Source organism: Microtus oregoni, unplaced genomic scaffold (assembly GCF_018167655.1).
Source record: "Microtus oregoni isolate MIOR12 unplaced genomic scaffold, Mior012 000000F_ref0000247, whole genome shotgun sequence".
NCBI classification, from domain to species: domain Eukaryota; kingdom Metazoa; phylum Chordata; class Mammalia; order Rodentia; family Cricetidae; genus Microtus; species Microtus oregoni.
Window position 1 is genome coordinate 92,491,991 of NW_024543059.1, and position 107,248 is coordinate 92,599,238.

At 46.9% G+C, this 107,248-nt stretch overlaps 2 protein-coding genes across 6 annotated transcripts; both read right to left on the minus strand.

Annotated features, from left to right (window-relative positions):
- Positions 1-3,798: 3,798 nt before the first annotated feature.
- On the minus strand, positions 3,799-18,242 carry Mybphl (myosin binding protein H like). Of its 2 annotated transcripts, XM_041656890.1 has the most exons (9): positions 17,737-18,242; positions 10,181-10,269; positions 9,475-9,670; positions 9,147-9,286; positions 8,854-9,013; positions 8,613-8,749; positions 6,807-6,993; positions 5,072-5,115; positions 3,799-3,872 (listed from the first exon to the last, which is right to left on the minus strand). In XM_041656890.1, the coding sequence occupies exons 1-8, from the start codon at positions 17,879-17,881 to the stop codon at positions 5,105-5,107; spliced, it is 1,065 nt and encodes a 354-aa protein (XP_041512824.1). In that variant the 5' UTR covers positions 17,882-18,242; the 3' UTR covers positions 3,799-3,872; positions 5,072-5,104. The 2 variants fall into 2 exon arrangements, with proteins under 2 accessions (XP_041512824.1, XP_041512833.1); XM_041656899.1 differs by lacking the exon at positions 6,807-6,993 and having other exon boundaries at positions 3,813-3,872.
- Positions 18,243-20,846: 2,604 nt separating this feature from the next.
- Positions 20,847-103,901, minus strand: Sort1 (sortilin 1). 4 transcript variants are annotated; one of them, XM_041675582.1, is made up of 21 exons: positions 103,395-103,901; positions 76,005-76,064; positions 73,059-73,132; positions 58,578-58,680; positions 57,212-57,376; positions 55,493-55,566; positions 52,078-52,127; positions 49,566-49,693; positions 46,580-46,724; positions 45,548-45,703; positions 44,208-44,314; positions 37,047-37,149; positions 35,956-36,124; positions 34,988-35,178; positions 32,738-32,927; positions 30,468-30,584; positions 27,923-28,031; positions 26,609-26,707; positions 25,799-25,905; positions 25,441-25,552; positions 20,847-24,833 (listed from the first exon to the last, which is right to left on the minus strand). In XM_041675582.1, exons 1-21 carry the CDS (start codon positions 103,863-103,865, stop codon positions 24,819-24,821), a joined length of 2,745 nt encoding a protein of 914 aa, XP_041531516.1. In that variant the 5' UTR covers positions 103,866-103,901; the 3' UTR covers positions 20,847-24,818. The 4 variants fall into 4 exon arrangements, with proteins under 4 accessions (XP_041531516.1, XP_041530789.1, XP_041533128.1 ...); XM_041674855.1 differs by having other exon boundaries at positions 49,566-49,696; positions 103,395-103,900; XM_041677194.1 differs by lacking the exon at positions 26,609-26,707 and having other exon boundaries at positions 103,395-103,892.
- Positions 103,902-107,248: the final 3,347 nt, after the last annotated feature.

Consider the following 107,248-nt stretch of genomic DNA (forward strand, 5'->3'; position numbering starts at 1 on the left):
ACAAGAATTCTTCACTTAGCATAAGACATTTCTCTGAGATAGCTGCTATTTCTCCTCCCTGTTTCAACCCCAAAACGACGTGTATGGACAGCTATTTAAGAGTTTAAATAAGGGCTGGAGAGATGGCTCAGAGGTTAAGAGCATTGCCTGCTCTTCCAGAGGTCCTGAGTTCAATTCCCAGCAACCACATGGTGGCTCACAACCATCTGTACTGAGATCTGGCGCCCTCCTCTGGCGTGCGGGCAGAATGTTGTATACATAATAAATCTTTAAAAAAAAGAGTTTAAATAAATAATTAAGGAAAAAGAATTATACTTCCAGGGACACAGTAAGTCTTTGCTAAGAAGGTATTCCATAAGTGTCGAATTCATAAATAGTAATAGTAAAAAATAAATAAAAGGATTTCAGGGTAGTGCTCCTTAAACACAGAAGGCTTACATATGGCTAGAGAGTTAAAGATCTTGCTCGTGTGAAGATTTTATTCCTTTGCCAGGACGCTGGAGGTGAGGTGTGTGAACTTTAGTGATGGGTCTGTAAATACTTTAACAAACAGCAGAGGCCAAGGTCTGACTGATCCTTAGGGCACAGCCCCTGTGGATATCCCACACCTTCGGTCCTAGGCCTGCTTCAGATGGAAGGAGGCCTCGGCTGTTGTGTCCGCTGTTGCCTGGCTATGGTCTGACCTCTCTTCTCCATTCAGACACACACACACACACACACACACACACACACACACCTTCTCTGTCTCTTTCCCTTCTGTATTTTGTTGGTTGTTTTCTGGGACAGGGTCTCATGCTGACCTTAAATTCACCAGTAATTTTTTTTTAATTTTTTATTTATTTGTTTTTTATTTTATTTTATTTTTTGAGACAGCGTTTAGCTGTAGTTTTAGAGCCTGTCCTGGAACTAGCTCTTGTAGACCAGCCTGGCCTCAAACTCACAGAGATCCGCCTGCCTCTGCCTCCTGAGTGCTGGGATTAAAGGCTTTGCCAAGGATAATCTTGAAGTCCTGATCCTCCTGCCTCTGCCTCCGGAGTGCTGGGATTAAAGCCCCGTGTCACACTCTGCTGTATATAGGACTATCCTCTAAGCCAGCTGCCACCATCTCCTGGAGTTCCATCGTGCCTGCTCGGGAAAGATCAGCACAGCTGGGCCTGTGGCCTGTTTACTTTCCCTCATAGAAGGAAGAGGTGGAAACATAAAGGTATGGGACCCTGAGTGCGCAGCTGTCCCTCTCAACCACGTGTATGCCATTCTGTCCTGACTGCACGTGGTTGGGGGGAAGGGCTACGGGATATAAGTAGGGAGAGGGGCGGGAAGAATGTTTCTTCTGGCGGCCGTGGAGAAGCGGTCATCTCTGTTGGACTCAGACCTCAGCTTTAAAGTCACGGGAGCTCCTGTCTGGAACCTTCAGCCACTGCTCTGTAGGTAAGCCTATTAAGTTCCTTGTGGCCTCTGGGTAAGCTTTGGTGGACTCCTAGTGTTGGTTGTCATTGGGACCTTAGGAAAAGGGTAGACGTTGTTTTATGTCTCCCCCAGGAAAGAACTTTCAGCAACAGCCACCATTCCTGGCTCTTGCCTACAATCTCAAACAGGTGAAGCATGAGGACATTAGATGCTCATTGTTTTCTGAATTTCTCCAAGGCTGACAGGAAGTGGTAACTTTTTAGTTGGGTAAAAAGCTGATTTATGATCTCAGTTAAGTATTGTCACTTGGAAGCTTAATTCTCACAAAACTCCTGAGAAGGACTGGAGTAGACTCAGCCTCCAGTGAAAGTAGATCCTCATTTGTTTGGAAAAAAGCCTTTTGGATTCATCTCAGCCCATGTTTCCAACCCAGACTCTCTGAGCGAAAGAGTTGAGAGAAAATGGAGAAGGCCGGCAGTCAGTCCCCAGCTCGGCCGCTTACCAGACTTGGGACTTAACCTTTCTCATTTATAACACGAAGAGTAAAAGAGAGGCATCACTTCGTTCAGTTCCTGATGTATAAAAGGCTATTTCTGCAGAGGTTCTCTCTCTCACACACTCTCTCCCCAGCTCCCTTCCTGTTCCTGCTTTCTCTTGCTCCCTCTAGCTATTCACTAAGGTTCTTGGGAACCCAGGGCACCAGAGTGACAGGAGGCAGCTTCAGGAAGCAGTAGGGTTGGTCCCATGAGCTGATGAGAACCCTGTCCTTCTGCTGATACTCGCCGGGGCTGACTCTCACGGTCACCCATCCGCCGTGCACTCTTAGATAGACAGGACAGGACAGACTTCTCTGGGGCCTCTCAGGAAGATGCTCACTAGAGCAGGGCCTTGATGCTGAAGGGAACCAGCTGCTGAAGTTCCATGCTCTCCCACCGAGCTACACCTGTGTGATACAGCTGTCTCAGTTATCTAGCAGTGGCTTAGGAGCTGGGCCTGGTGGGGCGGCATGCCTGCCATCCCAGCACTTGAGAGGTCAAGGCAGAAGAGTCTCGAATTGAGGATCTTTTTTTTTTTTTTTTGGTTTTTCGAGACAGGGTTTCTCTGTGGCTTTGAAGCCTGTCCTGGAACTAGCTCTGTAGACCTGGCTGGTCTCGAACTCACAGAGATCTGCCTGCCTCTGCCTCCCGAGTGCTGGGATTAAAGGTGTGCGCCACCATCGCCCGGCTTTCGAATTGAGGATCTTAAAAAAAGATTTTATTTGTCTTTATTTTATGTGTATGCGTAACATGTGTGTGCCTATTCCTGCAGAGGCCAGAAGAGGGCATTTGACCTCCTGGAACTGAAGTTACAGATGGTTGTGAGCCATCATGTGGGTGCTGGCAACTGAACCCAGGCCCCCTGCAAGAGCAGCCAGTGCTCTTAGCCACTGAGCTGTCTCTCCAGTCCTGCGTTTGTGGCTGTTGATGATATGAATAAAAGGGCATACAGGAATGGAAGGGGCTGTGGTCATCTTTTATGGATTCCTTTGCAGAATATCTTCAATATATGACTTGTTATAAGTATTTAGAAAAAAATAGAAGCAAGAGAGACAGCATCCCAGGGCTCGGGTCCATGGCTCTGTCTTTGGTTAGTTATGTGGGATCGTGTTGGGCTGCTTGCTGGTGTGTAATGGTTATGTAGTTATACCAGTTTACAGTCGAAAGCTGGGGGGAGATCACAAATCTTTTTCCAGTGCCTCATGCTGTGTAGAAGTGAATTTGGTTCTGTGATAAGCCATCTGGGGTAAACGATAAAGTCAGAGACCTCAGCGGACAGGCTGGGGATGTGACCCATTCTGTAGAGAGCCTGCCTCGTTTGCATGGAGTCCTGAATTCAGTCCCTAAAATCCTGTAGAGTTTGTAATCCCAGCATGCAGGAAGTGGGGGCAGAAGCACCAGAAGTTCAAGGACATTGTTGGCTTATGTGTAGAGTTCAAAGCCAGGCTGGGATATATAAAACTCCATCTCAAAAAGGAGGGGGCGGGGCTGGAGAGATGGCTCAGAGGTTAAGAGCACTGGCTGCTCTTCCAGAGGTTCGGAGTTCAATTCCCAGCAACCACATGGTGGCTCACAACCATCTGTACTGAGATCTGGCGCCCTTCTCTGGTACATGGGCATACATGGAGGCAGAATGTTGAATACATAATAAATAAATCTTAAAAAAAAAAAAAAGTTGGGCGGGGGAGAGGGACCACTTCTGTAAGAGAGACTATGTGGATATGAAGGAACAGAAGAAAAAGAGGAATCTTAGGGTTTTGGGATCATCCTGTCTGGTTGAAAGACTGCAACCTTCATGAGTTTTCCCTATGTAGAAAGGCTCAGAAAGGACATTTTGAGAATTGAGGATCTATATATTTATTTAGCTTAGGCCAAGCCAGCTAAGGCTCCTTAAGAATACAGTCTTGTCAGTCTTGCTTCCCGGAGGCCCTGCAAGGAGAGGCTATGTTAGTAACACCATACCAGACAAACAGAGCACATTCAGGATGCTCTGAGACCATCTCTCTTCATGGTCCCTGGGTCCAGTGCTATAAATTCATTGCCCACCATGCTTTGCTCCTGAGCACCAGCTGGGAGCCAGAAGGGAACCAAGGATTGTAAGATCAACACTGACACAACGCGGTATCGACAGAGAGGGCGGGGAGGGAGAGAAACGTCTATAAGCCAGCTGGCAGAGAAGGCTCTCCTGAGGAGAGTTTGCGCATTTAATGCAGCCCATAGGGTTTTCATTTGCTCCGTATCGTTGATGGGCTTAAATAAATGGCTTGGAGGATCGAATTCGTGCTCAGTTTTCTTCAGCCAGGAGCTGAAAGTCAAGAGGAAATGTGGGGAGCTAGGTCTCTGTTGTTCTGCCATGGGCCTTTCTTTCACCTCAGCCATAAGTTTATACACAGCATTTTCCCTGTGAATGATGGGGAATTCGAAACAGCTACCGCATTCTAGATAATGATCCAAGCAGCCCTTTGCCAGTGATGAGCGGCTTGGAAACCACGTACCCAAATGTTAAGTTATTGTTGACATTTAACAAAAATGATTTTCTTCTGCTGAACAGGGAGAAACGCATAAAATTTAAAAGAATGAGGACAAGCCACTTTGTTTCTTACCCACTTATGATAGTGAGGTAGGAACACTGAGCAGAACTGTCCCCTACCTACAGTGCAGGTCTGCCAGTGGGGACTCTGGTCTCTTCCTCTTAGGGTCCCCACCCAGCTCTTCCCACAGAGCACCATGATCAGGTAGAAGCTCACATTCTCCAAAGATGATTAGGTTTCATCCCTATCATTGACCTAAGTAGAGATGCACAGGCTATGACAAAAGTCGACTTTCTCTATTCTAGGTCCCTCCAAAGAGCTGACAGTGTTAGGACCTAAGGGGGGAGAAGAAGGCGGGCAGTGGTGGCGTACGTCTTTAATCCCAGCACAAAGGCAGGTGGACCTCTGTGAGTTCGAGGCCAGCCTGGTCTATAAGAGCTAGTTCCAGGACAGGCTCCAAAGCTACAGAGAAACCCTGTCTTGGAAAAAAAAATCACCATGGACACATGGTTGAGAGGCTCACATTCATCCCAAACTCAACAGCATTTGCCCGAGCATGAACTAATCCATCTAGACACCATTTCCCTCCTTCCTTACCTTCCTCGAATTTCCCGTCTTCCTAGGACAGCCTTAATGAGGAGCTGCAAAAACACAGACATTTCTCAGTGTTAACATTGCAGACATCTCTGGAAAACCTCCTCCCAGAGCACTGGGAATGGATGTCCTGCTTAACTTCGGGGGTGTCCATGAGACTAGCTGGGGAGTCTATACGTAGAGAACAGGATATATAAAGGCCACCTCACTCATGATTCATGCAGCAAATATTTAGCTACAACCTTCTGTCTGACAGCAACTAGGCTGACCCTGGGAACAAAGCTCGATGTCATCGAGCTTATGGTTTAGCTGGAAGACAAATCTATAAATAGCCAAGTACAAAATAATGTGCTAGGGTGATATGATCATATTTACTGTATATAGGAATATAGGTATAAAATGACCCCCCCAACCCAATAATATGCTAGTTCCGTGATGGGGATTCTGACAAAGTAGCAGGAAAGGATATAAATGAACGGATCTCCTAGAAAGGGCGGACAGTGCAGTGCTACCTAAGCAAGCCAAGGGGAAAGCAAAATAAAACCAGTAAACTTGTGCAGCATTCCTGGACTGGGACAGAAGATCACAGGGCTAGCCGGGTGATGGTGGCGCACGCCTTTAATCCCAGCACTCGGGAGGCAGAGGCAGGCGGATCTCTGCGAGTTCGAGACCAGCCTGGTCTACAGAGCTAGTTCCAGGACAGGCTCCAAAGCCACAGAGAAACCCTGTCTCGAAAAAAAAAAAAAAAGATCACAGGGCTTAAAGGAAAGGGATCTGAGCAAGGGGCCTTGGCCTTTGGTGATGGCATTCTAGAGAACCATCTCCCCAGCTAACTATCACTGGTGAACAGTTATCTCCGCCACCTCCAGCTAACCGTCACTGTAAACAGTTATCTCCGCCATCTCCAGCTAACCATCACTGTACACAGTTATCTCTGTTGTCTCCCAGCTAACCATCACTGTAAACAGTTATCTCTGCCATCTCCAGCTAACCATCACTGTAAACAGTTATCTCTGTTGTCTCCCAGCTAACCGTCACTGTAAACAGTTATCTCTGTTGTCTCCCAGCTAACCATCACTGTAAACAGTTATCTCTGCCACCTCCAGCTAACCATCACTGTAAACAGTTATCTCTGCCACCTCCAGCTAACCATCACTGTAAACAGTTTTCCTCTTATATTTCACACTGGTACTTTTTTTAAAAAAAAACAAACAAACTGAAAATAGTGATTCTTCCTACACTGTTGAATTGTGATAGATAGAAATGGGTGGTAAATGAGCTCCTAGTGTATCTTCATGGTGACAGCGACACGAGGGCCTCAGTCAGTGGTGATGATGTTCTCTTGACTGGATCTAGTGACTGAGGTGATCACCTCTAGGCACCTCTGTGAAGGTTTTAATGGAGGAGGGAAGACCCACCCTGGTCATGAGTAACATTATCCCATAGGTTGGGAGCCTAAATAAAAAGACAAAAGGAAAACACGTGAGGAGCATCAGTGTTCATCTCTCTCTGCCTCCTGTTGTGTCCAGACATGAGGGAGCAGCCTCATGTTCTTCCTGCTACCAGGATACACCCCTGCCCTATTGTGGTCTTCCCTGCCTTGACAGACTGTGCTCTCGAGCCATGAACCAAACAGTCCTTCATCGAAGGGAGGGCCTTTTCTATCTCAGCTTGAGTTTCTCTTGGAGGGTGGAAGAAGGAGACACTGGCATCCTAGGCACTGCTTCTCCATCTTTACCTTTAACATCTACCCGACAGTCCACGGACGCCTCCCCCAGGGCGTTGATGGCCTTGCAAGTGTAGATGCCTCCATCAAAGGGACTAGGCTTGCGGATCTCCAGGGAGCAGATCCCCAGCTGACTGAGGGCTCTGTACTTGGGGTTGCCTTGGAGATCCATCTTGTTCTTTAGCCAGATGATCTTGGGCTGGAAGATGAAGATGAGAGGCAGTCCTTCCTGTGCTCCATGTCTAGGACTCTGCCTGCAAGGCTTATGGATGATGGCTTCCTGCAAGGGTCCCTGCCCCCATGTTGTGGGATTGGATTCCCCTTTCAGTGCCTTCAGCAATGGCTGGAGCTCCTTCTTAGGTTTGTGTAGAGTGTGACTGAACCCTAGTCCACTCCAACAGATGTCCCTGACTTGGAAGAAACTGCTCAAGGAGCCATTGTGTGTTATGACTGGACATCAAGGTCTACTTTTTTTAAATTAAAAAAAGTTTTAAAATAGGGTCTCCCTAGATAGATCAGGCTAGGCAGGCTGGTCTCCCTATGTAGCTTTAACTATTCTCCCTATGTAGACCAGGCTGGGCACACTGGTCTCAGACTCACGGAGATCCCTCTATCTCTGCCTCTAGAGTCTTGGGACTAAAGGTATGCATTACCACACCTAGCTATGAGCTCCACTTAAAAGTGCATGTATAAGGGGGGCTGGAGAGATGGCTCAGTGGTTAAGAGCATTGCCTGCTCTTCCAAAGGTCATGAGTTCAATTCCCAGCAACCACATGGTGGCTCACAACCATCTGTAATGAGATTTAGTGCCCTCTTCTGGCCTGCGGACACACACACACAGAATATTGTATATATAATAAATAAATAAATATTAAAAAAAAAGTGCATGTATAAAATACATGTATAAAACATATGTATTAAAGCCACCCTAGTGGCACATGCCTTTAAGCCCAGCACCTGGGAGGCAGAGACAGATGGATCTCTCAGAGTTTCAGGCCAGCCTGGTCTACAGAGCAAGTTCCAGGACAGCCAAGACTACACAGAGAATTCCTATCTCAAAACAAATTTTTAAATAACAATTATGTGTATGTGGAGAGGCAGAAGGGTGCACTGGAGCCATAAGGCATGTGTGGAGGTCACTTGTTCTGTCCACCATGTGGGTCCCAGAGACTGAACTCGGGTTGTCGGGCTTGGGAGCAAGCACTGTTACCCACTGATCCATCTTGCCAGCCCAGGGTCTCCATTTTTCATGTACATATTGTGATCCATTCATATCCTACCTATCCCACTGCTTGTGAGTGGTTTCTGTCGTTGTCCGTCTACCCCCCCCCCCCCCCCCCCCCAGTTTCGGAAGTAGTTTTTCTAGAGTGGTTTTTATCATAATTCCCCTTCCAAGATGTTATCTCCACTCAGTCTGACCTGCACTTGTAACCTGAGTTACTTGGTAACGACTGCTATGGGTGTGGAGTACAAAGAACAGATTGCATGCAGAGCGAGTGGCGTGCATGTGTGTAATCCTGCAGACAAGGCATGAGGAGTGACTAAAGGGAAGCCAGTGGGAATCGGACACTTCTGCCAGATAACTAGCTGGAAGCGATGTCTTTGTACGTGAGGACCTCAGTCTCAAAGGGAACATCGTTTGCATCCATCTATCTTGAATTACAGACGCCCTGACAGTTCCTAAGTAACCTGCTGTCCCGGAGGCAGATGGGGGCACTGAGAGCAGATGTTCAATTAGAATGCCCTGTGACATAGCTCAGGATGGGACAGTAGCAGGAAGCGGCTCAGGACACCCTGTTCCCCCAGCTCCCCACTCACCTTGGGAGAGGCGCGCACAGAGCAGAAGAGTTGGGTGTCGTAGCCAGTGATGGTGGTGCAGTCTGCCAGAGGCTGGGTGAACGTGGGGGCTTCTGAGAGGTCCCTCTGGGCAAACCCTTTGGTCTTGTAAACAGGAGCTGTGGATACCAAGAGGAACCACGATGTGGCATCTGAGAACCTTGCCCCACTTCAGGTCCTGTTCTTTCTCAGTCTTGGCAGCCCACAGTCTCAGCTTCCTTACCTGCTTTCTGGATGTGGGCAAGGTCAGCTGTAACAGGAGCCGTTTCACTGAGCCCGCACTGGTTCTCCGCAAAGACGCGAAAGGCGTAGGAGTTGCCAACGATGAGGTCGGAGATTACGCAGCTGGTGCGGTGGTAACGCTCCAGGACCGTGAACCACAGCTGTGGGTCCCCGGGAGACGTCGTGTGAGACACCACAGCTTTGGGCTTTTCTTTCTTTTTGTTTTGCCTCACCCCACGTGGAGCTTCTGGAAGCTCAGAATGCCTCCCTCCCTCCGTCCCAGACTGGCCTCACCCCAGACTTCTTGTCAGCCTTCTGCACCGTGTATCCCAGGAGTGCTGTATTGCCCGTATCTTGTGGAGGTGTCCATTCCAGAGTAGCATTGGAGCCCCAAACATCCACCAACTTAATACTCTGAGGAGGTCCTGGCTTCTCTGGAAGGGCAAAGCCATGGCAGTGGGCACCATGCAAACCGCATGTGTTGTCTCACTTAGAAACACCCCTGTCTCCTTTCTCTGTTCAGAGGCCTCCCATCGCCTGCCAGCATCTCAGCGACTCCCTGCGCTGGCTCCTGTTCATCCTGGAGAGCCTAGAGACCATCTCTCCCATCACCCAAACTTACCGATCACCAGGATATTGATGGTAGCAGTAGCCTGCAGCCCACCAAGCTGCACACAGAGTTGGTAGCATCCTGAATCATCACGCTGGGCTTCTCTGATGAAAAGAATGGAGTCCTGCTCCCCGCTCCGTACACTCACACGACTGTTGTCCAGGGCAGAGCCATTGTGAGTCCAGGTGGTTTGAGGCTTGGGTTTGCCCTGAGCAGTGGGATAAGGCTGGAGCATTCCCAAGAGGCTCTTATATACACACTCTCCTCCTGTTGCTGCAGGGAGTCTACCCCAGGCCCACAGGTATCTTGACATGGAGCTGCATTCCTTAAGCTAGAGGGTGCGTGCATGGGTGCATGTGTGTTTGATAGACTCCTCCAGGAAAATCCCTCCTTTCGGTGTTGTCTCCAGACATAGAACTGGCTTTGAGTCTTTTAGGGTACTCAAAATAGCTAGTTAGCTGAGTGGCTGACCCCAAACCTCTAAGAACCCTCTAAAACTGAGGGCCTGGCTGCAGGGCTTGGCTTAGCTTTGCCTCCTCTCATGGGGCATATCTGTCTGGTCAAACCCAACCTTGGGAGCGTGGGATGGTGGTGATCTGGCCTCAGACTTCTGGTACTATGGGTCTTCTCATCCAAGGCCAGAAAGACGGCCACGGCCCTAGTTCTGTCTCCAAGTCAAAGCCCTGACCTGGTCCCAACATGGGGTTGGTGTGATCACCTGGAATGGGATTAGTAGATTCACTGTGTCCCCAACCTTCCGGATGTAAGTCTGTCTCAGGACCCGAGGTAGCCAGATCTTGGGGTACTCTGAGTGATAGAGAGAACAGGGAACAAATACTTAGAGGAAGTGGGTGCTGTTCAAAGATTAAGCCCTTATCATAGGGGATGTTCCTAGACCCTTCTGTTGTGCCGGGGATCAAATCCAGCAATCTCAGTCACTCTGGGGCTAGATCATTAGACCATACACCCACACCTGTTCCATTGCTGGGACGTAGGGGGCAGATGGCTGGAGCAACCCCAGGAAAGGCTGAGGTCTCTGGGAGGAACATGGGAGCTGGATGTGGTAATGCCCACTTGTAACCTTAGCCCGTAGGAAGTGAGCCGGATGGACTGCACAGTGAGAACCTGGACCTTGAACCTGGTGCTGGCTTTGGTTTGTAACTCTCAGCCACCAGCTTTCCACCTGTTTATTTTCTTCCCTTCCACGTGCCAGACCCTTCCGTCTTCACAGCTGGTCTTCCCAGTGATGTTTTGCTTGGTCCTTAATAACATTGCTGCCCAAGTGAATCCTCTCCCAGGCGGCCTTGAGAGACGGCTTTCTGCTCTGCAGAGGAGCCAACACCCTGTCCTCCAATGGAGACAGCGCTGAAGACATCCCAGAGGGAGCCAGTGCCTGGGTCCCTTCTCTTCATTTCCACCCTGCTCCCTCCACAAGGGTAGTAGATCACTTCATACAAACAAACCCTGGGGAGGATTGGGTCCCTTCCTTGCCTTTGCTCTCCAGGCATGCAGCAGGAAGCGTTGGGAGATTACATGCCTTTTGCTATCAATGCAGGCGAGAGGTGCTCAGGGGGTTGTAGGGTGTGTTCTTGGGAGGATGCTGAGGGCTGTAGAAGTGCAGACATCCCACCTGGCTCACTTGAGGACCATTTTTTCCTCCTACCTTTCCAGAGTGGCCGTTTCCTCTTTTCCCCTGCTGCTTTTGTTTTAAGTTAGACTGTGGCAGCGCCTCAGTTACCACGACAACCCAAGACTTCCTGCCAAAACTGCTTCCTAGTAGTTGAAGAAATTTCACCCTGGTACATTCCTGCGGCCAGAGTGCTTGACAGGGCATTCCAAGTTTGCTGATAGCACACATTTCCCTGAGAGTATTGGGCCCAACATGAGCATGTTTGCTTATAGACTGAACAGCTTGAATGCACACATTGTATAAAGCAACCCTTTAAATGAAGCGAGTTAAAAGAAAATAATAGACAGAGGTCCCGCTGTGCTCTTCATACGCCTCATGTTATTATAGCCAACCTCCCATCATGATCTCCAACCACTTGTCTTCAGAAGTCAATAGAAACACGAACGCTTGCTGACCATCACGTTGATCTAGCTTCCTTGTTTTGCTGTTCTCACTTGGGATGGACCTGATTTGGTCTGTGCCTTTGGAAGCTGTGTGCTAAGGGGACATGAGTGTTCTCAGTAGGAACAGGGCAGGCATGCTGCCCAGACTGCCCAGTGACCCTGCTCTGTCTGCTCTCTGCTGACTTTGGTGGCGGGGGTGGGGTGGGGTGGTGAGGTGGGAACAACAGAAGTGTTGTATGATGCGTCCCTTTTCTGTGGCCATCTTGGCAAGCAACCAAGGGGTTGAACAGAGGCGGATGTGAGTTTTTTCTTTTTTAAGGAGAGAAGTAATTGAAAAGGAAGATCAAAAAGCCTCATCTTGTTGGCTTCGGTTTTCCATTGTTGAGCAAGGAAATAAGCTTTCGCACGTGGCCGAGGGACGTGCTCCTCTGTCCCTGTGCTACCTACTAGGCCATGGGAGTTAAAAGGGCTCTCAGTGAGTACCCAGAAAAACAAGCCAACCAGAGAGGGCAAGGCTCAGATAGACACTGACTTGCTGAGCTCCAGGCTAGGTGTGGAGTTGGGCCTGGCGCCCAGGACTCCCGCCTCCCTAGCTGGAACCAGAAGTCTGAAGGACCCATTTTCCAAGCATGACTCACCCATCCAGTCTCCTGCCCTCATCAGTGTCTCCCTAGACCAAGGAGCCAGAGTCAGGGCCTGGTATGACCTCTAGCCACCCAGAGGATGCGGGAAAAGAAGGGAGACAGAAGGGTAGGCTCAGGGACCAAGCAGGCCTGAGCTGTGAGGATAGGAGCCACGTTTCCCACTGGGAGATACATAAACTGAGTCCTACCTTACTGAGGTTTCAGCTCAAGACCAGGTCTGGGCTTCTGCTGACTGACTGATGGGAGCTGATATCTGTTTCTACCTGGCATTTCTTATTTCTTACAAATTTTCTCAGAGAACGTTAGCATCCGTTCACCCACACTAGAGAGAAGAAGGAGCATCAGCTCCTGTGCAGAGCTGGGGGGGTGTGCAGAGCAGCCTTTGAAGTCTCAAGGGGAGCCCACCGTGGGATGCTGAGGTGGGGGAGAGTCTCCCCGAGGCTCTTTATTTATGAGTCTTTGACAAGATGATCCTATTGAAGTCACCAGGGTGTCCCTGACTCTCAGGGAAGAGCCACAGGTGGCCCTGAGGGTGACCACACGCTGGTTAGTGAGAGGGTCTGGCAGCTAGCGGTGCCTTGTCAGCATTGGGTTCTGTCACCTTCCAAATTCATCCTGGTCAGCAACCTGACCCTATGCTCAGAATGTTAACTGAGGGCTCCTTGGAGGCCTTTTTCTTCACGCCTCCGTGTAAATTGGACTGACCTTGGGGAGGTTTCCCCATCACACCCAAGGGCATTTCCTCCTCAGATGTCAGGAAGCTACAGGACTCAGAACCCAGAGCTCTAAGGAAGAGCCTCAGTGTTCTCAGGCCAAGACCGATGGCCACAGTTTGATTTTCTCCCCTTGTATTCCCGGGGGGAAAGGATTTTGAAATTTCCTTTGAGAAACATTGACCTCTGAGCTGGATTGTTCTCATTCTTTTCTCTCCAACAGAATATTGTCCGAGTCTCAAAAATGTAGCTTATTTCAAGTCCTGAGATCTTGGCTATCCTACTATCTACCCCAACTTTAATCTCCCGAAGCTCATGTTCCTTTTTTTCTATTCTCATAGGAAATAATTGGCCATATCCTCCCATAATTTTCTGTTACATGGCCAGAGACTTTCTCTCCTGAGATTGTATGGCTCATCACTACTATGGCCTGGGGAGAGAAGAAAAAGAGCACGTATATGGGAGAGTGGTGTGTGTGTGTGTGCACACACACACAAATAAATGCATGCATGCATACATAAACACATGCCTGTGGGAGTGAGTGGTTATCAAAGCAAGGACAAAAGGTTCAAAACCATCTATGGATTTGAAAGCAAATGTTTCTAGGGGAAGGAAGCAACAGACTTTTTCAGAGAAACATTTACACTTACACACTCTACATTGGTAGGGTATGGTTGGAAAAGAAAGAGAAAACCCTCCTTATAAAGGACAGCCTTATAAACCCTCCTTGAAGACTATGAAAGCAAGATTAGGAAAACCAAAAGGTCATAGAAGCAGAAATAACAGTTCTCTGTGATAAAGACTTATCATCCCTTTTCGGTCTTGCTCTCATGGTTGGGGGCTTTGGACCCTGCTCACTGCCTCTGTCATCAACATGGCTCCACACATAAGTCCTAGTCATCTCAATGTCCATCCTTTTAACCCCTGCAGGTCCTCTCACTCCCTGGTTTACTGTTTAAAGCGGGGGTTTCAGCACCAGATAGATGAAGTAAGGACGTGACTGCTCCAAAGTATGGTCAAAGGGAAGGTCTTTATTGTCGATATGAGGAAGAGGACAGCCAGAGGCATCCGGAAGAGTGAGGAGCAGGGAGAGAAAGTAGTGAACTAAACATGACCAATAGACTGAACCCAGTCATGTGAGGAGGAGCAGAGATGGGGGGGAACGCCAAGGGAGAGCCAAGGGAACCAAGAAAGAGTATGGCCAAATTGGCGGGGTCATATGGGAATGAGAAGGGAAGGGAGGAAGGGAAGCCCAGGAGCTGGAGAAGTTTGAGGGTAGGGGGTGGGGGCAGGGTGAGAAAAGCTGAGAGGAGCCATGGTACTGAGTGAGCCTGGAGGCCAGCAGGCATGGTATATCTGGCGCGGTACCTCCTAGGGATGCTGATAGGAACTGCAATTAGCCATTTGATCTGAGTTTCTTTTGGACCTGACACTCACCAGTTCAGTGCCTGCTTCAGTGTTGGATCTCGTGGTCATTCTCCCCACCCATAAACTACAACCTTCCTGTGATCCAGAGAGTGGTGTACTCCCTCCACACCTCTTGACCACCTTGACCACCAACTCTGATGTTACCTGACGTTCACAGTACATCTGAGCAGCAACTGCCCCACCAGGGACAGTTTCCCGTGACCGCTGCTGTAGGCTAGGTACTAATTCTCTCTGATGTAGTGTGAGTAGAGAGGATGGGGATTGTTTAAGTGCCAGGGCTTGTAAGAAATAACTTTTCCGTGTCCCCCAACTTCTGTCTGTAGGCAGATTACCATAGGACCCCTCAAGTGGCAAAACCCCTGTAGGAAAAATGCCAGTGTCCTTGAATTGCTTTGTGGAGAATGATCTCCCTAAGAGGGACACTTATTTTCAGTCCTATACTAGCAGTAAGAAGCTCACGCTGTTTCTGAGGTGTACTTATTTCATCAGCTAGCACCCCTAATGGATAGACTCTCCATTTGCCTCTCATCCCGAATGCTACAATATTGCAATTCTGTCGCTACAGAGGCATGCCCCCCCAGTCTCCCTAGCTCCCATCCGTGTTGCCTGTTCCTCTCTTCCCCATGAGCCCAGAGTTCACAGTCATGACACCCACTTTCTTGCATAATCACCCAGCTCCTTCTGTCCTCTTTTTCTTCATTACACCCTCTTGGCAGTTTCTGATCCTGGTTAAATAAACCTCCACCCACACAATGTCTGTGAATGCACAGACAAGCATGCAGGAGAAAACAAAACTTCTGCTGACTTGACATGGAAATACAATGTCTATGTATGTGAAATATTTGACAAATAACCATGTTGCCTGTATGAGGCATGACACCTTAGACAGGGTCGTCATAGTTCTCCCTTCCATGTATCCCCTCAGCCCCTGAAGATCCAAATCTGAAGTGTGAATAATAGTATGTAAGTGATCTATGAAAATGGAATTGATTATGTAAATGATTAAAATATATTCTGACTTGACTGTTAAGATGCTTTCAGACAGACTTTGATAAAAAAAATTTTTTTCTGAGATAGGCTCTCACTATGAAGATCAGGCTAGTTTTGAACTCACAGAGATTCACCTGCCTCTGCTTCCCAAGTGCTGATATTAAAGACTGTATCACTACTGCCCCTCCTCCCCACCCCTGCCCTGGCCGCCCCTCCTCACCCCTGCCCTGGCTGTCCATCATCCCAGAATCAGTTCATCCTTCATAGTGCTGTGTCTTGATGACTCTCTGCCCCTGGATCCTAGCATTGTCTCTCTCCCTGGCTGTGCCATCGCCTCAGTGACCCAACCCATTAAGTACATTACTGCCTCAGGACCTTTGCACTTGATCTACCTACCGAAAAAATAATCCACTTAAATATCTATTCTTCTGATGTTCAAATCATACCCTGTTCGTGAGGCCTTTGCTCATCGTCCTTTTTGGAACATGAAGTTTGCTTGCCTCTTCCCCCCAGCACTTGGACTCCTTTCCTGTGGTACTTTTGGCACCACACCATCTTCCACTTATCCGTCCCCTTCCTTCTTTAGAATATACCTTGAAGGCATTGTTTTAGTTAATTCTGCTTATTTTTCTACCTGGCTACTGCTAGGACACTGTCTAGCATATAGTAGGTGAGGAAGTCAGTATTTGTAGGGGAGGAAGGGAACCACAGAGGCAGGCTGACTCCTCTTCAGTGTGAGATCAGCTCCCAGGCCTGGAAGACACTCGGAGGAGGTTCAGCTGGGACACAGGTGCACAGCTGCTCAGAGCAATTCTGTTGAAATTAGTGGCTGACCATCTCTGTCTCAGGGCCCAGCTTCTCCAGCGCAGGGGTGTAGCTCTTCCCTAGCCTCTCCTTTCGATCCTTCAGGTTTTGACTCCTGGACACAGTACCTCGGTGGTGCGCTGAGGATAAATGGTGCCAATGCCAGCTGCGTCATCCTGCTGATTTGGCCGTGTAGTCGTCCTGAACGTCTATTATTGGTCATTTGCAGCCTGTTCTGATCATGCCAGTGAATTTCCGCCCACTTGGCCGTCCCCGCTGTCACACACACTCTCTGCAGCACCCCTCAGATTCTGTGCCCTCTCTGAGGAACAGGCAGTGTTAGGAGGCAGTCAGTCTTCGGAACTCTGAGAACTTAGGAGTCATAGGTCCCCTGCCAGGCGTCCTTCAAGATTGCTAGGTGGGTTTCAGAAGCCCTGTGAACTTCAGCAACGCTTTTGGTTTATCTTTCCCAGGGTTAAGAGTCCAAAAGTGAGTAGCTGTGGACAGAACATGGTTGTCATCTCCTTCTTGGAAATGTTCCCATGTTGGTTTAGCCTCTTCCAATGCAAATCAGATCGCTTCGGCAACCCTTCTAACTACCCTGCTTGGGAGATCTTTAAAGTCCTTTTACAGAGAAGAAACTGAAACTGAGCGGTTGACTTGTCCAAGGTCACCGTGTAGCTTGAGGTCACCCTGGGAAAGGAGACGGAACTTCACCTGCAGAATGTCATTTTTTTTCTCCCACCTCTTCTCTTCCTGGAGTTCATAGGTTCCTTGTGTGTGGTCTTCAAATCTCCTGCAAATTTAACCGGGTGTACCACTGGGAGTCTGTTGGGCTAAATGTTTAGCACAGCCACAGGGTGGCTAAAGACCATCACAAAGAAGGGAGGAGCCTTTCTCAACGTCCTGGGTCTGCAGACCCAGGGGTAGTGGAGACACACAATTCATTTGGCTCCGGGCAGTTTTCCAGGTGAGCTGGGGGAAGGGGGCTCAGCCAGGACAGTTGGGGCTGGGGCAGTTAGCAGGGCGATGGGGCTGGAACAGGCACCAAGTAGAAAGTAGAAATGAAGTACTCCCTAAAAGGCTCTGCTTCACAGAGCTCTGACTTTTGAGAGGCCATGGCCAGGTGAGCTGGTGCAGGGCTTTTTAGGGTACTGTCCTGATGCTGTAGCATGGCCCAGGCGGAGGCCGCCTAAGATGCTCAACTTCCTCATATAGCCTTGGTTTGGGGATCATTCTTCCCCTAGAAATGTCTCCTACCTCACCCCCACCCGCCCACCCCGTTCCCTTCCCAGTTGGCTATGAGTCTCCTGGGTCCTCCTGGGACTTGTGACTATTCTTGATGGCAAAAATATAACAAATCATTGCTAGTCACTGTAAAGTGCCGCTTCACTGGCTGACTTTTCAGCTAAAGAGCAAACCACAGATATTTGAGTAGCAAGTCCCAATTTGAGAAGGAGTGTGAGGGCTCCCATGAATATTCCTACATTATCCTCAGTAGCAGTTCCCTAAAGATCTTAAAGCCCGCGCACAGGGGTGGGTGGACCCCTAAAGTGTATCCAAGACAGTGGGAAGGTCTCGCCTCCCTCCCCTCCCACGCTTCTCAGCATCCCCACCCTCACCTTCAATAGAGGGCAGGAGCTGCCGAGAGGACCTGGCTGCGTCCTGCAGATGTGAAACCTGTGTTCCTTCAGCATCCCCTGGGCCAGCAGCTGCTTCCACCTGCCGCTGGGAGCATGAGGCCTCCAGTGTGGTGGCTGTCTCCATGCTGGGCTCCTGCCGAAGATTTTCTCGGATGCTGCTGAGGGAGGGGCTAAGCACCTGCTGTCCAGGCTGATCTCCCTGGGGTCCGCAGCCAGCCTTGGGCTTATGTAAGTGGGCTGGCTTTTCCCCACCCACCTACTCCCACTGAGGGGTGAAGTAGGGGCCAGGGGAAGAGGAGGATCAGAGAGCAGCCCAGAATAGCTCCAGGAGGGGGGCTGAGGTGGCCCTGTTATCTTGGGCGTGAGATGACACCCCTACAGCATCAGGAGGGAGAGGGGAGCTGGAGCACAGGGTGCACAGCAGGGACTTCTTTGGTGAGAGACCTGCATGATAACTCCTGACCTCCAGCCCATCTGACAGGGCATAGTGTCCCAAGACCAGCGAACTCTCAGGTACAGCTTTAGCTGCCCCCACACTTACTGAACAGCAGGTCCACACCTTGGCCTTCATGGGTCCCTCCCTTTGCTGTCCCAGCCCCAAGGGCAGGGTAGGGCAAGGGTGAGGACAGTCAGTCCTCTGCAGCCAGACTACACTGGTCACACTTGAGCTCTGTCATCAGCTAGCTGTGTGACAGCCTGCCCCTGTGTATGTGTGTACCAGGGGTCGTCTCGCACCCTCCCTCGTGCATGCATGTGTGTGTGTGTGTGTGTATGTGTGTGTGTATGTACCGGGGGTCATCTCCCACCTTCCCTCGTGTGTGTGCGTGCATATGCGTGTGTACCGGGAGTCATCTCCCACCTTCCCTCGTGTGTGTGCGTGCATATGCGTGTGTACTGGGGGTCATTTCCCACCTTTCCTCATGTGTGTGTGCATGCACATGCGTGTGTACTGGGGGTTGTCTCGCACCTTCCCTTGTGTGTGTGTGTGTGCTGGGCTTGAACCCAGGGCCTTGTGCTTGCTGGACAAGGCCTCCCCCAGCTCCCCACCCCCAGCATCTCAGTTGGGTTTCATTTGTGAAGTAGAGATAATAATAACCATAGGGTTATGAGGATTAAACGAGGTAATCTCTCTAAAGTGCTTAGCAGAGTGTAGCTGACTAAGTGCTGGATAAATGGGAGCTATTTTTAGTCCAGACCGGCATTTTCCCCTTTGAAAGCTGTCAATGGCTTGCTTCCTGCGAGATAAAGCACAAATGAAGTGAGAGGCAACCTAGCACAGAGAGGAAAGCTCCCCAGGGACAGGGACGTGTGACATCTGGCTGCACCCTTCAGTCACCAGCTGATGCCTCTGAACCTCAGGTCTGTGTAACAAGGGGCAGTGGTGCCAGGATGATCCTGGGATGCAATAAAAAAGCTGGTTCATGGCCAGCCCACAGTCAGTGCCAGCTACACCCAAAAGTCTGATTTCCAGGCGTATCCAGCCATTCTGCTCCACGGTGTACCCTCCACCCAAATTATTAGGTTTCCTATTACATCCCCTTCTCTACTCAGGGACCTGCAATGCTGTATTTATTTTAAATTTTTCCCTTTATTTCTATGTGTAACAGCATGTTGCATGCATGTATGTCTTTGCATCATGTGTCTGCCTGCTGCCTCTGAAGGCCAGGAGAGGGTGTCAAAGCTTCTGGGACTAAGTGAGTTGCCATGTGGGTGCTTGGAAGCAGACCCAGGTCTTCGGAAAGAGTAGTCAATGATCTAACTGCTGAGCCATCTGAATGTCACATTCACACTTGAAGGTCAGAGAGCAACTTTCGGGAGTCAGTTCTCTCCTTCCATCTTTTGAGTCCCCAGGGTTAAACTCAGGATCGCCAGGATTGGTGGCAGACATCCTTACCCACTGAGCCATCTCATTGGTCCCATATTGTTTGAGAGAAGGCCTTCTACTGAGATCTGGGGCCCTTCGATTGGGCTGGGCTGGCCAGCCAGTGAGCGCCAGGAATCTTCTGTGCGTGGGATTGTTAAACGGGCTGGAGGCGTGAACTCAGGTCCTCTGTGGCCGCCACACTACTGACTGGTTTCTCCTATTTAGCGAGACCCCTTTTTTATTCCGTACTTAGTCATGTTTTTATGGAAAAAGCAATCAGTCTGTAGTGTTAGCCCCTTTTTGTCCCTCAGATGGAGAGAATGTATAAAGAATCAAATCTAAAAATAGAGACCCCTCAGGTCTGCCCCTTAGAAAATCCAATTCAGAGCTGGGCACAGAGTGGTTCTCATGTAACCCCAGCACTCTGGAGGTAGAGGTAGGAGGGGTACCGTCAACTTTAGGTTTGGGCTTTTTGGGGCAGAGTCTTAGAACATGCTAGAATCCCTTTAACCACTGATTTAATCCTGCTGAGGGGTGGCCCCTTCAAGAACAAGGCCTGTGCCCTGGCATCTCCAGACCTGGATGTGGGAACACCGAATAGAAATATTGGCTCAAAATGCTCCCCCACGGCAAGGTGGGGTGGCTAATGGCCGAAGGCAGGTGGGCAGGAAGCTCTTCCAGGCAACACTTGGAAATGAGGAGGCTGAGGCCCTAAAGGACTGTGAGAGGGGCATATTCGGGAAGCTGCCACAGCTGACTCTCTAGAGTTCACTTGACAAAGTGACCACAGGGAACACGCGGTTCAGGAGTGCAACCACACGCCGCTGTGTCCACAAGTGTAGAAAAAGACACTGGAGAAAGTGTGTGGTGGGCTGTTGGGCTTCCAGGAGGGGAGATGGCCCTACACAACCCCGTGGGAGGCACCTTGATGAGCATAAAGAAAATGAGAAGGACGAGAAAGTTAGGAAGCTTCTGGGCAAGCAGTCCGTTTGTTTGGGAGTTGTTCCTCAGAGTATCCGCCACCTTCCAAGCGAAGTGCAGTAACTAGCTTCAAACTAGAAGCATCTAACTGATGCTTCTCTGGTTGCCAGAGTTTTGATTTTTGAAGGCAGAGAGCTAGAACTCTAATAAACTGTAGCTTACTCATCTTAGTAGGTTAGGAACCAAAGTCCAGGCTGTTTTATTTCCAACCCAAATACCGCAAATATACAGAAAATTGCCAGTACAAAGTTAAACACATCCAGATTTATTTACACAATGCTAAAGAATTTTGCGTTTTATTTTCATTTTGTGGGATTTTGTTATGGGTCTGGCTTTGCTGCATAAGTGACAGGTCTTTGAAACTTGATAATCCCACCTCACATGCAATGTTCTGTCCCAGGTGGGCAGACATCTGGAGTTTTCAGTGTACATGCATTGGTGGTCACAATCCTGTTTAAACGCTGTCCCAGGAAGGCAGCTGCCCCTCACAGCCGGGGTGGGGCCGCATGCTCAGAAAGGGAACAATGGACAAGAGGGGAAGATGACAGGCACGTGGGGACCCTGAGCATTTCTGTGCATGAGGATAAAGAGAATGCAGCCCAAACCCTCCTCCCTGGAGCCTCAGAACACCAGGAAGTGGCAGAACCGCCGGGGGACAGGAAGTCACCAGACCACAGCTGAGGGCATGCGGAGGATGAGAACTGCACTAAAAATTCGGGCCGTACCGATAAATCATTAACATGTACACTATACAGTTTATACATGTATATATGTACACACACATATATATAAAGGTACAGATTAGCTTGTGTTATTCCACATAAACAGATACAGAAGAATGTACCGCTGTGAAAAAGTGCACGCAAGTCCTTGAAGACAATTTCAAGTTAGTGCTCCAATTCTTATGTTATAATGCATGGAACCAGGAAATCAAGCTGCACCGTGGTTTCAGCGACTCCACAGCAACCCATACCTGGCAAAGCACTGGCCAACAGGACACAAAGTCTGGTACCTGCTTGCCAACTCTGGGCTTCCCTGTCAGTACATCATATGGCAAATCTTAAACTTTGGTTTTGTTCCAAAAGACATTTAAGTTCACATTACTTTCCCTCTGGTGGGAAGGTGATAAAAAAAAATTCGAGAAGCTGCATCCCATCCTTTTTAGCAATCTTTGTGCGTCCCGACTGAGAGGGCTATGCCAACACATGGGATGAGCCCCTTGCCAGTGTGCAGAGGGATGGGTTCTTCAGAGCACTGGAGGAATGAAAGGCTCTACCCATATGGTTTACTTGCAGGGCAATAAAATGAGTGACGCCAAACCAGGCCTCTCATCATGGGGCTTGGTGGAAGGGTGCTGTGCCCCTCTCTGCATCCTAGCATCCTGATGAAGGGATGGTTTGGTACAGTGTGCCCAGCCATGGCTTCTAGGCCTGACCAGCAAAGGAGTTGAAGGTGGTCCACAATACTACACTGCCAGAGAGGAAAAGCTAGGAAGCCCAAGAGCATGGGTCTGCACACCAGAGTCAGTTAAGACTGACAAAGCTCCTGGGTCCCCTGTGGAGCTGCCAGCGCTCTCTGAAGGTCTCTGCTGCTGTGACCAGTGCCCCATTCAATTCACAGCCTTGTCACATCTAGCCCTGGCCTCAGGTCTCAAGCAGAAAAGCATGCTTTGGATTTAAAACTCAGGCTACTAGGGACTTTCTGATCTGTCTGAGCTATGTAACAGCACTAAATCCTATCGCTCAAGTCTCTAGACTCGATCCTCTGCCCCCACAGGGCTGAGAGGAGTGGGATGCCCACCAGTGACAGTGCCAAGGCGGAGCAGGACAAACCAAACTAGAAATCTTTTGTTTTAAGACATAAAGAGCTTAAAAATCTTAAATCTCTGGCTGGGGTTGCATATTTGTGAATGTGACTGATTCTGAGAGCTACTGTAGGGCAGTCCCCAAGCCCACAGAGCCAGCTAGCTAGGGGGAGACTCACTTCCTGTGCTCCCACCAAGGCAGAGGGGACACTCCGGATTGCCATAGCTTTTTATTTCAGTCATGAAACAGGGGAATAAAGTTTTGTTTTCTAAAGAGAAAACAATGCTCCAGAGAAACGCCACTGACCTGTCCTGGACCCCAGCAAGTCACACCGCTCGGAAGCTCCGCTCCAGATACTGAGCACTTTCCTGCAGAACCACGACTCAGAGTCTCAAGACCAGGGTGGCTGCTGAGCTCTACGGCAAGAACAGCGAGCAGCTTACGAGAGGATGTAAGCAAAGCAAGCAGAGCGCTGATGGGTTCTACAGAAACCTCTGAGGGTTAGAGACCAGTGGCAACTCCATCAGGAAGTGAGTGGCCACCGCCACACATTACCTTATCTACCCACATCAGCCCCAGGATGTGCTGGGCTGATAGCACGTGGTGGGAGAGAGCCTTTCCCCTTTGGCAGGAGGTGAGGAAGGACAGAAACTTTGATAAGATAAATTATGAGCTCGTATATCTTTGGAATTATTATAAACTTTAGAATCATACAAAAATCATACATTCCGGCTCTAACAAAGATGGATTCTCCTCACGGAAATGGCCCTAACTTCATTTTCTAGCAGAAGCTCCCCTGACTAGTTAGTGGCAACACGCAGCGTCTCCAGGACTCTCTGTCCACTTCCTCCCTCTCTCCTGCTGCTGCTCATTCTGGGGAGGAGTTAGCCATCTGCTCAGGCATTCTGACAAAAGTTTGGCACAGTTACTTTTTACTGACTTTCTAGCTACAAAGTGAAGTAGCAGCAAAATGGCATCTACTCAAAAGTGTCCCAGTTGTAACGACAGGGAGGAACTGCGATGAGTAAAGCAGGGATAAGGGACCAGAGCCCACCACACCGCTGCTCTGCGTGCCCAGTATTCAGGCCGTACTAAAAAGGAATCGTTACAGCTTTCCAATACCAGCTGGCCACCACAAATCCACCCATCATATTCTATAACTTATTTAATGTGGAAAAATATCAGATAGAAAACGTCCTTAAAACATGAAAGTGATGTACACACATGGCACCACCTAGAAGCACACCTTCAGTGGGGTCAGCCGAAAGATTCTGCCCAGAAATCATCAGTGGAAACATGGGAAGGCTGAGAAGGATGGTCTGCTCATAGAACTTTGATTTTTAAAATGTCCATCGATCTGGAAACATCCCTAGTCCTGGTTCTATGGACAGCAGCAACGGAGGAGGAAGAAATAAGCAGCCGTGGTTGTTCAACGCTGAGCCTCTGCCGTGGGCGCTAGGAAAATGGAAGGCTGTGACCGTCAGTCCTGGGGCTGCACTGTGCACTCAACAATGCGCTCTAGGAAAGGCATGGCGGAGCCTGGGCAGGCTTCCAGGCCAAGCCTGCATCCTGTCCTTGAGAGGCCCACTGGCCACACAAAGCACAGCTTCAAAGAGCTCAGAGCAGCCAGAATTTTGTCTTTAATAGGAGTTAGGCCTAGTCGACTCTCTGTTGCTCCCTCCTCCTTGCCGCAAGTTAAAAATATGGCCCTGTAAGTTTTCCTGATTTAATGTCTTGGAAGCACATGGTTAAGTTAGTTGCCAAAGGGCAATTAACAAGGGTATTGCCTAATTAAATGGGAACAGAAAAATCACCGTGGTCTATAGTCACGGTTGGGGGTGGGGTGAGGCCTGGAAGACGTAGCAGGGCTGGGGCTCAATGTTCTCTGAGCAGGGCTGTTTACAGATGGGGAAGAGCCGGCCAGCCAGTGCCAGTCACTGCACCATTTCCTTGTTTCCTTCTCTGAGGCTGCTTCCCATGGCCAGCAGAGCCCAGGGACAGCACCAGGTAAGATGTGAGAGCTGAGCTGACAGTGGAGTTGGCAGATGCCCGGAGGTAGGCACCACCCAGAACACACAAGATGGGGTCAGCGAAACAATCCCTTTGACTCCTATTTCATTTCCCTTGACACACAAACAAACCAACAGGAACCTAAAGCCCACACGTTTACAAAAGACAGAACTTGAAACAAAAAGTTAAAAGAATTTAAAATTTCCCCCCCTCTTCTCAGAGCCAACTGTGAGATCAGCCAGGGTTCCCCACCCCCACCCTGCGTTCTTTAGTGTAGGTCCTTTGGGCTTGGATGAAGCAGCAGAAAAGAGCTGGGTCCGATGCACTGGGAAATTTATTTCCCCAAGTCTGTAGGAGGTACTGGGGCTCCACTCACGCTCGGTCCCAGCTTCTCTCAAGAGCTATTCCAGGAGGTCCTGAAAAGAAAGACACGCGTCACTGACAAACGAAGAAAGCTATTTTGAAAGCAATCGCCTACTTTCTCGGCTGGTCAGATTTTGTAGCCGGTTAGCGCTGCTTCTAGCTTATGCACAACTTGGTCCCAACTGCATCTTTAAAAACTTAAAATAGATTTATTTATTTTCATCTTACATGTATGGGTGTCTTGCCTGAATGTATGTCTGTGTACCATGAGCACACCGGGCACCTTTGGCGGTCAGAAGAAGGCACTGAACCCCTGGGGTTGAGTTAGAGACGGCCGTGAGCCACCATCTGCAGAGAACGGAACCTGCGCTGTCTGCAGGAGTAGCCAGTGCTCTTAACCTCTGAGTCATCTTTCCAGAGATTGTCTTGATCACAAGTAGAAAAATAAATTTTTTGTTTTGTTTTTTGAGACAGGTTTCTCTGCGTAGTCCTGAATGTCCTGGAACTTGCTCTGTAGACCAGGCTGGTCTAAACTCAGAGATCCACCTGCCTCTGCCTCCTGAGAGCCTGGATTAAAGATGTGCACCACCATTGCCTGACTGAAAAATAATTTTTAAGACTGAAATTTTAGGCTAATTTCTCAAGAAGAAGGCATCTTACCTCATCTGAATCATCATGGTAACCGCTTTTAGCGTGGGAGGCTGTGTCCAAAGTGTCCACCCCGTCAGCCTCGGCATGCTGCTGCAGCACAGAGTACCGGTGGACCAGGAACCTGGGGAGGACACCACCGTTAGTTTCCCGAGCTGAGTAGGGAGCATTTCTTATAGCATGGGTTTTCCTCTGATTTCCACACTCATGGCCGTGCAGCGTGCAGATATAATAAGATACGAGACTTGGGCCTGAATCTTGAGGGCTATTACTCCACCTAGCTTTCAGTCAGGAGAAAGGGATCACGTGGGCCACAGTGGCGTTTTCTGGCTTGGATTCAGGACCTCTGATCCACTTCCCCGCTTCTTACCTTCCGCCGCAGACATATTTCTTCACAATGAGCACTCCTGCTACAACTGTGACCAGCATCAGTCCCACGATGGCCAGGATAATAGGAACAGAATTCGACTTGGAATTCTTGATAAATTAAAACACAAACAGGCGCAGTTAGCCACACATAGTCTAGGGCTTCCAAGAGGCTGCCTGTCGGTTTGAGTGACCTACAGTCCAAGGCACTGAGTTCGGGCACTTCTCCACCCCCAAGATGAACCGTCTTAGTGTGACCAGGAGGCTAGCACACCAGCACAGGGAATCTGAACTCCAAATGCCTAGACGCTGTAGGGCAGGGTCCTCAGTGTCAAAGTTACCGTGGAAGCCTTGGCAACTGCCTCAAATCAGGCATGTCTAACCTTCTGACATTGCAAGGCGATGCTGCCCTCTGTAAACGTCATGCTTGAGAATTGCTCAATTACATGCCCCACCCCCACTGCATAAAGAATTCACATTTTAAATAAGTGTACAATTTTGTGCTGGGTCACCTTCACAGCTATTCTTGGCCGCACATTGCCCTGGGGTCACTGGGTGGACACACCTAGAAGATCACTATGGTCAGGCTGACTATTCCTTGCCCCTTGTTTACAACTCCTGGAGCTTAAGGGTGGGAGCCGGAGTGAGACTGAGAAGAGAGGCTGAGTGAGTCTATAACGAAGCTAGCGTCTTCGAAGACGCGTGTCACTGCTCTTCCAGGAAGGCCACTATATGACATCAAGATTTCTGTTGTTACTTAACTTCTGGCATGTTTTTACAAATAAGCCTTATATCATTGTTTCGTGTAACCTACCTGCTTCTGGGTAGGAGATATGAAGTGTGTGTTTTCAGTGTATCCAAGAGGAGGCGGAGCTGGATTCTGGGACAAGCTGTGTCCCTGTGGGCGGGAGTCCTGTGCAATCACACACACAAACACTCTGAGGACAGCCACCAGCAGTCCAGGGCAGGGGTGCAGAGAAGGAGGAACTTGGCCCCCTTACAAATACACACACCCACACACTCTTCCCTCATTGCCTTTGGGTCCCACCCTTGTCAGGGTCTCATCCCTTAGAACAGCACGGAGGAGGGGGCTGCAGTTGTCAGGTCAGATTAGGGAGATGGGTCCTCAGCTCATCTCCATCACACTGTGACGCCTGCTTCACCAGGAGGCCCTCCCTAGTGACCTCATCTCCAGGGCTCCACTTGACCCAGCAGCACCACGCTTCCTAGGACCTGCTGTGAAGCGGCCCACACCTGACTGCTCTTCAGCTTCTCACTTGACACACATGCAGGGCTCAGCTCAACAACCCTCCCTCCTGTGCAGGGCTCTGTGTGCGCAAATCTCCAGTCCATATCCCTTCATGGTATTTTCTTTTATATTTTCCCCCAGAGGCTTGTTTTTAGTTTAGTTTTTTGTTTTTAAGACAGGGTTTCTCTGTGTAGTCCTAGCCTTTCTGAAACTCACTCTAGACCAGGTTGGCCTTGAACTCAGAGATACACCTGCCTCTGCCTCCCAAGTACTGGAATTAAAGGCCTCCCCACTGCCCAGCTTTGTTTATTTGTAAGGTGTAGGGGTGTGTGTGTGTGTGTGTGTGTATAGTCATGTGTGAGTACAGTACCTACAGGATCCCTTGGAGTTGCAGGCAGTTGTGAGCTGCCTGACAAGGGTGCTGGAGGACAATCCGGGGTCCTCTGCCAGAGTCGAGGTACTGCTGACTGCCAAGCCATCTCTAGCTCCATTTGTTTTGGAGAGAGTGTCTCATGCAGCCCAGGACGACCTCAGACGAGCTATGTGAGAGTTCTCTATGTGTACCCTCCACTCACTGAACACAACTTTTTAAATATTTTTTTCTGAAGAACTCTGGGCCTCAGAAACTCCACAACCCCATGCTTTGAGACCTTCCTAACTTTACACTATACCATTTCCCCCAAGCACACACACCAGCTCTTAGCGGGGTGACCTTGTCACTGGGGTACGTGATGGGTCCTTTGCCCTGACAGCTTCCTGTGAATAAGTTCTGCAGAAGCATTGTGGACAACTCCATACTGGTGCCAAAGTGTAACTGTTTTTTCCTGGCAGAATGTGAAATCCCAGCTGTACCCGGAACCTCGATCTGTTTTAACACACCTGCTTCTTGGGGTTCAAGAAATTGCTGGTGCATTTCTTCTTCAAGTCTTTTACTTCTCGGGCTGGACTCATCCCCCCTTGGCATCTGTCTCCTGGGATTTTCCGGTACCTGAAAGACAGGAGATTGTTCACCAGGGCTGGCAGGGGCTGTTGTTTTCTGGGAGAAGGCATAGAGTCAGCAGTCAGGGCCTCTGGCTGGGGTGCGCCTGACCATTGCTTTGCAGGAGCTGTGGCCATCTATCTAGTGGGCTGTGGGGTATATGGAGCCTTGAAGAAACAAGTTTGTGAAAGTCTCTCAAAATGTCGTCAGTGATGGCGACAGTGATCAAGGTGGGCACTGGGAAGCACAGTAATAACACAAGGGTCGGTCGGTGCCAACAGTGACGCCTGTCAGCAAACTGGGCTCCAAACTCACCTCAGCAAAGAGGGTCTCTACAGAGTAGCGGAGAAGCCAAATGGCTGCTCCAACACATGATGTTTGTATTAGATGATGTGCAAGAAGCATCGCATCACACAATAAACACCACACACATATCACACACACAGAACACAGCTACCCACAGACCACACACACATACACCATACTCAAGTCTCAGACAAAAAAAGGGAGGAAAGGAAGAGTTGTTTTTTTTTTTTTTTATAAGAACATAAGAATATATTCCTGGGTTCTTGCCTCTTTCCAGAAAACAAGATTTGAAAATGGCAGAAAATTCGCATCTCTGGGAAACAGAAAACCTTACAAACCCTCAAGCTTCACTTGCTTTTGAACTGACTTTAAAAAGCACCAGTGCTGGGCAGTGGTGGGGCACGCCTTTAATCCCAGCACTCGGGAGGCAGAGGCAGGCTGTCTCTATGAGTTCGAGGCCAGCTTGGTCTACAAGAGCTAGTTCCAGGACAGGCTCCAAAGCTACAGAGAAACCCTGTATCGAAAAACCAAAAAGAGCACCAGTCTCAGGGGCCAAATAGCTGTTCCTCAGTAGCTGAGTTGTAGTGTGGTTGTGACGATCATGGCTGCCTGTGTTCATTTTTAGGGCCTTTTGTCGTTTTGTTTTTTTAAAATATTTGTTTACTTATTATGTATACAATATTCTGTCTGCATGTATGCCTGCAGGCCAGAAGAAGGCACCAGACCTCATTCCAGATGGTTGTCAGCCACCATGTGGTTGCCGGGAATTGAAATCAGGACTTTTGGAAGAGCAGGCAATGCTCTTAACCACTGAGCCATCTCTCCAGCCCCGTTCTGTTTTGTTTTAAGGCGGGGTCTCACACTAGTAGCTCTGGCTGTCCCACAGGTAGACTAGCCTGGCTTTGAACCCACAGAGATTGGCCCGCCTCTGCTTCGCAAGTGCTGGAATTAAAGGTGTGCACAGTTTTCACGCCCAGCAATTTCTATGGACTTAAAAGGCCACTTTTGTTGAAAACACAACTCAAGTGACTTTCCAAGTGACCTTCTGAATGATCTACCACAATCTGATGGGTGACCTTTGGCATTAAAGGACCCCAAACCTGCAACTTCAGACTATGGGAGCACTGCTTCTGAGCATGTCCTGTTCTGAGAGGAGCTGTTCTGAGGGGAAGCCACGCGTGTGCAGGGCACCGACTGTCTCACCTCTCTTCTCGTTTATTCACTCCCTCTCTTCTCCAGACAGGGCTTACCTAAGCAGGGCTGGCTTAGGAGCTGTGTGATGCAGACTGGTGGTGAACTTAGGCCTGAGTGCTGGGGTTCCACACAAGCACTGCCCCGTCAACTTTCATCCTGTTCTTTATCCCACAAGTATCGCTGAACCCTATCCTTAGGACTGTGGACTTAAAACGTGTTCTCAGGCCGGGCGGTGGTGGCGCACGCCTTTAATCCCAGCACTCGGGAGGCAGAGGCAGGCGGATTTCTGTGAGTTCGAAGCCAGCCTGGTCTACAAGAGCTAGTTCCAGGACAGGAACCAAAAGCTACGGAGAAACCTTGTCTCGAAAAATCAAAAAAAAAAAAAAAAAAAAAAACGTGTTCTCAGGTTTCTATAAGCTTGGCTACCTCCTCAGGAAGTCCTGTTTGGCAAATGCATTGTTTTGTTTTGGCTGAAATTCTACGAGGCAGGCAGAACAGGCATGGGTCCAGGGCTGGGGGAGGGGAGGGGCACTGCCTATGGGGTATTTTGTGTCGTTTCATCAGCACTTCTGTGTCATGCTGGCCGGCGGCACATGTCTGTCCCTTTCCACTGCACCCAGAACCCAGATCCCGAGAGAGCTTATTAACAAGAAGCACAAGAATGGGAGAGGGGTGTCCATCAGCCGAGAGGACTTCTGGGCCCCCTTCGAGCTGCACCTTCTCCTGTGGGGGCCACTGGAATATTAATTAAAATGGAAAACGCAGTTCCTCGGCTGCGCTGGGGTCAAAAGCCCCAGGAGGCCGATGGCCGCCATTTGGACATGGCAGATGACACACTATTTTATCATCACAGTAGGTCTACTAGATGGTGCTTTCATGAATGTTCTGGAATACTGCTGCTCTGGCCAGAGCAATGAGGACCTTGCCAGGGAGGGGCCATCTTACCCATTTGTCGTCAGGTGCTCCTCTTTGCCATACAGACAGAATTCTAACTCGTGCCCCTTCAGTTCCGGTTGCTCAACACACTCTGAGGCATTTTCTGGACGGAAGTAGCCAAAGTCACTGCAAGAATCAACAAGGACGCTTTTGAGGTTGCCTGCAAGCCAGCACATTGCCACTAGTCAAGAGGGGGGTTGACATTCCTGTCAAGGACGCTCCAACTGAGGTGTGAACAGTTGCTAAGGTGGTGGTATCTTGGCAGGTATGCTCCTGAATGTGGATCTTCAGTACCTCCCCAGAGGACTGTGTGAAAGACTTGGTCCCCAGTGGGGTGCTACTGAGAGGTGGCAGAGTCTTTCTAGGGGCTTAGTGGAGAGGCTGCAGGCACCTGGGGCCCTTCCTCTTTGGTCACATTTTGGTCACAGGGACCAATCTGCTCTGCCTGAATGTTTCTATCCTGAAGCCACAGGCCCAGGACAGCGGAGCCTGATCAGGGCTTTCCTTGGAGACAGCTTTTTCCTTACCTTGGGCATTTACCAAAGTTACGGAAAGAAACCAGTCCCTTAGGAAAAGCCACAGAGAAGGCTTACTGATGAGGAAAGATGGACTAGGCCCCACAAACTTGCGAACAGACAAGATCTCCGGGGTAGGAGACCTACAACAGCCCAGGCTTGGGGAAGGGCCAGACTGCTGCTTACAGTAGGGCAGGGTCCCTAACAACAAAGGGGCCTCAGCGACATAAGCAACAGATCTAGATTCAGACAATTCTTGCCTTCACCTCCACATGTCACTCATTAATTGTTGCTCTTGGGAATACGTGTTCTTATATTTTCTCTCCTGTCCCTCTTAGCTTCTTAGATAGCCCTAGGCTCCAATATATATATATATATCTCCACACCCATGCATATGGGTATGGGGACCAGGTGTCCTCTATACTCTGCCCTCTTATTTTTGGAGTTAGGGTCTCTCACTGAACGTGGAGCTCACCAACTGACTGGGGAACTCCGGATTTGCCTGTCTCTCCCCCATGCCTACCACTGAGGTCACAGACCTTCCTGGATGCACAGAGGCAAATGATGGCACCTCCTCCGCAGGGCCTTCTGGGACTCTGCTCCTCTCTTCACCTACCAGCTACTGTGTGTGAGTCTGCGGGAGACGGGAGCTTCAAGGTGGTGCAGTCTGTCTCAGACAGTAAAGGCCAAGGGGATTCCCAGGCCAGATCCTCCCCACGACCAAGTGCGCTGCAGGATCACAGCACGTCAGCGGACAGTCAAGGGCAGGAAGCTCTGTGTAAGTCAGAGGTGAGCAGAGCAAAGAGTGCTTCCTGTGGGATGGAGACGGGAGGAGCAACACAGACAGACCTGCATCTCCTTCAGGGCTGCATTCTGCTGTCACTGTAGCCCATGGAACTATAAGGGAGGCAAGGCTACATCCTCTCTCTTTGTCCATGTGCTCTGGGACCCGCTTTTACTTCCCGTCAGCATCTGTCACAAGCAGTTCCTATTTGCCCCAACTCATTTGAGTGACACTGGCCTCTTTCACATCAACACCAGAGCAAGGAAGTACTCTTCATCCCTGGTGGTCCTGAACTCTAGGGAGTCCATCGTGGTGGCCTCTAAACCTCAGTGAGACCTAGGGACCATGAACAGATTGACGTCACCTCTAGTGTCAGGATCAGTCTTGCCAGTGATTCAGAACTTAACACCTTCCGGCAGGCTGTCTGCAAAGCCCAATCTCCTCCCTGTCCCAAACCACTTTTCCTGTTGTGTTTGGCTCATAATTCTATATACTGCACCCCACCCCCGTGCCCATATCCTTCTTCCTTTTTAAAACTTAATTTTTTTTGAGACAGGGTTCTCATATATCCCAGGTTATTATTGAACTCACTATGTAGCTGAGGGAGACCTTGAGCTTTTGATCCTCCTGCCTCTACCTCCTAGATGCTGGGATTATTAGCATGACTCAACACAATTTATTTGATGCTGGGAATTGAACTCAGGGTTTCATGCATGCAGGCAAACACTATGCCAACTGAGTTACCTGCCAAGACATTTTCCTTCTCATATAATTTCTGTCCTCCCCACTGTGTCCAGTGACTGACTAGCATAATAAAATAACCCGTCTAAATGTTAGCAATGTTCGGTTCCCTTTCTTAGTGCTTCCCTTTTGTGGACACCAGGCAGGAGGCATCCAGTCTGGGGGAAAGGAAAGTCAGTAGTGTTTCCACCTCCCCACACATGGGACAGGGGTGACAGGAATCTGGGGAGTGCTGTTACCAGAGGAAGTCTTCCAAGGAACAGGGACAGAAGGAGGGCTGCTTGGCCGCCACATAGTCTCGCCCATTCTGACAGACAGATGACTTTCGTAGCCGGAGGAACTGTTCTTTATAGCCCAAAATGCAGCCATCTTTGTAATCTCCAGGGTCTGTGGAATGTGCCAGCCATGTGGTATAGTCATCCTCTTCACCTAAAGGGCAGACAGAACGTTCAGGAAGTCAGCGCAACACACAGCCCACCTATAAAAGAGAGAGGCAGCTGCCAGGAAGGAGGTGGAGACAGGTGCGGATAGCTGATTAAAAGTGACTTTTGTCTAGAACCTCCTACAACTGCACTTCCTCGTGACAGAAGAAGACTAGAGAGAAGACTAGCAGATGGCGAACCATCTTGCCTTCTGCTGGGATTAGAGGCAACCTCTGTTTTAAAGTGAGGCTGTATAGGGAGCACTAGGGTCTCCCCAAACCAAGAGGTTGCTGTCTGCAGTGATGGCCTGGGCACTCCATCCCTGGAGTTGTAAGAGACAAGCAGTCATGTTTCTCATCCTGGGGCTCTTTGTTTAGTATAAGACACTAATGAGGCAAGAGCCTGGCCTGATGTGACCATACACAGTTGGTTTCAAGCAGAAGGGAAAACAGCCTCTGCCCAGCTTTTCTCTAGAGGTCACTGACTCTCTGACACCAGATGTTGACATCTGTTTCTGCTTTAGCATTCCACATCATCTACTCCTAGGAAAATTGATGTGGGATGGCCTTCTGTATATGTGTTGCTTTTATTGGTTAATGAATAAAGCCATTTTGGCCAATGGCTTAGCAGAATAAAGCTAGGCAGAAAATCTGAGCAGAGATGGAATAAGAGAGTAGGCGGAGTTGAGGGAGACACCATGCAGCCACCGAAGGAGAAAGATGCCAGAACATTACTGGAAGGCCACAGCCTTGTGGTGATACACAGATTAATAGAAATGGGTTAATTTAAGATGTAAGAGCTAACTAGAAATATACCTGAGCCATTGGCCAAACAGTGTTATAATTTGAAGTTTATAAATTATAATTTATAACAGTGTGATTATTTGGGTCTGGGTAGTTGGGAAACAAAAGTGTGGTCTCTGTTTACAGAAAATCGTCACAGTTTAGAACCTAAAGGGTGGTGCCTGGGTTTTACTTTCGGGGCTTGAAGCCAGCCTGCTAGGGAGCAGGTACCTAACAAATATCTCACTGATCTTAATCTTGAGAGCTCATAGAGAACTCCCTGCTGAGGGACAGACACGCAAGGCAGCTCCTTCCAGCCTTGAAGTCTGAAGACAAGGGCCTCAGATTTCAAACCACACTAAATGTCTTATAGAAGGGTGAGGCCAGGCTGACAGCCCTGTGTCACAGGAGCTGAAGGATTAACTGACCACTTGTCTCTAAAATGAGTCAGACTTTAAGCCCTTGATTATACAATGCCAACATGGAAACAGGGCTTTCCTTTAGCCTCCATTTTCTCACTGACACGATGAGCGGGTTTCCCTGTGACACTGTGGGGCACCATGCGCTGACACTTTCTTCTGACGCCCTTGGTACCTGCCCAGTGTTCACTCTAGAGCCTCAGCTAGGGCCCGCATTCAAACTAAACCCCCAGCGAGACTCCCTCCCTTCAGTGTTCTGAGTGGCAGGAACAAGGAGCGGTCCTCGCGAACACTTCCCTTCAAAGTTGGCTTTCCACAGTCCCACCGCACCTGCCTACAGAGGGGCGACTCCCTCCCCCCCATGTCACAAAATAATCTCCGACAAACGCATACAGGTATACTATTCTTACCAGCCAGAAGACTGGCTATTAAAGTACTAAAGATCCCTCCTGCAGTGCAAAGCTACACTGTCCTATACGGCAGCCCTCGCCCACGCGGCTGGGATGAACTGAGACTTGCTAGGGTTTGTTGACTTAAAAGGAAAGAAAGTAAATTATCCCAGCAATCTTTCACACCACTCACATGCTGAAATGATGTTCTGGACATTTATAGACAATTCTATCACCTTCTATTTTATAAGGCAGATGACAGAGTAACTTAAATTACACAGGCGCCCCTTGTATTCTTTGCACAGTGCTAGCCCCAGGACTCTCTGCTATTCCACTGCTGGACTGCCCACACAGAGCATCTCCCGTCGCCTTCCGTGTGCATTTGACTGTCCTGGTTGAAAGAGGTTCCTCTGAATGGGTTCTTTGGGAAAAGGAGTTTACAAATCGCGACTGGGAAACCCTGAAGGAGATACTCACAATTCCGCTCAAGGATGTCTTTGAAGTCGACCGTGTAGGAGACCCACTGGCGGGTGATGAAGGACTCTGTGAACCCCCAGATGCTGATGTTCATGGACCGGGCTCCAGGCTCCGAGGCCAGGCCAGTGAAGTAGATGGGCTCCTGTGTGAATGCGTAGCTCTGCCAGCACTGGCCCTCATCCGTGGAGAACCTGCAGCCGGAGGCAGAGAAGCATCATGACAGAGGACCAGCGTGGATTGGGAGGTCAGGGACGCATCTAGCTGTTGGCCCCCAGTCGGAGGAAACCCTTGTCTGACAATACCGCTAGCTGGCAGGGTCTGAGAAAGGATTCATTCATAGAACGCATGGGAGAAAATAGCTCTCTCCAAGGAAGAGAAAGGAGTAACCGAGGGAAGAACGAGTTTCTAAAGTAACAGATTCCAAATCAATGGGAATTTAGATAGACTTGAAATACCTCACATTTTTTGTATCACTTGTACTTAAGTCATTTCTAACTCAGAGTGCTTGGAAAATCTATATGGGGGGGGGGCAAAAGAAGATAGATTTTTGTCATTTAGTTGTGGTGTGTGAATGCCACAGAGCTTGGGTAAGAGGACCACTAGCCGGAATGTGTAGTGTGTGTGTAGTGTGTGTGTGTAGTATGTGTGTAGTATGTGTGTAGTGGTAGGGTCTGTTCTTTCCTTCCCCTATGTGGGGGTTTAGGTATTGAAAACTCTGATCATCAAACTTGGCAGCAAACACCATTACTTGATGACCCAAGGGGGGGAAATCATTTTCAGTGATAAAATACACAGCTAGGAGGAGGAAAACGCAGTGTCACCTGATCTGGGATGCTCTGAACATACCCCCCACCCCCCCAGAGCCTTCGCTATAGTTCTGCAGAGTCTACCAAGATAAATCAGGGCCCAGGAGCTGCCCCATCACTGCCCTCTACACAGACACGTGTGGGAGCCGAGAGCATGCATACTTAATCACATTGATAGGACGGTTGCTGTGCTCAATGGCCACGATGATGCCTCCAGAGTCCAGGATGGTGTAATAGTGGGGCCCTTCCAGCATCTTCGCCCAGGAGTAACCTCCATCATCTGAGATGTACACGTCTGGGACCATCACCGAGATGGCGTCCCCCACACTGCCTGCAGAGACAGTGACATTAGCAGACATTAAACACGAACCAAAGAGGACTTACTGATAAGAGAACACTTCCGAATGAATTTACTACTCTATTTTCACCAGATCTGTTATACTGGAAACAAGGCCATCACAACTTGGGTGTTGCTACTGCCAGTGAGAGTCTATTAGAAACCAAAGCATTGTTATAATGCGGGAAATTCCATCCAGTCATCATGTCCTCATTACCTGCAGCAGCTGTCCGTGTGATACAGCCTAGTGTTGTCTCACTAAATCTTTTTTTTTTTTTTTTTGATTTTCGAGACAGGGTTTCTCTGTGGTTTTGGAACCTGTCCTGGAACTAGCTCCTGTAGACCAGGCTGGTCTCGAACTCACAGAGATCCGCCTGCTTCTGCCTCCCAAGTGCTGGGATTAAAGGCGTGCGCCACCACCGCCCGGCCTGACTAAATCTTAAGTGGAGGGACTGTCCGGGTCAGACTGGCCCAGAACCACGTCTGTGATTGTCTTGACTAATGATTGACGTGGAAGGGCGCAGCCCACTGTGGGCAGCACCAGTCCTTTAACAGGTAGTTCTGGGTTGTATAAGAAAGTTGTATGAGGAAGCATAAGGAAGAAGGCTAAGCATGAGCCTGTGATTCGGAGCCCGGGAATAAGCCCAAAACAGGTTGCTCCATGGTCCCTGCCCTGACTTCCTTCAACAATGAACTATGACCTGGAAGTATAAGATGAAATAAATCCTTTCCTTCTCAAGTTGTATTTGACCAGGGTGGTTTATCAAAGCAACAGAAAGGAAACTGGAACAGAGAACAGAAGCCACTTGCAGTGACTGTTTTTGCAGTGTGGGGTGGGAGAGGTGTCTCAAAGGCGGTGCTGTCTCCCTGTGCTTGGCAGCTTCTATCCACAATGGCGCAAGGGAGGGCTCCTTACCATGAGCGATGACGATGCCCACAGCGTTGGGCTCCGAGAGCGGAGCCATCGGGACATTCAGCTTCTGGGAGATGCTGTAAGAAGCATGAATATGAAGGCTGCACTGTGGAAAGAAACCAAAGCGCAGATTAAAACCAAAGGCATAATGTCCTTACTCATTCCACAGAGACTCCCGGTAAGAGTGTGAGTGTAACTCAGACCTCAGTGTGATGATGTTTAAAACAAACACACACCTGTGGTGAAGCTCATTTCATAAACTGTGCTCTCTCATTTTAGAGTATATACGTAAGTGCATTCTCACTTAACCAGTCTCCAGAACCTTCTCATCTTGTAAAACTGAAACCATTACTTTAAAGCAACAAGTCTCCACTTCTGTCTCCCTGTAGCCTGAGAAACCACCATTCATTCTACTGTCTGCCTCTCTAGATCTGACTCCGCTAGGCTCCCGCATATAAATGACATCACACAGAGTTTGTCTTTCTGTAACGGGCTCATTTCACTCAGCACAGTGTCTTTGGGGTTGACCTCTATTACAGCATTTGTCAGAATTCCCTTCCTTCCTAGGCTGAATAATACTCCATTGTGTGTGAGTGGAGGTGGAGGAGTGTATACTATATTTTATTAACCCATTCTACTATTGATGGAGATATTTCCATTTCTTTGGCTGTTGCAAATAATGTTGTCATAAACACAGGCGGCAAGACTCTGCTCTCATTTTTTCCCAGCTGGGCACTGAATCAAAAGCTTTACACATATTATTAGGTAAGGGCTCTACAACTGAGATACATGCATAGTCCTTACTTTTAAATTTTTACTCTGATATTAGGTATACTAATTTGCCTGAGCTGGCTGGCAATTCTCCTGCCTCAACTCCCCTGGTGGCTGGGATGACATACATGTGAGACTATTCCTAAGCTTAGTTCTTTTTTTAAAATATGGATATAGAAGCATAACTGATATACAGGCTAATGTTTCACTGAGCACAGATACAAAAATCCTCAACAAATGCTAGCAACTAAATTCAAGAGCATTGTTGCCATTTGCCACGATCAAGTAGGAGTCATCTTTGGGATGGCAGGATGGCTCAGTGGTATGCAATTCCATTTATACAATATACCACATTAGCAGAATGAAGAACAAGAAAGAAATATGCAATCATCCTCATAGATGCAAAAAGTTTTGATAATTCAATGTTCTTTATGTATAAAAAATCTTTTTACTTATTTATTTATTATTATGTATACAACATTCTGCCTCCATGTATGCCTGCACGCCAGAGGAGGGCGCCAGATCTCATTACAGATGGTTGTCAGCCACCATGTGGTTGCTGGGAATCGAACTCAGGACCTCTGGAAGAGCAGCCAGTGCTCTTAACCATTGAGCCATCTCTCCAGCCCTGTATAAAAATTCTTAATAAATTAGGCTGAGATTATATCTCCAGATAATAAAGGTCACAGCAAACATTATATTCAAACATTAACAACTGAGTTCATTTCCCATATGATCAGAAACAAGACAAAGATGCCCTTGCTCTCCTTCTGTTTAGCACTGTGCTGGAACTTCTGGCCAGAATTTGATGACAATAATGTTTTTCCAAAACCTAGAAAAAAGGATTTGAAATGTTTGTCCCGTACAGAATGGATGATGTGTGAGTAGAGAGATGTTAACCTTGATTTGAAAATTATACAATGTTTATTCGTATTAAAATGCCACATGAGCCGGGCGGTGGTGGTGCACGCCTTTAATCCCAGCACTCGGGAGGCAGAGGCAGGCGGATCTCTGTGAGTTCGAGACCAGCCTGGTCTACAAGAGCTAGTTCCAGGACAGGCTCCAAAACCACAGAGAAACCCTGTCTCGAAAAACCAAAAAAAAAAAAAAAATAAAATGCCACATGGTTCCCATAAGTATGTAACTTTCTTATGTTTTATGTATCTGTGATAGTTTGAAAGAAAATGGGCCCCAAAGGGAGTGGCACTGTGGGGGCTTGGCCTTGCTGGAGGAAGTGTGTCATTGTAGGGGTGGGCTTTGAGGTCTCATGCATGCTCAAGCCACGCCCAGTTAGACAGACCAATTCCTGTTGCCAGTTAACTCAAGATAACACTTGAATACTTCTCCAGCACCACGTCTGCCTGCTAGCCATCCTGCCACCATGGTGATAATGGACTGAACCATCTCAATTACTTTTCCTTTATAAGCATTGCCATGGCCATGGTGCCTCTTCATCACAACAGAACCGTAACTAAGACATTATCCAAGAACTAATGATCTGAAACCTGTTATAGGAGACTGTTGGCCAACTTGTTGTAAGGAGGTCGCTTGTTTGTTCCCAGCTGCTCAGCCCGGAAATAATCACACCGAAACCTTATTATTTGCAATACTGCTTGGCCAATCACTATAGCATATTCCTAGCAAGCTCTTACATATTAAATTAACCCATTTATATCATTTTATATTTTACCACGAGGCTCGTGGACTACAGGCAAGGTCCCAGCTGGCAGCTTGTGTCTTTCTTCTCTGGCGGCTACATGGCATCTCCCTGACTCCACCTTCTTTCTCCCAGCATTCAGTTTAGTTTTCCAGGCCTAGCTCTATTCTGCTTCTTTATAACCAATAAAAACAATACCTATACAGAAGGGCTTCCTACACTAGAAAACAACTTTTTTTTTAATATTTATTTATTATGTATACAATATTCTGTCTGTGTCTATGCCTACAGGCCAGAAGAGGGCACCAGACCCCATTACAGGTGGTTGTGAGCCACCATGTGGTTGCTGGGAATTGAACTCAGGACCTTTGGTAGAGCAGGCAATGCTCTTAACCTCTGAGCCATCTCTCCAGCCCCTAGAAAACAACTTTTAAAAAGGAATTGTTTGCTGGGCGATGGTGGCACACGCCTTTAATCCCAGCACTCGGGAGGTAGAAGCAGGTGGATCTCTGAGTTCGAGACCAGCCTGGTCTACAGAGCTAGTTCCAGGACAGGCTCCAAAGCCACAGAGAAACCCTGTCTCGAAGAACCAAAAAAACAAACAAACAAAAAAAAAAGGAATTGTTTGGGGGTTGGAGAGATGGCTTAGTGGCTAAAAGAACTGAAGTTCTTCCAGATGACCCGGATTCAGTTCCAGCACCCACATGGCAGCTCACAGCTGTCTGTGACTCCAGTTCCAGGGGACGGAAACCCATAGCAAAATACTAATGCGCATAAAACAAAATTGAAAAAAAAGTACAAAAAAAGAGAATTGTTCAGCTAAGGATGAGTCCAGTCAAGGCAGTGAATGATCTGTGTGGAGAGAAATACAAAACAAAGAAGCTGTGAGAGACGCTGATGATGCAAACCCAGGCAAGGAGATCTGTGTGCACGGATTGGAGGGATCAATACCGTTGCAGTGTCTGTACTCCCCAAAGTGAGCTACAGACTTTACCTCTAAAATCCTGTTGGCATGGGTTGGGGGGCTGGCGCTGCAAAATTGGGAGTTTGAGTTTAGCCTGGGCTACAGAGCAAGACCCTGTCTCAAAAAACAAGCTGGACAGTGGTGTTGCATGCCTTTAACCCCAGCAAGTGGGAGGCAGAGGCAGGTAGATCTATGTGAGTTAGAGGCCAGCCTGGTCTACAGAGAGAGTTCCAGGACAGCCAGAACTCCACAGAGAAGCTCTGTCTTGAAAACAAAAACAAAACCCAAAAAACAAAACAAAATAAAAAACCCAACAACAGCAACCACCACAACAACCAAAACAGACAAAACCCCAAAACAAAACAAAACCAAAATGGGGGAGGAAGACAACAATTCTGGCATCATTTTTCCAGGAAACAGTGAGAAAATCCTAGAATTTATGTCTTTAAAGACTGTGAAACACCAAAGCAATCTTAAGATCAAAAAATAAAGGAAAAGAAGGCCACACTACCTGGCTTTACAGTCATCCAAACAGCATGATGCTGCCATAAACACTAACATACAGGCCATGGAACAGAACATCCTAGACATAAATCCATACATCTATAGTCAATGAATATTTGACAAAGGAATCAAGAACACTTGAGAAAAGGGCAACTTCAATAAATGTTGCTAGGGAAACCTTATATCCATGTGCAAAAAAAAAGGATGTGAATTCTGATTTCATACCTTCTACAAAAGTTCATGCCAAACCAGTGGTTCTCAACCTATGGGTCATTACCCCAATGGGTGTTGCATATCAGATATTTACAAATTATAGTTAGGAAGTACCAATGAGATAATTTTGAGGTTGGGGGTCACCATGACATGAACTGTATTAAAGGGCTGCAGCATTAGAAAGTTGTTCTACACAGACTTGAATGTAAGACTACAAATTAAAATACTAGCAGAAAACACAGGAAAAATCTTCGTGACACAGTCTAGGCAATAACTTTGGAAATGATCCTAAGGACACACACAACAAAAAGCAAAACTGTACAAACGGAATCACATTAAACTAAAGTGCTTCTGCAATGCCCAGGGAATGCCCAAAGAGTGAAATGACCACCTACAGAACAGACGGTATCTGCAAACTGCACACGGCACAAGGGGCTGGACAGCAAGAAACAAGTGTCTAACTTCAAAGGCAGTAAAGAGCCCAGGGTATTAGAAGGTTCAGCATTACTCACTACTGGGGAAATGCACACACAACCACAGGCATCATCACCTCCAACTCGTTAGAATGGTGACATCATTTGTATTAACAAAAAGGTAACAGTAACAAGTACTGGGTAAAGTCACGGGGCAAGGGGAGCCCTTGTACTCTGTTGGGGAAGCGAATTAAAGCCACCAACAACACACAACAGTATGGTGTTCCTCTCAAAATTTATACAACTGCCAGGAAGTCTACTTCTTAATATATCTACAGGCTACATCCACTGTGGCTCAACTCAAGAAAGAGAGCCAGCCCACGTATTTTTAACAACAGAAAGATTTACTTTATATGCTTTCCTTTGCCTATGTTTTGCCTGCATGTATGTGTGTGTGAGGGTATCGGATCCCCTGGAGCTGGAGTTACAGATGGTTGTGAACTGCTGTATGTGGGTGCTGGGAACTGGACCTGGGCCCTTTGGAAGAGCAGGCAGTGCCTTTAACCATCATCTGCTGAACCACCTCTAGCCCCCCCCTCCCCTCCCCCCGTCTAAACTGCTGAACCATTTCTCCAGGCCCCAGACTATTGAAAGGAAAAAGAAGATGTGGTCTATGCCCGATGGGATGTTAGTTCTTCTCAACAAAGGAGATCGGATGGAAGTCAGCAGAGCTGGACTCTGCTGGCTCCCGAAAGAACCTGCTGTTTGCCACCACATGGATGAACCGGGGAAACTGTATGCTAAATAAAATAAGCCAGGCACGAAAGACAAATAAATACCATTCAATGTTACTTAAATGTGGAATCTCATAAAACACTAAACTCATAAAAGCAGGGAGTAGAGAGGCGGCTGCAAGGGATCAGGTGCAAGGGGGAGGGGCAGTGTTGGCCAAAAGGTTCTGAGGTTTCAGTTACATTGGACAAGTAAGTTCTGGGGAGCTAGTGAGCATCATATAAACTGTGTAATCTGTTGAGACTAGATCTAAATGCCCTTATCTTACACAATAAAAAGATAACCAAGTTAATGAATGTGTGCACTAATTAGTTTGAGTGTGGTCATGTATACCACAATACAATGTATACACACAGCAAAATGTCATACTGTACCTTATAAATATGTGCCATTTTAATTTGTCAATTATAAGTCAGTAAAGCTGAGGGGAAGAGTAAATGTCAGCAAGTAGGGGAATGTGTGAAAGCAGTTTAACAGCTGGTGCCTTCCAAGAAGCTCCAGTGAGCCAGGTGTGATGACACCTGCTTGTAATGTCTGCACTCAGGAGGTAACCTCACAGACAAGATCAGCCTGGTCCACACAGGGCCAGCCAGAGCCACATGGGAAATCCTATTTAAAAAAAAAAACTTGCTGGGCAGTGGTGGTGCACGTCTTTAATCCCAGCAATCGGGGCAGAGGTAGGTGGATCTCTGTGAGTTCGAGGCTAGCCTGGTCTACAGAGCAAGTTCTGGGACAGGCTCCAAAACTACACAGAGAAACCCTGTCTTGAAAAACAAAAACAAAACAAAAAATTCAAAAACAAAAAAAAAAACCCCTCCAACGGTCCCAACAGTAAAGATGATCCTTCTGTAGTTGCTAAAAGGCTAAGCCAAGCACTAGTGGAAGGAAAAATGACGGTTGGTTCCACTGGATGGACACTAAGGAACGCTAGGATTTCCACAGACTGTAACTAATCAGGGTTTGGGGAGACAGACCTGACTCCTCCAAGGACATGGAGAGGCCGCAGAGGAGGAATAGCAGGGCTTGCAGGGGGAAGAGCAAGGGTGTGTGACCGCAAGGGTGTGTGACCTCAAGGGTGTGTCAGTAAGGAGAGGGTGGAGAGAGCCTGGTAGGACAGAGCCTTCATTCACCAGAGCTCGGACTTTACCCAGATAGCAAAGGGGAACCAAGAGAAGGTTGGGAAGGGAGAGGCGGAGGAAGGGAAAGCGTCGCGGTAAGCAGAGGCCACCACTTCTGCCTTGGGTGGTGGTGAGAGGAGCAGGGGCAGGGCAAGCCCAAGGCAGAGGGACAGGAAAGGGTGAAGAAGACTGAGGTAGACATGGTAAGTGTGGCTACAAAGGGAACTGTGAGGTGGGGATGGTGGAGGTGCCTTTTATCTCATGTCATGGGAGAGCACCACCAAAAACTCCAGGCTAGAGAAGCAGAGCGACCCTGTGTGGAGCAGGTCTGAAGGGAACACAGGAACAACCAGCTCTCCCAGGGGTACTGGCCCATGCCTGTACCATGTTATGAATGACTGTTCTTCTAAGGCCTCTTCACCACCACAGAGACCCCTGGCTAACAACCAGCACATCTGTCCATTCTGTCTTCACTCAGAAATTTAACAAAATATATAAATAGTTGGCACTCCATCTTTTTTTTTTTTTTTTAAGACAACTTGTAGTATCTTATCTTGGCCTCTCCATATCATTTCTACTTCACAGATTGTAAGTGAATTCATTGTTCTCGAGCCTTCCACCTGGGACCCTGACTGGGAATGAGATCTCATGATGTCAAAGCTTAGCACTGCTCAGAGCAGGGTGGACTGGCTGCTTGTGTGCACACACGGATGACGGCGGTTGCCAACAAACCTCATTCTTGTTCTTGGCGGTCGCGTCGCACTTGCTGTTCTCCGGCTTCCGCAGGTGCTCCCACTGTCCTCCCTGGTCAAAAGTGATCATGCTCTGAATAGAATTATCTGGACAGGGAGAGAGTGACGACGTAAGCCCGACACCCTGGAGGTCTCAGAGTCGGCCCACCATGCCAGTTACGCATCCTATGTGTTTCTCCTCACACCCTGCTCCCTTTCCTTCCCCCTTCCCACTCCGCTTTGACTCTGGAGTCTCCCGAGCTCTCAGCACCTTCCACAGGCTCAGCTCAGCCCTGGTGAACAGCAGGCCTGAGGAAGCTGTGCCACAGGTTAGCTGTGCCGCTAACTCCAGATACCATCCGGAGTGCACACTCCTGAGAAACCCAAAAGCATTCCTTTATGCCGTAGTTTGAACCTTAAATTCCTCCCTCTTCTCTACTGCCCAGGTTCTCAGAGCGTGGCTGCCAGAATGAGAGGAGGCCAATGAGAGGAAGTGAGGTCACTGGCTGTGTCCTCGCAGGGGCATCAGGATTTAGCCTCCTTCTCTTCCTGTGTCTGAGGTGACTACATAGAATGTGTACGTTAGAGACAGTGAACATGTGGACTACATAGAATGTGTACGTTAGAGACAGTGAACATGTGGACTACATAGAATGCGTACGTTAGAGATAGTGAACATGTGAACTACATAGAATGCGTACGTTAGAGATAGTGAACATGTGAACTACATGGAATGTGTATGTTAATCACATGGATTACGTGCTATGGAAATCTGGACATCTAAGGTAGATTGGAAATGTGTGTGAGGAAGGGAGAAGGTTTGAATTTAAAACGGGCTAATGCAGGCAATTTTCACTCAGAAAGTAACACAGGAGCCGACTTGAAGAAGCGCTCTACCTGGCAGACCTCTGAGGAAATGGAACTGCCAGGCAGATCTGTGATGAGTTAATGTGCGGCTGGCACATCTGAGGACTGACGGGGGGGGGGGGGGGGGGAGCTGAATGCCAGAGAGCAAATGAGAGAGAAAAGAGCTGGGTGTGCGGTGAGAACTTTGGCTGTCCTAGCACTATGCTCTCTACATGAAAAACAGATACAATGTTAGCTCAGGCTCATTCCTCTAGGCCTAACTCTCCAAATACAGAAGACCTGTAACGTACACTTCCCTCTGTGCACACCTCCTTCCCCCTTCTGCTGCTCTGTGATGCTCTACTTTCTCCACAACACACAAGGGCGGGCTTGTTGGCAGGACAAGCACATCACTGGGGAAGGACCAGCAGGCTCCCGAGGACCTCAAATCCTGACCCGTTCCACTGAAGGAGCCAGAACCAGGCCGAGCCTCACCTTCGGAGAGCATGCTCGTTATGTAGACTCCACGGAGGGAAGTCACGTTGGTGAAGTCAGTCTCTCCGCCTGTGGTGGTGTAGAGATGTCGGTCTAGAGACTTGGAGTAGACGATGCCGCGGTCATCAGAGGTAAAGATCGTGCCAAATCCGGTATCTGATGTGAGAAAGCAAACAAAACCACTGAGTCTTGAGAGGAACCAGAGAAACAAAACAATAATCTTGTCATGAATGCCTGGCCCAGCACATTTGTTGATCACAGCTTCACACGCAAAATCTTCACGTTTGTCTTTAACCCTGGCAGTCAGCTTAGATGCTGGAACCCAGGAGACGCCTTTGCTGTGTGACATAATCAGAAAAGCTCTTCCCAGGTATATTTTGCTGGCACATGCATTGTATTTAGGTTCATATTTCACACATTTCTAAATCTTTGTACTTTAGAATGCTTCTCAAACTCTTCTGTGAAGAATTTAAAAAATTCTAATATATCACAAACTGATAGTTTTATATAAAAAATTATCACTAGAAAAGTGAAATTGGACCGAGACAAAATGTCAGCCCTAACTTTCTATCATTATGTTCAAAAGACATAACGATGCTTTATCAAATGGCTGTGAGTTTCTAGGCTGGGCAAAGCGGCACATACTTGGAATCCCAGCCTCCCGAGTTAAGAGGAGGAGCATTGTGAGCTTGGAGTCACCTGGTCTACAGTGTAAGCCCCCCGTCTCAACACAACATCAAAAAACCAAAGCCGGTGTCTGACTCTTCCCTGTCCTCACCTGGCCCAGACTGCTTGCACTTCAGTTCCACTGAGCAGTCTGCTCCGGGGAGCTCCGCCTTAAGGCACAGCCTTAAGACCACCGGAGGCACCAGAACAAGCGCCTTTTAAAGAGGCAACACATCATCTCTGGGGTATTAATAAACCTCTTGGGGTAAGAAGAGAAGTTGACACGTACAAAAGAACGCTTCTCAGAGCAGAGTCCCAAGTTTACACCTCTGCGGATTCAAGGGTGGGCCACTAAACGGCTCTTACCTCCAGGTTCATCTACATGCATGAATACCATGTCGTCATTGGCTGCCAGAATGGAGTAGAACTGCTCCTGTCCCACGGAAGGAAGCTGCGCCATGCTCCACGTATCCCCTTGGTCTGTTGACACGTGGATCCTTCTCGTTGTATCCTAGAATAAATATACCAATAACTGTATTTTTAATTTTCCGTCAAGGTGTCATGTTAAGGACATGGAACATTTTTTAAATAGTTGTGTTAATCCTTTCCTCGGTGGGTACAATTGCAAGAAGTCCCATGGCAATACTCTAAGCTGTTCCCACTCATCTCCAGGCTATGAAGTGGTCCATTCTATCTTGGCTTTCTCTGGCTCCTCTTGTCCTATGGTCCTCCCAGTCGCTGGCACCCATCTCCTTCAGCAGAGCTAAGGGTGTGACTAGGTTGATAACATTTGCACATGCTTGCTTGAAATTCTCAAAATGATTGCCACTTGTGTGTCTGGTCTCTTTGAGATAAACCTGGCTTTAGAAAATTAATCCAAAGAAATAGATAATTGATGGCCTAGAAGATGAAGATGAAATCCATGTTGGGAGACCACAGGAGAATCAAGATGAGACAGACATGCCTCTAAGGAATTCTCTCCATAGCCATGAAGGGGACCCGTGCAGGTTAGGAGGAGGTCAAGAGTCCAGAACTCCTGGAAGGATACTGGTCAGTGAGAATTTGGATAGGGATCTGCTAAGAAGCAACTGCCCTGGTCTCTGCTCCGGGAGACCAGCAGGTGTGGTGCAGTGGTAGATGCTGTGTCTACTTCCCGTCCTGGATCCCTCTCTTAACCTCACGACTTCAAGGTCACCCACAATCCACTCTTCCAACCCAGTGGGTCATTCTCGGAGTTCACGCAACTCTACCACTCACTTGGGTTTGCCAAGCTGACAGCTGCTGCCTCTGCAAATGCTTTCGTAACAGCATAGTGTCCTGATTTCCCCGGCCTCAGCCCTCCCTCCCATCCAGGCTTCTTAGCTAGATTCCTCCTCTCTTGGCAGCCTTCAGTGGAGAGGTGCTTCAAGCCCTGCTCAATCCTCCCATCTTTTCTCTACCTGCCCACTCCTCAGAAGAAAGCATCCAGTCACACGGTTTTAAGTACCATGAAATTCTGGGAGATTAGTATACACAAATGCTGACTTGTCATTTCCTCTCAGATACATAATAGGCATTTCATATCCAACACTCTGAATTCTTGGGTTTTCTCCCACAAACCTACTCCTCCTATAGCCTTTGCTACTCTGGGAAATGGCACTGTCAAATATCCAGTTGCTCAGGCCAAAGACTCGGATGTTTCCTATGGCCTCACTTTTTTTCTCTCTGACAAGGAACATCTAAGGCACCGGCTCAACCAATTGGCAATACATTTAAATACACACATACAATCTCACCCCATCTCCCCTCACCCACTGTTAACAGTCTGCTTCCAGTTCCCTTGCCCCTCGAATACCTGACAGCCTCTCAGCTGCTTCTCTCGCTACCTCCACTCTTGCCTTCTCTCACGCACACCTATTCTGCTACAGTGGAAGCCAAATCATATTACAGTCCACCTAGAGAATAAAAGTCCTAGCCAGGCAGTGGTGGCACACGCCTTTAATTCTAGCACTCGGGAGGTAGAGGCAGGCGGATCTCTGTGAGTTCGAGGCCAGCCTGGTCTACAAGAGATAGTTCCAGGACAGGTTCCAAAGCTACAGAGAAACCCTGTCTCAGGGATGGGGGGGAATCCTGTGGGCTACAGCTTCCCACTCCACCCCCACCCCATTTCCCCAGTGCTCCAGCCACACCTCACACTCCTTGTCTTCTGGAGGTCTGAGGGGCTGTCTCTGTCCTTGCTGATTCTACCCCAGGCGTGCCCTCCTCAGGTCACATCACCTGGATCCCACCATGCACAGGGCCTGTAAACAGTGCTGCCAGTTCCTGCTGCTCCCCATGTCCCTGTTGTTTGGTTCTTCCCCTAGACAGACCTACTTGCTGTGGTGGTTTGAACAGGAATGCTTGGTCATAAGGGAACGGTGATACTTGACATGACTAGGAGGTGTGGCCTATTGGAGTGGGTGTGGTCTTAGTGGAGGAAGTACATCACTGGGATGGGCTTTGAGGTTTCACAAGTTCAAGCCAGGCCCACTGTCTCTCTCGCTGCCTGCCAATCTGGAAGCAGAACCCTCAGCCCCTCCAGCACCATGTCTGCCTGTGTGCCACCATGCTTCCCACCATGACAATAATAGACTAAACTTCTGAACTGTGATTCAGCCCCGATTAAATGCTTTCCATTTTAGAAGTTGCTGTGGTCATGGTGTCTCTTCACAGCAAGGGAACAGTGGTTGAGACACTTGCTTAGCATGGGCTTCCCCACTTGAATACAAGCTCAGAGAGCAGGAAATACATGTATGTATTCACTGCTATCTTATGAGATTTAGAGTAGCACCCAGTACGTAACAGACCCTCAACTAGCATTATATATTTTATTATGATTATAGAACAATGTACAAATGAATGACTTTCTTCCCCCTCCAGATAGTCATGTCTGAGTAAAGCCAAACACTGGGCCTACAAGTCCAAAACCAAGACTAGTTCCAGTGACAGGGTCAACGTCCACAGTATCCCCTGAGTTAGTCTCTGTCGACAGAATCTCTTCTGAAGCTTTTACTGAAATATTTAAAAATCACAGAGTTGGCAAGATGGCTCAGTAGGTGAAAGTATTTTTGTCACCAAACTTGATGACGCAGGCTTGATCCCTCGGGTCTACACGGTGTACAGAAAGAACGAACTAGTGCAAACCATCCTCTAAGCTCCATACATCCGCCACGGCATGTGTAGGGACACACATATCACCCACAGACAAAATAAATCAGTGTAAACATTTGTTTTTCAAATGCAAGAAGACAAGAAATGCTGTCAGGAGTGCACAGGAAAAGAGATCCACGTGTGTGTTAGCAGGGACATCAGACCCTGAGAGGAAAATACTCACCTTATCAGCCATCACAGAGGCAAAAAGGAAACGGCCCCCAAGACCAAACGAGTAGATTTTCACGCCAATGGTTTTGAAGGTTTTCCCCAAGTCAGACGTTCTCCATAATTCCAGCGCACCAAGGTCAGCTTCTTAAACAAGACAAAGTATCGATTAAAACTTCACTTACAGGTGCCTGCCATCCACAGGGCCGTTCTAGAGCCGCTCTTGTTTAATACAGAGAAGGCACTTCTGTATTAAGGCACATTCTGAGCAAATGACAGCCCATGCAACACGGCATCACACACAGCCTTACACTTGGGTTTGACTCAGGTGAGGTTTTCTAGTGCTCATGACTCACAGTGTTGTACAACAGCAGCAGTGATGATCTCTCTTCATGGCACTTTAAGATGATCTTATTCTGTTTTAAATGATCTTGCTTGAGACTTTCCTTTCTTGTTTATCGTCTAACACACTACACTACTGTTCCATGACAGTGGGCCCTGGGTGTTTTGTCTTCATTGCACTTGTGTGTAGCCTACAGCAAGTACTCAGGTATTTATTGCATGAAAAAAAAAAGATGTTTTCCTTCTGCTTGGATAGTGAGCATGGATTGGGAGGCCAATAGTTCAGCCGACATGAAAGCGATCCATCTTCTACGGGAACCACTAAGGCTGTGAGTCTCCTACTGTTCATGGCCTAGTGTTTGCTGTATCTACACTGCTATTATGGCTTGGATATGAAATGTCCCTCCCACACGGGCCCATGGGTTTAAATGCTTGGTACCGTTTGGGGAGTTGTGGGATCTTTGGGATTGCGGGTCACCGAGGGCAGGACCTGAAGCTGGCATTTACTCCTGATTCTGGTACGAGCTCTTTGCTCCCTGATTGGCTAAGATGAGAACAAGCAATGGCTGTGAGCTTTTACTCCCAAGCAGGGCTGCTCCAGCTGCCATGCTCTCCTTGGTCACTGTGGGCTGCACCCCCAGAAACTGCAAAGGAGAATAAGCCTCTTTTAACCAAGTCGTACTACATACTCCTACTGCCAGGGACAGAGCTGCTTCAGCCAGCATGCCTTCCATGCCATGGTGGACCAAACTCTTTGAAGGAAAGAGCCAAAGTAACCTCTCCTCCCTTTGGTTACTCCTGCTAGTGTTTTGTCAGTGATAGTTTGAGGAAGAATGGCCCCCGAGGCTCATATATTTGAATGCTTATAGTTCATCAGGGAGTGGCACTACTTGAGAAGGATTAGGAGGTGTGGCCTTGATGGAGGAAGTGTGTCACTTAGGGGTGGGCTTTGAGGTTTCAGAAGCCTAAGCCAGGCGCAGTGTCACTCTCTTCCTACTGCCTGTGGATCCAGATATAGAACTCTCAGCTCCTTTTCCAGCATAATGTCTGCCTGCACATCACCATGTTTTGTGCCATGATGATAATGGACTAAACCTCTGAAACTGTAAGCCGGCCCTAAATAAATGCTTTCTTTTATAAGAGCTGCTGGGGTCATGGTGTCTCTTCACAACAACAGGACACTGACTAAGCTAAGCAGTGATGAGAAAAGTAATTATTCCAGAGATTTGGTATCAAAGAGTGCACTCTAGTGACCGTCTGACTGTGTGGCTTTCAGTCTAGTTCTGTAATGAGTTCAGACTAGTTCAAGGAATGAGCAAGAGTCTGCAGCTATGGGACAGATGGGCACCAGAATGCTCTAAGTACGGCTCAGTGGGCCATTCTAGTGGGAGCTCGTGAGGGCCAGAATTCTGGGAGAAATGTAGATGTGAAGGCCAGACTTAAGAGCAGAACAAGATCTCTGTTGGGAACTGGGTTAGAGAACGTTTGTGTCACACTACGGTAAAGAATCTGGCTGTAGTCTGCCTGTGATTTGAAATGTTGAATGAGGTTCAACTGAAAACTAATGGATTAATTTACTTGGCAGAGATGTCAGGCAGTAACATTCAGATTCTGGTATGGTTACTGCTCCCTGGGTGTATAGTCAGGATTGTGGTGAGAATTCAGAGGGCAAGTCGAGAAGGATGCAAAGAATCCTTAGTTTGCCGAAGAGAGGAACGAGAGCAAGTTTCAAGTTGCAGGCAAGGCAGGTGAGACGAGTGGATGTGACAGTTAAAGAGACTAGCCGTGCCAATTACGGTGGCGCCAGACACTCGGCACCGGGGCAGCAGGAAAAGTGCCGTGAGGGCGAGAGCCCACCCGATTAAACCAGAGCCAACATAACCTTTCTCCCCTTAAGCCACGTTTATCAGGTATTTGGTTACAACAACAAGAAATGTAGCACATATGGCCGCTAAGATGAACTTTGTCATCTGCGTGTATGGTTACACTTTTATTGACCTGGGCACGATAAAGGAATTTAGTTGTATTTTCAAGATTTGGAAAGTCATTAACAGCTTTGAATTTTCTGTAGCTACTAAATTTGCAGGAGCATGGGAAAATCTTTTACTTCTAACCCACACAACCCAGAATATTCTACCAAGAATGGGCAGCCAGGACACTCTCTTCTGGGACTACAACATACTTACTGCAGGAGCCATTCACATAGGTGGTAAAGAAGATGATGTTGTCTGCTCCCCTACAAAGAGGCAAAGACAGGGATAAGAAATGGAGTAAGGCTGGTCGCAAAGGCCCTGGCAGCGTCTGGCATGCTGCTCACTGTGCTTGGTCCGGTTCACAGTCCTCAAGAGGAAAAGTGGGGAAGCCGCTCAGATGGTCCCCGGGTGGAGCTCCCCACAGCCTGCACCCCTTTGTCTCCTAGAGCCATCTACCTCACTGTGAGAACTCTGCGGTCACACTGACGGGCTTGCACTCCTACTCGGCCACTGGACGCACACCATTCCCCCGCAGCTTCATGCTTCTCTCGAGTCACTAAATCATAACCTCACAACTCCCAGCAACAAGCTTAAAAACTAGTCCTCCTGTGGGGCTCTCGTGGTCACTCTAACTGGAAGTCTTTCCTTTTCTGCTATAAAATTCTAGAGCAGTGGCTTCTCAAAAAGTTCTGCTTCGCTACGGACACTTGGAGTGTCTGATGACAGTTCTGGTTGCCACACCTGAGATGGGGCGAGGAGAAGGCAGAAGTTACTCCCGGCATCTAGTGGGTACAGATGGGAACCCTTCTGAACACCTCGAAGTGCACAGAACACTCCCTCAGGGATGACTCATCCCGCCCAATATGTCATTGGTAGTGAAGGCAAGAATCCCTGCTCAAACAGCCATGGAGCCGGCATGAGGGAAGCCCCATGCTAGAGCACTGTGCCCGACGACACGCTGTCTGCCATCTGCTGCTATCTGTCACCTGGCCAGTTGTTTTAATTGCGCGGTGTGTGTCTCATTGCCTCTGCCATAGTGATTGGCTTTTTCGGGTCAGTCGCTTTGTGGTTTCCCATCTGAATTTAGCCTGGTGCTTTTTTTGGGGGGGGGTCAGGCAGGGGTTTGAGACAGGGTTTCTCTGTAGCTTTGGTACCTGTCCTCGAACTCACAGAGATCTGCCTGCCACTGCCTACCAAGTGCTGGGATTAAAGGCGTGAACCACCACCACCCCAATTTAGTTAGCTTGGTGGTTTTCATGAGCTTAGTTGAATTTAGATGAATTTAGTTATTTCATCAAATAGACAACTAGGTCAGAAGTTGAATTATCTAAATGAAACTTGGAAAGGTGGTTTGCGGGGAAGGAGATCCTAAGAGCACTTATAGGTTACCATCAGCAGAAGGTCCCGGGTGTAAGCATGCTTTTTAGAACTTCAGGCTGGACATTCCTAGAGATCAAAGGTCTAAAGGTGAGTTACCAGCATCAGTAGCCTAGCTACCCTGAGTTTAGAGCTAAACAATTAAATATTGTACAAAAGTAAAATATCAGGGCTGGAGGGATGGTTCAGCAGTTAAGAGCATTTGTTGCTCTTGCAGAGGACCCGAGTTCGATTCCCAGCACCCACATGATGGTTCACAACTAACTGTAACTTCTGGACCAGAGGATCTGATGCCCATTCTGACTCCCATAGGTACCTCGAGCATGTGGTACACATATATACACATAGGTAAAACTCATTAGAAAAAAAAATTAGGGCTGGAGAGATGGCTCAGCGGTTAGGAGAGCTGACTGCTCTTCCAGAGGTCCTGAGTTCAATTCCCAGCAACCATGTGGTGGCTCATAACCACCTATAATGAGATCTGGTACCCTCGTCTGGCCTACAGACAGAATACTATATAAATAAATAAATAAATCTTTTTAAAAATTAAATGTAAAAAGCCTTGTGTAAAGCTGGGTGTAGTGGCACATACCTTTGATCCCAACACCCAGGAGGTAGAGGCAAGCAGATATCTGTGAGTTTGAGAGCAGCCTGGCTTCATAACATGTTTTAAAACAGCCAGGGCTACATAAAGAGACCCTGTCTCAAAGCAAAACATCACATATACATAATGAAGAAACCTTGCATAGGCAATAAAATATCATTCAAAAATAGCCTTTTATTATAAAGATGAATTTCAATGGCTAAGGTTACCACACCTTAAAATGATATGAGTATTTTAGTTCTGTTAGAAGTGACTTGTTAATGTACAAATGACTTTCTTGCTGTCAAAAAAGTCCGTGTTCAGAGTGGACCCAGTGGACCCAGTGCCAGCACCACTGATTAAAACATGAAATCAGGTGTGGCCTGGGCACAGAAGCACTCCAAAATCCTCCTTTAATGAACGCTTCTGGAAAAGGCCCACCTCATTTAAGTAGCATAGCTAGTATTTTAAGTGCTTTGGGTAGATATATTTCAAATATGTATGATTTATTTCTTCTGGTTCCCTAAGTAGAACACATAAAACCTTGGGATCTGGGGTCGTTGCCACGAACATTAATCATATCAAGCCATAATGCAGTGTTCTCCCAGAAGCTGCTGAAGTGAGTGTCCTTCCTTGATCCAGCACAGTTAATTGTATCCTGAATGCTGTCTGTTTTCTCACGGCTCTCCTGCCGGCCTCCAGCTTTCAGGTGTAATTCTAACATTGTAGGGTGTTTGCTGCTAGCGGCCCTGCAGCTCATCTCTGGCAGCAATCTGCTCTTAACTGGGGAACCAGATTTGTTGAAATGAGTCGGTGGAAAGGAAGAGACTCTGAACGCGGACCTGAGCTTGCAGAATGTGGGAGGTCTGAGGCTGCCGACTCAATGCTTGTTTCACCACCCTCCAGAGTCTGCAAAGAGGTCTCCTTTCGCCAAGGGGAACCTGACGCCCAGAGAGGGAAAAGCACTGACTAGAAACAGAGCTGGGCTGGGACAAAGCAACTTTGCTCCCAAGTTGGAGCTGCCTCTGGTACACGGCACATGGTCTTTGGGCAGGCACAGAGGGTAGGGCACACTGCCAACAGAAGAGAGTGTTTTCTTGCTGCAAATGGTGGCACTTGCGCAGTCTGGAAGCCCTTTTGGCTCTTCCTGCGTTCACACTGTTTTACGCAACTGAAATGGAGTGCTAGACGAGGAAGTGTAAGCCCGGCTATAGAGAAGTACCAAAGACCCCGCATTAAAGCCCCATTTTATGTCCCAATTGATGTTACCAGCTACGGAGAAAAACTCTTTGTAGGCAGCAGTCACATGACTTATAACAGTCATTGAGACAAAAATCCTCTGCCAACACAAATAGAAGCTCCTCCAGGGTCAGGTCTGCGTCCCGGCTCTCTTCCTATCCCCCATGGAGCTCCTCCAGGGTCAGGTCTGCGTCCCGGCCCTCTTCCTATCCCCTATGGAGCTCCTCCAGGGTCAGGTCTGCATCCCAGCCCTCTTCCTATCCCCCATGGAGTTCCTCCAGGGTCAGGTCTGTGTCCCAGCCCGCTTCCTATCCCCTATGGGACCCTGGAGAGCACTTGGCATAGAGCAAGTACTTGCTATTTATTCATGTGACTTCTGGCAGCACTAAGGTTTAGGGCTCTGCACAGATGGAGTCTTGTGTTACTCACCATTTGGCCAAACATACTGCTTTGTGGATTTCTTCCCATTTTTCCCCAAAATTCTTGGACACCCACAGGCCATTCTGAAAGATTATAAATGACTTATCAAAATTCCAGCTTTATTCTGTGCAGCTGTTTATATGACCTTTCGTGATTCACTTCCAACCAGTCAGTATCGTAGAAAGACATATTGGAGCTGTCTGAGCAAAACACTCACACACACACACATGCATGTGCACATATTACTTAGACTCGGAGTCTTGGAATTGAGAACAACAAATTCATCTAAAGCACCCTGCGTGCCAGGCCCCGTACCAGACACTGCATTCCTGCCTCTTGAGGAGCTCACAGTTTAACAAGAGACACAAGAGAGCTCACTACCATATAGAGTTATGGATGTGGTCCAGCGTAGAAGAGGGGAGTGGAGGCACAACGCACAGCGACAGCTGACTGAAACGATGGGCGGCACGATGAAAAGGATCAGGGGACGCTAGTGCAGAAAGACAAATGAAGACTAGCAAAGGCAGGAAGGGGACAAACATAGAGGAGCATGAAGGTCAAAGGACATCAGTGGTGCAAAACTCCAAGGTGAGAAGATGAGGAGAAGTGAGGTGCACTCAGGGGGGTGGGGCTGAGGAGCCTGGCTTTTATGGGAGCTCTCAGCAGGAAGGTCACTAAGAGGGAACAACAGCGTCACCTTTTAGGTCACAACCATAGAGGAGAATGGAGAAAATGGATTTCAGAGCATCCCAGCTAGAGGCAGGATATGAAAGCTAGAGGCCTTCAACCATGGCCTTGAGGAACGGGATCAGTCAGAAATGAAGCCAGAATAGAACTGACTTTTCCAATAGTTCAGTGTGTGTGTGTGTGTGTGTGTAAGTCAATAACGTCAGGTATGGGGGATGTGGGGTACATTGTATCGTTAACTACTATAAATATTGTAGGAACACGCCTGAGAGGGGAGCAGAGACGATCAGCTGGGACTGAGTTGGAGCTGCCTGTGGGACACATACCTGGAGAAACCTGGGGTCAGCAAGACAGGAACCTGCTGGCCTCTGGGAAAGCCAGAGCAGGAGGTAAGGATGTGAGAGTCTACATTCTAAGCAGAAAACAGCCGGGGGGTTGCTTAGTGCAAAATGAACAGAAGGCAGTGAAAGAGTTTAAGAAAGAGACCACCAAGAAAGTCCATCTAGAAAGGTAGGGCCAGAGAGTATGGGGTCATAGAGCCAAGGAAACGGAAGTCCCAGGATGCGTGATTGGCCGCTGCTTTGAAATGGAGCAGTTAAGTACAAGATGTCTGTCAGTGTCAGGAGCCCACTGAGGAGCCTCAGTGGGGGTTGGACAGAAATACCCTGACTCAGCAGAAGCGGACTGGGGCCCATCTGGGCGGAATCAGTCTTCAGTGTTATTCTCCCCAACTTCCTCTCCTCTGTGACAGTGACACTCTTAGGAGGGTGGCGAGTCACAGTGTCCTTTGCAGTTCAAGAATGGTGACTGCAAACGTTTCTCTCCTTCCCTATTCCAGCAGCAGCAGAATTCACTCATTAAAATAACATATACGGCAACTCTACATCACATGTACCTGGAACAGAGGGTCTGCAGAAGTCATTCCCAGACGGGAGGAGTGTAAAAACACATTTCATCATGAGGAGACTTAAGGAAAAAGTCCTTTAAAGCCGGGATATTCTGGTGCTGTAGACCAGGAAAGGCAAGCTCAGCTAGACTCACCTCAGTGCTGAGGGCGAGCAGGTAGTCAGAGTTCTGAGGGCTGTACATCATCTGAGTCAGAGGATGAAAGGGGAGGTCTGTCTGCACAAAGTTCTTGGCGAAGTCTGAGGACCTGAACACTCGGCCTCCTCGGCTTCCACCGGATACCTCTGCTGTTAATATCACCTGGCCCGAGAGAGGAGAGGTCAGGGTTAGGAGGAACATGGTGAGGGCAGAGGTGTGTATGTGTCTGTTTGTCTGTCTCCAAGTTCTAGTCTTAAAAGAAAGATACCCTGAATTGAGCGAATGTATACCTGTTTTTTTTTTTTTTTTTTTTTTTGACTCCAGTTAGTTTTAAGATGTAGTTTTCCCAAAGACTACAACGCTGTCAAAGGGAACAACTACCACATAAGTATGAAGGGTTTTGGTGCATTTTGGATGTGAATCAGGAAAAACAATCTGCACTAAACCCCACTGGTTTGTGATCAGTGTGGTAGTTTGAATGTAACTGGCCCCCATAAGCTCACAGGGAGTGGCATTATGAGGAGGTATGGTTTTGTTGGACTAGGTATGGCCTTGTATCACTTCAGGGGCAGACTTTGAGGTCTCCTTTGTTCAAGTTTTGCTCGGTGTGACACTCAGACCACTTTCTGCTGCCTGTGGGTCAAGACGTAGGATCCCCATCTTTTCCAGCACAATGCCTATCTGCACACCACCACGTCACACCGTGATGATGAGGGACTGAACCTCTGCAAATGGAAGCCACCCCAATTAAATGTTTATAAGAGTTGCCATGATCATGGCGTCTCTTCACAGCAACAGAAACCCTAAGACAATCAGCATCAAACTATGTTTAATATTAAAAAGCCGTAATACCAAACTAAAACGCTGTCCTAATTTCATTTATGCTGTTTGATAAAACACACTGAGAAGAAACACCTTACACCTTAGGGGAGGAAGGGTTTATTTGGCTCTCAATCCCAGGTTGCAGTCCATCATTGTGTGGAAGCCGAGACAAGGATCTGAAGCTGTTGGTTACATCCACAGTCAAGGGCAGAGTGTGAAAACGCGCATGCCTACTCTTGTCTGGTGTCCTTTCCGCACCTGCACTCCCTATGTTCCTCTCCCTAGGAACTGTGCTGCTCACACCGGGCTAGGTCCTCCCACATTGATTAATGCTATCAAGACACCCCCAGAGATATGCCCTTGGGCCAGTCTGATCTAGACAACTGTCTACTGAGGCACTTCCTGAGTGATTTTAGATTGTGTCATGTTGATAATTAAAACTAGCATCCCAATGCAATACTGTGAGACTGTAGGTCACTCCAACACTGACAGCTTCAGATGGCAAGCAGTACCCACTTCACATCACAGGAATGAGTCTTACCTTTCCGGAGTTCTCAGGACCAATCGCCATGCCAAATTCAGTCCGAATGAAGGTGTTATTGATGAGGTTTGTAATATCCTTAAAGTTCTTTCCATAATCCTCACTGAAAGGGAGGAGACAGGAAAAAGAAGGATGTTTAGAGTGTGGTGTGGCAAGCCTGCTAGACTTCTTGGCCTTTATTCCCCTTTCGTGACTTTCTCAGTCAGGGTGGAATTAGCCTGAAGAACACAATACTTTCCTTGCCAGTGACAGGTTCCAGAATGGGGGAGTGACCTAACGTAGAGCCAAAAAGAGAAAAAGGCCTTCCCAGGAGATTTTCTAGGAAGCACATTACAGATAAGATACTTGTTAAAACTGGTTGGCCTTCTTCCAGACCAGTGGTTCCCAAATGGGGTGGATTTGTTCTCCACTCTGAGGGATGTCTGAGGACAGCTTTGATTGTCTCAGTCCAGATACTCTTTATGCTGCTGAACATGCTGCAATGCATAGGGCAGCCCCACAGTAGGGTGTTATCTGGACCCAAGTGTTGAAGCATCATTGCTGAGAAACACCACAGTGTGGTATGTGAATGCAAAATTAATTAATTAATTAATAAAGATGTTTTTCACAATGAAAGGGCAACTGAGGTGACTCTAGAATCCCAGAAAAGCAGAGATACAACACAGGACGTTTCTCTGTATTTAGTTATGTGAATCAACAAGTTCCTTGTTAGTCAAGCTAGTTTGAATTGGGCCTCTGCTAAACTGCAGCCCAAGAGCTCCTAACTAACCTGTGAGTCCACGTTACCATGGTAAAGCCGGGGATTAAGTGCTCGTGGTTCTGATGTTTTCCTGTGAGAGGTTAGCATCTCTAGCTCAGGCATAAGCTACTAACTCAAGTAGCCTGAAAACTACAGTTAGAGAAAGCAAACAACCAACCCCCACTTTTGGTTTTGCAGTTTTCCCCAAAATTTCCTCCAATAAAGCTTCTGGGAAGCTGGAATCCATGTGTAGCCTTTTGAGAAGAGGATCAGTAGCTGTCTGATGATAGGCCTAGAAGAGGATCAGTAGCTGTCTGATGATAGGCCTAATACCATGGACAACTCCCTGAAAAGGACACGGAAAACTCAGACTTAATCTTGATGCAATTTACAGGAACTGGACTTGATGCGGGAGTTGGGCTTCCCACCTTTGTCGGAGAAGCTTGATCATAAAGTAAGCTGAGAAGAGACTGGATGCTCAGCCCTTACTGGGGCATCTTCATCAGCTCCCACCCTCTGCCAATGCTCGCTCGGGGAACATCACAAAAAATGCGGAAAGAAGGGAAAAGCTGGAAGATGGGGAGAGGACTGCTGGGAAATTCTGGCTGTGACACAGCAGTCACACTCATGAAGTCGCACCAACTGTGGCTACCAGCACAAGATCAAGCTGGCCGAAATTCCCATACAGATGGGGAGAGGACCTCCAGGCCCCACCCACCCTGCACTGAGGAGCTACAGGCAGATAGCTGACGGGGAAGGGAGAAGCATGTTTCTTTGTTGGTATGAAGAGTGGTAAATTTCTCAATATTCTGCTCAATGATTATCTATTAGTGAACACATTGCAAGACAGGTTCTCAGAACCAGAGGAAATCTGCGTAGTGTTTACATTTATTACTTAATAAGATACTATAACTCTTGGGAGAAACCTCAGTAAATAATCAAACTGAGGAATACGAGAGAGGCAAAGCGTTGAGGAGACCACTGTGTGACCCCTGTGTTTCACAGCAGCTGTGCAAGGGGAGGCAATTTATCAAAAGTCAACTAGCTACTTAAAGACTAACTTGAAACCACAGTCCAGTCCTCTAACTCTTAGCCCCAAACTAGAGACAACGTCTATTTGTGAGGAGTCTTTTCTGCTTACAACCAGGGAATCATTTCTCTGGTCAGTCTCTACTTGGCAGTAGAAGCCAGAGGCACAGGGACATGCCTATGCCTGCTTGAGCATTCTCCCATTCTCCGAGGATGATACAGCAAACCACATCTTGGAGTTACTAGGGTGACGCCTCTACATCCTACCCCTGACACACACACACATAAGACAGAGTGGATACTATCCAGCAGTTTCCTTTACTGCCCTGTCTCTGGCTTTGGAGTACAGGATCTTTCTTGTTTTCCAGGAAGCCAGCAGGGGACATGCATAGCAGTGCACAGCTCTGCAGGGTGCACACCACTAATAGCTCAGACAACTGTCCAAGGGGCTGTGGCAGGTTGATTATCCCTGGTTTACAAATCTTCCTTCATAGCATCCCCAGGGAACCTTCACAAACCTGTTGGCACAGCTGCTTGCTTTTTAAGAACTTGGTAACAATAAACACATCCCTGCCCTCCAGAAAAAGAAGGCCACATGGGTGAAACAAACAAACAAAAATCCCTGGCAACCCTCCACTACGATCAGCTGCTTAGCAAGTGGAGAGAACGGGTAGAGCTAACCACTGGGAGTTCAGTGGATTTCCCTTGATGTACTTTATGCTCTAGCATGAACTGGAAATCAATAAAACATCCTGAAAAAGAAACCTATTTCTCAAACTCCATATGACAATATAATTATAAACAGTAATCAAATGATTGCTAACCATGGAAACCCTGTAAAACCATCTGCTTTAGAAATAAGTCTTAATGACAATTCCAGTCACATCTTCTGGTTACCCAGAATAAGTAATCATGTTAGTCTATGTCTGTGGTGTGAACATGGGCGTGAACAGTTTCAGCTCAAGATGTCACCAAGCACAAATGTGTGTAGAACAGAACTTGTCTAAGTCACTTGGCTATGATAAAGGAATACCATATTCTGGAGGTCCAGAAGCCCAAGATCAGGGCACTGAGAGATTCCATGTTTGCTGAGGTCCAATTCCTACATCTTTTACTTATTTGCTTTTTAACTGGGGGCTTGCTATGCAGCCAGGTTTGAACTCACTGTGTAACATATCCTCCTGCCTCAGGCTACCAAGTACCTTATGTCAGGGATATGCCATCACACTTAGCTCTGCACCACTCTCCTGTCATCGTGACTGTGCGGGGCTGAAAGGTTAAGCAGATCTCTGAGGTTTCTTTTTTTTTCTTTTTTTTCTTTTTTGATTTTTCGAGACAGGGTTTCTCCGTAGCTTTTTGGTTCCTGTCCTGGAACTAGCTCTTGTAGACCAGGCTGGCCTCGAACTCACAGAGATCCGCCTGCCTCTGCCTCCTGAGTGCTGGGTTCTGAGGTTTCTTTTAAACGACACTAACACTATCAGTAAGGGCCTTGCTCTCATGTCCTAATCGAACCTACCTAAGGTCCCTCCTCATATAGTTCAGGAACTCTTGCTTAAGGAATGGGGCCACTCACAGTGGGTTGAATCTTCTCATATCAATTAACCATCAGAAATATCCGGCACAGGCATGCCAAGGGCGAACCTGCTCTAGACAACCGTGGGGAGAGGGGTTTTAAGATAGGGTTCTTGTCAGGAACTCGCTCTGTTGACCAGGCTAGCCTAGACCTGCCTTCACCAAGTGCTGCGATTAAAGGTGAGCATCACCATGCCAGGGATAGACAACTCCTTGAGACTTTCTTCTTGCTAGGTACGCCTTTATTCTAGCACTCAGAAGGCAGAGGCAGGCAAATTTCTGCCAGTTTGAGGCCAGCCTGCTCTACATAACAAGTTCTAGGCCAGCCAGAGCTACATAGTGAGACCCTCTCTCAAAATGAGTAAATAAATAGGTTTTATTCTCAAGTGATCCTATTATGCCAGGTTGACCATTTAAAATGACCACAAACATCTCAATCAGATATGGTAAGACACCAGGTACAGTGCATCCTGCAGCACACAAGAAGGGATAAGTCAAATAAAAACTACTACCACTAAAATATATAGGCTACCCAAAGTTACAGGCTCTTGCCATTTCTCTCGGTTACCCTCCAAAACTTTACAGTAAGATCCCACTGCTAAAGGCACCACATGCTTGAGTCACAAAGCACGGAGAAATACAGCCGGTCTTGACCGGGAAGCTTCACCTCTACAAGGCAGCTTTATTTTATTGAGCTGTACATTTTTTCTACTCCCTTCCCTTCCTCTCCCCTCCCCTACAACTCACTCTCATGGACCCCATGCTCCCAATTACTCAGAATATCTTGTCTTTTTCTACTTCCCATGTAGATTAGATCTATGCATGTCTCTCGTAGGGTCCTCATTGTTGTCTAGGGTCTCTGGGATTTGTAGGCTGGTTTTCTTTATGTTTAAAAACCACTTATGAATGAGTACATATGATAATTATTTTTCTGGGTCTGGGTTACCTCACTCAATATGATGTTTGCTAGCTCCATCCATTTGCCTGCAAACTTCAAGATGTCATTATTTTTTTCTGCTGTATAGCACTCAATTGTGTAAATGTACCACATTTTCCTTATCCATTCTTCAGGCAAGGGGCACTTAGGTTGTTTCCAGATTTTGACTATGACAAACAATGCTCCTGTGAACATAGCTGAGCACATGTCCTTGTGGTATGATTGAGCATCATTTGGATATATACCCAAAAGTGGTATTGCTGGGTCTTGAGGAAGGTTGTTTCCTAATTTTCTGAGAAATTGCCACACTGATATCCACAGGGGCTATACCAGTTTGTACTCCCACCAGCAATGCAGGAGTGTTCCCTTTACCCCACAACCTCTCCAGCATAAGTTGTCATCAGTGTTTTGATCTTGGCCATTTTTTACAGGTATAAGATGGAATCTCAGCGCTGTTTTGATTTGCATTTCTCTCATGACTAAGAATGTTGAGCATTTCCTTAAGTGTCTTTCTGACATTTTAAGATTTTAGATTCCTCTGTTGAGAATTCTCTGTTTAGTTCTGTACTCCATTTTTTAATTGGATTATTTGTTCTTTTGATGACCAACTTCTTGAGTTCTTTGTATATTTTGGAGATAAGACTCTGTCTGATGTGGGGTTGGTGAAGATCTTTTCCCATTCTGTAGGCTGTCATTTTGCCTTGTTGACCTGTCCTTTGCTTTACAGAAGCTTTTCAGTTTCAGGAGGTCCCATTTATTGTTTCTCTTAATGTCTATGCTACTGGGTTTATATTTAGTAAGTGTTCTCCTGTGCCAATGCGTTCAAGTGAACTTCCCACTTTCTCTTCTTTGAAGTTCAGTGTGGCTGGCTTTATGTTGAGGTCTTTGATCCATTTAGACTTGAGTTTTGTGCATGGTGATAAACATGGATTTGGTCTTGATTTAATTTTGGTAAGTGATATTTATCCAGAAAGTTGTTCATTTCCTTTAAGTTTTTCAATTTTGTGGAGTACAGGCTTTTGAAATATGACCTGATGATTCTCTGGATTTCCTCTGTGTCTGTTGTTTATGTCCCCCTTTTCTTTTTTGATTTTGTTAATTTGGATATTCTCTCTCTGCCTTTTGGTTAATTTGGATAAAGGTTTGTCTATTTTGTTGATTTTCTCAAAGAACCAACTCTTTGTCACACTGACTCTTTGTATTGTTTTGTTTCTATTTTGTTGAGTTCAGCTCTCAATTTGATTATTTCCTGCCCTCTAGTTCTCTTGGGTGAGTTTGCTTCTTTTTGTTCTAAAGTTTTCAAATGTTCTGTTAATTCACCAGTTTGGGATTTCCCAGCTTTTTTATGTAGGCATTTAGTGCCATGAACTTTCCTCTTAATATTGCTTTCATTGTGTCCCATAAATTTGGGTATGTTGTGTGGTCATTTTCATTGAATTTTGGGGAGTCTTTAATTTCTCCCTTTGTTTCTTCCTTGACCCATTGATGCTTCAGGTGAGCATTGTTTAATTTTCATCTGTTTGTGGGTTTTCTGGAATTAGTGTTGCTGTTGAATACTAATTTTAAGCCATGGTGATCTGATAAGGTACATTGGGTTATTCCAATTTTTTTGTATCTGTTGAGGTTTGTTTTGTTACCTAGTACATGGTCTTTTTGAGAAGGTACCATGATGTGCTGAGAAAAAGGTATATTCTTTTCTGTTTGGATAGAATATTCTATAGATGTCTGTTAAGTCCATTTGAGTCATAACATCTGTTAGTTCCCTTATTTCTCTGTTCATTTTTTGTCTGACTGGCCAGTCCAGTGCTGAGAGGGGAGTGTTGAAGTCTCCCACTATTAGTGTGTGGGGTTTAATGTATGATTTAAGCTTTAGAAGTGTTTCTTTTACATATGAGGGTGCCCTATATTCGGGGCATAGATGTTTAGTATTGAGATTTCCTCTTGATGATTTTTCCTGTGACTAATATGAAATGCCCTTCCTTGTCTCTTTTGATTGATTTTAGTTGAAGTCTATTTTGTTAGCAATTACGATAGCTACACCAGCTTGTTTCTTAGGTCCATTTGATTGAAAAATTTTTTTCCCAACCCTTTACTCTGAGGTAATGTCTGTCTTTGAAGTTGAGGTGTGGTTCTTGTATGCAGCAGAAGGATGGATTCTGTTTTCATATCTAATCTGTTAGCCTGTGTCTTTTTATAGGTAAGTTGAGTCCATTTATATTAAGAGATATTAATGACCAGTGATTGCTATCTCCTGTTAATTTATTTTTCATTGTTGGTGATGTTATTTTGTGTATTTTCCCTTCTTTGGGATTTGCTGCTGTGAGATCATCAATTGTCTGTGTTTTTGTTGATGTAGCCATCTTCCCTGGGTTGGAGATTTCCTTCTAGTACTTTGTGTAAGACTGAATTTGTGGCTAGGTTAAATCTTGTTTTGTCATGGAATATCTTGTTTTGTCCTTCTATGGTGATTGAAAGTTTTGCTGGGTATAGTAGTCTGTGCTGGCATCCGTGGCCTCTTAATGTCTGCATAACGCTTGACCAGGACTTTCTGGCCTTCACTGTCTCCATTGAGAAGTCAGGTGTAATTCTGATAGGTCTGCCTTTATATGTTACTTGGCCTTTTTCCTTTGCAGCTCTTAATATTCTTTCTTTATTCTGTATGTTTAGTGTTTTGATTATTATGTGGTGAGGGGACTTTTTTTTTGATCCAGTCTATTTGGTGTTCTGTAAGCTTCCTGTATCTTCATAGGCATATCTTTCTTTAGGTTGGGAAAGTTTTCTTCTATGATTTTGTTAAATATATTTTCTGTGCTTTTGAGAACTTCTCTTTTCTTCTATAACTATTATTCTTAGGTTTGGTCTTTTCACGGTGTCCCATATTTCCTGGATATTTTATGTTAAGCTTTTGTTAGATTTAATATTTTCTTTGAATGATGACTCAGTTTCCTCTATTGTATCTTCAGCGCTTGAGATTCTCTCTTCCATCTCTTGTATTCTGCTGTTTTCTCATGATTTCTGTTTCTATAATTCCCTCGACTTGTGTTTTCATTATTGTCTCTATTTCAGTTTTCAAGTCATGAATAGTTTCTTTCATATGTTTGATTGCTTTTTCTTGGTTTTCTTTAAGGGATTTGTTGATGTCTTCCAATTTTTTGTTTGTCTTTTCCTCCATTTCTTTGAGGGAATTTTTCATTTCCTCTTTAAGGACCTCAAACATTCTCCTAAAGTTATTTTTAGGATATTTTCTTCTGCTTCATCTATATTTGGTTGTTCAGGTCTTACTGTTGTAGGGTTACTAGTTTTTACTGGTGTCGTGTTGTTCTTTGTGGTGTTGCGTGTGCTCTTACCTTGTCTTCCCATCCTTTCCTCTAATTGGTGTGGTTGGGGCTGTCTGTGACTCTGGTGATCAGCCTTCCAGGTGCCAGTGGATCCAAGGCTCAGATGGTTGCTCCTCATGGTGCAGTCAGGCCCACGGTTCCAGTCGCTCCATTGGTCACTGTGTGTTCCTGAAGGTCGCTTGGCACTCCTGGGTTTTGGTCTGCTCCTGTGGATCTCACTGTCTCAGGCCTACTCCGGCCTAGGTTGGGTTGATGGCTCAGTCCTGTCTCTGTCCCTGGTCTGGATCCACTACTGCTGAGGTCCCTGGCTTGGGGTTGGTCCTGCAAAGACCTCTGGCTCTGATCTACTGCCTCAGAGTTCCCAGACTTGGGTATTCCCAGACCTGCAGAGGTCCTGGCTCAGGTCTATTCCCTCGGAGGTCCCAGTCTCACACCCGGACCCACAGAGGTCTCTGGACAAGGTAGCTTTTATAGTGCTGGAAAGTTCTATGCATCATCTTACTCAGTCGTGAACACTACATGCTACAGTAATGACCAGCCTTGTACGATATGGCCACTGGTGCGATGGTGGCAGTAACAACATAGGAGTAACCAACCAGTTTCTAACTGGATTTGAAGCCCACTCCTCAAGATGGAACCCACAGCACACCTGCACTGTTCCTGGGGCCATGAACTTGCGGCAAGACAGGCTGTAGGCCCTAGGGAAGAACCTGCCACTAGTACTCTGCTGAGTGGACACAGGTTAACCCAGTTCCTAATGATGTCCTACTAAACTCAAAGACTCATGCACCTTCCAGATGTAATTGGAGATGCTTCCTTTTTCAGCAGACGGCAATTAATACCGAGACCTACAACTGGCCAAAGCGGAATGAATAAGAGAGATTGTGGAGCTCTCGGCCCTAAATGGAACATCTGTGTCACACCCCCTCTTCCCACAGTACAGGAAGCATTGTGGAAGAGGGTGGAAAGACTGTCACAGCCAGAGGTGGGGGATGACAAGGAAAGTGTTTCCTGTGCCAGCCTTTAGATGTAGGCTCAGTGTCGTTTTCACCGCAGTAGATGGTAAAAGACAAAAGGACCATGTGTTCAGCGCCAACCTGGGCTACACAGTGGGATTCTGTCACAAGCAACAAACATGTATGTGTATATATGTACTCATATCAACACATATGTATGGAAAGTTTGTTAAAATATATAGTGGCATATTGCTTTTAACACAATTTCAATTCTATATTATCAAGAATTTTTAATCAAAGCAAAAGAAAGGTCCTAGACACTCAAATTCCTTTTATCTAACAGTTCTAAAGTTTCATTTTTTGCATCCATATTTTCATGATTTCCATAAAATATATTTTCTCAAGAATTATAAAACACAACAAAATATTAAAAATAAAAACATGAAGTAGCATCAGACAGTGGGAAAACAGATTAGAATAGTGAGAGTTAGGTTAATATGAATTCAAATTCTGCCATTTTCGCCTGGCTTCTGCTTTCGGTCCATGACCTTTGGCACATTTTAATAAGCTACATTCTCCTGACTAATAATTGAGACTTTTAACTGAATTATCAGATTAGTTGTGACGTTATACTTTGTGAAGCTGTCACAAATGCTGACTCCGCTGAGTATAGTAGCACAGGCCTTTGATGCCAGTTCTCAGGAGGCAGAGGCAGGCAGATCTCTATGGGTTTGAGACAACCTCGCCTGCAGAGCAAGGTTGAGGTCAGCCAGGGTTTCTGAGGAAAAAAAAAAAGGCAAAACCAAACAAAAACAAAAACTGACCCAGCAAATGCTGAGTCACTGCTCCTACAGGAAATACTGTGTGAGTTTTCTGTGAATATCTGGTCATAAATTCACCAACCGATCAGTATGTAACCTTGCTTCGCTGTGTTTCTGTTTAAAAATAGCTGATTTAAAATGTGTTGCTGCTTCGCCAATTTGAATTTAGGCCAACAACTCTTACTCAAGTCAAGTTTTACCTAACACGCACTAACAAGTGTCTGCTTGGGATGCCTCTAAGTTTCCTTCTGTTTAGGAACAACAGCGCATCAATAATATACACGGAGAGCAACAGCAAACTGCCAACAAAAAGCACAAGAACTAGCACCTTGACCCTGTGAAAGAATCCTTGTTTATAGTGTGAAAGCGGACACCAGGGCAGAGCTTTACTTGTAGGGGGTTTTGTGGTGGTGGTTGTTGTTTGGGGGGAGGAGCTTGCATATCTAGACAAGCACCCTACACTGAGCTCTAGTCTTCCTCCAACCACCATGCTGTTAACTTCAGCTGGAAACAAATGACCAGGGTGGGTTTTGTTTTGTTTTTTGCTTGTGTCTACAAACAGTCACAGACGCAGCCTGAGTACTGAATTTGGAATTACAAATCAATTTAAGTACATGGGCAGACTGCAAATAAAGAATGCATGAGAAATAAGCACCAACCATGAGCCACGTAAACACTTCCAATCCGGGGAGACAACAGAACTGGACTTAGTTTTTAGTTAGTCATCAGCCGTGCTGCTTTCATGTTAGGATCTGTTGTAGTGATTCAATCACAGGAAAATAAGTCAAAGAGATAGAGACTGGATAGCTTGAGGTGCATTCCGGGAAAACCTGGACTGCTGTGAGTATGATTCTCTGAGTGATTCTACTGAAGGTCCAGAAAGAAAATAGACTTAATGCTCTAGAATGCTCTATACTTGACAGAACGTAAACCACGGACCGAAAGCCACCAGGATCAGGTCCCAGAAACGAGGTGTGTGTTACTGGACGGTGGGAAAGGGAAGGCTGTCTTCTGCCGTGGCAAAGACTGGGCTGAGTTGTGTTCATGAAGAACTGTTGTACAAAAGGTAGCAGTTACTAGTGAGAACGGACTGGAAATACAGCCGAAGCTCGCTAAGCCTGGCTTCCTGACAGCTGATAGCAAGGTGCAAAGGGAGAGAGAGGAAATAACATAGAATCGTTAAGAAGGAAAGAAGCAGAATTTAAGGATTAAGAACTTGAGCAGAAAATCCGCAGTCCATTCATATGGTAGGGTTAAAGAGTGAGCCAAAGAAACACACCTTGGCCCAACATGCACAAGACCTGCGGTGGACACAGAGTGGAGTCGGTTAGGCAGCCCCGTCCCTAGCAGAGGGTGATGGTGGCCATGCAGCCCTAGCTGAGGGTGGTGATCATGAGGCCCTGTCCCTAGCATAGAGGGTGGTGGTGGCCATGCAGCCCCACCCCTAGCATAGAGGGTGGTGGCGGCCATGCAGCCCTAGCTGAGGGTGGTGGTGGTCATGCGCCCTGTCCCTAGCATGAGGGTGGAGTTGGTCATGCAGCCTAGCTGAGGGTGGAGTTGGTCATGTGGGCCCGTCCCTAATGTACAGGGTGTTGGTGGCCATGCAGCCCTAGCTGAGGGTGGTGGTCATGTGGCCCTGTCCCTAGCTAAGGAGCTATTGGTAACTGATAGCTGTTGGAAGAGAGGAAGCTAATTTTCTCTAAGAATAGGCCAAATATGCTCCAGGTGGACTAGATGGTCTTTTTTTTTAAATGAGAACACAAAGTTGGGTGGGTATGGAAGGCAGGGTGAGGGGGTGTGGGGGTGGGTATGGATCTGGAAGGAGGTGGGGGAGGGGAGTGAATACAATCAAAAGACAATGTATGTAATATATATGTGATAATATTAATATATATTATATATATAACATAATAATATTCGATGGGTCTGATGATTCGGTGCTCTTATAACTTATGATCTCCTATTCCTTCAAGAATTCCTCCTCAGGTATCCTTTCTCTAAGGCTATGGAGGCAGCAGAGACCACTTCCTGTGTTTCTGGTGAGCCTTCACGCCTAACTCTACCCGGCAGGAGGCACACATTTCCCTATCCCATGATTTGCATACCAAATGCTTTCCTGAACAAAGGCAAATCAATAAACTATAGTCATCAAAACTGTGGAAAACCGAGGCGTGGAGGAGTCGCTAGAGAGGATTCTGCCAGCTCTAGTCTTAGTTCTGATTGGGCAACGGAAACACATTCAGAATATCTTCTGAGCAGACAGTCCCTCCCTTTTCCATTCCTGAAGCAACAGGTGCCCTCTGGCTGCTCAACAAAAGTCATCTCAGGCCAGGCCAGCCCAGTGGGAAAGGCAGCAGGACATATTAACAGTTTCCTCCTAAACTCTGGGAGGGCGGACAGAATCTGATTTCACCTCACAGCGAGGAGAGAGAATGAATATTCAGAGTGACTGGCCAAGACTATGGCAGCAATATTGAAAAGAGCCTTGGTAACATGACACCATATCACAAACAAGCAGGGCTGCTCTCTGTTAGCAGAAGAGGGGCTTCCGCCAGGTGAAAGGCCTGAGTCAGCCTGCAGTGGCTGTGGCCCTGTGGCCGGGCAGCACATCACCCAGAAGGAAAGGACTGATTGGCTCTGCTGCTGGGACTCCGAGGTCCCACTCCAGCCACACGGTGCAAGAACAACGTGGTAAACAAAGCAAACACAAACAAAAAGAACTCGTAGGGCAGAAAAGAAAACTGACTAGAGCATTATGTATGGAAGATAACCTGACATAGAAAGGGAGGCATTCAATAAAAAAAGCCTTCAAAATATGAGGCCATCAGCAGTCAGAGAAAAGGTTTCTATGTGCTGCTACAGAAAGAACTGGGACCGCGCATCCCGTGACACAGATAGGGAGGTGCAGCATAGAAACCTTAGTCTCAGGGAGAGAATGGCTACATTCCAACTAACTGCCCAACAGTACTGACTAAGTAAACTAACAGTCCCACAAAAACCAGAGTGACCAGTATAGGAGACCCATGGGCAGTTCCTAACAGGAATGGGAAGAGCCTGTGAAGTCAAGACTTAGCAATGCTGGCCTGCAGACAGTGGCTTCTGCGCTAACAGAAGTAAGGGAGGAACCATTATGGGAGACTTTCCCTTTGACAACCAGTGCAGCCATGCCAGTGGCTGGCTACATGCCACCTGCGGTCACTAGCCCAAGCCCTCGCCCGCTCCATGCCAGGCATTAGAGAGTCCTCACAGTGACCCTGAGGTGAACACTGTCATTGTCCTCCTTTAATAGGTAACAGAAAGGGCTTAGGAGGCCATGTGACTTGTTCAAGTTTATTCTATTTGCAAATGACAGTGTGGAGATTCAACCTTCAGCCTGCTTGCCAACTCAAACTTGGCAGTCTTTTGCTTTTCTTTGTTGCTTCCCAAGACAATACAGTCGCATGATAGATATAGCCCTGAAGGGGAAAATCAAGATAATAGTCTGTAAATAAACTAAGATGGCACTTGGCTGTAGTGAGCTGCTCTTCTCTTTAGAATTTCCAAACGCTTTCTAATATGATGATATCACTTCTACAGAGAAAGATAAGCTGAGGCGGTAAACTGTACTGGGGGAGATTCCTTACAACGAGGATTCTTAAATCCTAGAAACAGCTACTAAAATCAATGTAGAGTTTTAAATATACCTTTTCCTCCCCAAATTGAAGACTTTTCATCTAGTTACAATTGTTATAGTGTGCTGTGGGCCCTTTTAACAGCCAGACTCTACAGTACACTACTAATCTATCAGAAACAAAGTTCTCAGTATAGAAACTTGACAGCAGTCAAGGCATTCATTCAGTCATTCATTCAGTCACTCACTCATCTAACTAACATTTATGCCTGCCAATTCCATGGACTAGAGAGTCCCCAGTGAATGCAGTGTCCAACCTTCATGGAGTTTCTGGCAATTCCAAGATGTGACTTCTTCCTGGCCTAAAGGAGTATTTGCTTATTTTACATTGCCATGCTGAATAGAAAACTCTGGCTCCAGGCCGCTGGGCAGAAGTCAAAGGTCACATCTTCTGGGAGAAGGAAGTTGGGCTGATGCATTGCAGAGCATCAACCTCAGTTCCCTGCACCTGGGTCACGACCAGCTGTGGAACAGTCAAGTGAAGAAAGCTTAGACCCTCGCAGGGCTCCCAGGGGCTTCTGGATCTTGTGGTATTTCTGCGAATAGCTGCTGGGACTTTGTGATTCATTTACGTTCCTTAGGAGGAGACGGGGTGACACACATGAAAAAGACGATAATCACTTATTTTGGAGTGTTAGCTGCTCTAGATCCTGCTGAGAAAGAGAGCCTACTATGTAAGCTGCAGAAGATGTGCGGATGTCACAGATAATGTTTTCATCCTCATCTAGTATGAACTACAGTAATGAGGTAAACTGAGGGATCACGATGTACGCAGTTTCTTCTTATGCAGAAATGATCTTTTTTAAAAAAATTTATTTACTATGTATACAATATTCTGTTTGTGTGTATGTCTGCAGGCCAGAAGAGGGCACCAGACCTCATCACAGATGGTTGTGAGCCACTATGTGGTTGCCGGGAATTTAACTTAGGACCTTTGGAAGAGCAGGCAATGCACTTAACCACTGAGCCATCTCTCCAGCCCCCAGAAATGAACATCTTATCTTATATAGAAACAACCTGTTTAGATGTCAAAATATTAGATAAAGACATGTATATAGATATATATCACATATATAATGTGATATATAGAGAGATATATCATATAGATGCAGAAAATCCACACTGCCTTGCTGCCAGTAAAAACCCATGGGATTAAGGTGGACATGCACACCTGTAGACTCTCCCTTCAACTTGCCTTATTCCACCCCTCTGGCAGGTCAACTCATTGCCTTCAAGTTAAATTTCTCCTCATTTTCTTTAGGTTGCTAAGTTGTCATCCAAAAGTAGTGGGCTAAGCATCCCAGTCTGCTGGAATTTTAGAAGCGAAGTTAACTGCTGAACTACTGTGACCATAAAAGGTGGAGCCTCCAACCCTAGCGCATTACTTGGTCAAATGTCCCTGGATGTTATCCATCTCACCTTCGATATAACTTGGACTGTCCAAAACTCACAATCACCAGTGGCACCTGGAAAGTAGTCAGGACGAGAATAACCTGGGGAGGAACAAAAGCACTCTGTCAGTAAGAAGTGAAAGACACGGCTACCACATGTTGATAGATGGCAATGCTAAACTGTACTTCAAAGACTGATGCCAGCCCTGCTTCCTAGGAACCTATAATGCAACATATCCGGAAACCAGAAAGGACCACAGGCCAGGGTTGTGAGGTGCCCGTCTTACTCTGTGCCCTACAGTTGAAGCTGTGAGTCAAGAATGCTCAAATACATATAATAAAGGAAGGATTTATCTAATTTGTATTTATATTACCGTAAAATACACTCTTTTTTCTGCCCTCAGAGGTCAGCACACTGTGGGTGGTCTCCCACGGGCCACCATATTATGTGATGTGGGAGTGTCATATATCAATCTGTTGATTTCATTGGTTAAGTAATAAACAAACTGCTTGGCTCATAGCTTAGAACATAGGTGGGTGGAGTAAACAGAACAGAATGCTGGGAGGAAGAGGAAGTGAGCTCAGAGACTCGACAGCTCTGCTCTCGACAGAGAGACGCCATGCCCCGCTCCCGGGCAGACGCACGCGATGAAGCTCCGACCCAGGATGGACGTAGGCTAGAATCTTCCCGTGTCCACAGATTATTAGAGATGGGTTGATCGGGATATCAGAATTAGCCAGTAAGGGCTAGAGCTAAAGGGCCAAGCAGTGTTTAAAAGAATACAGTTTCCGTGTAATTATTTCGGGTAAAGCTAGCTGTGGGGGCGGCCGGGTGCCGGGGGACGCAGCCCGGCCGCTCCTATTTCAACAATCATGTGTCTGTGTGTCTTTTGCTCCGAGTTGCTAGTTCTTCATGGAATTCATCTTGTATAAAATTATTTTTCTATGCAAAAATATGCATGAGAAAAAGGTTCTAGATAAATTAGTAAGGCACCTAGAAAGTATCAAGAGTCCACATAATAATAAGAAATCTTAGCTAGGCATGGTGTACACACACCTGTAATCTCAGCACGAGGGGGTGGAGGCATAGGATCAGGAGTTCAAGGACAACTTAAACCATGCTGTAATTTAAGGCTACTGGGGATACATGGGACTGTGCTTGAAAACAAAACAAAACACCTAGAGTTACCAACTTTCTCAGCTCAATGAATAAATCATAGAACTTAGGGCATAAGTCAAAATTGAGAAAAATCGAGCTACACTTAAGGACATTATACTGAAAGCTGAAACGGTAATTATAAAAAACAGCTTGCTTTGCTTATGTATATATAGGGTGTATGTGTCTGTCTATGTTCATGTATGTGTGCATATGTACGCGTGTGGAGGCCACAGGTCAACATGGGTATCCCTTTCTGTTACTCTCTGCATTATTTTGTGAAAACAGGTTTTCTCATTGAACCTGGCACACGACCTCGTCAGAGATTTCTGGGGGTCCTCCTGCCTTTGCCTCACTGGTAGTAGGATTATAAGCGTGTGTGACCACATCCAGCCATTTCTCTCCAATTTTCATTTTAAGTGCGTATGTGTGCCTATGTGGGGGTACAGGGGCACAGATGTCCTCAGAGGCCAGAGGCCTTGGACCTCCTGCAGCTGGAGGCCTAGGTGGTTGTGAACCCACTGACATGGCTGCTAGGGACAGGAAGCAGGTCCTCTGCGAGAGCCCTGTGTGCTCTTCACTGCTGAGCTATTTCTCCAACCCATGTGCAGCTTCTTCCGTGGGTGCTGGGGATCCAAACCCGGGTCCTCAGGCCGGCACAGCACACCCTTCACCCACTGAGCACCTCTTCAGCCATGACAAACTGCTCTCCAAAACCAGAGCTGTACTGGTACTGTTCCCGTGTACCTCACACTGATGTAGGCTTTGATATCGAACACCACCCCCAAGATAATGGAGCCAGTGATGCCAAGCCCTGACCAAAGACCCAAAGTCCCTGCATCTACATCTCCACATAGAGACCTGTGGTACACTTATTTCTTTTTTAAAAGATAGGGTCTCCGGATTGGAGAGATGGCTCAGTGGTTAAGAGCATTGCCTGCTCTTCTAAAGGTCCTGAGTTCAATTCCCAGCAACCACATGGTGGCTCACAACCATCTGGAATGAGGTCTGGTGCCCTCTTCTGGCCTTCAGGCATACACGCAGAAAGAATATTGTATACATAATAAGTAAATAAATATTAAAAAAGTATGAATTTAAAAAAAAAGATAGGGTCTCCTATGTAGCCCAGGCTAACCTTCAACTCCAGATCCTCCTGCCCCAGCCTCCCAAGTGCTGGGTTACAGGCATGTGCACCAACACTATACCTATTTGTTGTAAGGGCAGACAACACGTGGAGCTGGCATGGGCCCACAGATACCACAGTCCTTCAGTACACTATGGGAAAGGGCAGAGGAAAAGTACAGATGGGAGTGAAAATGCCAGGACGCACTGTGTTCCCTTTTCTGCTTCTACGTGGAGGTTCCTTGAAAGGTTCCCTTCTCAGGTAACAGCAACTCCCTGCTTCCTTTTCTCGCTCCTCTTGATGTTAAGGGGCCCAGGGACAAAAGGTGTCTTTTGCTGCTATGGACCATTGAGCATCTCTTTAGCCCTGATAACCTGTGTTCCAAAACCAAAGCCTGGGCTTCCACGGTTTTCTGGTTTGCTGTCATGTACCTTGCACTAATGTAGTCATTAATTAATCTGTTAATTAATACCCCCCACTGTACTTATCAAGCAGGGTAACAGTAGTCTTAAGACTGCTTTCAACTGGTTCCCAGTTCTACAGCAATGCCAAACCAACTACAATTTCCTGAAAGTCTGTCCTGAAAACACATTTTCTGTGACTAAGGCTGAAGAAACGTTTAGAAAATATTTAGTGTACACCTGCCCCAACCTACATTATCTGGGTCGACTGAAGGAGTTTAGAATATTACTTACCCCAGTGCTGTCTCCAACCCAGGACAAGGACACCGAGCCACTGAGGTCATCAAAGACATGCTATTAGGGAAAAGGAAACAAAATTTGTTTAGAAATGTCATCCTTCCCAGCAGTTCTTGCTTTCCTCAAATATCCAGACCTTTATTACCTTTTTACATTTGCTGTTTTGAGAATGCCATTCACAGGTGCTCTATTTACATAATTTCCATTTCAAACTCGTCCCTCTCCAACTCTGTTTCCCTTATTCTGCCTCCTGAATGCTGGGATTAAAGGCATGCACCACTACCGCCCGGCCCCTTAATCCCTCTCAACTTTGCAACCTCTTCTTTAAGTGTGTGTGTGTGTGTGTGTATCCTGCTGAATCCATTTAGTGTTGCTCAACAACTGATTGTGGGGTGCCCAACCCCAACTGATACATCTACAACACAACCCTCACCGCTACAGCTCAGGGTACATCACCCAAGAGGGAGCAGAAAGACTGAAAGCCAGAGGACCAGGATAGTTGCTCCGAGGTAGCATCTTCTATATATGACAAGGCGTTGCATCACAAAATCTTAACAATATGTCCACCTAAACGAGCCCTCCACAATGACAACACTGGCTGAAATCTCAGCATGGATGGCAGAAGTCTCATAAGGCCCTGTCCCTAGAGGAAGAGCTACAGGCAATTGGTGACTGTTAAAATAGGCGGAATCACTCTTCCCCAGAGATGAGCACTCTGATAGGCTATCCAATCCTTTATTACTCTTCTGCATAATTAAATTCATAATTAACAAGGGGACACAGATTCCCAGAATAAAATCTGGGAGAAATGGGATAGGATTTAGCTACTTCATCCAAATTGCAGATGCCTTAGAGACTTCAAGTCTCTCATACAAAGTAAGCCAAGCAGATGAGTTAGTCTTCACTGCACCAGATGGGGAGGTGGGGAAGTCTAATTGCTTCTCCAACAGAGCTAAATATAAAGACATAGCAAAGAATTCTTAGGGTGCTTAAAAACAAGCGCTCAGAACCCACACTGACAGACATAATTATAACCCAATAGGCATAACTGAGTTTGCTAAGCAGTCTTCACAGTGCAGCTGGACAGTTAGTGGTCAGATTCCTCTTGCTTCCAGGCTGAACTGCTAAAGTGAAGGGAGGCAGAAGCCAGGAGCAAGTGGCTTTGTTCTGTCTGTCCAGCCGACAACAGAGATTCATAACAAACCTTATGAGAGCTGTGCTGGGGACTGGAAGACAGAACAGGGAAAGATGGTGTACTACATCTAGACTACAGGAAATGTGCAAAAGGCAGCAACAGCCACCTCTGCGGGAAAAGTTTCACCCAAACACTTTCAGCTTCTATTTATAAAATCACATATAGACAGGTGATGGCGCACACCTTTAATCCCAGCACTCAGGAGGCAGAGACAGGTGGATCTCTGTGAGTTCGAGGCCAGCCTGGTCTACAGAGGGAGTTCCAGGACAGGCACCAAAGCTGCAGAGAAACTCTGTCTTTAAAAACCAAAATAAACAAATAAATAAACCAATAAAATAAAATATGTTTGTCACTGAAAATGTAAACAGTATGAGGAAGTACAATAAAGAATATGAAGTCATTCAGAATCCATCACACAGAGATATTCCAGGTTAATGTTTAATCTCCTAGTCTTTATCACTTATTAAGCTAATAAAATAATTCAAGAGGCACTGTAATCATTTGAAAAGACTTCTAGGCATACAGAAATCACGATATCTATATCTATATATATATAAAACAAAATGAAAATCAAGGTCCTTCCTTTTCCTGACATATGTCCCTGCCCGAAACCCCACTCTGTGGTAGCTCAGCACCTACTTCTGTAAAGGTTGACGACTGTGCCTTTTCCTTAGGAAGACATATCCAATTCCACCTATGCACCCTCAACGTGTCCAGTGTTCCCAGATGTGAGCCCAGTTTCCAGCAGAGGGGGACCTTTCTATTTCTTGGTGTTCTGTGTGCACACTCAATAAGCATTTGTTGAAAATGATTATAACATATCCGTCCCAAACCACAACCTCCATCTCAAAATAGAGCATGCCTATAAATGGTTTGATGTCAGCTCCTCGGTCATTCAAGCCTCCAGTCCCAACAGAGGAAGAGGGAGAGGAAGAACCCTGAACACAAACTGCTTCGCTTATCTCCTAATTTTCTCTGTGGGCCTGACTGGGCTCAAGTCCGTCTGTGCCATTTCCCCTCTGAAAGTAAAGTGCCTTTGAGGTCAAAAGACCCCGCTGAACACGCTCCATAAATAGTACTCGCGCTGTGCACAGGGCTCACTCAGTAAACGCTGGTTAACTCTCGGGTGCTCGGGCCTAGCTAGAAGCCACCAAGGGACAGAAGGGCTATTCATACACAACTCACTGAGCATCTGAGGGAAAGCCGGGCAGCTAGAGACTCTTGGAACAAGAACCTCACAGAACGACAGTGCGCCTTACATGTCTCACACAGAGCAAGACCACACGCTCTCTCGGGAGACAAGACAGTGTCTGACATTACGGCAACGAGTCCCTTGAAGAGGAGCAGGGCTAGCCAGGGTACCACCCGTACTGATCATCACCTAAACGTGAGTACCCACCCCCCCAAGGAAGGGTCTGGTGTAACAGCTGACAGAATAAATGGAGACTTTCATTAGCCACTGCACTGGGGCTCTTGGTTGTCTTCGTCAGACCATAGATTTGTTAGTTTGAGACAATAAGGGCCAGCGTTTGCCCTTTTTATACAGTATTCTGCACACAGACTCGGTGCGTGAACACACATTATCCACATCTTCTTACTGCTCAGTCTAGGAACAAGAGCGACTGGATGCCACTGGCAACCTCGCCCTCCTCTAAACAACTAAAATGGTAATTGACCTAGCTTATGTTGAAGCGCTCCCTTGAAAATACAGGGCAGACTTATTAATTGTAATTGTGGCTTTCTGTTACCCTTGACCTTCTGTCCCACCCCTTCCCATTAACCATTTAACATTTGCTTTTGAAAATGTACAAGCTCATCGAAACACTCATCTGCCTACATAAGATGTGACTCATCTGTTGTATTCCATGCTCTAACATACTCATTACATCCCGAAATTAAAAGAGAAAACGAAATCAGATCTGACAGCAGGGCCAGAGCTCAAGCAGGGGAAAAAAGTTCCCATGGAAAGAAGGCAGATCCGGTAGATTGTCCGGAAGATTGCAGGCTCTGGTGGTCAGTTTTTGTCAACTTAACACAAATTAGAAACCTCTGGGAAGAGGGGCCCTTATCTGAGGACTTGCTAGATCAGATTGGCCGGTGGGCAGGTCTGTGGGGGCATCTTCTTGATTGCTAATGGCTGGAGGAGGCCTAGCTCGCTGTGGTCAATGCTACCCCAGCAGGCATTCCCCAGGTTATTAGAAAGGTCTCTGAATGGGGTCTGTTTCAGTTCCTGCCTCGAGTTCCTGCATGATTCTCCCCACCATGGGCTGTTAAGCTGTAAGGTGAAATGAACTCTCTCCTGCCCATGTTGCTTCTTTTGACTGTGGTGTTTATCACAGCCACAGAAAGCAAAGGAGGACAGGTACCCAGAGTCCGGATTCAGTCCTGCTCGTTCACAGGGAAGAAACACAGTGTTAAGGAAAGGCTGGACAACCTGGCCCTGGTTAGAGACTAATTCCCCACTGTCCGCAAAAGGCCACAGATTCTAATCTAATCCTATCCTGTGGGTGAGCGTTACATGAGTGCCGTGTGTGCGCATGGATGGAGCTCAGGGGCTGGCATCAGGAGCTGTTCCAGTCACTTTCCACACTTTCCCTGTCATCTCTCCCTGGATCTGAAGCTCACCTGGTGCAGAGATGGAGCCTCCACGTTTTAACAGCTGACGCAGACAGCGGAGTGTGTGGGAAGTGCTCAATAAAGATGGACTCTAGTTTTCTTTTCTTTTTTGATTTTTCAAGATAGAGTTTCTCTGTGTAGCCCTTCCTGTCCTGGAACTCACTCTGTATACCTGGCTGACCTTGAACTCATAGAGATCTGCCTGCCTCTGCCTCCTGAGTACTGGGATTAAAGACTCACCATGCCTGGCTCTTCTTTTCTTTTTTTAAAGACAGGGTCTCACTGTGTAGCTCTGACTGATCTGAAACTCAATTTGGGAACCATGATTTTGAATTTATAGAGACCTGCCTGTCTCTGCCTTCCTTGTCCTGGGAGGCGTGTACCGCCATGCCAGGCCAATCTATTCTCTTTAACAGCCCTTGAGAAGCCCTAAAAGGGAGGAGGGAGTGAAAATTTCCCCCCAACAATCATGAAGATGGAGATCAGACTTCTGCTCCTAAAGGGGTTTTCTGCGGCTGGCCAAGAGGATGGCAGGTACGTTCACGCCCCGTCCCCTCGAAAACACAGAAGAACAGTCCATATGAAGCAGGTTTACTAGCTACCACACAGCGGGTGAAGGACAACGGTCCACAGAAGGAGATAAACAGAGGGTCCTATGAAGTCCATAGTTTATGCCCTGGGATTTCCAGGTGTTAGAAAGGGGACCTATGCTGAAGACACACTGCGGAAGTGAAACCCGTGGTGTGTGGAAACCAGAAACCATGTTAGCTGGGCAGTGGTGGCACACACCTTTAGTCCCAGCATTCGGGAGGCAGAGGCAGACAGACAGATTCGAGGCCAGCCTGGTTTTCAGAGCAAGTTCCAGGACAGCCAGGGTTACACAGAGAAACTCTGTCCCAAAAAACAAAACAAAAAAACAAAAACAAAATAAAAGCCATGTTATTGTGGGAAAACCAAAGGCCAGATTTCATAGGGTAGAAGACTAGAGAGGGGAGAGATGTAGAGAAAGAGAACTTGGGAGGGCTGTGGTGGTTTAACCACACCCACTGAGAGCTCTTCTAGGAGGTAATAAGAATTAGTAGAGTCCCTGTGGTGACATTAACAGCTCCCCAAGAATAGGACGAACTTGTAAGCCAGAGTATCTGCTTCATCATGAGATGAGGCCCTCTGCATGCTATGCTGCAGCAAGACGCAAACACCAGATGCCTTGATGGTTTCCAGCATCCGCAACTGTGTGCTGAATACGCATCTATTAAGAATATCCAGGCTGTGGCATTGAGTTATGGCAACAGAAAACTGACAGGGGCTAGCCAACCAGCCAAGTCTTTGAGGAAGACCAACCAGTGTACATCTATGTGAGGAAAATGCCCAAGAGCTGGGAGTCAACTATGGGGTCCAGAGAGGACAGTATCTGGACCCCACTCAGAACCAGAAACATGTCTTGTCCCCCAGACTCACAGAGAAAGACTTCACATGGCAAGAGGATGGAGCACTTAGAAAACTTTACTGTAGCATGTAAAAACGACTGTGTCCCAGAAAGCTACTGTGTTCAAGAACATTCACAGCACAGCAAGGTATCATCTCAGTAGGCACTGAGCACCAAGCGTGAGAACCTAAGTTCAGTCCCTGGGACCCACATGCTGGAAGGACAGATGGAATCCCACAAATTGTCCTCTGGTTTCCCCGCATACATGTGTTAAATATAACATTTTTAATTAAAAAGAATATAATACAAAAATGCCTAAGTCATTTATTATGATAAAATTAATAATATTTTGGGTTGGAGAAATGGTTCAGTGATTAAGAGCTCGTACTGTTCTTCGAGAGGAGCTGAGTTTGAATCCAAGCCCCAATATCAGATGGTCTGCAGCCACCAATGACTCCAACTTACAGGGAATTTGATGCCGCCGGCCTCTGTGGCCACCTACATGCATATACTCTCACACACACACACACACACACACACACACACACACACAGAGAGAGAGAGAGAGAGAGAGAGAGAGAGAGAGAGAGAGAGAGAATTTTACAAAAATAAATCTGAGGAAAGAATCACAATATCCAGTCAGACAGTGGTAGCACGCTCCTTTCATTCTAGCACTCGGAAGGCAAAGGGAGTGGATCTCTGTGAGTTCAAGGCCAGCCTGCTCTACAGAGTGAGTTCCAGGACAACCAGGATAGTTACACAGAGAAATCCTGACTTGAAAGACTAAACAAAACAAATATCACAATATCCAAGATTCAATAAAAAATGCAGACATACAAAGAGCAAGAAAACAGAACCAGTAGTAATGAAAAAAAACCCAAAATACCCAGAAATACAAGTAATAGAATTGGTATACACGGCATCAAAATAATTGTTAACTGTATTCCAGGTGCTCAAGAATTAATAAAGACACACAAGATATATATATATATATATATATATATTACATTTTAGCATATTTTAATGGAATGTGTTAAAACCAAAGCAGAGTTCGCCACCAAGATAAATCAGAAAACAAAAGCTTCTTAACAGCATGAAACAGTGAGCTGGACAGAGCGACCGCAGGTAGACCCGGGCCTTAACAGTCAGTGCAGGCAGCAGGATGAGAAATCAGACCTGTGCTGCACACCCGACAGGCATGGCCACCTTAAACACCGCCTTCAATGGCGCTCGACTGCCCACACGCGTATTCACTTCAAACAGGAAACAGCAACAGCTCTCCATTCTCTAGATTTGGTGCACAGCACAGCAACCTCAGCAGAAATGGAAACTATGTTTGTACAAAGGTTTATCTTCAAAACGTCCAAAATGTGCCTAAAATATGTCCAAATCCTGAGGATGGTCCACCTCGATGGCTTCCTCTGCATCCAGTTTGGTTTCGCCAGGTCCTTCCTGGGCTTCATCAAGGGAGGCCAGGGCCTCGTTAGTGTCACTTGCAAAAGTTTCTCGTGATGTGTCATCATCCTCTTGAAAATTCAGACTTTTAATAGCTTGTTTCATTTTTTTCCCCAATAGTTGTGTTCTTCTTTTTCTAGCAGCTTTTTTATTTTCATAAAAAAGATCACAGAAGATGACTCTCAGGAGAAAGTGGCTGATGAGATTGCTTTCAGGTTACAGGAACCGAAGAAAGACCTGATAGCCCGAGTAGTGAGGCTACTTGGGACCAAAAAAGCCATTGAACTCTTGATGGAAACTGCTGAAGTTGAACAGAATGGTGGTCTTTTCATAATGAATGGTAGTCGAAGAAGAACACCCGGTGGGGTTTTTCTGAATCTCCTGAAGAACACTCCTAGCATCAGTGAAGAACAAATTAAGGACATTTTCTACATTGAAAATCAAAAGGAATATGAAAATAAAAAAGCTGCACAAGATATATTTTAAAAACACCCAAATCTGCTGACTGTGGTGGCACAGGCCTATGTCTCTAGCACTTGGGAGATGGAGGCAGGAGGGTCTCAACTTTGAGGTCACCCTGTACTACATAGGGAGACAATGTCTAACAAAAGAAAAGAGGAGAAAAATGAAAGAAGAGAACAGAAAAGGAAAATGCCCAAGCCAGATTTGTAGAAAAAAGAATTACCAAGTGTACAACAAAAAATAAAACAGGGATAGGTGTTAGGAATATTTCTTAACGCGAGCTCCCTGACAACACAAAAATTTCCAATCAAGTCAAATCAAAACAAGCCAAATTAAGAAATATCCAGGTTTAATGGAAGATCTGCGCTATGGGGTGGCCCCGAGGGGGAACCGGGAAGCAGCGGGAACATGACCCCTGGGAGGAAGAAAGAGAGACCACGTGTTCCTCTTTTGGGGGATCACTTAAATACCCTGGGGAGTGGTCCTGATCTGGCCTGCTGGGATTTGGAGTCCAGACCAGGGCCTGGGGGCTGGGATAGATGTGAGGGACCGGGGCCTACGCTCCCAACTTGACAACAGGATCAAAAGGTGTCTAGACAATAAAGATGAGCTAGAGAACTTGAGGAAATACCAGTATAATCCAAGTGAGGTGGAAACAGAGAAATGAGCATGGAGAAAATGAAGAGAGCGGCACTGAGCTGTACGGCAGCATCAAGCAATCCGACAGATGCACCGACACAGGGAGTTACACAGACACACCTGACATCGAGGGAAGGATTGGGCTACGGGGACAGAAAAAAGAAACAAATAGCTTCCAATTTAATCCCGGAATTCAGGAGGCTGAGGCAGGCATATCTCTATGAGCTCCAGGCCCGCCAGTGTTACTTAGCAAGACCCCATCCCAAAAAACAACCAAACTCCTTCATTTTGATTAAAGCTCTAAAACCAGAGATTAGACAAACTTCCAGACCCTCAGCACAGGAAAGATGATGAAAACCACATCACGGCTCATCATTCTCAAATTGTCTGAAGCCACTGGGGAGAAAAATCCTGTAAATGTCCAGAAGATGCCTGCATACAAAGGAACAAGGGCGACAGTAGAGTTTTTTCCCTAAAGAACAAGACAACCCAAGAGCTAGGGGGGTGCCAGACAGACAAGACAGCCCAAACCTGCAGCCCCAGTCAAAATGCTATCTTATAATCTAATATATATACAAACACACACACATATATATGCATACACACACACGCGCGCGCACACACACACATATATATTTGGGACAAGGTCTTGCTATAGTCCAAGCTGGTCTTGAACTTACAAATCCCCTACCTACAAATGGCCTTCTGAGTGATGTGATTACAGACAGGTACCAGCTTGGCCAGCTTCAATGTTTTCCTTTTGAAATGATAAGGAAGGGTCTGAACCAGTGGGAAAGATCTGAAGGTACCTAAGTTCAATCTTTCTGAAAAAAACAAAAACAAAAACCTGGCTGTTCTAGTCCATAGCTACCAACGCTCAAGGTGATCTCTTTCTAGATATTACTCTTATAGCTTGTATGGTCATTTCTCGTATTAAGACTATTTTCATATTTGTTCACTTTTCAAATTACAATTTTTTTAATCCAGTTGGACAGAGGGCCTTGTATCTGCTAGGCCAGTGCTCTGCACCCTCTGCGCTATTTCACGAATTCTTGATGCAGACACCACAATGTGGTACAAATGAAGACCTGAGTACACAGACAGAGGTGGGAATGGATGCTGGAAGGCAGGTTCACAGGTGGAACACACAGGGGCATAGATGCAAGTCTTCTGAAAACCTTCCAAAGGTGACAGGGAGGGTTCATCTCGATTGTCAACTTGATAGGATTTAGAATCGGCGTGGCAACAAATCTCCTGGTCCTATCTGTGAGACATCTGTAGATGAGGTTCTTAGAGGTGGGAAGAGCTGCCCACATGTGGGAGCCTCTATTTCCTGTACTTGGGCTAGGATGAAAGAACAAGGAGAAACAAGCGGAACACCGGCATTTATCTCTCTCTGCTTCCTGACTGGGATGCAATGTAACCAAGCACCTGCTAGCCACGACTCCCCATCATGATGGGCATGTACCCTCCAATGTGAGGAATGCCAACGCCGCCTCCTCTGAGCTGCTCGGTTCAGTGTTTTGTAAGCAACAAGACAAATAATTGGTGTAGAAAACACAAGTGAAATGTTATTAATATCACCAAGTAGAGCTAAGCAGACAGTAAATGCTAATAACCATACATTAAAATAATTTCAAGGTCAGAATAAATCACATTAAGTTTAAACCAAAAAGAGAATGAAAACACAGGAAAAAAATGTCTGATGCTTGAGAAAGAGTATTGCTGCTTAAAAGACCCAGTGAGAACTGAAAGGAGGCCATGTGTCATTCATCAGCCAGGAATGACGTTCAGTAGTGGAGTGAGCTGAAAATAATCGACCCATTGGCTCATTTATTCTAATCAAGAAAGGAATATATATGCAGAGAATAAAGCTTTGTAGCTAGAAAACCTTCAAAGACAAAAGAATTTTTTTTTAAATTGTTGTTGTCATTGTTTTCGAGACAGGGTTTCTCTGTGTCAGCCCTGTCTATACAGAAACTCATTTTGTAGACCAGGCTGGCCTCGCCTGTCTCTGCCTCCTGAGTGCTGGCATTAGAGGCATGCACCATTACCATAATAATTCTTTCAGGAAAACTCAAAAGCTCTTATGGTATTCCCAGTGAATATTCTAGAAGTAAAATCCCAAACTTTATAATAACATTTAGGAGTATGGAAGCCAGCAAACAGAAAAATGAACGAGTGTCTATCTTAAGCTATATTGTAAAAAAGATGTCATGGCCACTGTGGTGGGCATAAACCTATGACAGCACTCTGCAGGTCCAGGCAGGAGAAATTAGTTCAAGGCCAGCTCCAGGTAGGTAACAAGATCCTGGTTTTAATTTTTTTTTTAAATTTACCTGTTAGTTGTACACAGTCCCTAAAATGTAGGACAAGCTGCAGTAACTCTCTCTCTGGTAGACAACAGGTTATCAGTCTAACCTAGAACCCTGAAGAGGTAAATAATTCAGCACAAAGAGAACATGAGCTGTTCGGTCAACCAAGTGCATGCTCCAGAAAAAGGCCAGAATAAATAAAATTAAAAACTTTGTAAATATGCTGTTTATTACTCAGCCCAAACTAGACTCCAGAGGAAGCACAGAGTAGAGGGTCCGGTACTCAACCGTGCAGCACACCGGAGCCTACCAGTCAAGAGGTCAGCCAAGATCAGGCTGATTCTTTTAGGAGCAAGTGAACATGAAATGCTTGCAGCTTCCAGAAAGATTTATTCATTTCCTGTTCCAGCTACTGGCCTAGGAACAGATGAGCGAGATCACTGGGACAGAGTAGAGCAGGAGTGGACACGGTTTCTTTTAGCAGATGACAAGGGTAGCACTTCCGGTCAGTGGCAAGGAGCTGAGGAATACGTAAAATGCTGACTCTTAACTTCCCTCTCCTGTTCTAAATGGAGCAGAGGTTTAAGCATGCTGGAACAGAGTGAATACGTCTATAATTCTTCAGAAGACTGTGGGCAAAAATGATACAAAACCCAGAACCTATAAGGATTTACTTGGATTATTTTTGAAAATTATAATTTGAAATTATATATTTATACTCCAAAGAGAAGGTTGAAAAAAGCTTGGAAAAATTATTGGTGCTTTGACAAAATATTGTTAGATTAAGAGTTTTCAAATCAACCAGAAAAAGCAAGGATCTCATCAGGTGTAGGGAGGCAGGCCTGTAACTACAGCATTTGCAAGGTAGAAGCAGTAAGATCACAAATTCAAGGTCAGCCTGGGTCAGACAGAACCACGTGTTATCCACATGACCGCAGAAGTGGACACTGTTACCCATGAAAAATTTTTTTCCACAATCCTTTCTTATTGAAAAAAAAAATATCTGGAAGAATTCCATTTAAACTACGAACGGCATGAGTTTGATTGCCAACACTCACATGGCAGTCCTGAACTGTCTGTAACCCCAGCTCCAGGGGACCCAACACTCTCTTCTGGCCTCTGCAGGCACCAGGCACACATGTGGTACACAGACATACATACTGGCAAGACACCCATATACATAAAATAAGATAAAATATGAACAGTAGGATTTATGGGACATGTGCCTGTTTATCGCTTTCAGCGCTATGTGGTTTGTGCGCCACCCAATGTAGTGCTGCGAACTCAACGTGGACGCTCTGGAAGAGCAGCAAATGCTCTTTAGGGAAATGAGCCATTTGTCCAGCCATGGCCCGTATCAGTTTATTCTTATTTTGTCACCCTGGCTAACAGACGGATGCATCAGAAGACTTAAGGACAGGCTCACAGAACCCCTGCCACACGGAGTCTGAAGAACACAGGCAGCCTCCATGAAAGGCAGATTGCTGAATTCACTTCCCGACCCTGTCACTCACAGCCGCACTGATCTACCTGCTTGCTCACTCTCTGAGCTTTCTGTTCACTCCGTTGGAACTCTGGGAACCAGGGGAGCTCTGGGCAGTAGGAACTCACTGGCGGGCATCAGTAGTTATCATCTGACTGTGGAACAGGTTTTCAGGAAACCTTTCTAACCATGCTAGAAATTAGGGACAGTATGTTGCTCCAGTCTCTGACGATGCCCATCTCAGAGCTGATGATGCCAGCCTCACCCACCCACTTCCTGCCGACTTAGCTCAGGAGGCCCACACACATCAGACCATGGGAAACACAATGTCCCCTTCTGCAGTCATGTGGATAATCCGTGGTTCTGTCACAGATGAAGACAGACCTACAAAACACAACACTTCACAGAAATGACCTCATCTTCACATCTAATTAAACTGGAAGCCTAATTAAGTCACTGCTACTATAAGCTGGGAGAACTTGATGCTGGTCCATAGAGTCATTTTGCTTGGCAAAACTCAATCATGAGAAATCTGTGCCTATCTAGTTACACCTGATTTAAAAGTCAAATGCTGAAAGATTTAACACTTGCCCCAGTGAGCCTGAGACCAGCTTACCAGAGTGGGCTGCAGGCTGAGGCACTTGCAGATGGCTCTGCCATCTTACGGTCAGGAGCAGCCTCTCTTGGCAAGTAAAGAGGAGACTCGCCTTCCTTCAACAAACCATGCCCCATTAGTATCTGTGGGGGATGGACCCCTGTGGATATCACATCTATGATGCTCAAGTTCCTTAAATCCAATGTCATAATGTTTAGACACAATCCCACATATCCCCTGCTCCTTAAATCCACTCTAGATTACCTATATGATGTAAATGCTAAATACAATAAATAGTCGCACCACGTTACTGAAGACATCCTGACAACAAAAACATCTGTATATGTTCAATATAGGCAAAAAAATTTCTGAAATTTTTAAATTCAAAATTAGTTGAATCTGTGAATGCAAAGGGCTGACTATTGGGCTGTATGTAGCATTGGGCTGCAGCCACCATGTACTCGAGCCTATTCTGAGCCCTGGGGGAGAAGCAGGGATAATACAGGTTCTGGGTCTGTGTACTCGGATTCTGTAAACAGACTTCTCTGCTGCAGAAATGTAAGCACTAGGGCTAAACATGTCAGACAATCTGCAGACGATGCCTGTCTGCATGGAACGCAGCTCTAAGAACACGCATCCTGCCTAGCCCAGGGATCAACTGGGGAGGAAGGAGGCACAGATCACATCCCTCCTGGGAATCCATTTCCTTGAGGGTGAAAATGAATCCTCCTCCTCCATCCAGTGGCATAGCTTTCATGGGTGAGCCTGGGAATCCAGAGTCAAGCTCCCAAATGCCAACAAGAGGACGCAGGGACCAGATGCATGACATGCAGGAAAGGTCTGCAACCAACACTTTTGTGGGCAGGAAGACAATTTTTACAGAATTTAGTTCTGTCAAACAAGGCATTGCTAGAATCGGAAAACACAGGCCAAAAATAAGATCACAAATGTTCCAGTTCTCATGGAAGCTATTCTTAGAAATGAAAAAAAAAAAACCAACCTAGACATTAAAAAAAATGCAAGTTTTCAAAATCTATTCAATTATTCAGAGTTCTCGGAGAGGGAGGATGATAGGGAGAACACTGGGCTAATAATCAGGTGGCCCGGGTTTATTTTCAGCTCTGCCAGAAGCCCTGTGAACTTGGGCAATGCTGCCTGACAGCGCGGTGGGGGGAGGGAGCCGCAGTGGCGACATCTCTGCTTGCAGAGCACTGCTGTTCTGTGACTCAGCAACGCATTAGCCTTGCGGTTTCCCTCCTGCGGCTAAGGAGCTGGGGATCTTTTGTTTTGAAATCAACAAAGTGGCCCCCCAATCCCAATACCCATGTTACAAGAGCTACCTGCATTATCTGGATACTCGGAGGAGCAGGACACTCTGGGATGGAAGTGGTGCAGACCTCTGGTACAGCACAGTGCATGCGCCATGAAGCTATGCATTAAGAAGTTCTGCTTTAGCCCTGCGTGGGAAAACTGCACGCTATCATTTTAATTCTGTTCACCTAAATCTGCCCTCTTCGCCTATGGGGGAAACAAATTAAATCTGGGGAGCGGTGCACCTCGAGACGGCCAGGGACAGCAGCAGGAAGGGGCAGGACGTGGCAAGGAGAAGAGGGCTTTTGCAGAACAAACAGGCAAACAAAATCTTAAGCAAGCAGACTGCAGTGCTAAGCCCGAGAATACAGGCCAGTGAATACTGGAGAAAACAGCCCTACATCTTTGGATAGCCCTGTAGGCATTAAACAACACACCACATTAAGGTGACATGAATTCTGGGGTAGCCTGATCCAGCTTGTTAATGCTTCAAGGCCATGAGATAGACCCACTAAAAAGGCCAAGAAATTTTAAGGAAAAAAAAATCATTAAAAAGAACAAAATCTTTGGCACTTCAAGGAGCAGGCTTTTTTTTTTTTTTAAATCCAATCTCTTGAAGCAATTCATTTCTAATCCTCCCCAGTAAGTGAGGGACATCTCACAGTGTTTACCATTTCGTTTTTTACAACCAAGGCCAATGAAAGAGAGCCATGTGCTAGCTGGGCCCTGTTGGCAGGACCATAAAGCTGGCTGCTCACACATGGGTGTGGGGACTTAGTCCCTCTCCCTCTGCCATGCCACCCTGGCTTTCTTCCAGATCTTGGGTACACCAAGCTCTTCCTTACCCCGGGCCTGATGAACACGCTGTTCCCTGCCTGCGGTATTCCTCCTGGCAGAATCCCATTCATCTTCCGTATCAGTTTAAACAACAGCTCAACAAGTCTTTAAGAGTCCCAGATAAAGGGCCTCTGCCAGTTAATCTCCTGTGGCTGCTTCTTTGCTTCCATATTTATAATTATACATTGTTGCCCATTTTTTCATTGATTCATAAAGCACAGAGATATAAAATATAAATATAAAGACAGAGGGCTATCTGGCTCCCAGGATGTGGGATCCAGTACAGTGCCTAACAGGTGTGTGCTCTTTAAAACACTGGTGACTTAAATAAATAAATAAATAAAGCATTTAATTTTTTTTTTTAAATAGGGTCTCAGTATCCCACGTTGGCCTTGATTCTCTATGTATCCTGTGGTGCCCTTGAGCTTCTGGTCCTCCGGCCTCCACCTCTGGAGTGCTGGGAGGATCAAGCTCGGGGCCTCACTCATTCACGTCAGGTGAGCACTCTACCAGCTGAGCCACATCCCCTGACCCTTGACAGGGCATTTATTACAATAGTATTATATATTATTTATGTTTTTTTTAAATGTATGAGTGTTCTATCTGCATGTATGCCTGCATGCCACAAGAGGACATCAGATCCCATTTCAGATGGTTGTGAGTCACCATGTAGTTGCTGGGAACTGAACTCAGGACCTCTGGAAGAGCAACCAGTGTTCTTTTTTTTTTTTTTTTTTTTTTTTTGAGACAGGGTTTCTCTGTGGTTTTGGAACCTGTCCTGGAACTAGCCCTTGTAGACCAGGCTGGTCTCGAACTCACAGAGATCCGCCTGCCTCTGCCTCCCAAGTGCTGGGATTAAAGGCGTGCGCCACCACCGCCCGGCCTAGCAGCCAGTGTTCTTAAGCCCTGAGCCATCTCTCTAAGTCCTTTTATTTACATATTTTTAATGTATATTATATTGTATATTATTATAAAGCATCACTTCTACTTTATAAAGGAAGAAAGTTGCTCAGAGACGCTAAATAATCTGCCCAATGTCACACAGCTGGTAAGTGACAGGACATGGTCTCAAAGTCCTATCTGTCCAACTCCAGACAGCACACCTAAATGCTGCTTTTGCTACAACACTCTGTGAGGCAAAATGAACCCATGATACAGCCTTTAAAGGGTTACAATCAGGAAGAAAATGCCTTTAGAAACCAAACTGAACACGAGACAGAAAGCTTTAAGTACTGCGCTACACGGTACAAGTGGCTGCTGCAGGAGGCCACAGGCGGAAGCAGGCAGGACTGGGAGGCCATTCAGACAAGAGGAGAGCCAAGAACAAAGGCGGTGAGCAGCAGAGCTTAAAGTCACTCTAACTGGAATGGAGGATTAACGTAAGCCCAGAAGCTGTGACGTAGGTTAAAGAAACATGCATCTAATAAACAAATTTCTTCAGCCTTCTGTTCTACCACCCTGCCGAGCACAGGCCCGAGAAGCACCGGCCACCTAGTTGATGTCACTCTAATCCTTGCTGCCACCAGTGGGGTGAAAAACCGCCATGGCTGCCCCGCTGACGAAATGCTAAAAACCTGGAAGGCTCCTACAGTCACTAATCAACTGAAACTCAAAGGAAGAGAAGTTATTACTAAACTACAAGCAGTCTTTATACAGAATGGTAAGTTACTTCAAACTCACTATACACCTGAAACTATCTTAACCAAACAAGTGTGTATCTTGTTTGTACTTGATCACTGTTCCCCTGCATCATCCATAGCGTCAAGAGAGTCAGTTTGAGTGGGGTGTTGGGAGTGGACACAATCAGGATACACATGTATGCCAAAGAATAAATAAAAATATTTTTAACACAGAAAGTCAGTTTGAAGGGATATTCCTGAATGAGCTGGCACAAGACTTTAAATCTCACCACTGGGGAGGCAGAGGCAGGTGCATCTCTTGTGAGTTTGAGGCCAGTTTAGTCTATAAGTGAGTTCCAGGCAAGCCAAGGCTACACAGAGAAACCCTGACTCAAGGGAAAGGAAGGAAGGAAGGGAAGGAGGAAGGAGGGAGGGAGGGAGGGAGGGAGGGAGGAAGAAACGGGTTCTTTCCTTTACCAAGTCCAAGCACCATGGTCACCCACATGTATTCCAGAAGGGCTGGTTCCAGGTGCATTGGCCCTGTCTCCTTTGGATAATAAAATCTACCAAGCTCAAGTTCTTTACATTAAATGATTGAGTGTTAACATATAATTTTCTATTTCTTCCCATCTAATATACTGTAAATCATCTCCATCTGTAATGACTAACACCAATTGTGATTTTGTCTAGAGAATAAGTAATAAAAGTCCATACATGTTCACTTACATGCAATGTGTGTGTGCGTAAGAGAGAGAAAGAAAGGGAGAGAGAATTTGAGTGTGTGTTGTGTGAGAGAGAGAGGAGAGAGGAGGGGGAGAGAGAGAGAGGAGAGAGAAGGGAGAGAGAGAGTACATTCTTGTGTTTGGTGCATGGGTGTATATGTGTTTGTGAGTGGGTGCAAATGTGTGTCGCACGCATGTGGAGGCCAGAGGTTGATATCCACTCTCTTTTTTTCTTACTTAGTTTTTATTCATAATTATAAACTTAACTCTGCAATCCAGCTAGACTTGGAGGGGAATGAGGAAAATATGGAACCAAAAGAACTTCAGTGAGAGCAGAGATTACAGGGTACTGCGAGCAGATGGGGCTGGGGTGCTCTCCTGAGCTACAGAAGGAATGGTCTGGTGGGTAAGAAGTCCACAAGTCAAAAGAATTAAGAGCTGTCCACAGTCAGAAATGGTGATCTTCTTGCTGGTCTTGCCATTCCTGGACCCAAAACGCTCCATGGCTTCCACAATGTTCATGCCTTCTTTCACCTTCCCAAAGACCACATGTTTGCCATCCAGCCACTCAGTCTTGGTGGTGCAGATAAAAAACTGGGAACCGTTTGTGTTTGGTCCAGCATTTGCCATGGACAAGATGCCAGGACCTGTATGGTTCAGGATGAAATTCTCATCCTCAAATTTTTCTCCATAGATGGATCTGCCACTAGTGCCATTATGGCATGTGATGTCACCACCCTGGCACATGAATCCTGGAATAATCCTGTGAAAGGAAGAACCCTTATATCCAAATCCTTTCTCTCCAGTGCTCAGAGCACGAAAGTTTTCTGCTGTCTTTGGAACTTTGTCTGCAAACAGCTCAAAGGAGACGCGGCCCAAGGGCTCGCCATCGGCCGCCATGTCGAAGAACACGGTGGGGCTGACAATGGCTGCAGCAAGCGGCGAGAGGGGACAGCGGCGTCTGCAAAGCCGATATCCACTCTCTTACACAATCACACTCCACCTTATTTTCCGAGACAAGGTTTTTCACTGAACTGGAAGCTTGCTCATCCAAGCAGATGGGCTGGTCAGGAAGCCTCAGGAATCATGTCTTTGCCTGTCCAGTACATCACACCTGGCTTTTCATGTGGGTTCTGGAGATCAAACTCAGGTCCCTGTGGTTGCCTGGAAAGTGTTCTATGGGATGAACTATTTCCCAGTTTATAGATACAATGAGAAAAAAAAATACTTTGAATTCATAGATATGGAATCTAGAGATACTGAGAATCCAATACACATATTTTTTAATACAGACTTGGCTCCTGTGAGTACCCTAAATTCCCCAAGAATACTATGTATGAGTAAAATATTTAAGCATCTAAGTGGTTTAAGCATCAGAAATTTGTAGAGACAACTACAAGACAATAAGAGGAGAGGTGGTCCCAGCGGCATGGGGGAGAGCTAGCCCTGCCCTTAGCCTGAGCCACGCAGGAGAGCTGGTCCCAGTGGCATGGGCACAGAAGAGTTGGGGGGCTGACCAACCAACTCAGTTATGAGGTCGAGATCCAGGACTTTGAGCTGGCTCATCCCAAAATCTACCCCACCTATGAGCTGCTGGAGCTGGGGAAGGGGCCAGTCCTGCAGAACCAAGCTGTAGGATCTCTGTGACACAGCAGGATATCCGAAGAGTCTCAGTGAGGGTCCAGTATTGATGGTGTAGCAGAAGCCAGAGGCCTCAAGCCAGACCAATCCGTTGTAATGATCATTCTCAAGTAAAGCCATTTGTGCAAAAAGCCATGACACACTGCAGCTTCCACAGCGAGATTTTTTTCCTTGTGGGGGCAGTGTTACAAGGGTGAGGGGGAAATGAGTGGGATGGGGTGCATGGCATGATTCACAGAGAATCAGTTTTTTAAAAGTATGAAAAAGAAGAGATGGATTCACACTAAATCTCAAATTATAACTGCTTAGAAGTAGGTATTAGATTTTCTTTTTTAATCAATGAAAAAAAAAAAAAACGAGGTTAAGAAAGACTGATGTGTTTGTTCATGGTAACCAGTGAAGTCCAAACCCAGGTCTGATACCTGGGATTCTGCACCACAGCTACCTTGAAGCATTAACTCAAGTTAAAACTTGATGCAATCACAAAGGTAAGAAACTGAATAACACTGTAACATATGCTTCTTACATTTCTGCCCATCTTGGCTCACTCCCGCTCGTGCCACCCCCACCCAAGCCTGTCAACCAACCCTGCCAAGAGAGGAACGTATCTCTGCCTCATTCAGTTCCTTTTATGCACGTTTCTTGGGAGCTGGGTCGGGGACTGTATTTATCAGGATCATTTAGCTGATAGCTGGGCCCTGTGGAGGCTCCGACAGATCAACAAGCTTACTAAGAATTTATACTAGTCACACTTACAGGGCACTTAAAGGTTTCCAAAATACATCCACTTGTGCCTTCTCTTCAAGCCCCATGGTAATTACTACGTTTTATGCAAAGGGGACTGGAGGCTTAGAAAGACTGCGCTCGCTGAGGGCACTGTGACCTCAAGGAGCAGAGAGGGGCTCGCAGCTACAGGACGTAGACATGGAGTCTACTGCCTTGCTTTACCTCTGTGATAGATGCACTGATTTAAAACCTGTTTGTGGACTTCCAAATGCAGCGTCACGTTGGGACATCTGGGTTCACTCCCAGCTCTCAGCCAGTGAACGATCATCTAGCCTCCTCGATAGAAGGAAAGTGTGTGACCAGCCAAGGCCCTAACAATCTCTGACTCAACAGGCCAGCCAGCTTCAACAGTAAATGCAAGGGTGGTGGCAAATTAACATACCTAACAATCCAGTCCAGCTGCGAAACACAGGAGCAGCTGGCATTCAACCCTGTCCCAGAGCTCATAAATATTCAAACAAAAGAGATGTGGTCATGGGCATCTAGGTTTCTCACGCTGTGACTCCACAGCGTGATTTAAGGATCTCCAGCCTTGGGCTGGTGAGATGGCTCAGCAGGTAGAGAGAGGTGATTGTCCTCGGGTGATTACCTGAACTTGAGCCTTCCTACATGATGCAGGAAAGAAGGACTCTGATCTTCACATGCTTGCCATCGCGTGTGCAGTCGTGTGTGTGTGTGTGTGTGCGCGCGTGTGCGCACACACACACACACACACACACACAAATTCAAAAATAATATCTAGAGTCCAAACGTGTTCCTTAGAGCCCCTGAACCTCAGGGCCATCCTGTCTCCATTCATCTCTCTTGCTGGGTACATCCCTTCAGCCCACAGCAATGGGCAGTCTCCGAAAGGGATGCTCTTTCTGGTTCTCCAGGGCCACCTCTGGTTTCTCTAGCTCTGGTCTCAGATCTAGCACTTTCTAGTAAAACACTTTCACGGATGATCTTCCCAAACGCTCTGCCCACACTGCCTGAGCCCCTCTCCTCTTCCCCCAACAGCTGTCAGTTTTACTTCTCAATGTGCTTTCGTGGAAACATTAGTTAGTCTTAGCATCATCGCTTCAGAGCCGGCCTCCTATCTTCCTGTCTCAGGGCCTGCACAGATCTCTCCACCCCGCCTTCCTCTGTAGATCTCTGCCTTCCTGCACACTCCTGGGGAGCACTTCTGAACACCAAAATCCGTACAAAGGCATCAATAGGTTAGCTTTGTTAAGACACACCCCCGGGCTCTAATTAGCATATAGTAAGAGGCTCATGCACTGGGCACCTCCTAGTACATTACATTTAATATGATACTTCGATAAAACTTCCGATTTGACCCTCTGAACAATCAAAGAGTGTGTCTCTCTAGTTTAAAAAACCAAAACCAAAACAAATAAAACAACTATGATGGTCAAGAGAAGTAAAATAATTTTTCATGATCATGGAGTCATGAATGAGGAGTTATGAATGAGGAGGGCCATAACTCAAGTCTGCATATTAAGATACATCTTGGGTATTTTGTATAGAACTAATTGATGTTTTGGGTCCCTCCTGCAAGGAGCAAGCGCCATATAAACATATGTTTAGAGCTACTTCATGTGAGAATAATTAAACTGAAACTGCCTTTCCTAGTTCAGTCTCTTGGTCCTTAAGGGAGTTGAACCAAGCTTAAAACTGGCAGGAGTAGCATCAGAGCTTAACACACAGCAAAACCTTAATACAGGAGTGTGTAACATCAGAGCTTAACACACAGCAAAACCTTAACACAGGAGTGTGTAACATCAGAGCTTAACACACAGCAAAACCTTAACACAGGAGTGTGTAACATCAGAGCTTAACACACAGCAAACCTTTAACTAAAGCCAACACAGGAGGACTAATTACCAGACCCCCGCCCCACGCACAAGGAACCAAAGCACATTTTCTTCAGAGGACAACAAATCAAGTCAGCTCATCACAACCGAGTTTCCCCACGTGCATAGACTTAAAGTGAGTCTACCGCATATTTGCAAATACTTGGGTTGCTAGAAAGAGGACAAATGGGCAAAAAAGCTCAAGTTTAGGAAAAAGAAAAACAGACCACAACAAACCCCATGTTTCCGGCTACATAGTTATTGGACCAGCCATGTTTGGACTATCGCAACTAGTAGCTTTTATTAGCGTTAAAATTCCCAGGCATCAGGGGACAATAAAGTATTACTCCCCCTAAGATAAGAGGCAAAGGTCCTTCATCATTGCCTGGAAGGTACCCTCCTCTCTTTTGGGAATGCTCACATCTTGCTGAAGCAAGTGGCTGAGCACCAGCTCCACACGTGAACCCCACACTCTGTGCAAGCTCACAGCAACCTCAACAGCCAACATTTGCCTCCAGATTGGGAATCAAGTAAAACCTGTGATCAGAGCCTCTGACCTCTTCTATGTGGATCACAGAATTTTTTTAAAAAATGTTTCTATGATAATCTAAAACTTGCAACATCATAGATGAGGAATTGGGGGACAGAGATTGAAAGACAAAACACAAGATTGTATCACAGAGGGCTTTCTCAGCAGGATACCACAGGTTCTGTTTTTATAGTGGTTTCTCAAGACTTGATTAAGGAGAGAGAAGTATTAGCCCAGCTTTCACCTTACGTTGATATAACACCTATTGAATGCTTTCAACCAAACTAGCTCTAAACTACATTTACTAACCCATTTCTTTCTCTCCCCCCCACCCCCAAGACAGGGTTTCTCTGTAACTGTAGCTTTGGAGCCTGTCCTGGAACTAGCTTTTATAAGTTCCTGGCTGGCCCCAAAATCCCAGAGATCCGCCTGCCTCTGCCTCCCGAGTGTTGGGATTAAAGGCGTGCGCCACCGCCGCCCGGCCTAACCCATTTCTGAGTGGAGCCACCATTAAACAACAACGAAACACCTAGACCAGACACACACGGACTGCTTTGTTCTTCAAGCACCATTACCCCCGAAACCCACACACACACAGACCCTGAGGCCGCGAAGTGGCGTGAACAAGTTCCTACCAAATTTCTAAGCGGAGGGGGCAGAAGACACAAGAGACTTTCTGCTTACCAGGGCAGAGGACCAGAAAGCTGTAGACACTGACAGATGCAGAGGGATTTCATAAGACTCCTGGAGCCAACACAATATAGCTCTTTCTAGAGGGGGCTACATGGCAAACTGGATGGGTTTTCTGCCTCCACATTAGTTCCTCATCATATAAAACAGCTGAGCCTTGTTTCTCCTGCCTCAAAGCCATTATTTCCTGGATAGCAGAGACCAAGGGGGTGGGAGATTGGACAAGATTCGAGGAGGCGGAGGCGAGAAGTTCTCCAGCTGACGGCCACAGGCGGTGCTACGCATCGCATGCCATATGGTAACCACACAGGGTGAGAGGTCACCTGTGCTGAAACTGAGGCGCAGAGTAATGGCAGTCACCCTCTGGGAGTCCAGTGATGGAGCTCAGAAGGACCTGGGAGCAGCCTCCGTGAGCCTGCCATGAAAAAGCAGAGCGGGATAGCGAGGCAGGGTCTGCGGTTAACATTCCTACAGAAAGAAAAGAGCCTTTAGGGACTGGCCAGACAGGAGCTGCTTCCAGCCACCTGCCTCGAACTTCTAATTGAAAATTGCAGTTCACAGAGGCAAATATTGGAGTCAGCAGTGAACTTCCCTATTATACCATATGCCTTTTGAGCCATTTGTCACACCTGGCTAGCCTTTCACCTTCATGTCAGCCAAAGCTCAGCCCTTCAGATCAGCCTGAGTGGAAGAGAACTCATCACAGCTGCTGCGGATGGCGCCTTTGGGGATGGTGAGCATCTTGCTAACATCACCCTCAGTTCGGTCTGTATGGGAGAAGGCTCTACCTGAGGCCATGGCTTACTCTGCTCAACCAGAACCAAGAGGGGTAGCCTCCTGAATTCCCATGCCTTGACCCAAAACTGAGTGGAAAGGGCCTTGGAAGAAGTGAGACAAGCCGGGCGGGTGCTGGCACACGCCTTTAACCCCAACAGTCGGGAGGCAGAGACAGGCAGATACCTGTGAGTTCGAGGCCAGCCTGGTCTATACAGAGTGAGTTCCAGGACAGGCTCCATAGCTACTGAGAAACCCTGACTCGAAAAACCAAAATATAAATTTAAAAAGAAGTGAGATAAACTAGAGTTTATCTAGTGGAGAATTGGAGGGTGGGGGTGGAGTAGGGGGCAGAATGGAAACAGGCTATTTCTGGGATAAATGAGGCAGCCAGGAAGTTCTGGGACAGTGAAAGGCAACAACAATCTTCAGATTTTCGGGTGTTACAAAGGTCTGGTGATCCCAACAGGCTGAGGGCAGCAGCTCTCTGAAGGCGCCAACAGACACACTGAGTTCCATCAGCCTGGACTCAGTCCTGCCAGTGTGGCAAACAAGCACACGCATTCTTCTCAGGGCTGAGGCCGCACAACAGCCTCTCCACAGGGCCTGTTTGCTTAAGGAGCCCGAGGCTTTGATGTCCGGGTAGAAGTTGGGAAGTTCTGTGTAAAGAAGTAGCTCTAGTGGCAGGAGCAGAGGGAGGGGCGGACGGCGGCTCCCGGCCCTATTAATCACAAGTTTAAGAACTTTTAAGGAAATTATCGAATGGTCTGTACACAGGAATGAGAAGCAAGGAAATTATGTCAGCCTCTGCTGCGACTCCGGCCAAGGCATTTCTACTGTTTCTTTAAGACAGACTTTCATGCCTACCCTCAAAGGGGTGCTTATGGGGGAATGTTTTGAAGCAACCCAACTTAGCAACCAACATTAATAAAATCCTCTGGGCCTGCTTAGTTTCTCCCATGTACAAAGGTTATATGTGCTGTGAACATTCCAAGCATATAAAGGCAACAGTCGCTTCATACTGACAACAGCATGGGGCTAAGAGCAAAGGAAGACGACCGAGGCTAAGGACATCTGTGGGTGACAAAAGCAGGCTCGTAACTGAGTGCTAAGAATCCGCTAATACAGAGGGTATTTTTATGCACGCATGTTTGTTTCTCCTAAGTATGCGAGCTTAGCTCCATTTTAACGATTAGGAATGAGACGTGGAGGCCTAAGGAACTTAGGGAAGATAACATAATAACACAGCGAGGATGCAAAGGCAGGCCAGGCTGGTCCAGAGCCCGCCCCCTGGGCTGCAGGGCCTTCCCATGGCATGCCAAACCCTCAGAACAAGATCAGGAAGTGCAATTTTTGTAAGATGTAAGTGGTGATCTTCCGCCTTTGTTTTCTTGCCATTCTTTTTGCTGTTTCGGTAACAGCCAATATTTATTTCCACTTTCTTCCGAGTCTATTGTACTTATTGATAATACCATAAACTAGAAAAAAAAAGTATTTCTCTGCTCGCTCACATCCTATAGAGCACCAAACCATTAGGACCCCTATGTGAACAACACATGCCATCAAAATAAATACAACGCACTTGAAGCCAACTTAAAACCAAGATCAAAGAGACGATGAAAGGAAACCTAGGGAGAAACAGGGAGGCTGGGGGGAGAGGACAACCTATTGGGTTTCATGAGTTAAGAAGCCCAAGTCACCGCGGAGGCTGAGAAGCAACACTGCAAAGGCATACACTTTCCTCTGTAAATTTCTTAAGATTAAATGCTGGGGGCTGGGAATACAGTTTAGTGGTAGTGCAAGCAGTTGCCTAGTATGAGCAAGGTTTGGGATTTAACCCCCAGCAACACCCCCAGCCCATGCAATGGTACAAGTTCTTATAAGCTGAAGGAGCCAGTCCAGAGACCTGCTAAAGCTGTTAGCAGTTGGGCATTGTCACATCCGAATTACCTCTGTAACTGGGCAGCCCCTCGCCCTCCCATTTCTGGGCCTTTGGAATGCATTCCCAGACACTCATGACAGGACTGAAAAGAACACCGAGCTGTAGGAAAGGAGAACTAAGAACTTCTGTGTTGTTTGTTTGTTTGTTTGGGGGGGGGCGGGGCGGGGAGAGACTGGATCCTTTCACATTATCCAAAAAAAAAAAAAAAGAAGACTCCAAAGAACAGCTTCCCACTCCCGCAGTCTGAGAATATACAACGTCTTGACAAGAAATAGTAAGTGTTCTGTGACGCTGACGCTTTTAACTTCACCCTGTTATAACGGGTCCTCGAACACCAGATCTCTTCAATCCAGTGTAGCGTTATCATCTGCATGATAAGACGGAGACTTGGGAAACACAGGAAATGCTTCATAATTCCCAGAAGCTGAGCTTTTGAAAGCCATCTTAATGATTTCTAAGGTGAAGGCGGTTAGCAAAGGCGCCACTTAAAAGCAAAAACCAACAACAAAAAAACAGGCATTCAAATTACAGAAAGCATACTCTCCTTAAGAATCACGGAAGGGTAGTGGAAGGGACTCATTTTAAATAAAGACAGAAGGAAAAAAAAACCTAACAAGCTGTAACTAGATAAAATGAGAGAAACGCCTTTGCCTATGAACTTCAAAGAAGAGGCTTCTGAACCAGGTTTCTCTGTCTCTTCCTTTGAGGTGGGCATATTATTAATGGCAAAGTCAACCAGGGATTGTTGCGGACCTGAAGGTGGGTTGTGCAGCGAGTGGAGAATCTGGAGTGTGGGGCAAGAATGCCGGGTCCGGCTGGTGCAAGGAAGCTGTGGGCCTGGCATAATTTGCATGAAATATCAGTGTTGTAAATCCTTTCCCAACACCCCACCTAGAAAGGGAAGTCTACACAATTTTATTTTCCATTAACTAGGAAGATTTGCCAGTATTTACTCCACTCTATCTGCGCCCAGGCAGAACCCCTTAACTACCCTCAGACAGCTTGCTGCTTGGGCCGATCAGCACAGTTTTCCCCGACTGGAGAATCACGTCACGCTAACAAGTATGGATCTCAAAAGAAAGTCCAAGGGGACACCGAAGTTCCAGAGATCCTGACGGAATGTAAACAAAGACAGATCAGGTACCAACACCAGCCACCCACTCTTACCTCGGTGTACAGTTTCTCTTTGAAAAAGAAAAGGAAAGAGATAACAGAGAAAACACATTGAACTGAAAATGCCTTTCCCATGTGTGGGTTGCAACAATTGTTAATTTTAGAAAAATAGAGGAGGCAAACGCCCTGGCTGTGCTGAAACCAAGACTTTCCTAACAGTTTCTCAATGCAGCAATGTGTCAAGGTTCGGATACTTGTACCCAAAAAACAGAAGCAACACAACTTCTTGGAACATCTTGACCAAGAACAGGCTTAAGACACAATCTCTGCTGTATGCTTTATAGTTATTAAGATCCAGGAAATGAAAGAGCGGTCCTGATCAGGGTTCAACACTAGGTTAGAGGTCAGCTTTGAAGGAGTTAGGAAGATCAGAGGACCGCAGGTCACACACAGACGCCAATAGCAGTACTTCTGCAGAGTCTCATCGTGGATCCACTTACAAGGAAATATGGCACACCGGAGCCTATTTTTACAATGGGTTTGGAGTAAAGAAGTTCAGAGAGCCCAGGGTGCGTGTTAAAGAGCGGGGTGACAGGTTATAACCCCGACTCTTGTTTGGGACAGTTGGCAACTCTGTGAGGTCATCAGATGGATCTTCCGGATAATTCTGGTCGGTCCTGCAACTGCTTCTAATCTAGGTCCTAGAGGCCCTGTTGTGTTTTTGGGTTCTGCACACAGGATTTTGGTTTTTGGTTCGGGAAGCCTCTCAAGGTCATTTTGGGTCAGGTCAGAGGATTCTGCGCTTGCATCCTGAGAAAACATCTTGAACCGTTTTTTGAGGAGTAGCAGAGATGTCATTTTATGGCTGGGTTTCAATGTCATCGTCATTTACATGCGCGTTCCTTTAACTATGGAAACACAAGCCGTGACCTAACAACTGCTGTGGGATTTCTGGACGCCAACCTTGCCACCCCCGAAAGTACCGACCTAGAAGAGGGGCACACCTCTGCTTCTGGGTAGCCCAACTTCTTCTGCAATCACTCAAGGGGTAATTATGCCTCCAGCTTCCTGGTAGGTAACAGCGTTGGTGAACCCAATGTTCTTGATTCGGGGTGGGGGCTGGGGGCAAACGGGGCTGACCAGGAGATTCTGACAACTTAAGAAGCAGAAGCAAAGAATGCGACGAGTGAAAGTCTCGGATTGCCTTGGCTGTGACGACACACAGCCCGGCGGGCCGCAGCCACCCCGACCCGCGCCGCCCCCGCGCCCAGTCGCCCTCCGCAGCCGGGGTCTCGCGCCAGCCTCTTAGCGTGCAGCAGGGAGCGGGGGAGGCCGCCGGGGGGCCGCAGACCGGGAGGGGCGGCCCCACTGTGGGGGGGTCTCCCGGGCCCCGCGCGCTCACCTGGTGCGTGTTGTTGGTCAGCTTGGCGACGAAGTCCGGGAGATGGCCGCAGCCCTGGTCCTCGGCGGGCGCGCCGCGGCGCCAACGGCCAGCGCGGGGGACGGGGCCCCCGGGCGCGGCGGCGCGCAGCCCCCAGCTCACCCCGACCGGCCCGGCCCAGCGCAGCGGAGGCGGCGCGGGCGGCGGCGGTGCGTCCAGCCGGTCCTGGCCGACGGCGGCCGACGGCAGCAGCTGCAGGAGCAGGAGGAGGCCGAGGGGCCAGCGCGAGAGGCCGTCCGCAGCTCCCCGGGGCCGCTCCATCGCCGCCGAATGCAGACGCCGCTGACACCTGCCACCCGGCGCGCCCGCCCACCCCCGCCGGCGCTGCGCCACACCCCCGAGCCCGGCCCGGCGCTGCTTGGATACGCGCAGCCGGGCCTCTCCGCCCCCATAGGCTGGCCGCCTGTCCTTCTTCACCGGCCCACTCCTCATTGGCTCGCGTCGCCTCCGGCTTCGGGGGTCCTGGATTCGGATGCCAAGATGCGGGACTGATTGGCTGGAACGTGGCAGGGACGGCTGAGGTCATTCCCCACCGTCGCTCGGCGTCTGCGGGCTGGGGGCCCCGGAGTTGGCCTGGGGGCTCCCCCCCCCCCCCCCCGGCTCGGCCCCCGAGTTCGCAGCGCCTCCCGAGACCCTCGGGTTAGGATTGAGTCACGCTGCCTTCTCTCCCGGCCCCCGCCCCCTGAAATGCTCCTCCAAATCCCGTCGAGGGAAACTGCGTCTGAAAAAGTCAGGGAATTCCTGAACTCCTCTCAGCTGGAAAAGGGGCTCCGACGTAAACTGGTGCACCAGGATTTTAACCCGGCCTTCTGGCTCGCCCATTGTCTGCTGAAGGAGCCAAGAAGGTGAATACGAAAATCCTATGGAGGCAAATGAACATCATTACACACCGTGACTCATGCAAGCCGCAAAAGTCTTTCCAACACGTTTGGCCTCAGTCACCTTCCTCATCTGCGTGGAGGTAGTCCAGAAACGGAATTACTTATTACTTATTGGCTTCCCTGGACTTGGAAATGTAGGTAACTTTGCCATCAAGTGTAGGTAAACGGGAAGAGAGTTGCCTAAAGGCCACTATATATATGGTCATTTCAGTACAGGCACATTGTGATTTTAGTTAAAATAAAATACCCTTAATCCTTCAGTGAGTGCATCACACCAGTTCCTTCTCAGAATATGATGCCTCCTAAATTAGTACCCGACCTCCAGTAAATAAACCCTCCACTGTTCCCCACGCCGCAGAAGCTGAGCACACAGCTTCCAGAACAAGCACTGCTGGTAAAACCAGTTCTAAACCCTTAGCTTCACCTCTTCCCAACGTCTCAAGCTGTTTAGTAGGAACACACAAAGCCAGACAAAAAGATACAAAGTGCAAAATCTACACCAGAAAAGAAGCAAACGGGAAGTTACTTTTAACTTTAAAGAAACAGTAAATCCAAATGAGAGTTTTGCTGTACAGAGAAATGGTACCACCCAACTCCAGCATGTCCTTCAAAGTACTGGTTTGTTTTTTGCAAACAAAACTATTTACATTATTTAGGGTTTTTTCCTTCCCCCCAAACCACAGTAAGAAATGAAATGTGAAGCCTTTGAATGCTGAGCAGGATGGTAAATCAACAGAAAAAGTCCTCCAGCTTCTGAGCTACAGAACAAGATGAAAAATGAATCTTTCTGTAAATATAAACGTCACATTATTTTTTAAAGTACGGCTTATGTTTAATTCGTGCCAACTATGGATTAGGTCACAAGGCAGCCTGTTCCAGTAGCATGTGATCAGTTACAGAGGGGAGAAAAGGGGCTACAAAGGAATATTTCTTTGTTTGGGTGACGAAGATGAATGGTCTATTGTCTTACTATGGGGAAAGAAGAAAGCTAACTCAACAGTGCCACCTGCTGGAGAAACTACCAAATCCATCTTTCAGCTATTTGGTACAATTGTTTAGGTTTTTGTTTGTCGGTTTATTGGAGGAGGGACTGTGTCTTGTTTTGAAAACCAAGGTGGCTTCAAATCTTTGATTCTCCTTCCTCAGCCTCTTACATTGTGGGACTTCAGGCATGTGCTACGTACCACTCTTTGATCAACCTTCATTTTTTTTAATATGTTGCTTTTAGTTATGTACCTAACAGCGTGCTGGATTTCCTCAAACTGTTGACGTGTAACTTACCCATGCACTGAATTTTTTTATTATTATTTTGCAACAAGGGGATTAAACTCAGGATCTTGCCCATATTGGGCAAGTGCTCCACCTCTGAGGTAGAAAATACTACAGATGAGATCTTTCTTTCCCTTCATGTATGTCTATGAGTGTTGGATCCCCTGGAACTGGAGTTACAGATAGTTGTGAGCTGCTATGTGGGTGCTGAGAATTGAACCCAGATCCTCTGGAAGAGCAGTCAGTGCTTTAAACACTGAGCCATCTCTCCAGCTCTGAGATCTTCCTTTATTCCCAGAAGTATGTAAATTTTACAAACATGTAAAGTTCCCCAACACCCGCATGGCAGTTCATACCCATCCAGGGTTTGGAATTAAAAACTATGCTTTTCCCAAATATATTTGTAGCAAAAGTATTAACAGGCAATTATCACACCATTCCCTTCCACAGTAAGGGCATTTCTTGGAGACAAGTGACCTTAACGTTAAGAAAATGAAATGTCTTTCTCTTTAAACAATGCAGAGTGTTACAGCTGCTATGGCATTTATGCTTAGTTACAAAGTGCAGACACGCTGCCTTGGGAATGGAAGAACTGTAAACTGGGAGAGCTACGGTTTTCCCTTAGCTTCTTTTCCTCTGTATACTTACAATTGATACATCTCACCTCTTCAAAACAACACATCCGTTTCCACTTCTGCATTAATCTGGAGTGTTAAAAAGGAATTGCTGGGACTGGAGCAATGGCTCAGCAGTTAAGACCACTTGCTGCTCTTGCTGAAGACCCAGGCTTAGATCTCAGCACCCACATAGTAGCTCACAACCACCTGGATCTCCAGTTCCAGGGGATCCAATGCCCTCTCACAAGACTCAGGCTCACGTGTGCACGCGCACACACATGAAAGGGGATTACTGTCTCTTTTCCCACGAGATGTAATTTTCGTAGACCGTATGGAGACCACAGATGGCATTTTCACAGCTATATTGCCAGTGCATTACTTAACACACAGCAGACAGCTTCCTCAAAAATTTCTTAAATGACTAAGTTGAGGGGCTGGAGAGACGGCTCAGCAGTTAAGACAACTGGCTGCTCTTCCAGAGGACCCGAGTTCAACTTCCAGCACCCTGTTCCAGTTCCAGGGGAGCTAACACCTTCACATACAATTAATTTAATTATTTTTAAAAATCAAAAAATGACTAAGTTGATACAGGACTTTAAAAAATATTCTTTATTAATTGAATTGATTCATTTAACATCCATACTGCAGTATCCCCCTCCTCTCCTATTCCCTCACCCCACCTTCCTTCTGATACAGGATTTTTAATGTAGAAGTACTACAACTTAATACACCAGTGGCCAGGGGCTAACCGAATCTCACATCATACTTTATAACAGGATTAACATCAATAGAAATCTGTGGAAGTTGATAATAAGCCTACGCTCTCTACTTTTATTGTGTGTATTGTGTGTGGCACAACTTCCTCCTTCTGTGAACTGCAGTTTTCAACGTACATCAGCACAAGCTACTTTGCACTACACTGTGGATTTTGCATGAATTCAGCTACCCAAATAGTTACTATTTAACATCAAATAGTTCTAATGAAGCAGTACACAAAGTCCCAGCAAATAATTCTTAAGCTATCAATAAACAGCAATTCTTTACAACC

Excerpts from the sequence above, each read along its gene's own strand:
- Mybphl (XM_041656890.1), bottom strand. The coding sequence starts at position 17,881 with ATGGAGACAGCCACCACACTGGAGGCCTCATGCTCCCAGCGGCAGGTG. Across the intron at positions 10,270-17,736 it reads GCTCCTGCCCTCTATTGAAG|AGTACCCCAAGATCTGGCTA; the intron begins GTGAGGGTGGGG and ends TCTATCACTCAG. Across the intron at positions 8,750-8,853 it reads TGCCCACATCCAGAAAGCAG|CTCCTGTTTACAAGACCAAA; the intron begins GTAAGGAAGCTG and ends TGGTATCCACAG.
- Sort1 (XM_041674855.1), bottom strand. The coding sequence starts at position 103,865 with ATGAGGAGTGGGCCGGTGAAGAAGGACAGGCGGCCAGCCTATGGGGGC. Across the intron at positions 28,032-30,467 it reads GAGCACCTGACGACAAATGG|GTACCGGAAAATCCCAGGAG; the intron begins GTAAGATGGCCC and ends CCTGTCTTTCAG. Across the intron at positions 25,906-26,608 it reads TATCTCCTACCCAGAAGCAG|AATTCCAAGTCGAATTCTGT; the intron begins GTAGGTTACACG and ends TAATTTATCAAG.